At 32.7% G+C, this 144,179-nt stretch overlaps 1 protein-coding gene across 3 annotated transcripts; it reads left to right on the top strand.

Moving 5' to 3' along the window:
• Positions 1-22,890: 22,890 nt before the first annotated feature.
• LOC135127672 (homeobox protein caupolican-like) lies at positions 22,891-143,339 on the top strand. 3 transcript variants are annotated; one of them, XM_064054207.1, is made up of 7 exons: positions 22,891-23,510; positions 81,764-82,102; positions 117,948-118,069; positions 131,609-131,922; positions 133,647-134,232; positions 138,549-138,625; positions 142,837-143,339. In XM_064054207.1, the coding sequence occupies exons 1-6, from the start codon at positions 23,265-23,267 to the stop codon at positions 138,586-138,588; spliced, it is 1,647 nt and encodes a 548-aa protein (XP_063910277.1). In that variant the 5' UTR covers positions 22,891-23,264; the 3' UTR covers positions 138,589-138,625; positions 142,837-143,339. The 3 variants fall into 3 exon arrangements, with proteins under 3 accessions (XP_063910277.1, XP_063910279.1, XP_063910278.1); XM_064054209.1 differs by lacking the exon at positions 22,891-23,510 and adding an exon at positions 70,968-71,166; XM_064054208.1 differs by lacking the exon at positions 22,891-23,510 and adding an exon at positions 70,968-71,223.
• The last annotated feature ends 840 nt before the right edge of the window (positions 143,340-144,179 follow it).

Here is a 144,179-nt window from a genome sequence, read left to right as displayed (position 1 = left end):
CTTCTTGGCTCACAACGAATAAGAAAAATCATCACAATTGGGATAGGGCGGGTGGGCGGGGCTACATTTTGCCTTTTTTTCATAATGTGTGTAGACTTATTTCGATAACAAGAAACGTAAAACATTTTGTAGTAATCAATTTAAATCCTCCACTTTCCTTCTACAACCTCTTTAAATACAGCAAAAGTTGAACATCAAAGTTCCTATTAACGGCAACCTGACAACGGAATTTATATATACATACTTAAGTAGTATTCTTGAATTCTCAACATTGTTAATTTTCTTCAGATATTGCAATGTTTATTTTGAAGAAAAAAGAGTATCAGGTGCAGGATTCGAACCTTCCTTAGGTTACAATACTTCCTTAGGTTACACACTCAGCAAGTAAAAATGAAAATTTTATAAAAATACAGACACTACTGATTTACCATCGACTCATCGACTGACGACAGATAGTTTGATTATTTTGTAGAATATTCAATTTTCATAATTAAATCTCCAATAATAAAGAATCTAAAACCTAAACCCTTATGTATAAGTGACGTTTTTAAAAAATAAAATTTTCATAAACCAAAGTCTTTTTTTTTAATTAATAACAAAATAACTAAAACTGTATACATTTTTTCCGTTAGTAAACCAAAATCGTCAGCGAAAATCATTAATGTAAATTAAAAAAAAATTACTGACCAAGCGCTGACTCTTGTGGCACCCATAATCAATTCAGGAAATAACAAACTACTAACGTTCTATTTTTATTTGAGGAGATAAAATAAAGAAGTTTGAACTAAATGAATGAAAAAATAGATTTCTTTCTCATACTTGTTAAAAAACCAACCAAAATATGTGTACAAATTTACATAAATATTTTTCTATTGTCACGTCGAATCGTACGATTCGTGTCGAGCTTTTGCGTCATTCCACTTAAGAATTACCCATTTCGCCTAGCGTTCTTTTAGCAATTTTCCTGTTAAGTGATGTGTACCTAATCCACTCAGCTTAGGCCGTTTAAGTAACAATTTCTGTTTTAATAAAACCTTACCGTAAACCTCTAATAGAAACATCATTAGGAAATCTTAAATCCATTATCAGTCCGTCAATTAACCAGCTTTAACGACTTGGCAAATAATTTAGATAGCATAATAATGAGGTGCATTAACTATTGTTTGTAAGCATGCCAGTAAACAGTAAATACTTAAGGAAGTGTCACCGACACACAATTTACAGAAAACTAGAAAAACTACTTGGCTTTTAATGTAATTGTCATGTATGTTTAATTCACGGGCATTTGAAGGAAGTACGTAATAACATAATTCTCGGGTTTCTTTCAATATAATGGGCACCGAGCACCAGTTTGCCTCACCGGCCGAAGGGGAAAGTTGCGCAAACCATGACGTCGACAAAGAAATCTGTCTTTTCGTGTCGTGGATCCTGCGACCGCCGCGACTCGGGCGTTTCACGCCCCCCCTCTCCGCGCCCGCGGTCGATTCGGGCGCTTATTTACATAAAAATTTCAATTTACGTTGCCTCGATCCTCATGTAAATCCGAAATTTATTGTCTCTAAATGTTTCCGACTTGCTTTGATGACCATTTATCAATCCCAATAAAATCCTTATAATTCTCGAATAAATTCTAATGGCCCGAAAAGGTCAGAGGTGACGTCCGAAGGGCCCGAATTTGACCGATTTGTGTGAACGCTTTCATTTGCTGCTGATGGAAAATAAATTTCCATAATTCCAGACTTATTTACAGAAATTCACCATTAGTTGACATAATTTCCCGCGTCACGCAAGTCGTCCAGAAATCCACAAAATAATGCCTTGTTCCGAAAGTGTAACACTTTTATGGACCTGCTCACCTCGTAAATCACGGACTTTTATGCAAAAACAAGATTTTCAAATTGGCCGTTGTCGCTTTTTTTATTACGGAGTAATGCGTTCTGTTATGGATTTTGCTGGTTTCATGGACTATTTGTTCTTGTTTCTTCAATGTCGCCGCATTTATGGAAAAGTGTCATTCTGGAAACACGGCGCGAACAAGTGTTTACACGAAACCATCAAACTATTTACAGTAAGAATCAAATTACATGCTGGTAGGGTAATTGTGAGTTTACAACATTTTATGCATGTCGGCGTATTGTTTGTGATTATATGTCATTTTCATAATTTTATGCCAAGTGTGTGAGTGTGTCAATCTTTGAAACGCATTCTTCGTGCGTGTTTTAGAATTTGGAACAACAATAATTTTAATGTTCGTGATACTAATTAAAATTATACAAACAATACACTGAAATGAATAAGTGCGATTTTTGTTGTTTCAAGATCAAAATAATAGATGTTGAAATATTTCTTCATAAAACGAGTGAAAGGAAAATTTTGTAATGTAATGTGATATTGAGTTTAATGTTCGTTCTCTTCAGGTTTTCATTTATGCTAGATCTAGTCGTAAGGTGGTATTATGTTCCTAAATAAACCCATAGTTGATCTCAAACAATTTTGTCGTCATTAGAGATGGAACATCTGCTGTATAAGACTGTAAAATTGAAAGTGTAAAATATCTCACAATAAAATATTCAACCTCCAACGAAATAAAAAGTGTTTCTGGTTTCAGTAATCTAAGTCAGTCTGTAAAAGATTTCAGGATATAAATTTTATCTGACGGAGTTTTTGTTGGCCACTGAAGTCAACAGAACATTTTATTCTCATTTAGTTCCATCTCCTCTGAAATTCTTTAGATTTTTACTTCCCAAGCGCAAGTGAGTTTTATCGATGTTTAATGACCAAAAAAAATATTTTACAGATATTTAGAAACATTATACAGTAAGAGTTACACCAGTACTTTGGTTATACAACGTTTAACTAGTAGATTCTCCGACAAAAATTTTTTTACTGTGTATCGTTTAAAAAAAAAATGGATGATATATTTGGTACGATTTCTGGAGTTTTGTAAACTCAAAACTTAGTACTTGCCAAGATAAGACAGATTTTGGCAAATGATATACTTTCTAAGAAAATAGAGGGTGGGTGGGCGGGGCTGGTACGGTTAGTCTTTTTTCTCTTTTTTTAATAGTCCCACTTTCATTCTACAAAAGAACATATAATTATCCCCGCCCACACACCCCGCCTTCATTTCAGTGAATTATTTTGTCTGGTCTGCTAGAAAGTGGATCCCATAATGAACAGAAGTAAAATTAGTCCCTAGAAAAAGAAGAGCGTGGGTGAGTGGGCTGGGTTAGTACTTGCTAAGATAACATAGATTTTGGCAGATGACATACTCTCTAAGAAAATAGAGGGTGGGTGGGTGGGGCTAGTACTTGCTAAGATAAAACTAAACAATAGAGAGTAGTCACTAGAATGAAGAGGAGGTGCGAATGGGCGGGGCTATTGCTTGCTTATAAAAGATTCTGCAGAAAAAAGTCAAACTTAGCCCCGCCCACCCACCCGTTCTTTCATTGTTTCTTCTAAAATTAGAAATAAATCTTTAAAATACATAGTAGGTATAATAAAAAAAATACGGTTAGCTTTTTTTCTTCTTTTTTAACAGCCCCATTCGCATTTTACAGAAGAACATATAATTAACCCCACCCACCCACCCCGCATCCAATTCAGTGAATCTGTCTGGTCTGCTAGAAAATAGATCCCATACCGAACAGAAGTTAAATTAGTCCTTAGAATAAGAAGAGCGTGGGTGGGTGGGCGGGATTAGTACTTATTAAGATAAGATAAATTTTGGCAGATGACATACTTTCTATGAAAATAGAGGGTGGGTGGGTGGGGCTAGTACTTGCTAAGATAAAACTGAACAATAGAGAGTAGTCACTAGAATGAAGAGGAGGTGCGAATGGGCGGGGCTATTGCTTGCTTATAAAAGATTCTGCAGAAAAAAGTCAAACTTAGCCCCGCCTACCCACCCGTTCTTTCATTGTTTCTTCTAAAATTAGAAATAAATCTTTACAATACATAATATAAAAAAAAGGTTAGCTTTTTCTCTTCTTTTTTTAACAGCCCCATTCGCATTCTACAGAAGAACATATCAAGATTTTGGTTAGACAGATAATCTACGAAACCACCGGGTTGATTGTTGTCAAATTTTGGTTGTACTTTCGAAACATCGCAAGGATGAAGTTCGTTCAAAATTTTGCGCAGTAAATATTACTTAGGTTTGGTAATGCTGTACTCGTTTTATTTTAATTTTTGTGACATTTTTGTCGCATTTTAGCTCCTTTTTAGGTACTTTTTAATGTGGCCTTTTTGTCCCCATTTTTTTTTATACGTTTTTTGTGACTTTTGTGGAATCGTTTTTTGTTGATTATTTTTGTCATCTTTTGTAAGCGCCCTTTCTTTGAATTTTTTTAATAGACTTTTTTGTCATTTTTACATTTTTTATTTGAAATCGCTTTTGCTTTGAATTTTTTTATCCTCTGCCACTCTAACGTATTTGTAGATATTTATAGCTTTTTTGGAGTGTTTTTTGTTGAGTTTTTTTGTGACCTTTAGTCGGTTTTTTTAACTCCTTTCTTTTAGCATTTTATTGTTTCGTTTTTGGTCAGTTTATTGAGTCCTTTTTCTCATTTTTATGTTTTCTGGGATTTTTTTAATTGTACTTTGGTGTGTTGATGTTTTGTTATTTTCTCACTTTTTGTAACTGCTTTTTTGTGGAAAACGCGGTTTTTTGGTCCTTTCTTATCGCCTTTTTACGACTCTTTGTAGTCGTTTTTTTGTCACAGTTTATGTAGAATTTTTTTGTTACCTTTAATGAACCTTTTTTTGACGTCTTTTTTGACACCCTTCTTCAAGCAGCATTTTTGTCATGTTTTTGGCCACCCTTTCTAGTGACTTTTCATCAAGGCATCTACTTTTTCGTCTTTATTGTGGACTTTTTGCAAAAAAAAAATCTTGTTTGTGATTTTTTTTGGCTTTTTGTAGTCACTTTTTTGTTGTTTAGGTTTTTCGACTTCCTTCTTTAGTCCCATTTTATTGTGTCCTTTTTATCCACTTTTTTGTACCCTCTTACTGTTTTTTTTTGTTTCTTGGGCTATTTTTTGATTGTACTTTTGTATCTCAAAGTTTTGTTTTTATCACTTTTTGTAACCGCTTTTTTGAGTTTTTTTTTTTTTATCGCAACTATTGGATTTACTTCTGCCGCCCGAAATCTACAAGAAAATGTATTTAGTGAAATTTCGAAAATTTTGTTGAAAATTGGTCGAAAATTGGGCGGATTTTGCAAATTTTTATATATTTCAAAGGACGATTCTGGAAGAACCACTGGATTTATCGAAGAAATGAAAGCGGATATGACTTCTGCGGCCCAAAATCTACAAGAAAATGTATTTAGCGAAATTTCTGAAATTTTGTTGAAAATTGGTCGAAAATTGGGGTATTTTGCACATTTTTAAATATTTCAAAGGACGATTCTGGAAGAACCATTGGAGTTATCGAAGAAATGAAAGCGGATATGACTTCTGCGGCTCGAAATCTACAAGAAAATGTACTTAGTGGAATTTCGAAAATTTTGTTGAAAATTGGTTGAAAATTGGGCATATTTTGCATATTTTTGAATAATTCAAAGGACGATTCTGGAAAAACTATTGGATTTATCGAAGAAATGAAAGCGGATATGAGTTCTGCGGCCCGAAATCTACAAGAAAATGTACTTAGTAAAATTTCGAAAATTTTGATGAAAATTGGTCGAAAATTGGGCGTATTTTGCATATTTTTGAATATTTCAAAGGACGATTCTGGAAGAACCATTGGAGTTATCGAATAAATGAAAGCGGATATGACTTCTGCGGCCCGAAATCTACAGGAAAATGTACTTAGTTAAATTGCGAAAATTTTGTTGAAAATTGGTCAAAAATTGGGCGAATTCTGCATATTTTTGAATGTGTCAAAGGACGAAAAAAACCATTAGCATATATTTTTTGGTCTTTATTGTAGACTTTTTGTAAAAAAAATCTTGTATGTGATTTTTTTGTAGGCGTTTTTTATGTTGCTTATTTTTTGTCACATTTTGCAGTTGCCTTTGGGTAGTTTTGTTCTCTTTTTGTGACTTTTTTGTCGCCTTTTTTGACTACTTTCTTTCCATGTTTTGCTTCTGTTTTCGCATTTTTTGCGTTTTTTTGTGAACTTTGTGTACTTTTTCATAGTATTTTCATGATCTTTTTGAATGCCTTCTATGAGTTTGTTTTGTTGTCGTTTTTCCCTGTTTTTTTGTCACTTTTTTGTAACCGTCCTTTTTTGTGGACTTTTTGTTGCTTTTTTTGTCCTCCCTTGCAGTCTTTTTATGTCACTTTTGGCAGTCGCATATTTATCGCATTTTTTTGATATTTTTCGCATTTTTTATCCTTCTTTATCGCCTTTTTTCACTTTTTGTAGTCGTATATTATTTGGCATTTATTGTAGATTTTTTTCTGGACTTTTTTGGCAGTATTTTAGTCCTCTTTTGTCGCCTTTCTAGTCACTTTTTATCATCCCTTTTTGTCACCTTTTTTGTGGACTTTTTATTCTTCTTTATTTTTGCTTTTGTGACTTTTTTGTTTACTTTTGTACCCGTTTTTTTGTTGCTTATTTTTCTCACTTTTTATAGTCGCGTTCTTTTTGTTGCATTTTTTCTGGACATTTTTGAAATGTTTTTATTGTCACTTTCTGCAATTGCCTTTTTTTATTGAATGTTTCTTGTCCTCTGTTTTCGTGGCCTTTTTGTAGTCTTTTTCTAGATATTTTGTGTCTTTTATCCCCTTTTTGTCGCTTTTTGGAGTTTTTGTCCCTTGTTTTATCACTTTTTATGGCCACATTTTTTATAGACTCCTTTTGTCGCGTTTGTTGGTTCTTTTCTCTCGTCTTTTTTGCCATTTCTTAATGATTTTCTTGTCTTTTTTTTCCACCTTTTTTGGGTCTTTTTGTCGTTTCTTTTGATTCCCCCTTTAAGTTTTGCCCATTTTCTTATCAACTCATTTTGGTTAGTTTTTTAGTCACATTTTTGTGTTTTTGAGGAATTGTTTCGTCGTATAGAATAAATAGAATATATATTTCATTTCTCGTGGATTGTCGAAATTTTTTTTTTAATATACTCTAAGTAATCTAACTTAGTTGTAATGTCACACATTAACGTTTTATTTTGTATCAATTTTAAGTTTTCTCCATGTTTTCAGTTCTCGTAATTGGAATATTTTCTACTGGAAAAACTCACTAGAATCACAGGCACAGCCTTCCGCTTTATCAATGCATTCATATTTTGGAACAATTGTTTATCGAGTCGCCCTTTCTCATTATCCGTGGAGAGGTGAGTCAAGAGAGTGTGTTTTCGTATCATTCGAATCAAAGGCAGTGGCGGAATATCGATAATTAGAGTGCGACAGATAAATAAATGTTTTACAAGTGAACAACAATTACACAGCAAAATTGTGTTTCTTAAACGAAACACCTTACATATTTTTACAGATGTATAATTGGTTGTCGCAATTATTATTCGAACAATGTTTCAAGATTTTAACATGACATGACACAATTTTGTAAAATTTCGGAACAATACCCAGGTGGTGAACACCCCTCGATTCGATAAGTTCGCGTTTAACACCGCCATTGCGCTATTTCGTGGAAAAAACTCCGTCGCAAAAACCAGACTCGTTTAAACACTTGAAAAATTGCTGTACGTTTTTGCACTTTTTGGCAAAAAATCCAATTTATGCATTCCTTTTGTTGCAGTAGTTATGAGCGAGAAAGCGTTTTAAATTCAACTTTGTAACAATATTAATTATATCGATAAGTCCTTATCAAGAACTTGTTGGAATATGGCGATAATGGTTAATTTATTATTTTCATAAAGTGTTATGCCTTATTAGAAACAGATTGCGGAAAATCGATATTTCTATCTGTCCATGAAAAGATAACCTACATGGTATGAATAACGTTTGCGTGTAGCAGGGAATTGCTGAAAAATTTTATTGGATATGAAATAGTGTCGCGCTAAACGTGACACTGAAAGAATTTCAGCTAAGTAAATTGCGATAAATGCTCAACTGGGCACCAATGACTACTTATTATGAAAAAATCGATAACCTGTGTCGTCTTTAGGGAGAACATTTCAAGAATATGGTGCATTAGAGTACACCATGCTTTACTATTTAAATTTTATTCAAGTCTCATTAAATATTTGCATATGTATACTTGATCGTGTAATTCCCACGATGTGTCATGAAGTTATTTTTGCTTATCTTGTTGTAAACATGTTCAGTGCGTAATTTCAGTACATTGTTGCTATTATTAATAATTTTATTTAAATTTAAATATTTTACTCTTACTGTTTTCGAGTTTTTGTGTTCGCAACCATGTTGCCAGCCCATTCCGTGTTCCGGTAATTATAACTGTTTTAGTTATTGATGAAATATGCGACACTCGAGTAACAGCGTAGTTGATATTAGTGACATCAATTAAGACTTTGAATTTTTCAATTTAAAAATTATTTATAATCATTTTATGCTAACTAATTCCTGTCAGCTTTTATCAACCGCGACATTACATAATTTCGACGTCAATTACAAATTTTATATTCTCGGCACAACAACTGCATCTGATAAGGAAATCGTAAATTCACGATATTAATTTCAACATTACAAGAAATTCGTCGCTTCGCATAAAATTTACCTAAATTTAGTCGTTTCTGGTACTTCCGATCTGGGAGCTTCGCCCATAAATTCCCCATTCGTGGGTACGTGATCCGCAAAAAGGAAATAATATTAACATAACAAAATATTGAATGAGCCCATATCCAAGTATATTAAAATAACGACCGTTTTAAAAGGCATTAGAATTCCATGCATACGATTATCTACAGGTGTTCCGGAACTAGCCACGGACAAGAAAACCGCCCGTGATACACATACGTGGAAAATTTTATCTTTACTGTCACGCTTTACATAGTTTTGTTATTTAAGAAAGTGTATCTATTTTTATTGGCGTTTTAGTGTCTGCTGCTTGCCTAAATTATTCAAAACCTCCATGTTTGTGATAGCACGAACGAAAAATTCGGTTGCTGCTGTAGAACAAGCATTAAAAATTTATCGCTCCAAATAGAGTAAATTCTAAAACACGTAACAAGTATGCATTTTAAATGAACAAGATTAAATAACGCTAAGTTATGAAAATGATGTATAATCACTAAACAATATGCCGACATGCGTAAAATGTTGTAAAACTAACAATTACATTTACGAGCGTGTAATTTGATTCTTATTATAGTTTGATGGACTCGCGTAAACACTTTTTTGCAGAGGTGTTTGCAGATTATACGGAGCTTTATTCTACGGCTTTTAAAATCGCATTTGTGTTGTTTTGATAATTTGATTTAGTGGAATTCGTCATCATTACTGACCACCTCTATGCATTTAAAGCGCTATTAACTGCACAATTATTGAACCCCAAAAATAATTAAATATAATAATTGATCATTTTTCAACAATTGTTTACTCCCTCTTACAAAAAACTGGAAAACAATTTTTCATAAATCTCGGTTTTTTAAAAATAAGTAGTTTAAAAAATTAGACATTAAAAACAATTGAAAATAGTAGGAGATAATTTTCCATTAAGTTCGTTTTTGAAATAGTATAATTAATTTAAAAAAAAAACTTGTCTACTCGTTTTTTTTTTTTTAATTGGAAATCAAAAGGTTTTTTCAATTAAGCTCCACCCAATTGGTTCGCAGCGAATTAAAAAATTAAATTGAGAAAGCGGGTGGGCGGGAATTACATTTTGTTTTTTTTTTTTGCTCAATATGTGTAGACTTCTTTTTACAACAAGAAACTTAAAACATGTCTAAAGTGGTACATTTTTGTAGGGAAGTATCGATTTTGCAATTACGCTCCGCCCCTCGGTCTGACAACGAATGGAAAATTCATCTCGATTAAGAACGAAGCGGATGGGTGGGGTATCTTTTGGCTGTCTCTTTTACTTAATACTTTTAATTTTCTCTGAACAATACGATTGGCCCACGTGGTAATTTCTCATAGAAAAATAAGGATTTTGTAATTAAGCTCCACCCTCTTGGCTCACAACGAATTAAAAATATAATCACAACAGCATTTTGACTTTTTTCTTAATATATGTAGTTCTTTTTTTCACAATTAGAAACTTAAAACATGTTTAAAATGGAAAAGGGAAATATCGATGAATCACAAAAATGAAAAATCCAGAAATCGAAAAATTGAAAAATAAAAATATGGAAAAATCCTAAAACTCAAATATCAAAAATTGATAAGCCAATATAAATCGAAAAATAAAACTGAAACATTGAAAAGTTGAGAGATCAGAAATGAAAATTTGTGAAACCGAAAAGTCGAAAAATGGAAAATTTTAAAGAACAAAAAATTGAAAATGGAAAAATCAAAACATCGAAAACTCAAGAAATCGAAAAATCGACAAATGAAAACATCGAGAATTCGAACTTATTAAATCTGAAACACAGAAAAAAGCATTTTTAAATGATCCAAAAATTTGGAAATCGAAAAACTGAAGATTCAAAAAATTGAAAGATCGAAAAATGGAGAAAAGAGAAAATGAAAAAATCGATTAATCCAGAAATCGTGAATTCGAGAAATCGACAAATTGAAAATTTAGAGAAGTCAAAAATTGAAAATAAAAAAATTGGGCAATTAAACTGAAATATCGGAAAATAATCTAGAAATCTAAAAATAAAAAGGTTGAGAAATGGAACATAAGAACAATCGAGAAAATGAAAATCGAAAAATCCCAAAACTAAAATATCGAAAAATTGAGGAATCGAAAGTCGAAAAATTGAAAAATTGCGAAATCGAAGTGCTAAAATCGAAAAATCGAAAATTTAAAAATTCAAAAAATTGAAAAATCAAAGAACTTGAAAATCGAAGAGTTGAAAATTTGAAAAATTGAAAAATTCGAATAGTTGGGATACCGAGAAATGGGAAAATCAAAAAATCGAAAAGTCGAAAACCGAATAATCGAGAAATAAAGAATTCGAAAAATCGACAAATCGATAGAGACGCCAAAAATTGCAAAAATTTTAAAATCGAAAAATTAAACAATAAAAAAACTGAAAAATGCCAAAACAAAAAATGTCGAAAAATTGAAGAATCAAAAGTTTTCAGATTAGAGTTCGCCACTTGCTAAGATAGACTGATTTTGGCAAATGACATATCCTTTCAGAAAATAAAGGGCGGGTGGGCGGGGCTAACACTTTTTAAGATAAGACTGATGCTGGCAGATGACATACACTCTAAGAAAATAAAGGGTGGGTGGGTGGGGCTAGTACTTGCTAAGATAGACTGATTTTGGCGAATAATATGTCCTCTAAGAAAACAAAGGGTGGATGGGCGGGGTTAACCCTTGCTAAGCCCCGTCCACCTTTTGTTTTCTTAGAGGAAATATCATTTGCCAAAATCAATCTATCTTACCAAGTGCCCTCTATTTTCTTAGGACGTATGTCATTTGCCAAATTCCGTGTTATCTTAGCAAATACTAGTGCCACCCACCCGCCCTTTATTTTCTTAGAATGTACGTCAAAAAAAAAAATCTTAGCAGGTACCATGTATTTGTCATGGCTTTGATTAAACTTGTAAAAGTCATCCATAACCTTTAAAAAACGACAAATATTTCCATAGCCAACTCTAATCTGAAAACTTTTTGATGATCCAGAAATTTGAAAATCGAAAAACTGAAGATTCAAAGAATTGAAAGATCGAAAAATGGAAACACCTAAGTGTAGAAATGGAGAAAAGGAAAAATGAAAAAATCTATTAATCCAGAAATCGTGAATTCGAGAAATCGACAAATTGAAAATTTAGAAGAGCCGAAAATTGAAAATCAAAAAATTGGGCAATTAAACTGAAATATCGGAAAATAATCTGGAAATCTAAAAATAAACAGGTTGAGAAATGGAACATAAGAACAATCGAGAAAATGAAAATCGAAAACCCCCAAAACTAAAATATCGAAAACTTGGGGAATCGAAAGTCGAAAAACTAAAAATTTGCAAAATCGAAGTGCTAAAATCGAAAAATCGAAAATTTAAAAAATCAAAAAAATGAAAAATCAAAGAGCTTTAAAATCGAAGAGTTGAAAATTTGAAAAATTGAAAAATTCGAATAGTTGGGATACCGAGAAATGGGAAAATCAAAAAATCGAAAAGTCGAAAACCGAATAATCGAGAAATAAAGAATTCGAAAAATCGACAATCATACACTCTAAGAAAATAAGGGTGGGTGGGCGGGGCTAGTACTTGTCAAGATAAGACTGATTTTGGCAAATGACATATCCTTTCAGAAAATAAAGGGCGAGAGGGCGGGAGGGCGGGGCTAACACTTTCTAAGAGAAGACTGATGCTGGCAGATGACATACACTCTAAGAAAATAAAGGGCGGTTGGGTGGGGTTAACCCTTGCTAAGCCCACCCTTCATGTGTAGACTTCTTTTCACAACAAGAAACAAAAAACATAAAGTCGTAAATTTTTGTAGGGAAGTATCGATTTTGCAATTACGCTCCGCCCCTCGGTCTGACAACGAATGGAAAATTCATCTCGATTAAGAACGAAACGGGTGGGTGGGGTTTATCTTTTGGCTGTCTCTTTTACTTAATACTTTTAATTTTCTCTGAACAATACGATTGGCCCACGTGGTAATTTCTCATAGAAAAATGAGGATTTTGTAATTAAGCTCCACCCTCTTGGCTCACAACGAATAAAAAATATAATCACAACAGCATTTTGACTTTTTTCTTAGTATATGTAGTTCTTTTTTTCACAATTAGAAACTTAAAACATGTTTAAAATGGAAAAGGGAAATGTCGATGAATCAAAAAAATGAAAAATCCAGAAATCGAAAAATTGAAAAATAATAATATGGAAAAATCCTAAAACTGAAATATCAAAAAATTGATGAGCCAATATAAATCGAAAAATAAAACTGAAACATTGAATAGTTGAGAAATTAGAAATGAAAATTCGTGAAACCGAAAAGTCGAAAAATGGAAAATTTTAAAGAACAAAAAATTGAAAATCAAAAAATCAGAACATCGAAAACTCGAGAAATCCAAAAATCGGAAATGAAAACATTTAGAATTCGAACTTATTAAATCTGAAAAACAGAAAAAAGCATTTTTAAATGATCCAAAAATTTGGAAATCGAAAAACTGAAGATTCAAAAAAATGAAAGATCGAAAAATGGAGAAAAGAGAAAATGAAAAAATCGATTAATCCAGAAATCGTGAATTCGAGAAATCGACAAATTGAAAATTTAGAAAAGTCAAAAATTGAAAATCAAAAAATTGGGCAATTAAACTAAAATATCGGAAAATAATCTTGAAATCTAAAAATAAACAGGTTGAGAAATGGAACATAAGAACAATCGAGAAAATTAAAATCGAAAAATCCCAAAACTAAAATATCGAAAAATTGAGGAATCGGAAGTCGAAAAAATTTAAAAAATCAAAAAATTGAAAAATCAAAGATCTTGAAAATCGAAGAGTTGAAAAGTTGAAAAATTGAAGAATTCGAGTAGTTGGGATATCGAGAAATGGGAAAATCAAAAAATCGAAAAGTCGAAAATCAAATAATCGAAAAATCAAGAATTCGAAAAATCGACAAATCGATAGAGACGCCAAAAATTGCAAAAATTTTAAAATCGAAAAATTAAGGAATAAAAAAACTGAAAAATGCCAAAACAAAAAATATCTAAAAATTGAGGCATTGAAAGTTGAAAAATTGAAAAATTGAAAAATTGAGAAATCGGAAGCTTAGAAACGCCAAAAATTGAAAATTGAAGAATCAAAAGTTTTCAGATTAGAGTTCGCCACTTGCTAAGATAGACTGATTTTGGCAAATGACATATCCTTTCAGAAAATAAAGGGCGGGAGGGCGGGGCTAACACTTTCTAAGATAAGACTGATGCTGGCAGATGACATACACTCTAAGAAAATAAGGGTGGGTGGGCGGGGCTAGTACCTGTCAAGATAAGATTGATTTTGGCAAATGACATATCCTTTCAGAAAATAAAGGAATAAAGGGCGGGAGGGCGGGACTAACACTTTCTAAGATAAGACTGATGCTGGCAGATGACATACACTCTAAGAAAATAAGGGTGGGTGGGCAGGGCTAGTACTTGTCAAGATAAGATTGATTTTGGCAAATGACATATCCTTTCAGAAAATAAAGGGCGGGAGGGCGGGGCTAACACTTTCTAAGATAAGACTGATGCTGGCAGATTACATACACTCTAAGAAAATAAGGGTGGGTGGGCGGGGCTAGTACTTGTCAAGATAAGATTGATTTTGGCAAATGACATATCCTTTCAGAAAATAAAGGGCGGGAAGGCGGGGCTAACACTTTCTAAGATAAAACTGATGCTGGCAGATGACATACACTCCAAGAAAATAAAGGGCGGGTGGGTGGGGTTAGTACTTGCTAAGATAGACTGATTTTGGCAAATGAGATGTCTATGTCTAAGAAAACAAAGGGTGGATGGGCGGGGTTAACCCTTGCTAAGCCCCGTCCACCCTTCATTTTCTTAGAGGAAATATTATTTGTCAAAATCAATCTATCTTACCAAATGCCCTCTATTTTCTTAGGACGTATGTCATTTGCCAAATTCCGTGTTATCTTAGCAAATACTAGCCCCACCCACCCGCCCTTTATTTTCTTAGAATGTATGTGATCTGCCAAAATCCGTCTTATCGTAGCAAATCACTTGCCCTTTATTTCCTAGATTGTGTCATTTGGCAAAATCTTAGCAGGTACCATGTATTTGTCATGACTTTGATTAAACTGTAAAAGAAAAAGGACAAATATTTCCATAGCCAACTCTAATTTGAAAACTTTTTGATTACCCGTTATATCCACCTCTAAATTTGTTATAAATTGAGAACAGGAATGGTCCAAGGTGTAAATCTTGCGGCACACCCGAAATTATTGAGTCACCATTTTACCGTTTCTCCTGTTCTGACGTGCATCGGTGATTTTCAAAATGTGACAGTTCTGTTTAAGGAGGCACTTTTAGTGTTACCTCAATATGTATAAAAAATAACTCAAGTCTATTTTATTTTAGAAAACTTTATTTTTGAACCAGAATTATTTCTTTTTGTTTAATTTAAAACCTTTCAAGGAAAAAAATTAATTGAGTCTTATCATTAAATTTTTGAGAAGTGCTGGAAATCATGCTGCTGCGTAAATTGATTATTGTTTTTGCTACAACCAGTAAAGTATAAAAGGGGATAGATAATTAAGGTGGAACACCATATATATCAACAAAATTATGGATAATTTCCGAAACTACCGATTCTTGTCAAATTTTATACGTATGTTAGGGATATCGTGTAGATGGTAAAATTCTAACCAAAATTTAACTAATCTCCACCAATATTTTAAAGACGTTAATCAAAAATTTTACGTGGTAAATGCTATTTAAACTTGATACAATAACATACACCTGTACTTGTGGTCTACGAATCTGCCTTGAGGTTTTAACGTAGATATCCAGATTTTCCCAAAAAAATACAAATTTTTCTTACACCGTGACATTTTATTGAAAACATTAATTAATTAGAATTTACAACAGAGCTTCTGAGTTCTGAATTACTCTAAAATCAAAAAATCATGGCTATAATACAGGAAAATAGAAAATTCATAGACTTTAACAAAATAAATCAGAAGAGTTTACAAGATGTGTCAACTTAAGGTGGTACAATACCCTGGTGACGTCATAGCAAGGACTGAACAATTCGAGTCGTCAAACCTAGAAATCAACGTTTTTTTTATTTTTGCAAAAAAATATTATAATTTCGTATCTATTAGAGATAACACTTAACCATGTTGAATCTCGGTCAAGAAAAATTATTTTGAATATTATATAAATATAATCGAACAGGCTAAGATAATGAACTTAAAATGAATTAATTATTGTCACTATATTGTCAAAAAGTAAATGTAAATAAACATGAAAACAACAAAAATTTAGCTAAGTTAGTTCTGGACCGATAGTTTAACAAAAAAAAAACAGAAATTTGTTAAGAAATTCTACGTCAGGAGTCTTTAGACATGGTCTTCAGAAAAGCTTCCAAAAACTGTGGAGCCATTTTCAGCTGTGAAAATTGTAACACTCAATTTGATTCTAGCGTTTTCGGTAAGACGTCCACTGAAAACTTAATATTAATTAGCTGTGAAACGATGTATCAGGCGTGAATTTATCAAGAATTTTTTAGTTCGAACTGGTTTTAATAGTATTCAGAAAAATGTTTCCTTGGAAGAAAAATGGCACAACTTGTGTAAATATTAAACTAAAAGTATAAATTTCCATAACAGAACTCCTCAATGTATGTCGAAATTAAAGACGTGTGTCTAGAATTTAGTACACAACACGTAAATCGCGGAAAAATTTACTTTCTTGTCTTCTCTAGCCAAAACTACAATTAATTTTGATTTTTCGTGATTTGTGAAGGAGTTGGCTGCTAGAACCCACAACGCAACAACCAAAAGAAGGCCGAAGTGGCTGAGTACCGTGTCGTACCTACTTGCTTTCCGCGAATTAATGCCATGTTAATACCATTCTCACATTTCATCAACAATCCGCAAAACCCCCACAGGAACAATAAATCACTCAAACACATCAACAAAAATCCGACCTCCAAAACTATGTGAAAGATAAAATTCCATTAGCTATGACGAAAGAATTACAAAACAGAATAATAACCAGTGATGCGTTCTTGAGCAAACTTGTCAAGCAACGGGATTTCCATCACGCCGACAATAACTTAAAATTTATTCAGATTTCTCGAAATCCGATTCTGTGAATGGCCCCCGTATGAATGGCTCGGAATTATCAACATTTTTAGCGACAAATCGCCCGACGAATAAAAAAGAAATATTTTTGTGTATTTGTTGTGAAATCATTGTCGTTTTTTTCCCGTGTAACGGCACTGTGGCAATCACGGCCCGGTTTACAAATCCTTTTTATGTAATCTTATAAAAAGTGACAGTAAGCGTAAAATATTTCCGAAGGAGCATCGGATTTAGCATAAACGGTCGTTCGCGGGATTAGCGGTAATGTTTCGAATTTAATTTCGTCAAGCTCGGGTTTGACAAAATATCAATTTGGCTATCGGACGAGGGACATTAAATCGTGAGAAATCTTTGCATGCTACCGGGTGTTTTTATTAATTTATGCTGTTATTCGCTTTAACGTATTGACTTTGTTGTTCGATTTGGCACTACAAGAATTCGCTTTTTCATTAAAACGGTTTTCATATTTCTCCTCTGCTGTGACGTTTCATTTGCTGTTTTTTCCTTAAAAGTAACTAAATTATGCATGGGTTGTAATTGAGTTAGGAGACGACAGCGTGTTAGTGTCAGGCGAAATGGGTGACTTTTAATCCCGAAAATCTATTAAGGGTTACTTTTATTATAAATAGACTGGAAAACGAAAGAGCGTTATCCTGACAAATATCGAAAGGATATTTATTATTTAAAAAAAAAGATAAATTTCTCCAATGCTAAAATGCTGGCTTTTCCTTGAAGTCTGAAAACTGACATTTTCGGAGTATATTTTTGTACACATCAGTATATATATTTTTATTTAAATAAATTCTTTTAGATTTAAAAATAGGATAATACAATTACAACCGCTACATCACCCGGAAACTTGTCATTTGCGTAAATACAATTCTGCACCCCCATAAGACCATGTTTTAGAAAAGTTAGTAGTTCTTATAAAAAAATATTCAGTGTTTTGAAACAGGAAACATTTCTGGTTTTGATTAATTTTGTAAATTTTGTTAATTTACTTGTGTTACTTAAAAATCTTTAATAATCGCTTAACAAAAATTTACTTATTCAATCCCTTGAAAAAATAATTACGTCATCTCGAGTACTTTTAAGTGAATTGCAGCACTGCAACATACTTTTGAAAAGTAAAGCCCCACCCATACCTGTCCTGATCTAAATAGTAATGGGTGGTTGGGCGGAGTTTATACTTTGCCTTGTTTTCTTGATACATATACATAGTATTATTTGAAAACACGATGCTTAAAAACATGTTTTTAATTTCTCGTAAAGAAACAAGTATTTTGCAGTTAAGCTCCGCCCTCTTGGTTCAGGGCGCATTAAAAAAATCATCACAATCGAGACCGGGCGGGTGGGTGGGCTTACATTTTGCCTTATAGTTTGAATATGTGCAGACTTTTTTTCACAACATGAAACTAAAAACATTCTTAAAATGGAAAATTGATATGAGGAAATATCCATTTTCCAATTAGACTCCACCCCATAATTATTTCCTTGCAAAAATGTACTATTTTAACCATGTTCTAAGTTTTTTGTTGTGAAAAGAAGTCTATGTATATATTAGGAAAGCCAAAGTATAAGAAATATCTCAATTCTGATGATTTTTTTTATTCGTCGTAAGCCGAGGGGCGGAGCTTAATTGTAAAATCGTTATTTTTCTACGAGAAATTACCATGTGAAATGTGTTCTTAAGTAATCGCCTTATACAAAGAAAACTAAATGTATTAATTAAAAAAGAAATCCAAAAAAGGAGCCCCACCCAACCGTCTCGATCTCTGTCGTGATGAATTTTTCATTCGTTGTCAAACCGAGGGGCGGAGCGTAATTGCAAAATCGATAGTTTTCTATACAGATACCATTTTAAACATGTTTTAAGTTGTTGTGAAAAGATGACTACATATATGCATTAAGAAAATAAGGCAAAATGTAACCGCCCACCCACCCTATCTCAATTGTGATTATTTATTTTATTCTTTGTGAGCCAAGAGGGCGGAGCTTAAATTGCAAAATCCTTATTTCTTTACGATAAATTGTAAATTTTGTTATTTTTTTTATTTTTGTGACTATTATCCGTATTGTGGTAACAGACTTATTACTCATGTGTTAATCCGGTTACTTAAAAATTTTTAACAATCGCTTGACAAAAATTTACTTATTCAATCTCTTGAAAAAATCATGACGCCATCTCGAGTACTTTTAAGGAATTGAGGCACTGCAACATAGTCTTGAACATTCAAGCTATCAGATATGATAATTATGACGTCATCAAATTCGTATGTTGGCTTTTTATTAAGCTAATCTAGGGTCTTCCGTTTTCGTTTGTTTGTCGTCTACCTGTCTGTCTCTCGTCGATATTTATTAGAAATATATTCTCCCAAACTACTGGACCGATTGTTGTCAAATTTTGTATGTAATTTAGGAATATCGTGGTAGATGGTAAAATGATGACTAAAATTGGAACTTGATAAAAATTTATTTTTTAATATTTTTGATTTCTTAAATTTAACTTTTTTAAAAAACGAAGTTTATGAAAATTTTTTCATTAATATTTTTTACATGAATAATGTTTTCCTAAATTACTTAAACTGTTTCAAAAATCCACGTTGATGAAAATTTACTATTTTTTTTTTAATTTTCTATTTTTAAGGAAGTACAAACATTTTCTGCTAAATTACTTAAACTGTTTAGATAAATAAGTTGACGAAAAATTATTTCTTATTATTTTTACTTACTAATTTTTATTTTAATTACTTTTGATTTCCAATTTGTCATAAGACGGTTTTTTTTCTAAATTAACTAAAGCGTTTAAAAAACGAAAAGTAAAGAGAAAGCCGAAAGATAAGCTCCACCCATCCGTCGCTATCTCAATCGTGATGAATTTTTCATTCGTTGTCAAACCGAAGGGCGGAGCCTAATTGCAAAATCGATATTTCCTTATACAAATTTACCATAGTAAACATGCCGTAAGTTTCTGTTTGTGAAAAGATGACTACGCATATTAAGAAAAACGGCAAAATATAAGCCCCGCCCGCCCACCCTATCTCGATTGTGACGATTTTTTTAATTGGTCGCGAGCCAAGAGGGCGGAGCTTAATTGCAAAATCCTTATATCTCCACCTGAAATAAAAAATATGTTTTTTAATGATGTTTTATTTGTCCAAAGAATACTATGCTTCTATTAAGAAAAAAATAAGGCGAAAGATTAAGCCCCACCCATATCCTCCTCAATCTCAATTTTATTAAATTTTTCATTCGTTGTCAAAACGAGGAGCGGAGCCTAATTACAAAATCAATATTCCTTTGCACAAATCTACTATGTATTTTGAGCATGTCGTAAGTTTCTGGTTGTGAAAATATGACTACGTATATTAAGAAAAAGGGCAAAATATAAGCCCCACCCGCCCACCCTATCTCAATTGTGATGATTTTTTTTATTTGTCGTGAGCCAAGAGGGCGGAGCTTAATTGCAAAATCCTTATGTCTCTGGCAGTAATTAAAAATGTTTTTGAGTATCGCGTTATTCAAAGAATACTATGTACATTTAATAAGAAAAAATTAAAGCCAAAAATTAAGCCCCACCCATACCTGCCCTGATGTAAATACTAATGAAGACCTGGGGGGGGGGGCTAATTGCAAAATCCATATTTCCTTACACAAATTTGCCATTTTAAACGTGTTTTAAATTTATAAGAAAAAAATCATCACAATTGAGACGGGTGGGTGGGCGGGGTTTATATTTTGCTGTTCTTTCTTAACAAAAGTAGTGTTGTTTGAAAAACACGGTACTCAAAAACATGTTTTTAATTTCTTGTAAAGAAATAACTATTTTGCAGTTAAGCTCCGCCCCCTTGGTTCATAGTGAATAAAAAAAATTCATCACAATTGAAACAGGGTGGGTGGGCGGGCCAACATTTTGCCTTTTTGTTTGAATATGTATAGACTTTTTTTGACAACATGCAAACAAAAAATTTTTTTCAACTGTACGATATACAAACTAAGTATGTTATATTTTTCATGGCTCTATAATCATATTTTATTTTTGAAATTCCGATGCCATCTGGCCACATTATTCCAAAGTACGAGCTTTGTTGTGGTGTCAATACAATTTGGTCTTTAGTATATAAACAATTTATAAAAAAATGTGTTTTCTCAAAATAAAATACTTTATAGTTCCTAAAAGTGAAAAATTACAGACTTGCAAAATCCTTATGTCTCCAGCTGAAATTAAAAATCTGTTTTTTAATGATGTTTTATTTGTTCAAAGAATACTATGCTTATATTAAGAAAACAATAAAGCGAAAGATTAAGCCCCACCCATATCCTACTCAATCTCAATTTTATTAAATTTTTCATTCGTTGTTAAAACGAGGAGCGGAGCCTAATTGCAAAATCAATATTCCCTTGTACAAATCTACTATTTTGAGCATGTCGTAAGTTTCTGGTTGTGAAAATATGACTACGTATATTAAGAAAAAGGGCAAAATATAAGCCCCGCCCGCCCACCCTATCTCAATTGTGATGATTTTTTTTATTCGTCGTGAGTCAAGAGGGCGGAGCTTAATTGCAAAATCTTTATGTCTCTGGTAGTAATTAAAAATGTTTTTTTGTATCGTGTTGTTAAAAGAATACGATCCTCCTCAGTCTCAGTTTTAATAAATTTTTCATCTGTTACCAAACTGAGAGGCGGAGCCTATTTTAATTTTTATTATTTATATTTTGATTTCAAAATTTTTGGATTTCTCGATTTTCCAGTTCATCGATTTTTCTATTATCACGCTTTATTTTTACCGTGGTACAAGAGTGGTGTGCAAGAGTTTGTATTCAGTTTCTCTGCATTCACATTTTTTTTAGAACTAAATATTTTTCGAAATTGGTCTCCAGTTTTCGTCTGTTTGTCTCCCTGCCATCTGTCCGGGTTAGGAACTATAGTAATCGAGTCCATCGGACGAATGACTACTTTTATATTTCCTCGACGTTTCGTGACCCCTACAGTTCCAAAAAAAGTAATGCTAACCAAAATTTGACTAATCATCCCCACCAACAATTTAATGACGTCTACAAAAATATACTCCTATAGTTGTAGTGTATGAATCCGCTTTCAATTTTTTCGCTAAACGTTAAAATTTTCACAAAAACATTTGCAAGGTTATAAATTTTATAACAATATTTTACAATTTAACTTTGAAATTGCAAAAACCGGATGCTGTGTTAATCAAAATTTTACCGAATGAATGTGTCAAATTTATGACCATTTTTAGGAAAAAATCAGAGTATGGATAATTAATTAATCAATCTTTTAGCCGATGATGCTTGCAATCTGAACGTGCTCATAGTCGAATTCTTGCGAATTTCGCAAAACCAAATTTTATAACTTTTTAAGGAAGCGGATCTGTTAAAATAGTTTCTACCAATTATTATAGTGTAGTGTAGATAGGCAAGACAAAACTTAAACACCATTCTGATTTTAAAATTCTCTAATTCGTTTCCTAATCTCAGAAGCATAAAGAAACTGAAAGAAACCATGTTAGAATTGCTGTAGGGCAGAAATTTCATAAAAACATACAAGGTCTTGAAGACTAACTAAATCCGTTGATTTATTTCCTCCCAAAAATTAGTGACGTCATCTACAAGACCTAAAATGGATATTATTTGTCAAACACTTAAATAACTCAATAATTTTAGTTCGTAATTTCAAAAAGAATTGCACAACTCGCACTTTCGCATTCTGCAAGTTTCGGAAGCTCCCTAAACCGCAAATTCGATACTTTCCTAAGGACGTTCGTCCGTGTTTCGACGTTGCGTCATTCCGGTTCGCAATTAGCTTTCGCGGTCAGTTCATCCCGCCTCGACGCCACCTCAGCGCCCGAAGATGCTCCTCTCGTCGGCGAAACACGTTCCTCTCCGTCCAATCACCGCGTCCGCGCTCACCTGGAGCCCCTCGAAGCCGTCGTAGGCAGGGGCTCCGGCCTCGCTCTCGCACACGCCGTGCAGCTAATTATAATAGTGTTCGGGGGGTGGCACGGTGCATCACGGTGGGGGTAGAGGGGGGCGGTCACCACCGACCTCACGCAGTCTCCTCACGCTGCCGACGGCACCGCTGTCCTGCCGACACACACACATTGTTACAGTCAACCTTCCTTCCACCTAAACCATACACTTGCTGGCTCTTAGTCGCACCGTAGTCGCTCCGGTGGAAAAGCGCGCGCTTTCGGACTGTGGTGGAATTTGTGAACCCCCGGTGGCGCAGTGGCGTCCGTGAACCGCCTCCTGGTGCACGTCGTGCTCGTCGACGCACGAACCCCGGAAAAATAACCGACACCTGTGGCGTTTCCAGTGCGCGACTAGTTTTTGGGTTTCTCGGACGATGGTCGCGGGCCTTATCGACCACCAGCATCGCCGCCGCATAATTAATTAATTGTTCTTACGCATATAAAGTTATTCAAATCGAGTGGGCCGAGAGTGGGCGGCCAAGATGGAGGACGCTTGGGAGTCCCACGTATCCCCTTTGGTGATGGGCGTGGGGATGGGCGAGATGCAGGCGATGGGCGAGATGCAGCAGGAGATGAACATGCCGCACCAGCAGGATCTGGCGGCGACGCAGCATCCCGAGCTCATTCATCAGGAGATCGAGCAGGATCTGGGCAGGGAGATGGGCAGGAACGACATGCGGACTCATCAGGAGGGTCTTGGGGGACACGAGGAGTATTTTTCGCATCAGGTAGGGGTGGTGGGGAGGAAAGACGCTAGCGGCGGCAACGCCAGACGCCAAAATTGCTTTTTTCGGACCCGAAATAAATACGTAAAACACTATCATAAAACTAGGAGCTATAATGGAATCGTGTTATTCTTAATGACGCATTTTCTTTTCATTTAGGTAATTTTAAAATGAAATGTGTATCTGATTAATAAATTAGTTTAGGGTGGTTATAGCCTATAAATTAATTCTATTGTTTGTATGAAATTTTTGCCACAAATAACAACGACAAGGGTTTTAAAAGCGCTGTAATGTTAATTTTACAACGTTATTAAAAAATATCCAGACAAACTAGTCAAAGATTTGTTTTTTTGTAAAACGCAGTGTATTGAAATGATTATATTTTTATTTTACTGCCTAAGAAGGGTGCTTTCAATAATTAATATAAGTACCCTACTTGAACAAGCACTAGAAACACCAACAGTAAAAGTAAATGAAGTTTTAACTTCCTGAAAATACAAAGTTGAAACTTTCAGGAAATATAGTCCCCACGTTCCTGTTTTCACGCCAGTAAGTCCGGTTATGTTATTGTCATCTCACTAATAACAGATATAATTTTTTTAATTGGCTTCCACTGGGAACTATTGTCTTCCAATACAGTTTTCTTTCAGTTCCAATTAATGGGGTCCTTTTTGGTTTCAAAACAGATATTGAAGATGCATTTATGAATTTAATTACAATCAAGAATCTGTCTCATCATACTTTAAAAGTCGAAAATATTCAAGCTCCGACAACTTCGAGATTGTAAAAATAAATCAAGAACCAAATGTGTTAAGGAAGCAATAAATAAATCTCTTTGTACAATAAACGCATCAAATAACATTATGATGGGAATTACATTTTTCGTTTTACCTTTCACTACATGGAATAAAATGATTGTTTTCAAATTTTGAGATACCTACGTTTTGAAAATATTCCTTTTTTTTCAGTATCTCTTGAGACTGCCTTTAAAAAAATGACGATTTCAGGGAGCAAAATAGGCTGTTTTTGAAAGTTTACATATTTCAAGCATTTTTTTCTCCAAGAAAATGATAGTCCAGGAACTTAAAACTTCTATTACATTTTCTATTAAATGAATACTACATCCCTGAAAAAAAAAACAACTCTCTCTTTTCAGTAAGTGTTATAGAAAAAAATTTAAACTAACTTTTCAAGAGAAAACAGTTCAGAAATGTTAAATATTTCATTATTACCACTCATTTGTTAGTTCAGCTTCAGTAGACGAGTCAAAACTTTCGTGTTTTTTGAATCCGTAAATAACACACAGTTGACGTTCGTCGCAAACCATGCCCGGTGTAGTAATGTCAATCTCTAAACATATTTGAGGTGTGTTGAAAGCACGAGTTAAACATCAGGACTTCGTGAGAACCAAAACAATTTAAAAAGTACAAATCGCGTATATTCTTGTTACATAATATGGTTTGAAAATCATCTTGCAAAGTATCGATTGCTCTTTTGTGTTAGAGATGACTACGTATTTACGAGCATAGTTATTAATATCATGTTACCTATGATGTGGTGTCATGTTCATTTTCTGCTAAAAACATCTATAACACCGTTAATTTTTAAGCGACAATGAATCCGTGAAAACCGCGATTTTTATACCACGAAGTCGTAAATTGACTTATTATTTTGCAAGCTTCACTTGACAGTTTTACGACTGTGTAACCGTGCCTTAAGGCAAGCGAACTAAACCGACTTTAACGAAAGCGAAAAAAAAATCAGTTTAATTGTGAAAGTTTTTAATTTTTTGTCTCTCTGAACCCCATATTATGTTCTAAAAGTTTGTATTCAAACGCTACCATTTTTTTTGGTTTTTCAAAATCTATACGAAACTTTTTTTTTGCTTGTAGGTACAAGGGTTTGGAAATTTTCGTGTGTGTTTGAACAAAACTTATCTTGAACAGATTCTGTCCGACAGTTTTACCCGTTCATTGTTATATGTTTAATGTTTATATTGTTTTCCACGTATTATACTTACACAAATTAATACCTAAAAAAATTAGCTACGTCCACCGTCCTTCATATTTCACTACCATTTTTACAAAACATGGCTTTATATAGGGTGATCATAGCACTGAATAATTTTAAGGGCGAATTATATGTCAAAAAATAAGAAAATATGTTAAATACAATTCCTTAAAATATGGTTATTAGAGATTCTTAAAACTATATTTTAAATATACATATATTTATATATAATTCGCCATTAAAATTATGCAGGGTCTCTGAACCACCCTGTATAACGGATGTTCAATTCATCAAGTTTTTAAGTACCAAAAAGTGAGGTTAAGTACACGACTCTGCTTTGTCAGCTGTCATCGATTAAATTTTAAGTTTACTAGGAAACTTCTCAATGTTTACAAAAAATCAAGGCCAACTTGATAATTTTTTCAACTGAACACTCGATATATACACATGTTAAACTTTTTTCAAACTTGATTGCTCCTCATTTTATATTTTACAACGTTTTTGGTTCAAAATTTTCACTATTTTATAGAAAATCCTTCTTTCATTAAAACTCAAAAAACCAAATTGTAACTTTGATGGTCCATAAGTCTTGAACGGACAAAGAGAGCGGATTCCGGTTTCTACTATTCGAGTTACCATAGTTTTCTTAGCATTAGAGTAAATTTTTACCTAGGAATCTATGTCTGTTTAGAATCTACGTACATTTTTAAACGAACGGTTTTATTTTAGAAAGATTTAAACATGAAAAAATAAAAAAAAATCAAGAGTTTTTCTACAATTTTTTTGGTTCCAGATTCCTATTCGGGTGGTTCGAATTAGGGAAAGATTGATTTTCAGACAAATCTAGCTACGTTTAACTAAAAGAGCTTGAATAAATCAAAAATTTTGACTAAAAAAATCTCCGGAAAATTTTTTCAAAAAATAAACATGTTCCAATAGTCCTGAAATTAATTTTCTAGACTAATTTTGTTCAGCTGAGAGACAAAATTCAATTTTTACCATTCGATTTCGCTTAGTTCAAAGCAGAGTACGAAAAACTTTTTTCCATTATCGAAACAGATGACAGTTTATTCAAATCGTGATCACACGATAAAGAAAAACTTAATTTCACTGACAACGAAACACGTGTAATTTCAGTTGTTTTGTAAAACACTTGATTGTTATTTCCCCACTTTAAAATTCCATAACAATATTTAAATAATTATATGTATACTTGCTTGTTAACGACTACATCAAAAGCGTCAGCGTTGTTATCTATAATAAACCGTTATTTAAATATCTCTAACGACGGTGCATAATGCACTTTCATAGTACCCTATTTATAACCACAAATTCGCGCTAAATTTTCCAAAAAACGTCCAGCCTTAATGGAATTTCTTATTAACTGCTACATTTCCTGCTTTCTGGATTATCTTTCAACGAAACGTGAAATGACGGATTTATTAAAAAATTATGCACAACATGCGACTTTTTAAAAATTAATCAGTCTTCTAATAGAGTTGTACGTATGTATTTGTACTTAATTTTACAAGTGTTTATATCACACGCATGTGGGGTCTGTGCGAAATACCCCCATGTAAAGGAAACTAGGGTAAATATTAAAATTTATTTAAGGTAGGGTGACGTCGAAAATTATGTTTTATGTATGTCGGAAAATATGTATCTAAAATCGCAATCGCTCCACATTTAAATTTTGGATCACACTTAATCAAGTCGCACGTTTTTTCTTTCATGAAACGTATTTTCGATGCCGGGATGCGCGCTGACGCCTACTGTATTTCTCGAAAGTAGAAATGACTTCACCGAAAATTTGTCTACGTTATACAGTTTTTTATAGACACATAAATTACACATTTTGGACGAGGAGCTTATGAAACTGCTTCATTGTTATTTAATTCAAACGGCTGTCGATACATGCCGTTTTTAATTATATGTGGATACCCGAATTTTCCGGCCCATCTAATCTCGCAATACTTTTCATTGTTGATTAACTATGATTCATGATTACTTGCCATAGAAACAATTGTCTGATTAATTGTTGTTTAAAATTGAATCGATCAGTCTCTAGACAAATAAACGCGGAGAATTTACGACCAGTGATAAAGATTTTTGCGATGTCGGAGGAACTTAGCATCAGTTTGTAATCAGCTCAGCACTCCCATGTTTTCCGTCGAGGGATGATGTTCGCGATTTAACCCTCCCGAGTCGTAATTAACCCTCCCAAAAATTTTCAATACCCGTTCAGCACACGTACTCGCCTCGATAATTTCCTCCACCGCAAGAACTCGAGTGGTGTACGCTGAAATTATCCAACACAAAATACAAAACAAGTTTTGAAGTTTAATACAAGAGCGAAGAGGGGTAATTACAGGTAACATGTACCTAAATGCTGCTACGTTTAAACTGCTTTAAATTAGCGGCAGTTCCGTGGAACTAGACGACGGTTACTGATAACATCACTTTATACTTCTCTATTTATTATTATACAAATGTTAAAAAGCAATTAAGAATATTTGTGACAGGTAGCGAGTTTGTTGCTCGAAATGAACACGTGTAAATGTTTTCGGAGTAATTAGAAGCTGCAATTATGGGGTTATACACTACAAATTATAGTGCTGGTGTTTCGGCTGTAATGCTGTTATAATTTATAAAATTAGGAGCGTTTCCTCGTTCGTGAGCGGATCTGATAGTTCGGGACTAATTCCGGGGAAGATTTCAAAACTAGAAATAATTACACCGAAGTTGGTTTTTTTCCGTAAATCTTGTCCGTGCCGATCAAAGCCAAGCGTTGCCAAATCGTGTCAATTTCGAAAACAACAAGCCAACAATCGGATGTAGCTCCCATTTCCTACAAACAACAACATCCAGAAATCACGCAACGTGATTGATAATAAACAAAAATAAAGAACCTAATTGCCATCCAGGCCGATATCTGCTCCATCGACAGCAATTAGGCATTTTTTATCCGCGTTGTGTGTTTCCTGGAAAGTGTCAAACATGCATCGAAATCGAAGAGTGTATCACTAGGTCATCGTCATAAAAAATACAATAATTAAACTTGCATGCTAAATAATTCCGTAGGCATCCGCGTGTTATCTTACAATCAACATGTGTGTTCTAATCAAGAATGCAGCACGGTTCATCTAATATTAAAGACAATACACAGCAGAAGGCGAACCCCGAAATTCAGGACACGCTAGGAGAGGATGTCTGTCCAATCAAAATATGTTTTGATGTCGGCGGCGAGTCCTGGAGGAGATCGAAGTGTGAATATTAATGGAGGTTTGGCGGGTTTCGAAGGGGTATTTTGTTGGTTTTGGCTCGGCGACTTTCTCTTTCGGAGTGGTATGTTAACAAGTGTGCGAATTCTTCGGATTTTATTCGGGTGATTAACGCAAAAGGTTGGATTTTTGGAGAGAAAAAATAAATTGCGGTCATTAATTACGTGCGTAGATATGTGTAATGGTGATAGAGTGGGCGAAGTGGGTTGAATTTTATGGTAATGGTTGATTTTATGAAGTCTTAATACTATTTTTTTGGAAAAGAGTCAATTTTCAGTCTTCTTGAGATGCGCGCTTTGATCTCGCTAAAAACATATTTCTTGTTCTGGTGTTCAATATGTACTGTTTGTTCTTGATATCTGTGCTTCTTGTCCTTATTGTCATTACTTGGGTTTACCTCTTCGTTACACCATCCAATATTAAGTAACGTTGGGCTTAATACTCTACCCTGCCTCGATCCAACTTTGGTATATTGTGTGTTTATGAATGCTTTTAACAGTGTTTATTATGTTGTTTGTTGATGATCAACGTCCATTTTGTAGGTTAAGAAATGCTATAATTATTTTATTAGGTATTTCGATTCTTCTTTCTTTTATTTGTGTTTCTGTTGTCGATTTAACTCCATAATATAATAATTTTCCGTATATTTTTAAAACTGTGCAATCCCTGTTATTCATAGTGTAATTACCCAGTCCTTTCTAGTATTCGATTTTTCTTTGAAGCTTTATGAAGTATTTTCGTTAAAATTTTCATCCGTGTCTTTTCAAATTCAGCAGCATTTCTTGAGTGTTTTTTATTTAAAAAAAAAAATTTAGTTTCCTGTCTGTACTGCTCCATTCTTTCTTCCAATTATGAACAGGAGTTTTTATTTTTTTCGTTTGTCTTTCTTTAGCTGGTTTATTTTTTAGTTCCTCATTACACTTTTTTTATTGTTTCCCATTCTTTTTCTGTTCATTTCATAATATGTATGTCTCTACAGTTTCTTTTTATCTGAGATTATATATTCTTATCACTACTTTCTTTACTTTTCCCTCTTCTCCTATTGTATTTTTGGTTCCCTTATGTTTTTTTTTTTAATGTTTACCTACCAGATTCAGTCGTGTCCTGTCCTTCTGACTCGTTTTATCTTCTTACTACTTTTGTTACTTTATTTATTTCGAATTTTTGTTGTTCTGTGTGTTCTTTTTCGCCTTATGTATTTTTTCTTCGTTATTTTCCTCTTCATAATCTTCCCGTTCTATGTTTAGTTTTTCGTCCAAATATTTGGCCAATATTCTATCCTCTTTTGACCCTAAATATGTACATCTGCCCTGTCTATTTTTCTTGAGTGTTTTTAGTGTTTAGTAGAAAAAAATTCTGATTTTCGTGTCTGCCTTGCTCCATTCTTTCTTCCAGTTCTTAATAACTTTTTTGAATTTTTCCCCTTATTCTTCTTTAGCTTGACTTCTTTTTATTTTCCCATTCTAGCTTTATCATTATAGTTTCCCATTCTTTTTCTGTTCATTTTGTATATCCTTCTGCAGTTTCTTCTACCTCAGATTATCTATTTATTACTACTTGCTTTAACTTTTTCCTCTTCTATTGTATTTTTATTTCTCTCATGTTTTGTTTTCATTTATACCTACTAGATTCAGCAGCACTTTAGAAATAATTCAGTCATATCCTGCTCTTCTGCATTTTTTAGCTTTTTATTCATTCTGTTACTCCATTTGTTTCGAATTTTTCTTTCTCTCCCATATTCAATTTTTCGTCCAAATATTCGACGAATATTCTTTTGGCTTTAAATATGTACCTCTGCCCTATCTACTTTTCTTGGGTGATTTTAATGTTTAGTAGAAAAAAAATTGATTTTCGTGTCTGTCTTGCTCTATTCTGTCTTCCAATTCTTAACAACCGTTCCTTACTTTTCCGATTATCCTCCTTTAACTTGATTTCTTTTTTTATTTCCTCATTCCATCATTTTTTATTGATTGCCATTCTTTTTCTATTCCTTTTATATATTTTTCACCAGATTCAGTTTTCCCTCGTCTCCTTATGTTCTGTTTTTACTTCTACCTACCAGATTCAACAGCATTTTCGACGTAATTCAGTCGCGTTCTCTCCTTCTGACTCTTATTACCTTCTTACTCCATTTGTTACTCCACTTATTTCAAATATTTGTTGTTCTGTCTGTTCTTTTCCGTCTTCCGAATATTTTTCTTCGTTATTCTCTTCTTCATTATCTTTCCGTTCCATGTTCAGGTTTTCGTCCAAATATTTGGCCAATATTCTATCCTCTTTTGCCTTTAAATATTACATCTGCTCTGTCTACTTTTCTTGAGGTTTTTTAGTGTTTAGTAGAAAAAATTCTAATTTTCGTGGCTGTCTTGACCTTTTTCTTGCCCCTAGTTATTAACAATCTTTTTTTGATTTTTCCCTTTATTCTTCTTTAGCTTGACTTCTCTTTATTTCCCCATTCCACCTTGCTTTGTATTGTTTCCCATTTTTTTTCCTGTTCATTTTGTATATCTTTCTGCAATTTCTTTTTATCTGAGATTATATATCTTTATCACTACTTTCTTTACGTTTCCTTCTTTTCCTATTGTATTCTTGATTCCCTCAGTTTTTATTTTCATTTCTAGCTACTAAATTTAGCAGCATTTTAGAAGTAATTCAGTCGTATTCTGGGGAGCGATTTTTAAGTTTTCATTCTTTGCATATAAGCTTATTAAATGCTCAAAAGTTTACAATTACCTTAATTTTAAGAACTTATAACTCAGAATTACGATTTTGAACTTCTATTTTGACATAAATTTCGAGGTTATCACTTCACTCAGAGCTATCGACAAAATATCACTCCATGAAGACTTGATTTCGTGACAGAAGGGAGAAATGTGACAAAAATGTAGCATCTCAACCAATCAGCAAACGAGATTTTATCGCTATCGAGTTTTTTTCGATCGAGAAACAAAATCGAACCCCTTCTCTGTTCCTTTTATATATTTTTCTGCAGATTAATTTTTCCCTCTTTTCCTGTTGTATTTTTTGATTCCCTTATGTTCTGTTTTCACTTCTACCTACCAGATTGAGCAGCATTTTAGAAGTAAGAATTCAATGATATCCTCCTCTTCTGAATTTTTAAGCTTTTATTCATTCTGTTACGAATTTTTATTGTTCCGACTGTTTTTTTATTTTCTTCCGTATTCTTTTCATCGTTGTCCTTTTCTTGATTACCGTCTTTTCCCATATTCAGTTTTTTGTCTTAATATTGGGTCAATATATTATCCTCTTGTGACTTTAAATAGTATAGTTTTGGAAATTTCTTTCTACCCTATAAATTTTATTGGCAATGACGAGACGGACACTAGTACAATAGCAAGAGATATTTACAACTTGAAGTTGTCGCGTGCCGATAATCCCCAGATGATAGAAAGCAGAATAATCCAGGTCCGGACAGGGCCCATCGTTACTCACGAACGAAAATGAGCATTATTTTATTAATACAACTACCTGCTAAATGTTCTCCGACAAATTCGGATGAACTGGTGTGAGCCATAAATATTTCTTACCATTGTCAATAAAATTTTATAGAATAGAATGAAATTTCCAAAACTATACATCTGCTCTGTCTACTTTTCTTAGGTCTTTTTATTATTTAGCAGAAAAAATACTGATTTTCGTGTCTGTCTTCCCCCACTCTTTCTCCCAGTTCTAAATAATCCTTTTTTGATTTTTCAGTTGATTCTTCTCCAGCTTGACTTGTCTTTATTTCCCCATTCCACCTTGGTTTCTGTTGTTTTCCATTCTTTTTCTGTTCATTTTGCATAGCTTTCTGCAGTTTTTTTTTATCTAAGATTATATGCTTTATCCCTAATTTCTTTACTTTTCCTTCTTTTCCTATTGTATTTTTGATTCCTTCATGTTTTGTTTTCATTTCTACCTACCAGATTCAGCAGCATTTTGGAAGTAATTCAGTCGTCTCCTGCTCTTCTGCATTTTCCAGCTTTTTATTCATTTTGTTATCCCATTTGTATCGATTTTTGTTGTTCTGTATGTTTTTTAGCTTCTTCAATACCCTTTTGTTCATTATCCTTCTCTTGATTATCTTCCTCTATCATATTCAATTTTTCTTCTAAATATTTGTCCAACATTCTGTATTTTTTTGGCTTTAAATATGTACCTCTTCCCTGTCTATTTTTTGAGGTGTTTTTAGTAGTTAGAAGAAAAATTTCTGGTTCTCGTGTCTGTCTTGCTCCATTCTTTCAATCAAGCTTTAACTTGATTTCTTTTTATTTTCTCATTCCATCATTTTTTTATTAATTTCCATTCTTTTTCTGTTTCTTTTATATATTTTTTTGCGAATTTATTTTCCTTCCTTCTTCTCCTGTTGTATTTTTTCGTTCTCTTATGTTCTGTTTTCCCTTCTACCTACTAGAGTCAGTAGCTTTTTGGAAGTAATTCAGTCGTGTCCTGTTTTTCTACCTCTTTTTAGCCTTTTATTCTTTCTTTTTTTTTTAGAATTTTTGTTGTTCCGTCTGTTTTTTTCTTCTTCTGTGCCCAGTTCTTCTTTTGTGCTCGTTTTTATTATTCTCCTGTTCCATATTGACCTTTTCTCCAAATATATTTCTTCCTCTTCCATTTTACTTTGATTTCTTTTTTCAGTTCCTCATTCCAGTGTTATTTCACAAGTTTTCTCTGCTGTTTTCAGTGCTGCCACACTGAACATTATCCACAGATTATTCGATTTAAATCTTTCTATATAATTTTTGTTTCCCATTTTTTTATAATCATTCTATATATCTTTCTGTATTTTTCTTTTTGAAAGTATATGTCTTTATCACTATTTTCTTCACGTTTCTGTCTTCCTTTTGTATTTTTGTGTTCCTTATGTTTTGTTTTCATTTCTACCTACCAGTTTCAGCAGAATTTTAAAAATAATTCAGTCGTGTCCTTGCTCTTCATCCTCTTTTTGACTTTTAGTGTTTCTGTTATCTCCTTTGTTTCGAACTTGTCCTGTTGCATATATTCTTCTTCACTATTTTGTTCTTCTTTTATACTCCTCTTGATTATCTTCCGGTCCCAAATCCAGTTTTTATCTTGATTTTTCTTTGAGTTCCGCATTCTACCTGTTTTTTTTGTTATTCTTGTTCAACCCAGTTATTTCTGAAGACTTCTTTATCATTTTTGACAGCATACGCAAATGCAAATTTCTCGTTTCCGCTTGTCTCTTGTCGTCTGTTTTTATTTTCCTTTTACAGTTCGTCTAAACCCCCGGAAATTAGGAATTGGAACCATTTTTACACCGCATTTCTGTGGCACATTGTCCACATTATAATCAGTATATGCTTTCCCACTAAATTGTTGGAATTGCGTTAAAAATGTGAATAATAGAAAATCCAGAATGTGATACGTTCGTGTTTCAGTAAAATATATATTTTTTTTTATTGCGAACAAAAAATAATGGACATAAAATTTTAAGTATTTTGTCGAATAAGTAAAAATTTAATGACTCGTTTTTTTTATTTGAGTGAAATCTTGTAGGCAACTTCCTGGAATGTTCTAATACGTATTTAAAAGCATATTATTATTATTATGAAAATTATGCTTTCGTTTTGCATCCACCATGGGTGTCGACAGAACAAATTTTGCTCAAAAATTATGTGATAATATATGAATTTTGTACGTTTGAAACTCATGAATAAATTTCGTCGTTGTCGTGTCGCGATTTTACTAATTTTTTAATTTTTTTATGGTGTGGTATACAAATAGAGATTTCGTGTTCGACGTGGCTAAAAACCTCCGAAATCACGCGCCGTTGTCAAATCCCATATTCCGATGGAAAGTGAGCGGCGCAGCCCATTTCTGAATAAATTGAGATAATTTACGATCCATTATTTAGTAAGTTAGTGAGAAATATGAAAATGAAAACGTAGTTATTTACGACGACATTTATGATCCGAGTATGGACATTAAGCAAATGAATTGGCTAATGAAAGAAATATTGGCACTTTCGTATTAATGTATGCGCTTAAAATATACATATACCAATAGTCGGAGAGATAAGAATTTATTAATCGCCAGTCGAAGAGGAAACAAGAATATTAATTTAATATCTTTTAAAACTCGTTTCAACATCTCATCTATAATTTATAAGATAACGCACGATATAAATATAGACACCTCAAAGAAATCGAAAAACCATAATTTAGCTAAATGTCGATCCTTGTTTTTACGCGATTGGTATTTAGTAAAAATTTGTCCTCGTCCAAAATTCGTTATGTGAGGTCTTCGGCGCTTTCTTCGTCTTCGTTTTACAATGTGCACTCCGTAATCGTATGCACGCTGCTGGATTGTTTTCTTTAAAGTCATGAATATAGAACGCTTTATTGTTTTTTTACGAGCAGATGTTTCACAACGACATATTCAATTACGTTTTATTAATTATTTTAAGGACGATTATCTGTTTGGGACGATTAGCGCGGATGGCTCAATCTCATAAAACATTGCTTTGCGCTTTAGATAAGGTGCAATTTATTAAATATCTGGGACGCCGGGCCGGCCTTTGTTCCCGAAAGAGGCCACAGGAGACAATTAGGGACTAATCGACTCCGGTAATGAGCGAGCTTTATCGATCCGAATACTAATCAAAATTTTTTAAAACTCATATCTAGCGAGTAATTTATGTTACTGCCGGGTCCCACCTAGCAGTAATAGGCCTCCCATCGCCAGATAAACAGATACAGATAATCGAACGCCGCTTTGATAAAGATGTATCTGCTCGACTAAATTGAATTCATGCCTAATCTGCGAAATGAAATACATGAGAAAGTCGCGATGTTTTCTCTAAATCAAAATGAGCGTGGCGCTGGTTGGCGAATATTCCACAACCGGAGAAGAATCTAATTATTTACACCCACAAAAACTTGAGAAGTTTGCGTTTTGCGTCCCACGGGAACGGGAAGTTATTCCTCGACTTTGTTTTTTTTTTTTTGTTAATGTTGTGGTCTTTGTGAACATGCATGATTACGTGTATCCGACTAGTAATTGGATTAACGTTGCTGCCGCCATCAGGTTCTGGAACCAGTTTATTTCACCACTATTTTTTATTTTTAGCACGTTTTTGTGAAAAATCGCGAGTTCCGTTTTCAAAAAAGAAGGTTATTAAGTCTGCGGGCGATTTAAGAGCCATAAGCATCCAACCGGTAGTTTTACAGGGCATTTAATAACATATTGCTGGGGTATATTTTGTAGGTAAATTACATATAAAGCTTGATTCTGCCAATTTTTTACTTCCCGGGATAAGGAAATTGCAAACGTTTTAAGGTTATAGAAAGTACGGTAAATAGCTAATCGAAATTTATTCCTTTATTCCCTCAAAATTTTGCCTACTAAATACTGTCGAAAATGTGCAAAATATGATGAGTTTTTACTTGCGGTTTATCAATGCACTCATAGTTTTTAGAATTACTTATACAGGGCGACTCAAAAAAAATGAATGAATGAAGCAGATTATTGTACTGTCTAAATCAAAAACGATCAAGAATACTACCTACTGTATTCCCGAAAATTTGGGAATACAGTAGTATTATTTTTCGAAAAATCTGGATTTATTTACCGTCGACAAATTTTTGATGTCATGATTTTACGTTTTGCAACTTTAATTTTTTCGATTTTTCAATTTCTCGTCTTTCAGATTTTTCAATCTTTCGTTTTTTCAATTTTTCAATACAATTTTTTGTTTCCTCAATTTTTCAATTTTCGGATCTCTCAAGTTTTCGACTTTCCAATTTCATCAATTTTTAATGTTTAGATTTCACAATATTTCGTTTTTTCGATTTTTCAATTTTTCGTTCCTTCAATTTCTCAAGTTTTTGATTTCCAATTTTTACATTTTTCAAAATTTTCATTTTATAATTTTTCGTCTTTTAATTTTTGATTTTATAATTTTGCAGTTTTGCAATTTTTCTATTTTTGGATTTGAAAATTTGAAAAAACGAAAAATGGCAAATCGAAGAACTAAAGAAAGCAAAATCAAAACATTGAAAAACTAGAAATCGAAAAATTGGAAAACCCAAAAATTGTAAAATTGAAAAACTGCAAAAAACTAAAGAAATGAAAAACTGAAAAATCTAAAGACTGAAATATTAAAAATTTAATACTCCTGAAATTATAAATCGAAAAATAAAGGTAATAAAAAATCGAAACGAAAAACCGCAAATCGAAAAATTGAAAAAACTGAAATTGAAAATAAAAAATTTTAAATCAGTACATTGAAAAATCCAAAAACTGTAAAAATAAAGAAAATGAAAGACCGAAGCCAAAAAGTCCAAATCGAAAATTTGAAGAAATAAAAAATTAAAGAAACTTAAAATTAAAATTGTAAAATCTAGAAATTTAAGAAAGAACAAAAATTAAAAATTAAAAAAGAGAAATTCAAAAATTGAAGAAACTAAAATTGGAAAAACTGAAACTGAAAAAACAAGAAGTTTTAAAATCGGAACTTTGAAACATCGAAAAATTGTATAAATAAAGAAAATAAAAGACCGAAATCAAAAATTGCAATTCGACAATTTGACGACACGAAAAATTAAAGAATCGAAGAATCGAAAAAAACAAAAGTTGCAAATTCAAAATTTGAAGAAATGAAAAAATTAATAATCGAAAATTTGAAAATTAAAAATCAAAAAATGTAAATTCAAAAAACAAAAAATTATAAAATGTAAAGTTTGAAAAACTAAATAATTAAAGCAAAAGAAAATAAAAATCCGAAACGAAAAATTTGAAGAAATAAAAAATTAAAAAATTCAAAAATTGAAAATTGATTACCTACTCATGAAATTTGAAGTCGAAAAATTGTAAGATCTAAAAATTTAATAAACAAAAAAAATGAAAAATCGTAATTCAAAAATTGAAGAAACGAAAATTTGAAAAAACTGGATTAGAAAAAACAAGAAATGTTAAAATCGGAGCTTTGAAACATCAAAAATTGCCAAAATAAAAAAAATAAAAGACCGAAACCAAAAACTGCAATTTGAAAATTTGATGACACGAAAAATTAAAAAATCGAAAAATCTAAAAATTATAAATTGTAACTTTAAATGGAAAAACTGCAAAATCCAAAAATTAAGGGAACAAAAAAAATTCCAAATCGAAAAGTTGAAGAAAAATTGTAAAAATAAAGAAAACAAAATTCGAAACCAAAAAGTGTAAATCGAAAATTTGAAGAAACAAAAACTGATAACTGATGTAAATTGAAGAAACAAATGAAATAAAAAAAAAGCCGCAAATCAAAAAATGAAGAAATGAAAAATTAAAAAAAATGAGAAAACAAAGATTATAAAATCGGAACATTGGAAATCGAAAAATTGTAAAAATATAGAAAATCAAAAGCCGAACCCAAAAAATTGTAAATTCAAAATTTGAAGAAATAAAAATTAAAGAACCGAAAATTTGAAAAATTAAAAATTGAGAACTCCTGAAATTTTAAATCGCAAAAACTACAAAATCAAAAAATTGAGGAAGCAAAAAAAAATTACAAATCGAAAAATCGCAAATCAAAAATTTAAATTGAAAAAACAAAAAATTATAAAATCTAAACTCTGAAAAACTAAATAATTAAAGCAAAAGAAAGTAAAAATCCTAAACGAAAAAATGCAAATCGAAAGCTTAAAGAATTGAAAAATTGCTAATCGAAAAACTGAAGAAACAAAAAATTGAAAAAACTGAAATTTTAAACACAAAAAATTGAAAAATGGAAAAACTGTAAAAATAAAGAAACAAAATTCGAAACCAAAAATTCCAAACCCAAAAATTGTAAAATCTAAAAAAAAAATTTAAAAGTCGTAATTCGAAAATTGAAAAAACGAAAATTTGAAAGAATTAGAAATTTTAAAATCGGAAGTTTGAAATTAAAAAGTTGTAAAAATAAAGTAAATAAAAGAAAAAATCGAAATTCGAAAATTTGATGACACGAAAAATTAAAGAATCGAAAAATCGAAAAAACCAAAAATTGCAAATTCAAAATTTGAAGAAATGAAAAAATAAAAAGCCGAAAATTTGAAAAATTAAAAATTGAAACTCGAGAAATTTAAAAATCATAAAATCTAAACTCTGAAAAACTTAATAATTAAAGCAAAAGAAAACAAAAATCCGAAACGAAAAATTGTAAATCGAAAAATTAAAAAAATAAAAAATTGAAAAATTTTAAATTTGGAAAATCTAAAAATGATAACTCGAAGAGTTGCATATCATAAAATTCAAGAAACAGAACAAATGAACAATTGAAAAATTGCAAATCGAAAATTTGAAGAAATAAAAAATTAAAGAATTCAAAAATTGAAAAGTGATGACTCGAGAAATTTTAAGTCGAAAAATTGTAACATCTAAAAATTTAAGAAACAAAAAAAAATTAAAAATCATTATTCAAAAATTGAGGAAACGAAAATTTGAAAAACTGGAATTGAAAAAACAAGAAATTTTAAAATCGGAGCTTTGAAACATTGAAAAATTGCCAAAATAAAGAAAATAAAAGACCTAAACCAGAAGTTCGAAAATTTGATGACACAAAGAATTAAAGAATCGAAAACTCGAAAAATTAATAATTGTAAACTTGAGAACTTTCAATGGAAAAACTGCAAAATCCAAAAATTAAAGGAATAAAAATTGAAAAATTGCAAATCGAAAAATTGAAGAAACGAAAAATTGAAGAAAAATCGTAAAATTAAAGAAAACAAAAATTTGAAAAAATAAAAACTCATAACTGATGAAAATTGAAGAAACAAATGAAAAAAGGAAAAAGCCGCAAATCAAAAAATTGAAAAAAATGAGAAAACAATGATTATAAAGTCAGAACATTGGAAATCAAAAAATTGTAAAAATATAGAAAACCAAAAGCCGAAACCAAAAAATTTTAAAGTCAAAATTTAAAGAAACGAAAAATTTAAGAACCGAAAATTTGAAAAATTAGAAATTGAGAACTCGAGAAATTTTAAATCGCAAAAAGTGTAAAATTTAAAAATTGAGGAAACAAAAAAATAGAAATCGAAAAATCGCAAATAAAAAAATTTAAATTGAAAAAACAAAAAATTATAAAATCTAAAGTCTGGAAAACTAAATGATTAAAGAAAATAAAAATCCTAAATGAAAAATTGTAAATCGAAAAATTGAAAAATGGAAAACTGATAACTCGAGACATTTTAAATCGAAAAATTGTAAAATCTAAAAATTTAAGAAACAAAAAAAAATGAAAATTGAAAAATCGTAATTCAAAAATTGAGGAAACAAAAATTTTGAAACGGAACTCTGAAATCGAAAAATTGTAAAAATAAAGAAAATAAAACAAAAAATTGAAATTCGAAAATTTGATGACACGAAAAAATAAAGAATCGAAAAATCGAAAAATTAGAAATTGTAAACTCGAGAAACTTTAAAAGGAAAAACTGCAAAATCCTAAAATTGAAGAAACAAAAGAAAATTAAAAACTGAATAATTGCAAATTGAAAAATTGTAAAAATAGAGAATGAAAAACTGGAAATTCAAAATTTGAAGAAATGAAAAATTAAAAATCCGAAGATTTGAAAAATTAAAAGTTGAAAACTAGAAAAATTTTAAATCGCAAAAATTACAAAATCAAAAAATTGAGGAAAAAAATTACAAAGCGAAAAATCGCAAATCAAAAAATTTAAATTGAAAAACAAGAAATTATAAAATCTAAACACTGAAAAATTGGAAAACTAAAAAATCGAAGAAATAAAAAAAGAAAAATTGAAGACGCAGGTTGCACTTCAGGGGTGTGGGAAGTTCTATCGAAATAACCTTCGTCCAATTTTTTATTATAATCCCCGTAATTTAAAATAATAAGCTACTGGCAGGTGTCACAATAACCATATACATAAATTCAACAATACAACGATAAATTATCGAATCTAGAACAGTTTAATGCCGTAGATAATGAATGAAAATAAATGCACGATTTGTAACTGCGGAAAAAACCTCTTCGAACGTATTAATTAATCATTGTCATATTTATGTAGACACTAAATATGCAATCTACAACACTTGTTAACGATAAGCAATACCAGAAAAAGACTCTAATCTTCCCTCGTTGAATAGTGGCAGTGTCAAGACAAGCTCCTCGAACACATGTCTACATTAAAATTAATTAAAAGAATTTGCATAAAAAGCAATTAAACAGTCTGGATAGCAACGTACGCATATTAAATCAACAATTACTAAAATAAAATTATTACTTGTAGTCCGTCTAATTACTTGTTACGACGTTTGTGACGAGGAGCTAAGCTTCCCATGAATTTTTAACCGGTGGAAAAATTAATTGAATAATAATGTATTAGTGAAATTGTTCACTTATTATATGACCGGAGTAATAAAGCGTCATTTCCATAATAATCACGTAATAAATTAAAATAATTAACCGTCAATCATTCCAGATATGTGAGTACTTTGATTTTATCTCGGATTATATAATTAAAAGCAGCGCCATTGTTATTCTGGACGCTCAAGTTCGCAGAAAATGTTCGCCGCGAAGAAATGAGCGTATGTACGGGCACGGCGACGGCAGTTTTATTTTAATGGCCACGTTTAATTGCATTATTTAAATAACCCCCTTTTAAAATTATGCCCGGGTAATGTACGTGTTTTACGTTTCCTTCGGTGTTAATCTAGGAATTCCACTAGCTAATAATCAGATGCATGACGCCAGATATAACTAATTAAGTTCACTAAATTTATGGCCCTAACAACAAATAGGCTTTTAACAATACATTAATTAATATAAAACAACACGGAATTTTTACAGGCAATTAATACTTATTGCTCGAGACGTTCACGAGCTTGATCTCGAAAGCATTATTCATTTTTCGACATCATCCAGTTTCTGTTTGGTCTGGATATAATTGAGGGGGCGTTAATTGTGGTTTACTTAATAGGATTAAAAATGTTGAGCATTTGGTTCACGAATTCTGAGCTAAAACCCGGAAGAAATGCATCTTATATGGGAGAATTTGTAGCGGTGTTGTCAGTTATCAAAAATCTACCGATTTCTGAAGAAATTTTGAAATTATTATTGGCAAATCAACCCGATTGAAATGTTGAAAATTTCGGAAAGGTCTGTCTACAGGCTACAAAAAATTTAATTTAATTTTTAAAGCTGATAACAAATCTGGAGACTAGCATGATAGCATGAACCAGGAAAATTTTGAAAAATGGTTCAAAGTTGATACCAAGTTTGCTCTTATTGTGATAGATAACGCAAGTTATCATAGTAGATTTGAGGTGTTAATTTAGTCTTCAGGGGTGTTTATATATTGTAATAAAAGTTTACGTTGTTTGTAAGCAGTAATTCCTCGAAAAAGTTGGACAAAGACAAAAATAATAGCATATTTAAATAAAAATGGGACTGATTATCCATCCAAGGCCAGGGAAGACCAAATCTGGGGAATATTAGCTAACAAACAACCCCAAAAACATTATCATTTAGATTTATACACCCAAGACCATGGAAATTGAGTATTGAGGCTGCCACCTTACCACTGTCATTTCAACTCTATTGAAATGACATGGTCGGAAGTTAAAAGAAATTTTGATAAGATCATTCCAAGAACCAGCTCTTCCCCTAATGATGATTGTGCAACTTGGCAAAATGTGATTGATCAAGTTCCGGCTGTGCGTTGGAACAATCACGTTAAACATACTGATAAAATAATAAATTGTGCTTGGGAAAATTTTAGATATTTCAGAACAGAGTGAAATTATTATTAATGTTAATAATTCGGATGATAGTGACAGTATATGTTATAACTTGAAACTTTTTCTTATTAAAGCTTCCGTTTTTTCATTTTTTAATGAAGAAAAGTCAAAATTTACCATTTTTTGATGGTACTATATTCATTCAAAATAAAGTTCTATGTACAAAAAAATCTCTTATTGACTTTCTTTTTTTAGTACCTGTACTTTTAAATAATTGCGAATTTTAAATTTAGATTCACTAAAAAAATATACTAAAAAATATCATATTCTAAGTGTTTTTGACTATGGGTATTTCCATGACTAAAACAAAATACATGTTCCACTCAAATATCGCAGTCATTTTAAAACATAAAAAAAATCAAATTTCACATGCTCAATATATGTAATACAGTCTATTAAATGAATATTTGTTTCAGTTTCTCTGGAAAAGTCATCAATTTTCTTTTTTTCAATACAATGTTTTTCAATACATTAAATAGTGTCCTTTTTTGTCTTTTCAACGATATATCACATGATACAATGTTATTTACTTGAATGTTTTAAAACGTCCTTAAAATACAAAAAACAAGAAATTGTCAAAGTTTTCAAAACCCTCCGTTTTGGAATCTGGTGTTTTGTTACTGTTTTTTAATTCGGGAGATTCTTGGATATCCATGGTGTAATATTCTGAGAGCCCAAGGAAATTTTTTTTATAAATTATTATTTAAAACAATTTTGGGGGACTTTGGTGTTCTATTTTCGGAAAATTCTAACCTGATCTGTTTCTGAGTTAATTTTGGGACCCCGATTTTATTTTCAAAAATTTAAAACGATCTTGAGGCGTACTTGCATGGCTATTACTTGCCAAGATGAGAATGAATTTGCCAAAAGGCATACATTCTAAGAAAATTAAAGAGCGGGTGGGCGGGATTAGTACTTGCTCAGAAAAGACTGATTTTGGCAAATAACGTACCCTCTAAGAAAATAGAGGGCGGGTGGGCGGGCCTACTACTTGCTAAGTTAAGACTGAACAATATGAAGAGTAGTCCCTGGAATAAAGAGGGGGTGGGTGGGCGGGGCTACTGCTTGTTTATAATACTCTTTATAAAAAGGCAAACTCCGTTCCGGCCACCTTTTTTTTTCTATTTCATTGTCTTATTTTATTACTGTAAAATGGAAATCTAAAATTTAAAACAATGTCAAAAGTAGCCCCGCCCACCCACCTCCTCTATTTCGTTTTGATCAATCATTCTTATTAGCTATGAAAAACGGAAACTGGATTTTATATTGATAAATAAGAGAATCTAGGACTACATTCTTTTTTAATAAAATTGAATTTTGACAATTTTTTTTTGAAAAAATGTTTCAATTTTTGATTTGCAATTTTTCTAGTTTTCATTTTAAACAAGTAATAATAATAATATTTTTTTCAAATAAGTATTATTGGATTTTAAAAATTTTCCATTTATATACAACTTTTCAGTTTTTGATTCTTCATTATTTTTATTTCTTCAATTTTTCGATTTGCAAATTTTCGATTTTTCTTTTTTTTTCTGTTAGGGCTAGCTAAAATAAGACTGATTTTGACAAATGACGTACCCTCTAAAAAAAATAGAGGGCGGGTGAGCGGGCTTAGTATTTGCTAAGTTGAGACTAATTTTGGCAAATGACATACCCTTTAAGAAAATAGAGGGCGGGTGGGCGGGGCTACTGCTTGCTTATAAGACTCTTTACAAAAAAGGCAGACTCAGTTCCGCCCACATTTTTTCTCTATTCCATTGACTTATTTTTTTTACTGTAAAATAACAATCTAAAAGTCCCATCCCCTCTATTTCGTTTTGATCATTCATTCTTATTAGCTCTCAATAACGGAAACTGGATTTTATATTGTTAAATAATAGAATCTAGGGTTACATTCTTTTTTAATAAAATTTAATTTTAACTTTTTTTATTGAAAAAATGTTTCAATTTTTAGATTTTGTAGTTATGTTCCAATTTTGAACTACACGATATTATTATATTATCATATATTACCTATATATTATTTTATTATATTATATAGGTACTTACTAACATGTTTCATCTGTAATTTTTTGTAGAACGATAAGTATTTTGCAATTAAGCTCCGCCCCACACGACTGACGACCAATAAAAAAAATCATCACAACTGAGATAGGGCGGGCGGGCGGGCCTTATATTTTGCCATTTTTTTTTAATATACATAGTCGTCTTTCCACAACAAAAAACTTAAAACATATTGAAAATGGTAATATTTTGTAGGAAAAAATGTGAAAGTGCTTTGGAGCCTCTAGTGGCTTTACTTATAATAAGTTAATTGAATTTCTTAGAGAATACGTCATTTGAGTCGCGCTATTCTCCTTCTAACGATTTTATTTTTGTTCAGTATAAGATCCATCTTTCATTTGGGGCAGATAAAATGGATCACTGAAATGTAGGCGGGGTGGGTGGGCGGGGTTAATCACTTTTAACACGTACTAGTACCGCCCGCCCACCCTTTCTTTTCTTAGGGGGTATGTGATTTTCCAAAATCAGTCTTATCTTAGCAGGTACTAACCCCGCCCACCCACCCTTTCTTTTCTTAGGGGGTATGTGATTTGCCAAAACCAGTCTTATCTTAGCAGGTACTAACCCCGCCCACCCACCCTTTCTTTTCATAGGGGGTATGTGATTTGCCAAAATCAGTCTTATCTTAGCAGGTACTAGCTACTTTCATTCGGAGTAGATTAAATGGATCACTGAAATACAGACGGGGTGGGTGGGCGGGGTTAATGAGTCTTAACACGTACTAGCCCCGCCCGCCCACCCTTTCTTTTCTTAGGGGGTATGTAATTTTCCAAAATCAGTCTTATCTTAGCAGGTACTAACCCCGCCCACCCAAACTTTCTTTTCTTAGGGGGTATGTGATTTGCCAAAATCAGTCGTATCTTAGCAGGTACTAGCTCCGCCCACCCACCCTCTCTTTTCTTAGGGAGTATATGATTTGCCAAAATCAGTCTTATCTGAGCAGGTACTAGCCCCACCCACCCACCCTCTCTTCTCTTAGAGGATATGTAATTTGCCAAAATCAGTCTTATCTTAGCAGGTACTACACCCACCCTCCGCGCTGTTCTTATTCTAACAATTTTATTTTTGTTCAGTATAAGATCCATCTTTCATTCGGAGCAGCTAAAATGGATCACTGAAATGCAGGCCGGGTGGGTGGGCGGGGTTAATCAAACTTGACACGTACTATATCGTATACATATTTTAATAAAATCGAAGTTTAAAACAAAATAAAACGATACAAAACAACTTTAAAGTAAATGTTCAAATTGAGTTTGGTGATACACCCTATCCTTTAAAATAGCCCCACAAAAAAAAAATCGAGAGGTGTTAGATCTGGAGATCTGGCAGGCCACTGTATTGCTCTATTTTTACTAATTCGTCTATGAGGAAATGTATCATTCAAAGAATCTGTTATTAATTGCGCGTTATGTGGTGGTGCACCATCTTGCTGGAAATACATTCTTTCTCTCACGACGAGTGGAACATCTTCTAATAACACAGGAAGTTCGTTTACAAGAAATTCTAAATAAATTTGCCAATTTAGATTTCCTTCGTAAAATTTAGACCCGATAATCAGTCTTCTTTCAAAATCAGGTAGTATTAAAGCTTGATGTAAATGAATTTTGTGATCGTGGTATTTGGCCATCTTTAAAATTTTTTGTATAGAGGATTTTGAAATATTCGTTTCCCATTTTTTGACACTACAATATTTTATTTATTTTAATCTAGAAGTGACAAGCCAGAACACGAAAATGAGGAGAAACGTTGCTTGAGAAACCCCACCGTGTTTTTTTCTTATTCACAAGCGTTTGAAAGCTTCTAGATGAATACTGTTATACCGATTTTTTTTCAAAAAAGAGAAAACAAATGTTCTCTTTCATAGTACTACAAACTGTACTCTTTTAGATTTAGAAAAAAAAAAAAGAAAATTAATGTCATTTCCGGTGAAACTGAAGCAAATACTTATTTAATAGATTGCACTACATACAAGGTGTTCATTTTATCTGTTCACGCCTGACTCGTCCAATTTAATTTTTTTAGTAAGCAATCACAACAATCACAGAAAAAAATGACAAACGTCAATGCCATATAATCACAAAATTAAAAAAAAAAATGTTGATTGTCTCGTAATTGAGCCCTCACGAATTCCCAAAACACTAACCGTCGGATAAAATCGCGTTCTGGTAAATGTTGGACGATTGTCATATGGTATGGATAAAATCGGTTTACCTTTAAGATGTTGAAAACCGACCCTAAACTAATCTTCATTTGTCTTGCAATCTGTCTTTGACTCACGTGGGAATTTTCTGCTACAATTTCAGTTATAGCGACGTTGTCACAGTTCGATTTTTAACTTTTTTTTTTTTGAATTGCCCAAATTCTCGTAATTTTTTTCCAAGTTTTCTAAACGCTCGATTTGAGGGAGTTATTAGCATGTCTGTTTTTTCAGGATTCGAAAACATTTTAAAGCAAACGAAAATTGAAAATATTTGGCTGACAGAAATCATTTGTCACAATTTTGGTTTTGATCATTGCTCTCTACGCGTTCATTATTATTTAAACGCTTTCAACAAGGATCTTGCAACTTTTTAAGGGCAATATTGGCACTAAGCTTCCACCAAGCGATATGATGTGATATTCGGAACTCGCGCTCATACGTTACCTAAAAAATAAAATTATTTTTTTATTTCAAGCCAAAAACAAGTTTAAAACGCACTCACCGTTTTCCCGGATGGTTTTTAGAAAATATTTACGTGAGTTGAAATAAGTTCAGGATAATCTTTTATCCATGATTTTATTAAATTTTTTTTCACAATATTTTGTCAAATTATTCTCCCCAAATTTTAAAATATGGTTAGGAATCTGGATTTTCCTACAAGTTCACAAGACGAAGAAACAGAAAATATGCTACTTTTTGAAACAATTCTTGCAACACGTTTCTTCAAACCCAACTCCATATAAATCTCCAATTCCCTGTCCTTCGGCCCATTACCCCCTATTATTTCATCGTTAAAGGGTTCCGACTAAGTGCCACAAGTGTCTTCATGTCCAAGAAATGCAGGTGTCCAATGATGAGTCCGAGTCTCCGGAAGTCCGTTAATTGCGTCACTTCTTCCTCAAAACACGTGTGTTCACCTCCTGGGAAAGCCATCTGAAAACCGGTAAATAAAACGGGTACGAGAAACCGCCCAGCCCTTATAGAGTTATCAGGCAATAATTAGCTTTTAATTGCAAGCTGCAAACGTACACGAATACATACCGTCGTGTCGCGTTAAAACTGATTTATAGGGTGGTCGGGAAATAGTCAATCACATAAACGTAACCTGCGACTCTGTGACCCCAGAAATAACGAGCCCGTTCCCAAAAACAAAGGCCCTTTATTCGTCGCAAGTAATTGGAATTATATTGTTGGAAAGCGATACACAATGGCCGGTCATAAATTCGCTATAATTCTCCTTTCATGAGTCTTTTCCGTTAAATGCAGAAAAATCGCGACCTCTGGTACATGGGGTCGGCTGCGTGAGAGCCCCACGGCCGTAAATACCCAGAAGTGTTTGTTTATTAACCACTTATTTACCGTGTGGTTGGTTGCATCTTGGAACCATAAATAGCGAGCGATTTTTTCCACGTTCGGAATTTAATAATGGCCGGTTCGTACTAATAAAATTTTCGGTTCGGTGTTCCCCGGTAACTAATGATGTTGGGCTTAAATATTACGGTAATTAAAGAAACGTATTATGCTGGAACACCAGAACCCATCACGAAATTTGTCCGAGATGTGAATATATTGACAGTCATAAAAAGGAAATGTGTGATAGTCATAAAATATTATGTAATCAAAAGCCGCCTATGTAATTTTAGTGGTTGTTGTTAATTTTGGGACATGACGTCTGCCATATTTTTAATGGGTACGCCCATTTCTAGATATATAACTTTATTTTTATATGAGCGCGCTGCTTGTGATAATAAAATAAAAAATTATGGCTGTTCGGATGGTTAGCCAATAAAGAGTGGAAACACCGACAAAGAATAGGAAAAACTACAGCGCTTAAACGGCCGTTTAGCCATTTAGGGCCTCAGACGAAAACTATTTGTATCGATCTAGTTCGTGGATAATTTGAACACCCCGAAAATTTCCGACAATTTACTTAATGTATTAACAACTATTCAAACATGACATCATTAAATATTCAATTGTTGTTTTAATTAGGAAGATTCGAAAAAATAGCCCCTCTAAATAACTATTGTATTAATAACAATACACAATTTAACTTTATGTCACAATGACTGAACTTTTCAATTCCTCGAGGGATTTCGTTAATTATTTACAATTATTGTACAATTTGGTTTATTTATTTCAATTTCGCTGTCAGATTCTTTTAATTGGGCAAAGCCGACGATTGTGGAGATAAAGTGTCGTTGGCTTTGGTTTCCGTCGTTTATAAAAACAAAAATGGGCATAATCATCGGAATAGTTGTGTGAATGGCGCCTGTATTTTTTTTGTTTATTAAATTTGTGAACATATTTTTCAACATTTTGTTAATAGTACTAATTAGTAAAAGAGATCCGTCAAAAAGATAGACCGCTTATCTTTTATTGCAATTTTAATCAAGTCAGTTATTAGTTTTGTTGGCGGTTTTGTGGTAATCTGCCTACGTTTTAACAGTGTTCTTGAATAGGTTTATAAATATGTTTAGTATTTTTGTGGATAAAAGCGGCGGTTTTGGTCATCTTGCCAGGAAATATGACATTTTTTACTAGTTTTTTTTTGAAGAATTGCTTCCTTTCTCTTGAAGTTTTTGCAGCGCCGGTTTAAGAAATTTATTTTCTACACGAACAAGATTTTGACAGAAGAAATATATTTTATAAATTTCATGTTACTGCTTCTATAAAATAAAAAACTTCAAAAAATAGTCAAAAATGGGTAGCCATTTAAAATAAAAAAGTCTCATTTCCAGATGATTTGTTCAAAGGTAAAATTCACCGAGTGACATTTTTATAAAAAATATTATAGTGTCTCCAAATCCTACTTTTACGAATTAAAAAATTCATTAAAAATGCGTGAAATTACTTTATGAGAGATGAAAATTGTAAAGTCAAATAGCTCGAAATTGATAAAAATTTTTGAGAAATGACGCCGAGAGGAAGGTCGAAATTTACAAAAAAAAAACCCTTTAGGTAATTTGCAAAGATGGTCGAAAAAAATTGTCAAAAATTCACAAAAAAATCCCAGATATCCATCTCGACCAATTGATTCGAAATAATTATCATGCTTATAGTGACAAAGCTGGAAGTTTTCGAAGAAATGAAGTCAAAAGTAACATCTGAAAATCGAAATTAACCAAAAATCTCTTTGGGTAATTTTCGAAGGTGACTAAAAAAAGTCGAAATTTTCATATTGAAAAATGAACTTTTGAAAAAATTGGCCAAAGACTCACAAAAAATTCTGGGCCATCGATCTCGACCTACTGATTCGAAAAATGTATCGTACTTTCCAGTACACGATTTAGAAATATTTAGTTTGAAGTCCAATATTTTCGAAAAAACTTAAAATTGGCCAATGAAAGACGACTTTGGAAAACCGTCAGCAATTTTTTGTAGAAAAATATGGATTTTGAAATTAAACTCCGCCTCCCGGCTCACGATGAATACAAAAAATCATCACAATCGAGATAGGGTGGGTGGGCGGGGCTTATATTTTGCTTCTTTTTTAACATACGTAGGCTCCTTTTCACAACAGGAAACTTAAAGCCTTCCTAAAATAGTAAATTTTTGTAGCGAAATGTGGATTTTGTAATTACACTTCGCACCTCAGTCTAACAACGAATGAATCACAGTTGAGGGATGTTGTTTTTTTAACATAGTTTTCTTTGAACAACACGATAGTTAAACATATTTTTAGTTTTTTGTAACGAAAAGAAAACTACTCATATTAAGAAAAAATGGACAAAATATTAGCCCCGCCCACCCACCCCCTCTCAATTCTGATGAATTTTTTAGTTGCAAAATCCTCATTTCTCTACATTTAACTGCCACGTGAAATGTGTTTTAAAAGGGTCAAATTTTATAGAGAAATTTTGATTTTGCAATTAAACTCCGCCCCTCGGTCTGATTACGAATGAACACTCATCACAAATGACATAAGGGAGGGTGGGTGGGGATTATATTTCTTTGTGTAATTATGGAAAAAGTGGCTGAAGTTTTCGAACAAATTAGGGCAAAAGTAACATCTGAAGGTTGAAATTTACAAAAAAAAACTTTAGATAATTTACGAGAAATTTTCATATTGAAAAATTAGAAAAATTGGTTAAAATTCACAAAAAATTCCGAGATATCGATCTGGACCTATTGATTCGAACAATATATCGTGGTTATCGTGCTAAAGCGGGATTTTGAAATATTTAGTTCGAAAGTAAATTTTTCAAAAAAACTCTAAAAATCGCCCAATAAACGCGATTTTAGAAAAATGATACAGTGTTCGACGAAATGAGGCCAAAACTAACATATAACTGAATTAACAAAAATAATCTTTTTGGGTAATTTTCAAAGGTGACTGAAAAAAGTCAAAATTTTCATAATTAAAAATCGAAATTTTGAAAAAGTTGGCTAAGAACTTACAAAAAATTTTCGGACATCGATTTCGACCTACTGATTCGAAAAATATCGTGCTTATGAAGCCAGAGCATGATTGAGAAATATTTACTTTGAGTCAATTTTTCAAAAAATTCTATAAATCGTCCAATAAAGACGACTCTGGAAAAACATTAAAAATGTTCGAAGAAATGAAGCTGAAAGCAATGTTTGAAGTCGAAATTTACAAAAAAAAATCCCTTGCAGTAATTTTGGAAGGTGGCCGACAAAAAGTTGAAATTTTCATACTGAAAAATTGAACTTTTGGAAAAGTTCAATTTTTCTAAAAATTTCAATATTTCTTTAGGTGATTCTGGAAAAATTATAGAAGATTTCGAAGAAACAAGGCCGAAAAAACACCTGAAGGTCGAAATTTACAAAAAAAAAATATTTAAGGTAATTTTCGAAAATCAACAAAGTCGAAATTTTTATACTGAAAAATTGAGCATTTGAAAAAGTGGTCTATAAGTTTACAAAAATGCTAGTATATCAATCACGACATACTTGATTTTGAATTTGAAGAATATGAAAGGTTTAATTAAGGTTTCAGAACAAGATTTTAGGTATTTTCGCTGTGAAAATTAAATTTTTAAAATAATCCCACAATGGCCACATTATTTTGGTATTTCTGGAAAAGTGGAAGGAATTTTCAAAGAAATGTTGCCGAAAATGACTTTTCCAATTCAAAATCAACAAAAAAATGTTTTAATAATTACTTAAAAAGTCCAAAATTATTAAATAATACAATGATTTTATGTTTTTTATTATAATATCTATTGTTCTTTGTGCCAAAAGATCGTTGAAAGAAAACTATGTATATTAAAAAAAAGCCCCACCCACCCTCCCCTGTCTCATTGGCGATGAGTTTTTCATTCGTAATCAGACCGAGGGGCGGAGTTTAATTGCAAAATCAATATTTCTCTATAAAATTTTATCCTTTTAAAACATATTTCACATGATAGTTTCTTGTAGAGAAATGAGGATTTTGCAGCCAAAAATTCATCACAATTGAGAGGGGGTGGGTGGGCGGGGCCTATATTTTGTCCCTTTTTTCTTAATATACGTAGTTTTCTTTTCCTTGCAAGAAACTTAAAACATGTTTAACTATCGTGTTGTTCAAAGAAAATTATATTAAAAAAAACAACGTCCCCCAACTGCGATTCATTGGTTGTTAGACTAAGGTGCGAAGTGTAATTTCAAAATCCTAATTTCCCTACAAAAATGTACCATTATGGACAGGTTTTAAGTTTCTTGTTGTGAAAAAAAGCCAACATATGTTAAAAATGAAGCAAAATATAAGCCCCGCCCACCCACCCTCTCTCAATTGTAATGATTTTTTTTATTCACCGTGAGCCGTGGAGGCGGAGTTTAATTTCAAAATCAAAATTTCTCTATAAAATTTTACCCTTTTAAAAACATATTTCACATGGTAGTTTCTTGTAGAGAAATGAGGATTTTGCAGCTAAAAAATCATCAGAATTGAGAGAGGGTGCGTAGATGGGACTCATATTTTGTTCATTTTTTCTTAATATACGTAGTTTTTTTTCCTAATAATAAATTAAAAACATGTTTAACTACCGTGTTGTTAAAAAAAAACTATATTAAAAAAATGTCCCTCAATTGGAATTGATTCATTGTTAGACTAAGGTGCGAAGCATAATTAAAAAATCCATATTTCGCTACAAAAATTTACTAGTTTGGGCAGGCTTTAAGTTCTTGTTGTGAAAAGAAGCTTAATACGAATGTGAAAAAAGAAGTAAAATATAAGCCCCGCCCACCCACCCTGTCTCAATTGTAATGATTTTTTTTATTCGTCATCAGCCGGGAGGCGGAGTTTAATTGCAAAATCAGTATTTCTCTATAAAATTTTACCCTTTTAAAAACATATTTCACATGATAGTTTCTTGTAGAGAAATGAGAATTTTGCAGCTAAAAATTTATCACAATTGAGAGGGGGCGGGTGGGCGGGGCGTATATTTTGTTCACTTTTTCTTAATAGCCGTAGTTTTCTTTTCCTGACAAGAAACGTAAAACATGTTTAACTATCGTGTTGTTCAAAGAAAACTATATTAAAAAAAAGTCCGTCAACTGTGAGTCATTCGTTGTTAGACTAAGGTGCGAAGCATAATTACAAAATCCATATTTCGGTACAAAAATTTACTAGTTTGGGTAGGCTTTAAGTTCTTGTTGTGAAAAGAAGCTTAATACGAATGTGAAAAAAGAAGCAAAATATAAGCCCCGCCCACCCACCCTGTCTCAATTGTAATGATTTTTTTTATTCGTCGTGAGCCGGGAGGCGGAGTTTAATTGCAAAATCAAAATTTCTCTATAAAATTTTACCCTTTTAAAAACATATTTCACATGGTAGTTTCTTGTAGAGAAATGAGGATTTTGCAGCTAAAAATTCAGAATTGGGAGGGGGTGGGTGGGCGGGGCGTATATTTTGTTTACTTTTTTTCTTAATATACGTAGTTTTCTTTTTTGACAAGAAACTAAAAACATGTTTAACTACCATGTTGTTCAAAAAAAAACTATATTAAAAAAAATAACGTCCCTCGATAGGGATTGATTCGTTGTTAGACTAAGGTGTGAAGCATAATTACAAAATCCATACTTCGCTACAAAAATCTACTATTTTGGGCAGGTTTTAAGTTTCTTGTCGTGAAAGGAAGCCTACGTATATTAAAAAAGAATCAAAATATAAGCCCCGCCCACCCACCCGATCTCGATTGTAATGATTTTTTTTAATCGTCGTGCGCCGGGAGGCGGGGCTTAATTGCAAAATCCATATGTTTCTACAAAAAATTGCAATGTGAGACTTAAGTAATCGTTTTCTTCAAGCCAAAGATTAAATCCCAGCTATACCCGCCCCGATCTCAATTGTGGTGAATTTTTCATTCATTGTCAGACTTAGGGGCGGAGGGTAATTGCAAAATCCATATTCCTGTACAAAATTTTACCACTTTTTAAAACATATTTCACATGGTAATTTCTTGTGGAGAAATGAGGATTTTGCAGCTGAGCTCCGCCACTCTGGCTCACGATGAATAAAATAAATCATCCCGTTTGAGAGAGGGTGGGTGGGCGGGGCTTATATTTTGTCCATTATTTTCTAAATATGCGTAGTTTGCTTTTCCCAACAAGAAAGTGAAAATATCTTTAACTATCGTGTTCTTCAACAAATGATTTTTGTTCGTTGGATATTTCTAATAATACAAAAATTGAAATTATTTTGACAAATTGACAAACCTAGAAAAATCGTAAGCATTTAAAAACAGAATTTTGACGTCTGTGATAGGATTTTAGACAATAAAACCGACAAAAACAGTTTCAATCAAGTTAGGGGTTTGAGTGTGAACATTTCATATATCGACTAGACTTTTTTCTTACAATTTTGCCGGAACTAGATATGCGACCTTTTTCTTTCACAAATGCAGACGGTTTTTTCGGAACTTTAACCCCATTTTGGTTGATTCTGTTCTGGTCACTGTGAAAATTGAAGCCTTTCTTAAGACGACACTTTGCACTCTCTCTGTCCTATAAATAATGTATGTTTTTGCAGACACAACAAATTAATTAAACCCGTTTTTCCATGTAGACAGTTTTGTACCCATAAAAATAATAACCGTTTTAAATATCGCACCTGTCATGGTATAAATTAATGAAGTTGTGTTTCGTAGCGCAAGTCATTACCAGTCCCCGTGGGTATATTTGTAAAAAGATTCAAATCAATATTCCTTGTACACGTACGGCAACGTTTACAAAATGGAAACGAAAATCGAAACACGCGCCACTGTTGAGCCACGCAGATTGTGTTCTATTGTCCCATCTGTCATACTTAGGTAATTCCATATGCATATCGTGCAACTTGAACATAATCGAACACAAACCGCGGGACTGTCACGTTTTCTTTAATTAGTCATCGCGAGACAGCTCGTCTGATGGGTTTTAGATTATATAAACGCACACATGGCGATTTACTAAATATGATTGGTGAGTTGAGATATTGCTTTTGGCGGCTTTGAAAGCAACTTAACCACCTTTTACAGGCGATGCTGGCACGAAACGCTGAAATATAGCACCACGAGGAACAATTTTTCGGCGTGGAGTGCGTGAGCAAGCTCAAAGTTAACCCACATTGCGAATTATCAAGCGGGGCGCTTCAAGGATCGGTATTAGGACCAGCGATTTTGTCGCTTATTACGAGTGACGTTCTATTACTCGTAATAAATGTGTACGCGGCCCTCCAGAACAATGTACGTCCTGCTAGTGACAGATGAAGTTCACAGCCGTTACTATCTCGTCTTCTGTAAAATTTATTACGATATTAGAAGAAGTCTAACGGGCCTGGAACCGGAAACGTCAGCTTATATTAATACATATGCATTAAAAATTTCAATTTTAATATAAAACGCGATGTACCCGAGCCCCATATTTGTATTTCTAATTATATTTATAATTAAAACTGATGCGTTAAGTATGAATGTGTGTCTGGGCTAATTATTCCTGTGATTCCTCCATTAAGATACGCCGTCATTAAAATTTATTAGCACTAGAAAAAACCACCACCGGGAGGGTAAGCCCTTCAAAAATTAACTCGGATTGCATAAACAATTGATCGCCGCCTCCCAGGGGTTGTTTGTGTACCGCAGGGGGCACGTCAGTCTATTCATAATATAAGTTTGTCATTCGAAATTCCTATCGTTGCTGGGACCATGGGATAGAACGGGAAATACCAACGCAGGTAGAAGAGATTAAGACTGGCGCCGTCGGAAGTGCGCTAATATAATTCAAGACTACCATCTGCATGGGTGACTTTTATGGAAATGGGGCGGTTTGTGGCGCGGATTTTTATTGGAGGTGGGACAAATGAGGGTGTAAAGTGGACCAGCTTTATGGGGCTGTACCTGCGCTTTGTCTAGCCATAAATTAAACCAAATTCTCACTGTAAACAAAATAAAATTGTTATTAAATTTGAATCAAATTCAGGCGGAATGCATAATTCTCGAAAATAAATTAGAAAGTTAACATGTAAATGGCACTAAATTTATTAAACTCGGATTTTATTGTTAAAAGACAATAGCATTAAGAATAAAATCCAAAGCACTTAATTAAAAAATCAAAGACGCCGCATAATTTAGCCAATAAAGCCCGACCCTGTATAATAAAATACGATACTTATCTCCGGTCGTGGACAATAAAGCGAATAAATATTCAAAAATTGGAAGCTGACGCAATCGAATTCGCCTTAATAAAGAAGGAAAATTTGGAATCAGTGACAAAATAAACAATTTTTATTTGACACGTGTAGATTAACCTAAATTTCGGCATAAAATTAGTCGCCCAACACCACATTTTCTCCGCTGTCCATTCATTACCATTTTCTGTGATAAATTCCCGTGTTTCCACGATAAAATATGTGATAATTAAAAAATGCGATGGTTCGACAAGACTATTATTTCAGATCGCGGTGGAATGAAGTTTAAAAAGTCAAGTCGATTTTTTTTGGAGGTGCAAGATTGATGATATTACCCGAAACGCTCGATAAATTTCCTTTCGTCTTTATTAATTTTCTAATGATGACATAAGAAGCCACGAATTATGTTTCTATGTAAATGAATACAAGAAAAATAACGAATCTCGAAATAATTCTCCACAATAAGTTAATTTCGTTAAATATGCATACTAACGACATTATCAAAATTAGACGGTTTAATGTGGTTTTGATTGGGCTTAAAGGGCCCTTTATCGCGGATTATGAAGTTATACCATAAAATGTGGGGCATAATTTGGGATATTAATAGCCGGTCGACACCTGCCTCATAATGAAAGGTTCTATGAAAATGGTTCGGAGACCGTAATCACAGGTTCGTTTTTAGTGTGTCATTACGGCTACTTATAAATGATACCACTATTCGGGGCAAAAATAGCCGGCTAAACAGCTGGAATGGAAGTTGAAGGTGGCTCGGACCCAGCCGAAACAGTTATTGACGTCTGACTGGCGAAATTGATGGGAATATGCTATGTGTATTTTCGTATGTTAATATGTTATGTGACGTGGGTATCGAGAGATTATCGCCCAGATACGTGAAAAAATAACACCTGGCCCCTTAAGTGTATGAAATGTTTGATGCATTTTAATTGATGTTATTATGGCACAGGATTATGAGATAACGTGCTCAAGGGAATAATCACACACTCGAATGTGATGGTGTGAATTTGTGAATCGACACGTAATTCGAAATTCGCATTTGGCAACAGATTTTTTATTAGTGTTCATACTTTTATTAAAACCTATAAAATTTTGGTCGCTTATAGAGTTATGAATGTTTTTAAATCGTGGCATCGTAAAACTCGGTTCTTCAAATCGGAACCTAAATTTTATGGCCTGAAAAAGATTGATAAATTTTGATTTATGAACACTCGTTGAAGAAACAATTGCTACAATAATATTTCACTGTTTCCATATAGATAAAAGTTGATTAAAATTTAGTCATAATCTAAATGGAAAATCGGTGAGGTTGTTTTCGCCAAGGATCGACGAATACTAATTCAATAAAGATTTCTTTCATTTTTTTGGATAATCATTTTTTTTTTTTCGAAAAATGGAATATTGTTCTGGCAACGTTTTTATTACGTTTTCATGCGTTTTTTAAACGTTCCGTTTAATATTGTTTCAAATTTTATTGCTTATTAAAGCTCACATGTTTTATTTTTCTTAATATGCTAAACCGTGTTTTAATAAAATTCGAAATCCGATTTTCAGTTCCAAAATCTTTACTGGAAAATTAAATAAACACGTATTTACTTCAACTAAAAAATTAACACCTGAATACAGAAAATAAATGATTCAGTACACTAAGGAATTCCGATTTTATACTTGGTATTTAGAAAATTGGTTTTTTTTCGATGTTTTCAGCGCCCATTTAGGAACTATAAAATATTCATGCGAAAAATTACAAATGAAATATCTTCATTATAATGGTTTCATTTTCTACTTTTTAAATTTTCTGTCATCTGTCGTAAGGTCCTCAAAAATTTATATTTGGTTTTATGATCAGATTTCCTTTAGTTTAGAAGGTTAACTTAATTTTTATAAAAGGTTACGTATGTTTGAACGAAACTAAATATAAGCCCCGCCCACCCACCCTGCCTCAATTCTGATGATTTTTTTTATTCGTCGTGAGCCGGAAGGCGGAGTTTAATTGCAAAATCAATATTTCTCTATAAAATTTTATCCTTTCAAAAACATATTTCACGTGGCAGTTAAATATAGAGAAATAAGGATTTTGCAACTAAAAAATTCATAACAATTAAGAAGGGGAGGGTGGGCGGGGCCTATATTTTGTCCATTTTTTCTTAATATACGTAGTTTTCTTTCCCTGACAAGAAACTAAAAACATGTTTAACTATCGTTTTGTTGAAAGAAAACTATATTAAAAAAAACAACGTCGCTCAACTGTGATTCATTCGTTGTTAGACAAAGGTGGTTATAATTAGTTTTATGATCAGATTTCCTTTAGTTTAAAACGTTAACTTATTTTTTATAGAATTGCCGACCTTTAATTATTTTTCAAAGAAAATTCCAATTTTGTCGTTGTTTTGAAAAAATAACTTCTGATTTTAAAAATTCTTTGTTATTTTTCGAAAATTAAATCTTTTGTGACATTATAGCCACAGTATATATTTAGGGATGTTATTTCAGTGCGAATCGAATTTGAAATGTATTTTTTAATCCAAGACGTTTTATTTATTGCTTTTATTATGGTGGAAATATTACACTTCAACCGAACGAATAATAAAAAAAAAACGATCGAAGACAGCTATGGATTTTTGAAAGTTTGTCTTGTGTTCACACTTTAAAATTGACCATAACCTGAAAATACAAAAATTATATCAAAGATAAATCATGAAAAATCCATGGCTATCTTTGATTGTGTTTTTTATTGATGTCCTTAAATTTTATATCAGTTTTTTCAATAATTTCCACGAAAAGGACGTTTACTGGAATTTTGAATCTTCTTTTTCATTGTAGCTATTCATTTATATATTTTTCTAATATTTTTTACAAGTTACAAATTCAAAAATTAAATAAAATCTGAAAAACTGAAAAATGTATTCTGATTTCTCTCAAATTTTATTTTATATTTCAATTAACCATAACAAAATATTTTCCATTTTATGCACATTTTTTTTAGAATTTATTTTCTGAAATTGAAGGATATGCCTGAAATCACTTAGTTTATATTTTTATCTTATTTGCTTTATTGAAAACAAATATATATATTTTTTTTTGGGTTTTATTTACTAAAATTAAAGAACCTTTCTGAATCTACTTAAATCTATAGAAAATTGAACAACATATACTGGAGGGTATATATAAATTGAAAAGTAGTGGTCCTACTACTAATATTGACCCTTGAGGAACTCCTGAGCTTGCAGTAAAATTGCAGTGTAAGATATGATCGAAAAAGATTTAATAATTTAGAAGTGAAAAAAGTTTGCAAGCTTTATAAGTAGAATATTATGTTCAGATCAGCTACCTTGGTAAAGTCTGTATAAATGACATCGACTTGAGATTGATCTTCTAAACTTTAAAACACAAACTGTAAGACCGATAAGTCTGATTTTGGCAAATGGCCTACTCTCTAAGAACATAAAGGGCGGGTGGGCGGGGCTAGTACTTGTCAAAATAAGACTGATTTTGGCAAATCATCTACTCTCTAAGAAAATAACGGGCGGGTGGGCGGGGTTAGCACTTGCTAAGATAAAATTGATTTTGCCAAAGACTAAAACCAAGTATGACATCAGGTTCTAATCAGATCCCATGCTTCAAAATTAGGGATTGCAAGTTCCAAATTGTGAAACCACTCCTAGTAATATTTAATAAATTTCTTGAAACAGGGGTTTCCCGGACAAAGCTGAACAAATCTACGATCTATCCTGTCTTACAGTTGATGTATCTAAAGTTGAAAATTGCAGACCGCTTTCCCTCTTTTTCAATTTTTCTAAAATTTTCTAATTAATTCTACATTATCATGTCTGTCCTGTAGTGAAAAGTTATATCTCAGAACATCAGAATGGTTTTTAAATTGTAGATCAACAACAACAAACTCTTGGCAAAAAAAAACATTTAGCAAAATCAGCCCCATCTTAGCAAATACTAGCCCCGCCCACCCGCCCTTTATTTTCTTAGAGATTAGGTCATTTGCCAAAATCAGTCTTATCTTGGCAAGTACTGCGCCACCCACCCGCCCTTTATTTTTTCGGAGGCTAATTTCTGCTAATAAAAGACTGATTTTGCCAAATGATACACCCTCTAAAAAAATAACGGGTGGGTGGGCGGGGTTAGTACTTGCCAACATAAGACTAATTTGGCAGATGACCTAATCTCTAAGAAAATAAAGGGCGGGTGGGCGGGGATAGTACTTGTCAAAATAACACACCCTAACTTTTATTTGTTTTATTGAAAACAAATTTGAAAAAAACATTTTCAATCCACTTTTAACACATTTTTACTTTGAAAACTAAGGGGTAGAATTTGGTTGTAAAAACTATTTAGTCGTATCTTTGGCAATTTTTAAATCTGGAGGAACTCAAGAGACGAACGATAAAAAAAATAAAAGTTTTTTTTGTAGAAATTGCCAAAAATTAATTTGCAAACTAAAAAATGTGTTCTGCTTTCTGTAAAATTTTATTTTATTTTTCAGTTAAACAGAACAAAGTGTATGGAAATTTAAACATTGTTGCACTGATTTTTTCGAGTTTAAAATATTTTTTCAGTTTTATGCTACTTTTTTAGATTTTATTTTTTGAGGCTGAACAATTTGTCTGAAATGTACTTGAATTTATACTTTGTGCTTTATTTGTTTCTTCATCGAAAACAAAAGTTTAGATGAAATAAGTTTCAAAACTTGATCACATTTTACACATTTTAATTTTAAAATAGACAGTTTTACCCTATATTGAGGGGTACAGCTATTTGTAAAAACCATCTCAAATATATTTACGAGTTTATGGCCATTTTTTTTAGGTTTTATTTACTGAAATTAAATAATGTCTCTGAATGTCCTGAAAATTGTGATTTTGTCTTACTTGTTTTATTGAAAACAAATTTGAAAAAAAATTGTTAGAATTTTTAATCCAGTTCTAACACACTTTTATTTTAAAATAGACCGTTGTACCTTAGCCTGAAGGGTAAAATATGTTTGTAAAAACCATTTGTTCATATCTTTGGCAGTTTTTAAATCTGGAAGAAACGAACTAACAAAATCGAAGTTTTTTTGAAGAAATTGCCAAAAAGTATTAGTAAATAAATATCAGATTTAAACTTCTTCAAACCAAATTGTACAAATATTTTCCGGGTTTCAGTCACAGCCTTAAGAAAATATGTTACCTGACTTTAAGCCCACCCTTTTGTTCCCCATTACCCAACACAGAAAGTCGACACTATCTGCCAAAAATGCAGAAAATCCTCTTACACACCTAAATTTCCTCCTCAAAATTGAAACAAGCACCTGAAGAATCGCTAAGACCTTGTAAATCCTCCCCCAGTCTCCGCCAACAAAACGGATTAGTGTAATGCCTGTACGTCATGTATTTACTTTCTCTTAGTTTTAAAAGCAACTAACTGGAAACTATACACCGCGGCAGAAATCTCAGCCACGAGGGAAAATTCGCAAAACGTGTTCCTCCGCTTAAAACCCTCAAAGAGATTGTAGGTAAACGTGTATAACGTTGAAACTTTATTTAAATTAGGGGCGCTAATTTTCCTCCTCTTGCTATAGAAATCCCAACTAGTTCGCTAAGTTTCACGAAGACACCTCCAGGTCCTAAACTGCGGTTCGCCCGGATTAAAACGCAGCCATTTTTGCAACAATCCACCGAATTGGCGAAAAATCGCCAAGTCTCGTTTGCGCAACTCGTGAGGCAATCTTTTCGGCTTCGTTCACAATCATCCGATTCATTCGAAATTTCAACAATAACATCAATTCACACACGGGCGTTTTGTAATTCCCTTATCTGTTATCTGAAAATAGCCTTTGTTTGGACCAGCAACAAATGAGTTTGTAATTTCTTATTTATAAGGCAAGGAGGTCCATTCATTGAAAACAATGAGAAACCACGGTGGAATTTAAATGACGACCAACTGCTTTTTAATAACCTGTAAGTAGAATTCAAGCAAGACAATACCTTGTGTTGTACTTCGGCATATTATTAGGCGATGCTTTGAATTGTAAATAGACCACTGAAATTGAAATATCGCCACGCGATTGAAAAAAAAATCCACCGAGAGGACGATGGCGCGGAAAAGGAGAAAGACGGGAGTCGGAGATGTACACGAACGCTAAAAACACGTTGAAAACATTGACGTGTTAAAGACGTCATCGAACGACGTCGATTCAGTGTGATTACTGGTAAATTTTTCCGTCGCTTTGACGTGTAATCGCAAGAATTTATGTGAAAATTTATAATAATTAAATAATTAATGTGTGCTATCTTTTATAAAATTTTATATTATCGTCTCAAGTTGAGGTTTATTATTTATTAACTAAATTACTAAGATTTTTAACAACTGAATCTGAACGTTATTCTTAGTAACTTCAACTAAAATCGTGAAAAAATGCCAAAAAATTATAGGTGGAAAAATTTTGAAAATACAATTATTTCTGCATTTATTTATTAATTTATTTATTAAGGAAGGCTCTAAAACAAATTGTACTGAACTTGCTACTAAATCCAAACTTTTTTTTTTCAACTACGTACTTATATTTCTCTAAAATAAAAAAATTTGAACCACATTGATCGAAATCCAGAATCAAGATTTTTTCAAATTGCTTCAAAAATAAGACAAGGGATTTCCGAGATTCTTTCATACTACTTCAAAACAAGTGATCTCTGACATTTTTTTAATTACTGTAAAAACAAGACAAAGGATTCCCGAGGACCCATTCCTCGAGATTCTTTTAAATTACTTCAAAAACAAGGCCCACATGGGGTCCCCAAGATTCTTTCCGACTACCTCAAAAACAAAACACAATAGGACCCGAGATGCTTTCAAACTAATTCAAAAACAAAAATACAAGAGGAGTCCTCGAGATTCTTTTAAATTACTTCAAAAACAGTACTCACATGGAGTCCCCGAGATTCTTTCAAATTATGTACTTCAAAGACAAAGATCTGAAAACTGGGAATTTTACAGAGGCGCCAGTAGCTGTGGTACCCCAAATATCCAAAACCGAATTTTATATAACTTTAATAAATGAAGTAAAATTTCAATTTTAATTAGGAAGCGAAATACCTAAATAAAATTTGATTTGATAAGTGTTTAAACAAAATTAGCATTTATAAGTGGCAATTCTGTAAAAACTTGTTAAATTTAAAGGGTGTTAAATTGCAAATTTCCATAATAACGAGTTAAATTCGTAAATCTGATTGGCTGTTTATTTTTTAACAACCTTTAAATTTTGACAGGTTTGATTGAGAATTGCCTCTATAGAGTTGCAAAATCTATAAATCATAACATCATAGTGTTATATATGAGAAATGCAACATTTTTGCGATATAAAATTGTGTCATTTTCGAACTTCTTTAGTTATTACACGCCTACGTTCTGACTCACTTGGTTTCACGTTTGTTTTTATTTACATGGGTTAAAATCCACGTAAATAGAAATTGGACAACTAAAATTTATGCAAAGTTTACAATAGATGATCAGTTTGGACCGGAATTAAGGCGAGGGATTAGGGCACTCCAGGTACCAGCATAACGAGTATAGCCTTAGAACTAGTTGATGATCGTCCTTTGAAAATGTCAAAGATATTTCTGTCTCATTAGTGTGAACCTGAAATTAACCGATTTCTGTTCATATTAATTCCTTTTTTAAAACGCAAAATAATTGGCTTCTATTGCCATTTTAAATAAATTTTGGAGTTATTAGATCATCATAAATAAATTAAAAATGAAGTAACGTTTAGGAAAAACTTGAAACTGGCTTCTAATGATGGCTGCTATCAAATCTAAACATTTTTCTACCTAATCTTAATTACACACATGTATTTTCATCTTCTTCTGTTGATTTGAATTAAAATCTTGGGAAAATTGACAAAAAATTATACGCGGACAGACTTTTAAAATATAAGCAATTATTTCTGCATTTATTTGTTTATTTATTTATTAAATAAGACTTTGAAATAATTTGTATTTAGCATGCTACGAAATCTAAACGCATTAAACCTCATTGATTGAAATTTAGAGTCGAATCTTTAAATACGTTACTTTTACGTCGGTTAAATGATTTTTTTTCCGTTTGTAGATTTCTGGAAATATCAGAAATTATTTCTTTCTTCTATTAGTGTGAATCTGAAATTAACAGATTCCTCTTTACATTAAATCTTTTTTAAAAACGCAAAATAATACGCTTCTGTTGTTATTTTAACTTAAATTAAAATTTGATGCCTTTGGATTCTGATAAAGAAGAATTTAAAAAATAAGTAACATTTTGGAAAAATTTAAATTTGAGTTCTGATGACATCTACTAAATCTAAACATTTTTCTAGGTAATTTTGACTCTATATATTTTCTTTTGATTCTGTTTATGTAAATTAAAGTCTTGGAAAGAATGTCCAAAAATTATACGTGGACAAATTTTGAAAATATAAGCAATTATTTTTGCATTTATTTGTTTATTTATTTATTAAATAAGACTTTGAAGTGATTTGTATTTATCATGATACGAAATCTAAACACTTTTTTTTCAACTACGTATATTTGACTAAAATCTTGGGGAAAAAAATTATACGTGAATACAAGACGTTTAAACCACATTGAATGAAATTTAGAGTCGACTCCTCAAATACGTTACTTTTACGTCGGTTAAATTTTCAGTAGCTCTGTTGATTTTTTTTTCCCCATTTATATAATTCCGGAAATGTCAGAAATTATTTCTTTGTTCTATTAGTGTGAATCTGAAATTAACAGATCCCTCTTCAAATTAAATCCTTTTTAAAAACGCAAAATAATACGTTTCTGTTGTTATTTTAACTTAAATTAAAATTTGATGCCTTTGGATTCTGATAAAGAAGAATTTAAAAAATAAGTAACATATTGGAAAAATTTAAATTTGAGTACTGATGACATTTACTAAATCTAAACATTTTTCTAGGTAATTTTGACACAATATATTTTGTTTTGATTCTGTTTATGTAAATTAAAGTCTTGGAAAGAATGTCCAAAAATTATACGTGGACAAATTTTGAAAATATAAGCAATTATTATTTTTGCATTTATTTGTTTATTTATTTATTAAGTAAGACTTTGAAGTGATTTGTATTTATCATGATACGAAATCTAAACCCTTTTTATCAACTACGTATATTTGACTAAAATCTTGGGGAAAAAAATTATACGTGAACACAAGACGTTTAAACCACATTGCATGAAATTTAGAGTCGACTCTTTAAATACGTTACTTTTACGTCGGTTAAATTTTCAGTAGTTGTTTTTAATTTTTTTCCCATTTGTATCATTCTGGAAATGTCAGAAGTTATTTCTTTGTCCTATTAGTGTGAATCCGAAATTAACAGATTCCTCTTCTTATTAAATCCTTCTTTAAAACGCAAAATAATTCGACTCTGTTGATATTTTAACTTAAATTATATTTTGAAGCTTTTGGATTCTAATAAAAAAATTAAATAATAAGTAACATTTTGGAAAAACTTAAATTTGAGTTCCGATGACATCTACTAAATCTAAACATTTTTCTAGGTAACTTTGACTCTATATATTTTCTTTTGATTCTGTTTATGTAAATTAAAATCTTGGAAAGAATGTCCAAAAATTATACGTGGACAAATTTTGAAAATATAAGCAATTATTTTTGCATTTATTTGTTTATTTATTTATTAAATAAGACTTTGAAGTGATTTGTATTTATTATGATACGAAAGCTAAATCGTTTTTTTTTTCAACTACGTATATTTGACTAAAATCTTGGGGCAAAATTATACGTGAATACAAGACGTTTAAACCACATTGAATTAAATTTAGAGTCGACTCCTTAAATACGTTACTTTTACGTCGGTTAAATTTTCACTAGTTGTTTTGATTTTTTTCCCATTCGTGTTATTTTGGAAATGTCAGAAATTATTTCTTTGTCCTATTAGTGTAAATCTGAAATTAACAGATTCCTCTTCATATTAAATCCTTTTTTAAAACGCAAAATAATTCGATTCTGTTGATATTTTAACTTAAATTATAATTTGAAGCTTTTGGATTTTGATAAAGAATTTAAAAATTAAGTAATATTTTGAAAAAACTTAAATTTGAGTTCCGATGACATCTACTAAAACTAAACATTTTTCTACATAACTTTGACTCTATATATTTTCTTTTGATTCTGTTTATGTAAATTAAAGTCTTTGAAAGAATGTCCAAAAATTATACGTGAACAAATTTTGAAAATATAAGCAATTATTTTTGCATTTATTTGTTTATTTATTTATTAAGTAAGACTTTGAAGTGATTTGTATTTATCATGATACGAAATCTAAACACTTTTTTTTTTTTAACTACGTATATTTGACTAAAATCTTGGGGGAAAAAATTATACGTGATTATAAGACGTTTAAACCACATTGAATGAAATTTAGAGTCAACTCCTTAAATACGTTACTTTTACGTCGGTTAAATTTTCAATAGTTGTTTTGAATTTTTTTCACATTTGTGCCATTTTGGAAATGTCAGAAGTTATTTTTCTGTCCTATTAGTGTGAATACGAAATTAAGAGGTTCTTCTCCACATTAAATCCTTTTTTAATACACCAAAATAATTCGGTTTAGTTGTTATTTTAGCCTAAATGAAAATTTGAAGCTTTTGGATTCTGATGATAAATAATTTTAAAATTAAGTAATATTTTCGAAGAACTTAAAATTGAATTCTGATGACAGCCTCCAAATCCAAACAGTTTTCTACCTAAATTTGACTGTACATATCTTCTTCCGATTCTGTTTATATAAATTAAAATCTTGGAAAGAATGACAAAAAAATTATACGTGGATTGATTTTGAAAATGTAAGCAATTATTTCTGCATTTATTTGTTTATTTATTTATTAAGTAAGACTTATAATAACGTGGATTTAGCACGAAATCTAAACGCTTTTATTTTCAACTACGCACATTTCACTAAAATCTTGGGAAAAAAATTATACGTGAATACAAGACGTTTAAACCACATCGATTGAAATTTAGAGTCGACTCCTTAAATTCGGTTAAATTTTCATTAGTTGTTTTGAATTTTTTTCCCATTTGTGTCATTTTGGAAATGTCAGAAGTCATTTCTTTGTCCTATTAGTCTGAATCTGAAATTATCAGATTCCTCTTTATATTGAATTATATTTATAATAAATTAAAAGTTGAAACCTTTGGATTCTGATAAAGAATTTAAAAATTAAATAACGTTTTGTAAACACTTAAAAGTGAGTTCTGATCACAGCTGCCAAATCTAAACATTTTTCTACTTAACTCTGACTATACATTGATATCTGATTCTGTTCATATAAATTAAAATCTTGGAAAAAATGACAAAACATTATATTTCTTTGTTTATTTATTTATGAAGTAAGACTTTGAAGTAACTTTGATACGAAATATAAACGTTTTGTTTTCAACTATTTATATTTATGACAAATACAATTTTCAGAATATGTACTAGATAAAATAATTCAGGTAATAAGGACACAAAGTAATTTAATTTTAAAAATTTTAGTTTAAAATTCAATTCCATTGACGTCAAAATTTCTGTTCAAAAGACGAATTTACGTTATTTTTCTGGTAAAAATAGATTCCACTTTCTCGCATTTTAATTTCTGAAAAATAAACAAAACCTCGTTCGAACAACGTCGCATCTACGTGACTTTGTGCTCAGGTTTATTTTCCGTCGGTCGTCGTCGTCGTGCGACGTTTCTTCGACGCATTTATCGATCGTGTTCCAGCAAAACAGGAAATCGAATAAGTTGTACGCAATTAAAATTCGTAAAAGCGAAGCACTCAAGATTTAAACAAGCTGCCAACATACGTTTTTATGTATAATATAAAAATGGTAATTTGCCATCGGTGCAGCTGGTCTAAATTAATATTAATACGCGGACAAGAAATATTTCAATTTACATGATAGATAAAGTAATAAATTGTTTTTTTATTGTTATAACAGAAATAATACCTAAATCATTAGTTAAGCGATGTGGATATTTAGAATATTTTCATTCTTATTACCTGTGTTATTGTGCTTTAGGAAAATATAAATAGTGGTTATTTACGGTTAGTTGTTCTTGATCACTTATAACTTACGGCCCACTTAAATGCTTACCGCTTTATGGAATATAAAGTTAGATTGTGACTTCCTTTGCTCGTAAAAGTCCAATAAATGAACTATAGGTAGTATTTTTGAGGTCGGTTTTTGTCAAAGGGGGCTCGAGTTTCATTACTTTTTGGAATTGTAGGAAGACATTCTTTTACATCGATGCTAAAAAAAACTCGTTATTTATTCGGCTTTCGGAGCTAGGAAGTAATTTTTAGAAACTGAGTGACAAGACGAGTTATGGTTTAGTGCGCGATGATTTTTTTATGGCTGACGAAATAAATCTTTGGGTAATTTGCGGTTTTGGAAATAAACAAATTCGCTCGTTATCCGTCTTGCTGTTTAACATAATTGTGGGTATTATGATAAGTGATAAGAAACAATGGCTTAATTAATGATTGCGGTAATTATAATATTCGCTATATTTGTGTTTTTACAACGAAAATAATGATATTGTTGGCAGCCCAGAATTACACCCATGTTTGTGTTTGACTATGTTAATTTTGGTTATTCATAATAACGGTTCATTTGGGGCAATTTGGACAACAATTTTCATAAATATGGGAAATTAAGTATATCTATAACGTTTTTGTACAATGCGGGTTTAAATTTTTGTTTATTATCATGATTTTAACACGAAATAAAGATTTTTATGAGAAATTCACTTTTCGACGGCCAACGAAGTTCCAAATTTTTGTATTGGGGAAATTCCAAAAGTCAAAATATCATTAGTTGATAACAAACCGTTAAAAATGTCTTAAAAATATTATAACAAAATCGAACAGTAAACAAGATAATAACTTTGTCCATACAAATAAATTTAAATTTGTTACACATTTGTTTCAGGAAAAATTTCGAAAGTGTTAAGTGTTACTTTTCTAAAAGAAAAACCAGGTAAAAATTTGGTTCCTCTGGAATTACAAAATTTCAAAAATTCATGCAAAACCTAGTATTAAAATTTTGAAATCAAACTTCGAAAAGCTAACATCATTTTAAAGGTCAAAACAATTCCTAGTGTTCTCAAAATTTTAGAAATTTATATAAGAATTTGTGGTATTAAAATCTTGTAACCATCAGACTCAAAAAATTTATAAATCGATTTGCGTTTGGATTTTTAAACTGTACAAGAAAAATTCATTCATCCAAAATAGAAATTTTAACATTCTCACAGTGTTAAAGAAATTAGTTTAGTTCTATTATATTACCAAAGTTTTTATCTGAATTTTTAAATTGCGCAGAAATTTTATAACCTGAAAAGGTTAAAGAAATTACCATAATGCTTCACAATTTTAAGAATAAATAACATTTGACATTAACAATATTGATGAACAAAATTTTATTGCAGTTTCTCAGAATTACCAAATTTCATTTATTTGTACAGAATGTTAATAACTTATTTCCACTTCTAAGTGGCCAAGTTGGATCAAGCTTAATAAAAAAAAATCAAAATTCATGTTAAGGTGTGTAACACCAGGGTTCTTAAAATTTCGAAAATTCGTAGAAAATTTCGTGATTGCGGTTTGGGAAAAAATATAAGTAACATGAATTAGAAATATTTAAAGAATTCTATTAAATTAAAGCAAAAATTCTTGTGTATTTTTTATTTTTACAAAACATTTTGGACGTTTAAAAGTGCAGAAATAGTGAACTGCAGCTCTTGGTCGTTAATTAACAAAAAATTGTCTGTAGAATTTTCGACCCCGCTACTTGTACTCGGACAAGTATTAAGTCCTCCGTTTAAATCCATTTTGTCGCAGTCTGTCCACAATCGGATTACAGCCCGATAACTTTCAGTTGTAAACTTCGCTAGAAGTAGGAGCAGCCTCCTGGCCCTCCAACATTCCTCTCAATTCTCCCGCTCGCCGTAAAATCAAGTTATCTATCTCCGAGCAAATTCGGGGGTGCACACAACACGCACCCTCCCCTCCCCCTGTCCATTTAATAAACATATCTCCATCCTCCCATCTCGCCACCCCCGGCACACGTGACATCCCGAGGTGTAAAGTGACTTTCCGTGTAAAAACCGCGTCGCATCATTCGTCCGAATCAGAATACAAATGATTCGAGCGATTCATTCCGACAAACACCTTGTATCCAATAAATTCAGTTAGCGTTTTTGTTGCATAGAAGTGGGATTTGTCCGGATCTGTGGAGCCCCATAAACAAGATAGTCACGCGTGTTCCCCTCGATTCGATCGCGGGGGCGGGGCGCCACGCCCGCGGGCAGGCCGAGCGGCGGCGGGGCGCCAATCGCGCCGCGTCGCTGCGCCGACGCCCCGCCTCGGTCGCGCACTCACTGGTCGCAGCGCGCGGCCACGCCCCCGCGCGGGGCTAGAGGGGGGCGCGCTTCCGACGCGCTCGCGAGCGCTGCAAGCGGCCAGTCGCTATCAGATCGCAGTGGCGTTGAGAACGTATGGTGTTTTTGTTTTTGAGAAGTGACGATGGATTGAGGGTCGATGGAACATGTCATGAAGATCGCGTGTGGTGGTAGCGCTGTGTGTGGGTGACTGTGCTGTTGGGGTTCTTTAGACTGGGACTGTGCAATGGCGGCTTATGCGCAATTTGGGTATTCGTATCCGTCGGCATCGCAGGTACGGTCCATTGGTTGTTTTAACATATGGGGCGGCGGTGGATGGACTGGTATAGATGTATGTGATTTTGGTTTGGTTGGTAAAAGGGCGGATTTGTGCGGGTGGCACCATAATTATATTAACAATAGGGTAGTTTTTTGTGTTTACATCACACGGGTGGTAAAAAAACGAATACTATATATGTGTATATACTTTTATATATGGTATTTTCAGTGGCTAAAAGTCTATATTATCATGTATTTGAGGTCCCTCCAGAGATCCAGGTCTTTTAAACCTAGCACTTACCCATTCTTTCATTTACTTGTCAGAATGTAGTTACTTTACATCACTTGGGTGGTAAAAACCGAATAGTCTATATGTATCCAGTGTTTACAATGGCTAGAAATCGGTACGAGGTGTGTCGATACCCTTCGAGGTCCTAATTCCTCTAAATGTAGCACTTGGTATCCATTTCTTTGAATGGATAAGTGGCAGGTGGATCTCAAAAATTCTAATAATGATGGTTATTTTGATTAAATGGTTGCGACAATGTCGTGGATGGGTGAAATGGGTTTAATTGGATAAACGGTTCAGGTGGTTATGCGCCGACGGCACCTGTCTGATGGTCTAGTGGCAAAGTCGATGGGTTTCTAACGGTACGGTTTTACGGCACGAGTGTCAATTGAGGGTTTGGCTCCGAATTTTGAAAGTGACTCGAGTCGAATTTTGAAATCGTATTTTTTTCAAAATTTTGATCCGTCGTCCCCGGTTATTCAATAAACTGACAATCTTTTTGGGCGTACACTGCTTACTGTGGACATTTTTTACAAAAAAATAAAAATCAAATTGTCGCACGTTCAAAATTTTGGAATATACTTGTTGTACAAAATTTTTACCAAAAAATGTTCAAATGTGGAATTTAAAAAAACGCCACAAAGTACAATTTTTGAACAATAGTGAACAACTATTTTGATAATTTATTAAAAATTAATGCCCCAAAATTGTAGTAGTTTAGTACGTGAAAGTACCGTTCCTTTAAGAATTTTCAAAATTGTTAAATTTATTTTAATTAATTCAAAACCCAAAAATGCGCGGACTGTGCCACCTGTGGCTTGCGATAAAATTTCGGTTTCTGGTGCTTTACGAATCTGAAACGTCTCGAGTCCTCAGCATCCTTAATCATGTAGTTTTTATGAAAACGACATTTCTGCCGAGAATTGGTCGAAGAAAGAATGTTTCAAAATAATGCTTAAACTTTAAGGACCGTACTGGGAATTTTGTGAGCGACAAGGAGCACGGAAGGCTAGCGACGGCCTTGATTTTGTTTCTGACTGAGATCCTTATTTCCTAACGGTAATTACTGATGAATAATTTTGTTTGTTTCCGTTTTGTAATGTAATGGAGTTTCAGACAAATTTCCTAAATATAAATAACTCGTCAGTGGCTCTACACCGGTTTTAGTATGGGGACAAACATATAATTATGTTTGAGTTGTTTTTTATGGCTAGTGTTTATGAAGCATATTGTTGTGGTTTTATTAGACATTAAATATATGTTTTTGAGTGAGTACTGGTGCGTACCGCAACTACTATTAAATAGAATAAAAGTGGTATGTTAAGAATTGTTTCCAATGAATTTTGCTTGAATAATCCGTGTAATTATTTTATGTCAAAGTCATAAATTAGATAGTGCTTACGTAGTACCCAAATTTTTGATAAATTCCCGAAATAGTTTAACATCTCTAAAAATGCTCAAACTGTTCTTCCAAGTAACGGGTATCTTTGGAATCTGTTTTGCGTTGTTTCTGTAATAAAATTTAATCAAATTAGTACTCGTCGTTAGTACCATAAATAAAAAACGAGCTTATTTGACCATGGGGGGCTCCAAAAAATTGTAGCAGAAGTTAAACTTGTAAACTTTAATATTGTGTTTTAACAGCATTCCTTCAGGCTGAGTAAGAACTCGCAATAATGCTTTTAAACACGAAAAATTTAATGTTAATGCGACCTTTTATTGATTGTAGGACTTTTTGCTGCATACACATATTTTTCTTTTTTTATTTATTTGGAATGGTTTGAATGTGAACATGTCCCAAAAACAAAAATGGGAACAAAATTAGTTTAAAAAAATTCGTAACGCAAAAAGCACTTTTTAGTTGAGTTGGATAAGCCTACAATACATCAATATGTAGATACAGCTGGTCAAACAACTTATTACAATGTATTTGTATTAGTAATAATAGTGATAATAATAATCTAAAACATGTGTAAACTTGTTTTTCTGTAATTGTGATATGTTCAGCCATACATTCAGTTTATTTGGTTTTTTGTTTTACTTTTTTAAAGATAAATCGTAAAGCACATAATTTTGTAAGAAAATTTTGGCTCCAAATCCGTCTGGTGGTGGATTACGACGGTTGCGCCATCTCTTGTTAACAACGTGTTACAGTAGCTTTGTTTGCTTGTCGCACTTCGATACATTTTTTAGTTATTTACTTTCGAGGTTTATCAATTTCGGTTGTTATTAAAGTCTTTATTGTCTAAAAAGTCGGATTGTTTTTCTTATCTGTCTGTCTCGCGAATAGGCCAAAAAATTGTTATCTTAGATTTGGTTCTAATTTTGTAGTGTCATTTTAGCAGTGTTTGTTTTATAACAGTTTAATTTATCCAATTCCAATTTAATAGCACTAAGTTTCGGTAAAATTGGAACAAATTTTGTTGTTTTTCTGAGTAGTGTAGGTCATAATAACTCTCGACATAAAAGTCATAATTGCCGTTTACCGGAATGCACTCAGCCATTTTTTCCATCTTGTAATTGCGCCTGATTATATGCACTCAATTATAAACGTATACATTACCCGTTAATAAGAAGGTGGACGTCGGAATTCAAATTTATAATCCATAATATTAATAACTGGAAGTTTGTCGAAAAAACACAGAAGGTTAACATCTGCTGCTTTGGTATTTAAAATGCAAAAGGGGTTTGGTGTGTTCAATAATTTATAATGACAGACCCGATATTGGGTTAATATTTTGAGTAATTATGAAAAACGATAAATTGCGCTGCTGCAAATCGAGTAGAAGGTGAGCCAGTTTTCTCGATTATGAATGATATTTGGTATTCTGCGGGCGTTCTATTTGAGGATTTTTTTAATTGGGTGGACGTGCTGTAATTCGCTTGTTTTATGTTGGGTGGTTTTATGACTGGTAAGTTTGTTACTTTTGTTCTAGCTTGATGAATGATTATTGCGATATGGGCAGCTGTAGGTGGGCCATTAAGGGCTATAAAGGGTTTAAATGGCACAAGTGTAGCATAGGCACAATAAATTCTAATAAACAATACTTTATGTCCCATTTAATGGCGAAAGAGGAGCTGAGTAGGGTGGTTTCGTGCTCTTTTTTATAGTTTGACTTTTAAATAAAATCTTGCATGTATTTTTCTTCATCAACAAAGTTTTGTAATGACGGGTTTACATGGACTTGTGTTGCAATGAGTTAATAAGTACATTGTGCTACATGGGTGATTCACCAATCTAAAAAGTGCCGTCTAAACACTTTAAGTACCATCATGGTTGCGTTAACCCAATCGTCACGCATGGAAGCATTTTATGGGGAAACTGAGGTCAAGCGGGGACAGTTTTCGACTCAAAAAAGTGGCCTCATAGTGGTATATTTTATTATACATTTTTCCTATTTAAGTTATACGTTGAAAATTAACAAAGACATTAAGAGTAATTTAAAAAAAAATAGTCTACGAGGGTCGCATTTGTACACCGGGCACGGCTTGCGACGGTCACATGGCGTTCTAATGTTGCTCATTAAGTTTCACAAAAATTGTTATTCTTCCAGAGGAATAATAATTTTGACGAATATTTGACTTTTTTCATGTGTTTTGGAAGTTTCATAAGTCATAAAATATAAAAATTCAAGTTGTCGGTTCCCCTCTGTTTGTTTATGGTTTGTCTGCGGTCTGACTGTTTGAAATTTAGAGATCAAAAATATTCTCCGGAACATATTAATCGATTACTTTGAAACTTTTAATGGGTATCAAGATTGTCGTCAAATTGGTAATAATTAAACAAAATTTGTCTTTCTCCTTTCAAAAATTGACCACGTAATTTCAAAGTTTTCATTTTTGCTTTATCAGAGAAATAATAATTTTGAGGAGTAGGTATTTGATTTGATGTGTTTTGGAAGTTTCATAAATCACATAATACATGTAAAAATTCAGGTTGTCGGTTCCCGTCTGCTTATAGTTTGTCTGTGTTCCAACTGTTCGAAATTTGGAGATCATAAAAATTCTTTGGGACTTCCTAATCGATTACTTTGAAACTTTAAGTCGGCCTCAAGATTATCGTCAAATTGTTAAATAATAATAAACAATTGTCTAATGACGTAATTTTAAAAAATCTAATTAAAAATTCGTTCAATACTGTTTCTTAGGAGTTTTTCTACAGTGTCTCAAGAAAACAATGTTTGAATTATTGTTTTATTTTTTAAGTCGAAAACCACTCATTGTACAACAACGTTATACGTATTTAAAAACTGTATTCCAGTAAGTTATTAAGTAAACTATTTCAAATGCATATTTTTAAATACTTGGGATTTAATATTTTATAGTTACTTTGGTTTCATAAATTTTGGAATGTTTTCAAAAATGGAAGGAATTAATTAAAATTCACATGAAAAAAGGGAAATTTAACTACTAAAACAGTTATTTTTGCTAAAACTTTGGACGCAAAAAAAATTTGACGCCGTCAGTGCAGGAATATAGAAATGTTAAATGTTACAAAGTTTTGTTTTGAAAATAAAATTTCGTGTACTATTTTCACAGTCAAATTCCGTTATCAGACCTCCGTATCTCCGTTCGATAATTAGAGAAAGTAGCTTTAGTGTCCAAGAACCTGCAGAAATTAGTCAAAGTCGCGTCACTGTCCCGCAATCCCTTTTTTCCCTTCCACATAATATCTTTATTACACTGTCATCATTGATTTAGGGCCCCTTTCCCGTGACGTCCCGTTATTTACGACGCCCCAAACAAAGGGTGACCGAGTCAAGAATGCCCCTCGTTTGACAAGCAGGCAGCGACCGTTTTAAAGTCCCGTCAAGGTTGCTGGTAAAAGCAAAAGTTTGGCCACTTTTCCGGGAACGAAGTGGGTGCTCTGCCCATTAAACTCGTCCGCACTGGAACACATTACTCAAAATGCGAAAGTTTGTTTTGAGGGGATTATGATGTAATGGCGCGCTCGTCTCAAATATCCACACATAAATATAAATATTTCGTTAAAAGCTAATGAAGACGACAGGAAAAATTTACTTCTAATGAGTTTAAGATTACCATTATGATAGTGTCTTATAAATATTATTAATTTGGCCACCGGGTTGTGCGGATCTTGCGTAACCGAAATTTTTATCAAGATGGGAAGAGAAAAAACACGTGTAAAGTGGATGGGGAATTTTTCGGAACATTCCGTTTTTCGGAATTCGATTGGATAACGAGCTCGGTTTCAATTCCTGGTGCATTTTGAGTTGAAGTGCGACGTTTAACGTATAGGTAAAGTAATAAGTAACGCTAATAAAGTTGTCACCTAAATTACTAGCACTTTCTTATCTTAACATTGTTAAATTTAAACGGTCATTAACGCAACGTACTAAGTGCAGCGTAATAAATAACTCTGTCACTGATTATTATATAATATGGATTAGTAAAGCGGTTGCACTTTGTCATTATCCGATTATCTAGTACTTTATTTTTGTGTGTAGTTATTTTGCTTTTGCTTCTAGGAGAGAAAAATACAATAAAGAAATTGTACACATGTTAAGTGTGTCGCCGAATCTGTTACAGATAAGATAAGTATTAACGCGTGTAAATGTGATAAGAGTTGTCTTAGAAGTTGCGGCAAATTTGAGTATTCGTGGAAGTACTTTTGTAGTACCTTTAGATTAACATGTAGATCAGTTTTTGTTCAAGTAACGACTCGCATTTTGTTTGTGTTTTATTCTCTAGTGGTAATTTTTGCTTTTAATATTTTTTCCATGTTGGTTGGCACCGGAACGGTGGTACTTGTATGTTATAATCTCAGTGATTTTTACTATCTTTCTATTTTTATTTATTTTTCGTTGTGTCATTTCATTCATTTCATAAATTTTCCTCGTGCGTTTAAATATTCTATATTTTTATTTACTCGTTTGATAATTTCCTTAAAAATTTTGTTTCGTTTATTTTTTTGTTTATCAATTTACACAATAAATGTTTTTAGAGAAATCGTGGAATCTTCACTTCCGGTGAAGGCAATTTTATTTTGTCAACTTTTATTTTTACTTTTTCTGAACAAATTTTTTTCAATAATGTGTTGCAACATTCGCAAATTATAAAACATGATCGTCATATCATGTCTAATGAATTTTTCAAAATCAAAAAGGTATTGTTAGACCGGAAGAGAATCAAGATCTTGACGCTCCAAAATGAAATTTCAAATTGAAAATTTGGGTTTTGAATTTACCTAAAAATTCACTAAAAATTCTGGGTAATCTCGACGAGCTGATTTCCAAAACCGATCGTGTTGAAGATCTGAGACCAAAATTTCCTAAATATGGCCATTTTTTGGCGATTCTGGAAAAATGGTTGGAATATTCGAGGAAATGAGGCCGAAAATAACTTCTGCAACTCGAAATCAACAAAAAAATGTCCTTGGATAATTTTTGAAAGTGCTTGGAAAAGAGTCAAAATTTTCGTATTTGGAAACTGAGTTTTTGATGAAGTTACCTAAAAATCCAAAATTGGATATAATTCATTCTGTCGATTTTGGAAAAATGGTTGTAATATTCGAAGAAATGAAGCTCAAAGTAACTTTGGCAACTCGAAATCATCAAAAAGTGTCCTTGGATAATTTTCGAAAATGCTTGGAAAAGAGTCAAAAATTGTATTAGGGGGGGTGTTAAAAATTGAGCTTTCGAAAAGTTCCCTAAAAATCCACAAATAATTCGGGACCAACTGATTCGAAAAACACAGCTAGGTGATGGATCCAGATTTGAAATTTCGAAATATCCGTTTTCAAAATCTTTTTTATATTTTCCAAAAAAATGGGAATATTTCATTTTCGTGATTCTGGAAAATGGTTGTAATATCCGAAGAAATGAACCCAAAAATAACTTCTATGACTCGAAATGAACAAAAAATGTTCTTTGATAATTTTCGAAAACGTTCGGTAAAGACTTAAAACTTTCATAAGGGGGATATTGAAAAAGCTTTTGACAAAATTTCCTATAACTCCACTAAAAATTCTGGACTGGTTGACTCGAAAAACCCAGCCTTGTTGATGGTTCCAGACTAAAGATTTGCGAAATATCCGTTTTCAAAATCAAATTTTTAAAATATTACAAAAATGGCCATATTTCATTTTGGTGATTCTGAAAAAGTGGTTAGAATATTCGAAGAAATGAACCCGAAAATAATTTCTGCAACTCGAAATCAACAAAACAATGTCCTTGAATAATTTCTGAATTTTTGAAACTACTTGGATAAGAGTAAAAAATTTCGCAAAGGAGGTATCGAAAATTGAGCTTTTGGTCGTTTCTCAAAAATTCACAAAAAATTTTGGACAAGCTGATTCGAAAAACACAGCCTGTTGATGGTTCCAGACTAAAATTTTCGAAATATTCGTTTTCAAAAATTAAATTTGTAAAATACATAATCCAGAAATGGTTATATTTATTTCATTCTGTCGATTCTGGAAAAATTGTTGGAATATTTGAAGAAATGAAGTTCAAAATAACTTTTGCAACTTGATATCAACAAAAAATCCCTTGAATAATTTTCGAAAGTGCTTGGAAGAGTCAAAAATTTTATTAGAAGGAGCATTAAAAATTGAGCTTTTGGCCAAGTTCCCCAAAAAAAAAAAAACATTTCTGGTCTAGCTGATGGTTCCAGACTAAGATTTTCGAAATATCTGTGTTTAAAATCGTATTTTTAATGGTGATTCTGAAAAAATGGTTAGAACATTCGAAGAAATAAACCCAAAAATAACTTGCTACTTGAAATCAAGAAAAAAATGTCTAGATTATTTCCGAAAGTGGCTGGAGAAGGGTCAAAAATTTTATAAATGTATTTAAAATTGAGCTTTATTGAGCTTTTGACTAAGTTTTTCAAAAATCTGTAAAAGATGTTGGATTAATGGTTTCAGACTACGATTTTTGAAATACATATTCGTTTTCGAAATCAATTTATTAAAATACTCCAAAAATGGCTAAATTTTATTTTGGGTATTCTGGAGAAATGGTTGGAATATTCGAAGAAACGAAGCCAAAAATAACTTCTGCAACTCAAAATCAATAAAAAATGTTGTTTGGATAATTTTCGAAAGTGCTTGGAAATAGTAAAAAATTTTATAGGAGCCTCCTCTGAAAAATTGAGTTTTCGCAAAGTTTCCTAAAAATCTACAAAAATTCTGGGATTTAGATTTCGACGAGGTGATTCGAAAAACATAGCCTCTTGATGGTCTCAGACCAAAATTTTCGGCATATATATTCGGTTTCAAAATCAAAATACATACCCCAAAAATGTCCACATTTCATTTTGACGCTCTTAAAAATGGTTCAAAGAAATGAGAATAAAAATAATTTCTGCAAATCGAAGCGAACTCAAAAACGCCTTTTGGTAATTTTCGAAAGTGCTTGGCAAAAAGTGTACTTTTTTTATTTTTTTAATTTTTTGTTTTACCGTTTGTATTATTCTTAGTTGTCTTATTTAATTTTTTTGCATGATTTATGCAGTTGTAACTCACTTTTTATCATTTTTTTACAATTTTTATAGTCACTGGAAACTTGCTTTAGTTTAAAATTTCTGTTTTAGAGAATATTAATAAATTTGTCTTATCTCCACCAATAATAATTTGTTCACGTCGCTCGAAAATTCTACCTAGTGAATACGATACTTCTGTACTGGTGGTTTATGATTCCGCCTTGATTTTTAGCACACTTACTTCACAAAAATTTTTGTGCAATATTTATTCTACGTAGCCGATATATCTGGCTTATCTACGCAACAAGTACGTGGTGCGCTTGGGTTCGAATCCTATCCTTGTCCATTTTTTTTAAGATACTGAATTTGTTGACTGTTTAACTTCAGGTGCGAGGGAAGTTTAGCCTAAATAACATATCTATATTTTTCCAAAAATATCCATAAGAGTTTTTGGTTACTTAAAAGTTTTTTTTTAATTAGAATCAAAATTTTGGTTAGTCTTGAAAATAAAAAAAATGTTTCTACGAAAAATAGGTAAAAAATTAAATACCACTAAATATTACTCCAAAACTGTTTATACTTTTATTCGCATCATTAAACCTCACCACCATTCATCACCCAAATTTCAAAACCCGCTGCACGCCCATTAAACCTCACGCCTGATTTACACCCGCCAAATGGCGACTTCCTACCTCAATAACTCCGTTTGAAAAACGCCAAACTAAATTCAAGTAAACACTCCCAGTCAAAACAAGCAATTTGTCCTCGAAATAAAATAGCGCCCCTCGGCCAAAAAACACCCATTTTTCACACTCGATAAAGCCGTCCCCGAATCTAATAATACACCGCAATAACAGCACGCATTACGTCTTTTTTAATATTCGCGGCCGCCGCCACTGTCGGCGGCGGCTTCACAGAACCGCCGTGATGGATATTAGCGGCGAATCGAAGAGTGCTGGGCAAATGTTTGCTGCCCTCTTCGTGTTTGCTCAACTCTCCATACGCACGTGAGCCCAATACCGATCGCTAATTACGTCGGGTGGACGTTTGATGGGTTCGTGGAATATGGTACCGACAAAAATGTGGTAGTGGCTGCCATTTTGTAGGTGATGAAATTTGTGTACTTCAATTAAGAAGTGACAGATTGATGTATGGGTCGATGGGGCTGGGCGCATGTGCGGGAGCCGTGATTAGTGCGGCGCGACAGGGCCGGACTAGGGGTTCGTGGAAACCTCTGGTCGGGGTTGCTGTCTTCCCTCAGCGCTCTGTTTCCGGGTCGTTTCTGTCCAACAACTCTGTAAGAAATTTCATCACGCTGTTTCGCTTCCCCCATTTGCCAAAAATAATATCGCTAATGAGTTTTATTAGTAAAGTGTTCTACCAACATGTAATGCTGATTTTATTTGCGGAAAATCTCGTGAACAGATGTTCCATTATATTTTTATCATTCATTACGACACCGTGTAATGTGGCATAAAGTGATGGAGTTTGCCTCGAAATGGGAAATTGATGTATAACCTCTTCACATTAATCCGGTGTTTTGTTACCCAAACGAGGCGAAATGAGGGCATAAAAAGAGCTGATGCGGCTGAGGAAATCGCGAGTGGTCGAGTTCGAAAATAAACAAAAATAATGCGAACCACGAACAATGTGTAGATGGTGTTTTATGTAAATAGGGACGTTAAGCAGCCAATAAAAACGTTTAATTGAAACTTTTCAGTTTTCGTACAGTTAAGAGGCATTTTAATGAGCGGAAGTTGGCCTGAAATATGAATGAGTATCCGCTGCAGAAAACAAAATTAATTTATAATTAATGTGGTTCGCTAACCCAAATAAAGCATTAGCTGGAAATTTTCTAAGTTTTGTTTTTTTTTTTCAGTTGCTGGTGTCCGGCCAGCCCACGACGAACGCGGGCTCGTCGCCCGCCTCCGGGGGCGGCTCGCTGTCCCCCGGCGGCTCGGCCAGCGGCGTGCCGGGGGCGCTCTCGCCCGGGGGCACGTCGTCCTCGGGCCCCACGCAGTGCTGCGAGTCCGGAAGGCCGCTGGTGACGGATCCGGTGACGGGCCAGAGCGTCTGCTCCTGCCAGTATGACCAGGCGAGGTTGGCAGCCCTGCAATACCCGCGCAGCGTCGGCGTCTACGGCGCCCCCTACCCCTCCACGGACCAGAACCCCTATCCCAGTATAGGCGTCGAAAGCTCGGCTTTTTACTCTCCCTTGGTGAGTTGGATCGTATTTCACTTTGTTTGCCGAGACGTGTAGTGTTTGGGTTTATGCTTGTACAGGTATTTAATGCGTTGTGTCCACTTGGTGGGGGCTAGGTTAGGGTTGTTGTTCCCAAAGCTGCGTAAAATATTTTCTTTTGAAGGGGATTCAAATGGAAAACAAAAAAATATTTTTCCTTTAAGTTCATAATGTCATGTGCTTTCACGTAATTCCATATCCGTATCAGAGTCAATAATTTAATAATTGCAATTATTTTGAAAAACCACAGGAACTGGTTTAAGGTTTCAATGTGATAATCGTCATGATATGGGAGGTCAGGTCAGGTCAGGTCAGGTTCGGTCAAGTCAGGTCAGGCTAGCTCAGATCAGGCCAGATTTCACAAACTTTCTTTATCTAATCTTATTAAAATATTTTAAATAAGTTTTTAAAATTTGTCAGCAATTAAACTTTGTATATGGATTTTCATGTCTAAGAAGAACTAGCTAAAAGAATTCCTAATTTCAAAGATAGGAATAAAGAGTTTTTTTTTCTTATTTTAATTACAGCGCTGAGTACCTATTTTACCGAGAAATCAATTAAAATACGATCAATGAAAGCCATGAATTTTCAAGATTTGGCGGTCATTTTGAAATTTTGACTTGAAACTGAACAATCAAAGACAAATCTTCAAAAAAAATCCAAGGCGATCTTTAAGGTCCAGTCGCTACGTTTTCAACATTAAATTTTCGGTACATTTTCAGAATGTAATATATCCATTATTAACAGATTTATGATTGTGAAATTGTAAATATAAGTTGTCCATAACTTTCTTGATATAACGCAAGAGTTTTATTAAAAACAGTTTGTGATCATACTTTTTTTTAAACTTTGGTGACATTTTTGCACACGAATTTTTAAAAATCAATATCTCAATTATTTAAGGAAATTTCGGAACACGGTTTTCAACACTTTTCAGCTAAACATACTCCAGAAATAGTACCAGATAAATCGTCGATTTTTTTTGTGAGAAATTATCCACAGTATAAAAAGTTTGTGTCTTATAAGCTGCTAAACGTTTATTTTTACTATATTTCAGTTCTGACCAAAAAAATCGAAAATAGATCTGGTACAATTTCCAAAGTTTTATAAGCTGAAAACAGTGGTGAAAACCGTGTTCCAAAATTTCCATAAATAATTGAAATATTGATTTTTTAAAATACATGATGTGAAAATTTCAGCAAAATTTAAGTAAAATGTAAAAATAACTGCCCTCGCAGTCATACCGGGTGTCTGGAAAATATTACGTAATGTACAGAGATTTACGGAAGTCCCAAAAAAAAAAAATTATAATGTAGATTACGAAAAAATGTAATTTTTGACTTTCTGATTTCTAAATGACTGAAATTCACCTTTTATTTTTTTTCTGACAATAACGATAACAACCAGTAGTCTTTAATCGTTGTGCATTATTATTATTAATAAAACAAGCTTTTTTTCATTAATAAATAAACCAAAAAAACATTTAATAAGACATTTATAAATTACAAAGAAAAACAAAGCCAACGGAAGAAAAATCCATTAAAGCATAACCAAGTAAACAGTAGACAAGATGTTCGAAATTCCTGCCTTGTGCATATAAGTAAGCTCGTAAAGTTTCCAAATTTTGATTATTTTTTGTAAAAGTTAATTATCAGTATTTGCTAAGATAAAACTGAATTTGGCAAATCACATACCCTCTGAGAAAAGAGAGGGTGGGTGGGTGGGGCTAGCACTTGCTAAGATAATAATGATTTTGGCAAATAACGTATTTTCCAAGAAAATAGAGGGCGGGTGGGTGGGGCTAGTAAGATAAGGCAGATTTTAACAAAACAAGTTACGATTAGCGCTTTTTTCACTTTTTCACATCCTAGATTCTAAGATTATTTTCCATTCCCACCCAACAGAAGAACATAATTCGCCCCGCCCACCCACCCTGTCTCATTTTCAGTGATTGATTTTTACCAATCTGAATGAAATGAATGATCGTACCCTCAACAGAAATAAAATTTGTCATTAGAATGAGAAGAGGTATTTTGAACATTTTCGTCTATTTTTCAACCATGTCCGAAAATTAGTTGAAGATATTTTCTTGTAGATTTCGATATCGAGAAGTCATTTTCGCCTTCGTTTCATCGGAAATTTCTACCGTTTTTCCAAAATCGCTATTTGAAATATTATTATTATTATTAATACAAAAATAAGGATCGTAATTTTTAGAATATCGTCAAAATAGCTCTCTATAAGAATTTTGTGGATGAAAAAGTATTATTAATTTTTGTTTCATTATTCTATTATTAGTTTCCAGTCCCACTCGACAGAAGAACATAATTAGCCCCGCCCACCCACCCTGTCTCCTTTTCAGTGATTGATTTTATCCGAACTGATGAAATGAATGATCTTATACTGAACAGAAACAAAATTAGTAGTTAGAATGAGAAGTGGGCAGGTGGGCGGTGCTAAGAAGAGACTGATTTTGGCAAATGACATACCTTCCAAGAAAATAGAGGGCGGGTGGGCGGGGCTAGTATTTGATATGATAAGACTGACTGCATTTTTCCCATTTTCGCCATTTTCGACCATCTTTCAAATATTCCGAAAATTAGTTGAAGACATTTTCTTGGAAATTTCGATATCCAGAAGTCATTTATATATAAAAAAAATACATAATATTTATATATTAAAAATCAAGATATCGAGAAGTGGAAAAATCGAGAACTCAAAATATTTGAAAATTGCAAAATCTCCAGTAATATTGAATTTCAATTTGGGATACACTTTCATTCAGAATGTGAATGAATGAAATGAAGGGGGGGTGGGTGGGCGGGGTTCATTATCTGTTCTTCTGCAGAATGGGAGTGGGGTTTAAAAGAAAAAAACTCCAGAAATCGTACCCGCCATATCGTCGACGTTTTTTGTTAGAAACGATACACAGTAAAAGAAGTTGAAAATAGATTTCGTACGATTTCAAAAGTTTTGCAAGCTGAAAACAGTGGTGAAAACCGCGTTCTAAAATTTCCATAAATAATTGAAATATTGATTTTTAAAAATAAGTGATGCCAAAAGTTCTGCAAAATTAAAAAAATATATCATAATAATGATAAGTAAAATGTTAAAAAAGCAGTTATATAGGGAATCGCCATAATAAAAAAAATCTTTATGATGTAGATTACGAAAAAATGAGATATCCTCTAAGAAAACAGAGGGCGGGTGGGCGGGTCTAGTACCTGCTAAGATAAAACTGATCTTGGCAAATCACATACCCTCTAACAAAAGAAAGGGTGAGTGGGCGGGGCTAGTACCTGCTAAGATAAGACCGATTTTGGCAAATGACAAGTGAGTAGAACTAAAAGCCAGCTGGGTAGAAATAGTCTTAGTTAATTTTTTTTTTGCAACTAAACTTAGATCAATTGTAAAAGTCTTGCAAAATTTAAAAAACCAAGAATCCTAACATTCGTAAAATGAAAATAAATTTCATTAATATTGGCGCTGGCAAGGACTCTGAATTTAATTGGATATTCCTGTGCTGTGGAGAGAACAACTGTCTTTTTAAAAATTAAAATTTTCAGAAAATAAAAAGGTCTATTTTTAAATTATGAAATTGATTAAAAGTTATTTTTACTTTAAATTTTAGAAAAGATTTAGGAATCTTTGTTTCTAAAATTTCGAAAATTACACTACCTGTGTGTATGCACATATATATAAATTCTGTTTATAAAAAAATTATCGTTGCAATTTTGAACTATCGATGTTTCAGTATTTTTCAGACATAATAGCCTGTATTATATTAGCAATAAACATATTTTGATTTTTGTTTTATTTTAGTAAATTATTATTTTCGATATTTTAAAATTGGTAGTTATTGCCATTTTTTACTTTTTTACGTGACACATCGACATACTGAAAGAAACAGAACAAAAAATCGAGTAAAGCAGCAATAAACCACAGGGTGTTCAATTTGAAAAACTGAAATTTCGAGATTTGAAAATTGTAATGTTTTAAAATATTTTCATAAACTCAGTATATAAAAATACTATTTAATGGATACTATATTAAAGTGCAAGCAACACATGAAAGGTGTCTTAAAAATAACATTATTGCAATTTTTTTGTAAACCCTGAGATTGCTAAGAAAATTCAAGAAAATTAAAATTAAAAAAAAAAAAACTATGAAGCCAAGGAAGAGACTATTAATCATTTATTATTTTAAATTTTTGAAAACTCATCCATTTTGGCAATCAAGAATCAAGTATTTTAAAATTTTGAAAGTTATGCCAAGTACTGTATCACAATTTTTTTGTTTTTTTTTTTGTGAATTGAAGTTTCAAATTTACTCTAAATTTGAAATACAAAAACTAGAACAAATACCTTCGTTTTTTTTTTTTTTCTTCTATCAACATATATTTTCAAAAAGTGTAAAATCATTCGAAAAAACCCATTTTTGCAGTTTGTAAAAGTTGATGTAGATCCCATAAGAGATTCATTAATCAATAAATATTATTCTTGTCTATCCAAACTTTCCCAAGTCCTTCATTTATTACTTCATCAAATCTTTAGTAATCACCACTACCTTGTTATATTCTTCTGTATATACTAATTAAGTACATTAATGGATACAACAAAAATAATCGAATATTCATGCTCTTTCTTGTATGGCTGCTTGGAACAAGAAAAAATATATTTGAAAGGTCTGAAAAATCGGGAAAAAACCTCGTCAAATTTGCACTTCAATTTTCACCCTCTCTCCAAAGCACATAAAATCACTATTCTTTTTTTCGTAATAATTTTAACACGTGTAGCTAAATCGAGACGACACGACTAAAAAAAGTCCACGATTTTCATACACGGTTTCGGATTTCATCATTACCACTCGATCTTTTGTTTGGACAAGCAAACGGGGCGTTTAATGAAATTTACGTACCCGTAAAGGTCTGCAGCCGCAGCGAGAGATGCCGAGGCCAATATTCAATTAAAATGTATTAAGTGAACACCTGTATACTTCCGGTTTAGCGGCTGCTTAGTAAATTAGATTAGAAACGTGATAGCCGAACGGGGTCAAAATTTTCGACGTAAATTAAAAAGCGACGGCTGGTGGAGATAGCGAGGATTTTAGCTTTTTTTGGCACCGGAGTGTCACACGCGAATTTGGCTAGGCCAGAGTACGCGTTGTGAACACAGTTAGATTTACGATTTCTTTATTGTTTTAGTAGTTTCACTGTGTTACAAAGAGAGGTCAACAATTTGTAAAATTAATTTGCCAACTTGTTTATGTACTGTTTTAACTTGCATGAGTGCGCTCTCACATCCATAGTGTGAAAAGTAGAGCTCGACGATGTATTTTTTTACTGATGCTTAATACTTAAGTACGAGTCTTATTCAAGACTTTATATTTTTAATTACGTTACTTCGACCAGTTCGACGTTACTTTAACGTGTATTATTGGAGTTGTGGTTTATGGCAGTGATTCTAATCAGAGATTATTAATTATTCGCATCCACTTGGTTATTTTTATACTGAAGTTAAAAACCAGAGATTTTCGAAAAATCGCCATTTGTTTTCGCAGCACAATGTGCAAAAAAGATAAATAAATCACTGACCCCCAAAACAAACACCATCGGCCTGTCATTTCTGTTTGAATAGAGCCAAATTTGACAAATTTATCTACTTTCAGTACCTCGTCGATGTCCTCGAGTACCCAGTTTGGCCCACAAATTTTGACATGTTTGGATATAGAGAGTAGTGGCGAATTTAAACAGCCGCAGGGAATGCTTGTAATTGATAAGATTTTGTGTTAGTCGCGATAAAAGCTAAGTTTAACGACAACTTGAGGAATAAAAACGTACAAATTCGCAACCACCGGCCGTGGTGCAATAGCCTAGAGATAGTCCGAGTGCAGTCGCGTTCCATCAACCTTACCATGGGAAAATGGCTGTGATAACAAGATACCTACGCTCGATTTCGCTATCGGCTCATGTTCAGTAAGAGTCAATTAATTTTGAGAAACTCTCGAGTCCGGCAATAGCGTAGGTCGGAACCTATTGAGAAACCCGTCGCAATAATACTAAAACAATCCTCCGACTAACATGTTTAGATTAAAACGCAAGTAGGTTGGCTGTGTTGTAATTGAACCTATCCAGGGTACAAATTACTATTTGTATTGATCCTTGCTTTGTAGATACAGGTGTGATTAGAGTCCGTATGATATATGGCGGTCTTCCAATCTCGACTTACCATCGCTGAAACCACTGAAAACTTTAATTACAGGCCGTATTGCAGCACGGCTATCGATTATGAATTACGCACGTTCTTTTTCACTAACAACGACAGACAATTAAAAGAAATGTGCATTAATCACTCGGATAATCGAAACGCTGGGTACGTGCGTTTTTTCTAAAATAGAACTCCCTCTAAAAGTGGGGTTTATTAGCTGTAAATTATCTTTAGTACACTTGTTCATTGATAATATTGTGTTTATTGTAGTATTGCGGGTATTTACGTTTAATGACGGTTGATTTATGGGGTGCATTAATAGGCACATTATGTGTACTTACCTGGCTAGTTAATCTCCGATTGTCCATAAACGTCTGGCTTAAAATGTCAATCGAGCGCAAGCATGGCGGACTCAAGGCCGGGCACTCTAATAATAATAATACTAACTACAATTAGTATTGAAAATTACTTAAAGCAATTCGTACATTTAAAAAAAAAACAACAAGTGGTTTGTGTCGACAAGCAGGGACCATCTTGGAAATCGGTAAATTTCCAGAGGCCCAGGTGTCAAAATCTAAATTTTATATACTTTTGAATGAAGGAAATTTAGGCGTTTCACGTGCCGGTCTAAATTTTTCACGTGCTGGTTCAGTCCGTCCTTGAGATTCTTTAAAATGACTTAAAAAAAAAACAAAGATTCCCCGGGATACTGCAAAAACCGGACACAAGAAGTCCCCGAGATTTTTCCAAACTATTTACTTCAAAAACCAGACCCAAGAGGTGGCCGAAATTATTTCAAACTATGTACTTCAAAAACCGAACACAAGAGGTCCTCGTGATTCTTTCAAACTGCTTCAAAAAAACCAGACACAAGGAGTCTCCAAGATTCTTTCAAACCACTTCAAAACCAAAACATAGGAGATTCTCAAAATTCTTTCAAACTATTTACTTCAAAATCGAAACAAAAGAGGTCCCTGAGGTTCCTTCAAACTAACGTGATATATTTCCTAATTCGGACCTTCTATAATTTGGAATGTTTTTTTTTAATATTCTAATTCAGCCTATTCAATTATTTCGAAAATTAGAAAAAAAGTCTTTCAACGATATCCTCAACTTTGGACGCGCAATTTATTTAAGTTGACGTATTGTTCTGTAATAAAATATTATTTCCAAATCAAACTGAAATGTAATGAGCTTACTTCCATCAAGTCTGTCATATCCATTGTTCGATGTCTGTTTCTGTTCGGCTTAAACATACACTATTGTATTTAAAAAAACAAAATAAAGGATTCCAAAGATTATTTCAAACTACATACTTTAAAACAAAAACAAATAGGATCACCGAAATTCTTTGAAACTACTTCAAAAACTAGACACAAGGAATTCCAGAGATTTTTCCAAATTACTTAAAAACGAGGTCTCCGAGATTCTTGCAAACTACTTCAAAACCAAAAAACAGGGTCCCCGAGATTCTTTCAAACTTTTTCAAAAACACAGAAAAAGAGGTCTTCGACATTCTTTCAAATTTCTTGAAAAATAAAAAAGTTCCCCGAGATTTCTTCGAACTACTTCAAAAACTAGACACAAGGAGTCCCCGAGATTCTTTCAAACTACTTCAAAAACTAGATACAAGGGATCCCCGAAAGTCTTTAAAAGGACCTCAAATCCAAAAAAAAGGTATCCCGGAGATTCTTGTAAACTATTTCAAAATCAAAACAAAAAGAGAAAGAAAGTGTTCCATAGATTCTTTCACACTACTTCAAAACCAAATCGAAAGGTGTCCCCGAGATTCTTTAAAACTACTTCAAAAACTCGAGGCAAGCAGTCCCCGAGATTCTTCAAAACTACTTCAAAAACCAGACACAAGGGGTCCTCGAGATTCTTTCAAACCACTTCAAAAACAAAACAGAAGAGATTTCCGAGATTCTGTAAAACTACTTCAAAGCCAAAACAAAAGGGTTCCCCGAGATTCTTTAAAACTACTTCAAAAAGTATTTCAAAAACCCTACACAAGTGGTCCCCGAAAGTCTTTCAAACTGTCTCAAAAATAAAATAAAAAATGTCCCCTAGATTCTTTCAAATTCCTTCAAAAATAAAACAAAAGGGTTTCCCGAGATTCTTTCAAACTACTTCAAAACCAACAAAAAGAGTTCCCGAATTCTTTCGAACTACTTCAAAAAGCAGACGCAAGAATTCTCCGAGATTTTTCCGAATTACTTAAAAGAGAAGACAAAAATCGTCCCCGAGATTCTTTCAAACTACTTCAAAGCCAAAAAAACAGTATTCTCAAGATTATTGCAAAAAACAGATGAAAGAGGCCCTCGAAATTCTTTAAAACGACTTCAGATCCAAAAAAGGGTCCCCGAGATTCCTTTAAACTATGTACTTCGAAAACCAGTACAAGGGGTCCTCGAGGCTTTTTGAAACTACTTTAAAATCAACAAAAAGCGTCCCCAAGATTCTTTCAAACCAACTAAGCACTTCAAAAACCAAACAGAAAGTGTTCCGAGATTCTTTAACACTATTTCAAAACGAAATCAAAAAGTGTTTCCGTGATTCTTTAAAACTACTTTAAACATCAGACACACTTGGTCGCCGAGATTCTTTCAAACTACATACTTCAAAATTCAACAAAAAGGGTGTCCGAGATTTTTCAAACTACTTCAATCCAAAAACAAAAGAGATTCCCGAGATTTTTTAAAACTATATCAAAAAGTATTTCAAAAACCTAACACTAGTGGTCCCTAAGAGATTCTTTCAAACTACTTCAAAAACAAAACAAAAGGCGACTCCGAGATTCTTTCAAACTACTTCAAAAACCAGATACTAGGGTTTCCCGAGATTCTTTCAAACTACTTCAAAACCAACAAAAATGTTTCCTGAATTCTTTCAAACTACTTCAAAAACTAGACGACAGAAGTCTTCAAGATTTTTCAAAATTACTTAAAAAATAAGACAAAAATGGTTCCCGAGATTCTTTCAAACTACTTCAAAACCAACAAAAATGTTTCCTGAATTCTTTAAAACTGCTTCAAAAACACTAGTTTCACGAGATTTCTTTAAACTACTTCAAAAACGCCGAAAGCAAAAGTCTCCAAGATTCTTTCTAACTACTTCAAAAACCAGATAAAAGGAGTCCCCGACATTATTTTAAACTATGTACTTCAAAAACTAATTCAAAGGGTCCCCGAGACTCTTTCAAACTACTTTGAAATCAACAAAAAGCGTCTCCGAGATTCTTTCAAACTAACTAAATACTTCAAAAACAAAACAGAAAGGGTTTCGAGATTCTTTAACACTATTTCAAAACCAAATCAAAAGGTGTCGCCGTGATTCTTTAAAACTACTTTAAACACCAGACACAAGTGGTCGCCGAGATTCTTTCAAACTACATATGTACTTCAAAATCAACAAAAAGGGTGTCCGAGATTTTTCAAACTACTTCAATCCCAAAACAAAAAAGATTCCCAGATTCTTTAAACCTACTTCAAAACGTATTTCAAAAACCTGACACAAGTGGTCTCTAAGAGATTCTTTCAAACTACTTGTACACCAAAACAAAAAAGGTCCCCGAAATTCTTCCAAACTACTTCAAAAACAAAACAAAAGGAGACTCCGAGATTCTTTCAAACTACTTCAAAAACCAGATACTAGAGTTTCCCGAGATTCTTTCAAACCACTTCAAAACCAACAAAAAGGGTTCCCGAATTCTTTCAAACTACTTCAAAAACCAGATACAAGAAGTCTTAAAATTTTTTCCAAATTACTTAAAATACAAGACAAAAATGGTCCCCGAGAGTCTTTCAAACTACTTCAAAAACAACAAAAATGATTCCCGAATTCTTTCAATTTACTTTAAAAACCAGACGCAAGAAGTCTTCAAAATTTTTCAAAATAAGACTAAAATACTTCCCGAGATTCTTTCAAACTACTTCAAAAGCCAAAAACAAGGTTCCCGAGATTCTTTCAGACTTCTTAAAAAAAACGCAAATAAAAGAGGTCTTCGACATTCTTTAATACTGCTTCAACAACAATACAGTTCTCCGAGATTTCTTCAAACTACTTCAAAAACCCCAGACACAAGAAGTCCTCAAGATTCTTTCAAACTACTTCAAAAACCAGATACAAGCGTTCCCTGAAATTATTTCAAACTACTTCAAAACCTACAAAATGGGTTCCCGAATTCTTTCAAACTACTTCAAAAACCAGACGCAAGAAGTCTTCAAGATTTTTCAAAATTACTTAAAAAATAAGACAAAAATGGTTCCCGAGATTCTTTCAAACTACTTCAAAGCCAAAAAACAGAGTCCTTGAGATTCTTTCAAACTTCTTAAAAAAAGGCAGATAAAAGAGGTCTTCGACATTCTTTAATACTGCTTCAACAACTATACAGTTCTCCGAGATTTCTTCAAACTACTTCAAAAACCCCAGACACAAGAAGTCCCCAAGATTCTTTCAAACTACTTCAAAACCTTAAAAAGGGGTTTTCGAATTCTTTCAGACTACTTCAAAAACCAAATATAACCTTGTCCAAAACTCTTCTAAACTAGTTCAAAACCGTTTATAACAAGTAACTTAAAATAGTACTTTTTTGCAAGGAAATATGGATTTTGCAACTATGGGGCGGAGCCTAATTGCAAAATCGATATTTCCTTATTTTCCATATTTTAAGTTTCACGTTGCGAAAAGAAGTCTACAAATATTAAAATAAAAAGACAAAATGTAAGCCCACCCACCCGCCCTACCTTAATTGTAATGATTTTTTTATTCGCCGTGAACCAAAGGGGCGGAGTTTAACTGCAAAAAACTTATTTCTTTACAAGAAATTAAAAACATTTGTGAGTATCGTGTTGCTCAAAGAATACTGTGTACATCAAGAACAAAAGGCAAAATATAAACCCCGCCCACCCACCCCATCTCAACTGTGATGATTTTTTTATTAAAGTGGTACATTTTTCTAAGGAAATATGGATTTTGCAATTAGGCTCCTCCCCTAGGTCTGCTAACGAATGAAAAGTTCATTACTATTTAGATCAGGGCGGGTATGGGTGGGGCTTAATCTTTGACTTTAATTTTTTCTTAATATACATAGTATTCTTTGAATAACCCGATACTCAAAAACATAATTTCTTGTAGATAAATAATGAGGTTTTTGCAGTTAAATTCCGCTCCTTTGGTTTTCGACGGTTAAAAAAAAATCATCCCAATTGAGATCGGGCGGGTGGGCGGGGCTTATACTTTTCCTTTTTTATTAATATACGTGGTCGTCTTTTCAGAACAAGAAACTTAAAACATGTTGAAAATGGTAATTTCTTCCAGACAAATATGGATCTTGCGATCGCCCCTTGACCTGATAACGAATGAAAAATTCATTACAATTGAGAATTGAGATTGGGACATGGTATTCTTTGAACAACACGATATCCAAAAGCATGTTTTTAATTTTTCGTGGAAAAATAAGGATTTTTGCAGTTAAGCTCCACCCTCTTGGCTAGCGACGAATAAAAAAATCATCACAAGTGAGATAGGGCGGGTGGGCGGGGCTACATTTTGCCTTTTTTTCTTAATGTGTGGACTTATTTCGGCAACAAGAAACGTAAAACATGTCTAAAATGGTAAATTTTTGTAGTAATCAACTTAAATCCTCCACTTTTTTTTTACAAGTGTAGACATTCAAACATATTCAATGTGTTAAGAAACAAAATTCAAATGGGATTCGAACTGACGTGAGCGGAATTCCAGTTTACCTCTATGACATTTATGAGTCACCAGGGCGGCTTACGCCCGTAAGATAAGTATTATTTACAGCCACGCAAACATTTCTGTAAAGTGATTGTGATAAAACTGAGGGCGGTTTCAAAGACCACAAGTACAGGAGTAGGTGTGTCTTATTCATAAATTTAAAACTAATTTAGAGTAAACTTGGTGAACATGTAAATATGGCTCTAGTTTAGGTTCAGAACATTTGCGTGCGATTGTACACTAAAGCACCGATTCTTGAATTCAAATTTTATATACTTTTAAATAAAGTAAAATTTCGGTTTGTTAGACGCTGGTCTAAATTTTTCCCGAGCAAATAATATTTATCTACAGGTGGATTTTGATCAAAAATCGAGAAATCGACACCATACACCTGTTACACACGAATAGATATATTATTTAAATTGGAAAGAACACACTATTGTCAGGTTTTTAGTATATTCCTACAGCTGTAAAAATGAACTGTTTTAGAGGTCGTCGTCAGCAGGTGTTTACGAATTAAATTTATTGATTAAAAATGAAGAACAAGTAGACAAAAACACAAAACAGAAAAAAAATAAAACAACACCATTTAAGCGTCTCTAAAAGTACTTTTTCCACATGTAATATACAACATTTCGTTTTCTATCACCGACCCTCTTAAAATAATTCACGTTTGGCCAAATTTGAATAACTGTCAATCACCGACAAACCACGCCATTGTTTATTTGTCCAAAAACAAGCATTAGTGTAAACAAATCGGAATCCACAGCCCATGCACTGAATTTAAATTCCGCCCGAATCCGATCCCACTCCGATAACAACAAACAATATGGTTTTTCGTGTAAAAACGGAAACGCCGGCGGCCACAAAAGCGTGAATTTTCCTCCAGACAATCGTAAACCCGATCCAGGTCCGCACTGACCCCTCGCGCCTAAATATAGCCCCCTCCGTTATTAAACACAGCCTTAATGGCGCAATAAAATAAAGTGCGGTGTAAATGACAGAATAATAAGTGTGGCACTGTGGCAGCCAATGGCTGGCCCTAATTACCGTCTGGCACTTGCTTGATTACCGCTGATTGCCGTGGATAACGCGATCATCTCGTCGATAAAGCGAGACAAAAGAAAGGGCCCGTTTACAGCCAACTGGAATCCGCAGGATTTTCTGCTGGAACGATAGGAGGAGCTTTTTATGTTCCATTATGTGGTTCTTCCAAGTTAATTTGGTTTTTGTTACGCTTGATGCCTCGAGCTGGTTTTAAAGAGGGGTTAGCGTTTTGGTAATTTATCGGAACGAGATCGGAGCGTTGTCCATAATTATTTGTGTTTTCCGGGGAGTCTTGGGATTAATTGCAAGGAAAAAAGGCGACTGTTGTACCGGTTAATGTTATTCGAGGTATTATTTATGCAAATGCTGAAGGATGCACTTGATAAAATATAATTTCTGAGTCAACAAGAGAATTTTTTTGGAGGCGAATACGCGCCTGGAATAAGTAATGAAATTAAAATTAATTTAATGGAGGTTGTTATGCGTTGTTGTTGCTTGAGATGCAGGAGATTATTAAAGCTGCACTGAATGCAACATTTATGTTTGCTTTGGACAGATTTTTGAACTTTCACTAAGTAATTATATCGCTCCTAGAACCGAATCTCCAATCAGGCCAATCCATCTCGGGCCAATTTCGAAATCCGTCCAGCGCTGACAGTAATGTCCCCATAATGCCCGAAGTTCACATAAACCAGCCCAGTATAGCAAGTTCGGCATTTAATTAGCCCGATTAGCATCCGTTATGAACGCGCAGCGCGGCATCTAAATTTTTCGAATACGAGTCACGTCTCGATTATGCCGCGCTTGTGTGGCTGGCCCGAACCGGCCGAGGTGTCACTCGGCGCTTTTTCTTTTTTCCGCGACGACATCCCATCTCATTAGTATTGAATTTTTCAAAGCTGCTGAAAGCTGCATTACCATAAATATGTGGTACCGAACACCTCTGGTATCGATTGGGAAAAATGTGCGCATTTTCCGGCGACCGCAGAGATTGTATTCTAATTCGGCGTTTAGAAAGCGGCTTGCGCAATTTGGACCGTTTGTTGCAGCGATATAACGACGTTAATTAGCTCAAAACATTTTTACGATGAAAGTACAATGTGGAAAACGAGTCGTTCTGTAATTTGTTCGACATGTTTTTTATTTACACCTTGACAAGTTTAGTGTTTCTAATATACATTAATTTTGTTCGAAAACCTGATGTGGAAGTTGGTTCTAATGACCGCGGGTTTAATCCGAGAGATCTCTGCTTTAAATTAGGCGCGTACTGATAAAATGGGTATAAAAATCGTCATGGTTCATTAAAAGGCTGGCTGCATTAACGAGCTGACATTTTTGGTGCTAGCTAGTGGGGTTTTTCTTATTTAGTTAATGGACTTTCACGACTTCTGTTTGTTTGATCTGCTTTGGAAATTATGCCCGATTTCTCGAGCGCGCTGTGGTACACAGAAAAGGCGTCTCGACTACGTCTCGATCTGCTAATCTTTTATAAAAATTAACAAAGCCGCTAATTCAAATGTCGTGATACTGAAATTCTGAAACACCAATACTTGAAAATTATAGTGCTTTAGAATTTTTTATAAACACTCTGTATACTAGGAGGCTATTCTATTGACATTATAACAACACTAGATGTTAAAATAAACCCACAGATATTTTTTACGAACCTTTGTATTAATCAAAAAACTTAAAATTTGAAATTAAAAAAAAAATGCTTGCCACAAACAGACATTCCTTGACATTTTGAAATATATAGGGTGTTTCGTTCGAAAAATTACACGTCAGGGTCAACTTCGTTAAGAAATCGTCTCATGTAATTCTAAATACCTAAAATAAATGAGTTTTGTTCATCATAAAAGTGTTCAAAATAATTCGACTTTCCGTTTTAAAAAATCCTTTAGAAAATTGTTGTCTTCTATTTTTGAAAATAAATGTCAGGTTGTATTTTGCAAAAAAATAATTGCCTTAATGACAAACATTTCTTCCAATAATTTTTTGATATTTTTATTATTTCAAAGAGGTAAAATATCGGGTATAAAAATATGTATTTAAACCTTTAAAATGGTCGTTCGATATTTACGGAAAAAAATTCGTTTTTAAAAATAGCAAAGTAAATTTTCAAAAAGTGACCTTTTTGGGAATAAGCGATTACTATGAAAATACGCACATGAAAAGTGAGTGCAATAAAAAAAAAACGCGATTCCAGATTATTGCAACAATGACATTCTTAAAAAAGCGGAAAATACGCACTTGAAAGTGGGCACCATTTCAAAAAATCATTCACTATTGTTGTAAAAATTACCTTCTATCTCTATAAATGGCGAATTGGATTTCCATAAAATGGATCTTTTTTGAAAATGACGAATTAGATTATCAAAATTGTCATATTTTTTTAAAAATTGTGAAAATACACTTGTCGTAAAAGTAACTGCTATTAAAAAAAATCATCCAATTTCAATACAAAAATTATTTTCTCATTTTGAAAAATCCCGAATTGGATTTTCAAAATCTGGACTTTTTGAAATTGGGATATTTCAAAAATACACATTTGGAGGTGAGGACCTTTTAAGAAAAAAATCTTTGAATATTAATACAAAAATTACTTTTTCTTCTCTTAATGGCGAATTGGATTTTCAAAAATGTGACATTTTCTGAAAATATATGAAAATATGCACATATTGTAAAAGTGTCTGCTATTAAAAACACGGTTAAAATCAAATAAAAAATTATGCCATTTTTGAAAAACGCGAAATGGATTTTTAAAATATAGATTTTTTTTTGGAAATGGACGATTATTTTTAAAATGTGAACTAGGAAGTGAGAACCATTTCAAAAAGTTCATTGAATACATTTTTTTTTTTCATTCTTAAAAATCCGAATTGTGTTTCCAAACTGTGGACTTTTTTCAAAATACGCGACTTTTATGCAAATGCGTACGTGAAAATGACGGTAATTTGAAAAAGATCATTGATTGGATTTTCAAAATGCGGACTTTCCAAAAAATGAGTCATTATTATAAAAATGTGACCTAAAAAGTGAGGACTATTTCAAAAAGATCATTCAGTATTCCTAATGTAAAAATTATTTTTTCATTTTAAAAACTCACGAATTAGATTTTCAAATTGTGGATTTTTTTATGGGTGTGATGCTTATAAAAATGTTTACAGAAAAACGAGGATCATTTCTAAAAGATTATACAAAATTAAAAATCGCGAATTGGGTTTTCACGATGTTTCCCAAAATTTTTGAAAATGGGCTTTACAAGGACCATTTTAAAAATTAATTTTTAATCGTGAATATCGTAAAAGTGGATGTTATTTAAAAAAAAAACAGAATCAGAAAAAAAATGGGATATTTCGAAAATACGCATTTGAAAGTGAGGAACATTAAAAAAAAATCTTTAAACATTAATACAAAAATGACTTTTTCTTCTCTTAAAATGGAGAATTAAATTTTCAAAAATATAACATTTTTTGAAAATATGTCAAAAATATGCACATATTGTAAGTGTCTGCTATTAAAAAAACTGCCAAAATCAATAAAAGTATTGTCAGTTTTTAAAAATGCGAATTGGATTTTCAAAATGTGGATTTTTTAAAAATGAACGATTATTATGAAAATGTGGATTAGAAAGTCAGGACTATTTGACAAAATCATTCAATATTTCTAATATAAAAATTACTTTTTCATTTTAAAAATTCACGAATTGGATTTTCGAAATATGGATTTTTTATGGGTGTGATTATAAAAATGTTTACTGGAAAATGAGGATGATTTCTACAAGATTATTGAATTTATATACAAAAATTACTTTCTTATTTTTAAAAATCGCGAATTGGGTTTTCACGATGTTTCGGAATTTTGAAAGTGTAAGGATCATTTCAAAAATTAATTTTCATCTCATTAAATAGTGAATTCAATTTTCAAAAATGTGACTTTTTTTGAAAATATTTAAAAATACATATGTGCATATTGTAAGAGTAATTGCTATTTAAAAAAATACGGTCAAAATCAATTAAAAATTATCCTATTTTTTAAAAAACCCAAAGTGAATTTTCAAAATGTGGATTTTTAAAAAAGGACTGTAATTATGAGAAAGTCAGGACCATTTGACAAAGATCATTCAATATTGCGAACATGCGAACACAAAAATTATTTCTTCATTTCAAAAATTCACGAATTGGGTTTTCAAAATACAGATTTTTTTGGAAATGACGGTTTTTTTTTAAATGTAAACTAGGAAGCGAGAACCAATATCAAAAAGTTCATTGAATACATACAACTTTTTTTTCATTTTTAAAAATCCCGAATTGTTTTTTCAAAATGTGGACTTTTTTCAATTTTATTAATTGGATTTTCAAAAAAATGGGTGATTATTGCGAAAATTCTCATTAAAAGGTGCGGATCCTTCAAAATGATACAAAAATTACTTTTTCATTTTCAAAAATCGGGAAATGAATTTTTAAAATGTGAAAACGGGCCATTATTTTATTAAAATGTGAACTAGAAAGTGTGGACCATTTTAAAAACTTACGAATTGGATTTTCAAAATGTGGATTTCTTTGAGTGTGGTGATTATAAAAATGTTCACTAGAAAATGAGGATGATTTTTAAAGATTATTGAATTTTTATACAAAATTAAAAATCGGGAAATGGGTTTTCACGATGTGTCAAAATTTTTGAAAATGGGACGTCATAAGGACTATTTCAAAAATTAATTTTCATCTCTTTGGATAGCAAAATTGAATTTTCTAAAAGTGGCTATTATTTAAAGAAAATTCAATATTAAAACCAAAAATTATTTCTCATTTTAAAAAATCCCGAATTGGATTTTCAAAAAAGTGAGGACCATTTCAAAGAGATCATTCAATATAAATACTAAAATTACATTTTCTGTATATTGTAAAAAAAAAAATGTTAAAATCAATTAAGCTATTTTTTGAAAATTGGAGTTTCATAATGTGGATTTTTTAAAAAATAAGTTATAAAAAAGGCACAAACTGGACATTCAAAATAAAGATTTCAAAAAGATTTTTTAATGTTAATACTTTTTTTTCTCATTTTTAAAAATCGTAAAGTGGAGTTTCAAAATGTGGATTTTTGTGAAAATATGTGATTATTATGAAAATACTCGTTAGAAAGTGAGGACCCTGTCAAAATGATACAAACATTGCTTTTCCATTTTCAAAAATCGGGAAATGAATTTTCAAAATGTGGACATTTTTTTGAAAATGTGCTGTTATATAATACATGTGATATTGAGGATCATTACAAAAAGATGATTGAATATTAACACAAAATTACTTTTTAACTTTAAACATGGCTAATTTAATTTTCCAAATATCGCCTTCTTGAAAATATAGCATTATGTATTACGTTTTAATGTTTTCTGCCAGAACCACTTGTCACATTCAGTGTATACCTACAATAAAAAACGAAAAAATAAAAAGGCACAGACTACAAAAAAAAACCTCAGTGACACAATTTCAATTTATTTCGATTTTTTTTTTTAATGTGTTCAATTATTAAAAAATACATTTGTTGAAGTAGTAATTGAAACAAGTGTCAATCAAGCTGACGTTGATTACAAAATAGCACTACTCATTACAACTTTGTGTAATCGTTGATAATAACCATATAACAATTAACACCACAGCTCAAAAAATTGACGCTTACTTGTGAAATATGTGTAATAGTATATAAAAACGCAGAATTTCAATGTTACCATCAAACGTACGTATGTAAACAGGTTTGCAATTAATCAAGTCAACTTAATCAACTTTGCTTATATTTAAAAAACGTACAACTTTTTTCATGTGCGTCAGTAGTCGTTAAGTTTTTTAATCATAAAATAATCAGTTGAATTTTCTGTCTTATAGTTTTGGTGATCCACATTGGCCCGCTTTGAGTCTAGTATCTTTCGTCGTAAATATGAACGATATTCGTGCACTCCCGTCGATCTACTTTTGACATTTGGATCAAATTTCGTCGGTTTGAATATTTCAGGAAACACTAAATCAACTCAATTTAATTAAATTAAAAATAATAGCTTGTGAAACTATCAAGTCGGCGCCGGGTCATAATCATTTTCGCGTTCCCATCCCTCCAAAACCCCATTCCTCCGCATAACTCCACGATTTATAGTCATATGGTCTCCGTGTTTGCGTCCCTCGCTTCCTAGTGCGCTTTAAATCGAATAAAAAAGAAAACTTGCACACAATACCAACAAGTAGGTTCGCGTGACGCAAAAACCGACATTTCTTCTTACAGAATGTTCTACATAGTGTTAGTGTTGTCGCCATATATACCCATGTCTCGGCTTGAAATAATGGATGAAGTAACTAATTATATCCGTTGTAAAAGGCCGTAACTCGGACTTGAAAAACAAGAAACACTGAAGGCGACTGAATTTTAATCGGATGGGTTTTTTCACGAGCCGCCACTGGAATGACCGGTGTTTTGGCAACGCTGTCAGTTCGTTACGCCTCAAGTTGCGATATTGCACGCTTTGATGGGTAGGCAGGAGTTCCCAAAAGTTGGACGCGGGGTGGACTTTCGGCCGCGTTACTTCCCAGATTTACGCACGGTGATTAATTGTGGCTAAAGTGAGGTGCTGAATTTTGAGCGGACGTGGGTCGGTTGAAAAGTACGGTTATAGGAAATTTCCCTAGCTGTTATGTTCTATTAGCACCCGGGCTATTAAGCTGTCAAATGAGTACATATTAGCAATAATAATTTATTTACGCAACAAAGCATTTACAAGGCAAATGCTATTAGAATTGTAAATGTCGAAAATAAACCATAAATTAATTTTCGGAACACGCTTTATTCCATACCAGTAAATGAACTTATTTGTAACTTTTTGTACCGTAATTACTCTTACATAAAGTTTTTATTACTTGTCTACGAAATAATAAACGGATCCCACCGTGGGACTTCCAGCAGTGGCGTAACGTGCGTTTTTACGTAACGTAATTAAGGGAGAGAATAAAAATTTCACCGGTCTAAAAATAGCCCGGCAGGAACCCACTTTTTCGCCATAAAATATAACGACCTGTATAATGTAAATTTTCACATGTCAAGTAGGAATTCGAGCGAGTTAATTTAACAAAAACAGATAACGAAGTTGAACGAATGCTGGTGACCTGCTACAATTGTTTGGCCATTTATTGGCGTTTTACACGGAAAAATGGCGTGTCTGATGCAAATCGTACAAAGGTAGGAACAAGATTAATGATTTTTAAAGTTTCGATTCGAGTTTATCTTTGTAATGTCAGGTATCATGTTTAATATCGAATTTATTAGCGGCCAGATAAATTACAGTAATGTATGCGCTTTTGGAATTCCGATACAAGGTAATACGAAAAATGATCGCGGCTAACTGTCGATGCAAATTTTCGTGAGTTATTGCCACTTCCTTGAGCGGATTTTTACGCGTTCCGTCGCATAGGCACAGCATAGCGGAATTAATACGTCAGTTTCGCGCATAAAGAAGTCGTTAAGACGAAATTTGCGACGGACGGATTATACGCGACAGTATTGATTCAAGATCGGTGGAAATCAATACAGTTCGATAATAATGATAATGGTAACTTGATTTTTGCTCCGATCTGTCCTCCACTAGTAGCATTTGATGATGTTAATAATGATTTATCAACTTCTATTTTTTTTTTTTTTTTTTTTGATTGGCGACTACAATGTACCAAATATTAATGATGAAGTACAACTGAATGCTATTGTTCCCACCTATTGTAAGTCAGACAATTAAATTCGTTTAAGAATTCTTGTGGCTATATTTTAGATCTTTTATTTATAAACTATGGCTAGTAGAGTTTTATTGATGACTTTAATATGGCTGCTTAATTTTAATTTTTTTTATTATTATTTTTTCAAGAAATAGTCTATAAAAGTTTCCTCTGCCATATCAAATTATCTGATAATTTTTAGGTCACTCATTATCGATGACATGATCTCGGGAAATTAATGTAGAAAATGAATTCCATTGTAATTTTAGAAGCTTTTGGAAATAAGCTAGTCAATTTAGGAAATCTGATAATTATTTCTTACGTCATGATTTTTAATGAAGCTAATAGTTGTGGACTCCAAAAACAAAACACGATGAGTTCCCTAGATTCTTTCAAATTACTTCAAAAATAAGAGAAGGGATTCCCAAGATTCTTTCAAACTACTTCAAAGAGATTTCTTTAAAATTTCAAAAGCCAGACACGAGGTTCCCCAAATTCTTTCAAAATACTTCAAAAACATAACAGAGGGGGTTTCCGAGAATCTTTTAAACTACTTCAAAAACCAGACGCAACAAGTCCCTGAGATTTTTTCAAATTACTTCAAAAACCACACAAAAGGGGTTCAAAATCAATACTTCAAAACCCAGACAGGAGGTCCCCAAGATTCCTTTTAACTAAATGTTTACTTCAAAAACTAAAGAAAAAGGGGTCCGGAAATTCTTTAAAACTACATGCTTTAAAAAGCAAACACAAGAGGTCCCCGAGATTATTCCAAACTACTTCAAAAATCAGACAAGGGGTCCCCGAAACTTTTTCAAAAATACTTCAAAAACAAAACAAAGGGGGTCCTCGATAATCTTTTAAATTACTTCAAAACCCAGACACAAGGAGTCCCTGAGGTTTTTTGAAATTAATTCAAAAACAAAAAGGGTTTCTCAAGATTCTTTCGAATTGCATACTTCAAAAACTAAACAAAAGGGGGGGCGGAGATTCTTTAAAACTACATACTTCAAAAAGCAAACAAAAGGTATTCGAGATTCTTTCAAACTACTTCAAAAACCAGGCAAGAGTTCGCCGAGATTTCTTAAAAAATACTTCAAAACTGAGACACGAGAAGTCCCCGAGATTCTCTCAAACTGCTTCAAAAACCAGACACACGAGGTCCTTGAAATTCTTTCGAAATACTTCAAAACCACAACAAAGAGGATTCCAAAAAATCTTTTAAACGACTCCAAAAACCAGACAAAAGTGGTCCCTGAGATTTTTTTAAATTAATTCAAAAACAAAAGGGGTTTCTCGAGATTCTTTCAAATTGCATACTTCAAAAACTAGACACGAGGTCCCCGAGATTCTTTTAAAATATGTACTCCAAAAACTAAACAAAAGGGGGGGGCAGAGATTCTTTAAAACTGCCCACTTCAAATAGCAAACACTGAAGGTATTCGAGATTCTTTCAAACTACTTCAAAAACCAGGCAAGACTTCGCCGAGACTTCTTAAAATATACTTTAAAACCGAGACACGAGAAGTCCCCGAGATTCTCTCAAACTGCTTCAAAAACCAGACACACGATGTCTTCGAAATTCTTTCAAAATACTTCAAAATCATAACAAAGGGGGCTCCTGAAAATCTTTTAAACTACTTCAAAACCCAGACAAAAGGGATCCCTGAGATTTTTTGAAATTAACTCAAAAACAAAGGGGGTTCCTTGAGATTCTTTCAAATTGCATTTAACCGAGGTCCCCGAGATTCTTTCCAAATATGTACTTCAAAAACTAAACAAAAGGGGGGCCGGAGATACTTTAAAAGTACAAGTAAAAAGCAGACATAAGAGGTCCCCGAGATTTCTTTAAAACTACTTCAAAAACCAGGCACAATGAGCCCCCAAGATTTTTTCATATCATTTTCAAAATCAAACATAAGAAGTCCCCAAGATTCTGCTTCAAAAACCAAAACAAAAGTGGTATCCGAGATTTATTTAAAACTATTTCAAAAGCTAGACACTAGATACTTCAAAAACAGAACAAAAGGGGTCCCCGAAAATCATTTAAACTACTTCAAAAAACAGACATGAGGGGTCCCCGAGATTCTTTCAAATTACTTCAAAAACTAGAAAAGGGGTGTTCTCAAGAACTCTTTAAAACTACTTCAAAACCCAGACACGTGAGGTGATTATGTGATAAAAGGATTTTTATTTCTAAAAACGAAAACACAGTTCTATATACTATAATAAGAATATTTCTCATTATAAGTATAAGGACGCTGAGTTTAGAAAATAGGATTCTGCAAGCCTCGGTGAAGACCTAAAATACTACTTCAAACTACTTCAAAACAGAACAAATGGGGTCCCCGAGATTCCTTAAAATTATTTGAAAACCAAAACAAAAGTAATTTTTTTAAAAACTATTTCAAACGCCAGACACACAAGGTCCCCCCGAGATTATTTCAAACTACTTCAAAAACCAGACAAGGGGTCCCCGTGATTCCTTTCAACTACTTCAAAAACCAGACAAGGGATTCCCGTGATTCTTTTAAAGTGCTTCAAAAACCAGACACAAGGGGTCCCTGAATTTTTTTCAAACTAATTCAAAAACAAAACAAAAGGGGTCCCCTAAATTCCTTCAAACTGCATACTTTAAAAACCAGACACGAGATCTTCGATATTCTTTTCAATAAACTATGTACTTCAAAAACTAAACAAAAAGGCGATTCTTTAAAACTACATACTTTTAAAAGCACATACGAGGTCCCCGAGATTCTTTCAAACTACTTCAAAAACCAGACAAGGGATCCTCATGATTCTTTTAAACTGCTTCAAAAACCAGACATGGGATTCCCGTGATTCTTTTAAACTGCTTCAAAAACGAGACACAGAAGGTGCTCGAGATTACTATTTCAAAAACCAGACACGGGGAGTCCTCAAGATTTTTTCGAACTACTTCAAAAGCCAGATACGTGAGGTCCCCGAAAATCATTTAAACTACTTCAAAAACCAGACACTTGGGGTCCCCTAGATTCTTTCAAGCTGCATACTTCACAAACATAACAAAGGGGGTCCCCGAGAATCTTTTAAACTACTTCAAAAACCAGAGACAAGGGGTCCCTGAAATTTTTTCAAACTAATTCAGAAAGAAAACAAAAGAGGTCCCCTAGAATTTTTCAAACTGCATACTTCAAAAACCAGACACAAGAAGTCCTCGAGATTCTTTCAAACTGTTGCAAAAACCAAACCAGGTCCCCGAGATTGTTTCAAATTACTTCAAAAACCAGATAAAAGAGGTCCCCTCGAGATTCTTTTAAATTACTCCAAAAACAAGATAAGGGTCCCCAAGATTCTTTCAAACTACTTCAAAAACCGGGCACAAGTAGTCGCCAAGATTTTTACGAACTACTTGAAAAACCAAAACGTAAGTGTTCTCCGAGATTTCTTATATTTCAAAAACCAGACACGAGACATCCCAGAAATTTTTTCAAAGTACTTGAAAAACAGAACAACAGGGGTCCCCGAGAATCATTTAAACTACTTCAAAAACTAGACCAGGGGTCCCTGAATTTTTTTCAAACTAATTCAAAAACAAAACAAAAGGGATTCTTTCAAACTGCATACTTTAAATACCAGACACGAGGTCCCCGATATTCTTTTAAACTATGTACTTCAAAAACTGAACAAAAGGGGGATTTTTTAAAACTACATACTTTTAAAAGCACATACGAGGTCCCCGAGATTCTTTCAAAGTACTTCAAAAACAGAACAAAAGGGTCCGCGAGAATCATTTAAACTACTTCAAAAACGAGACACAAAGAATCCCTGAGATTTTTTTTTTCAAACTATGTACTTGAAAAGCAAAAGGGGACCCGGAGATTCCTTAAAACTACATACTTCAAAAACCAGTCATGGGGTCCCCGAGATTTCTTTAAAAATATTTCAAAACTAGGACACAAGAGGTCCCCGAGATTCTCTCAAACTGCTTCGAAAACCAGACATACTAAGAGATCCACGACGTTTTTTCAAACTACTTCAAAACCGAAACAAAAGGGGTCCCCGAAATTCTTTTAAACTACTTCAAAAACAAAACACACGAAGTGCCCGAGATTCTTTCAAAGTACTCCAAAAATAAAACTCAAAATGTCCCCAAGATTCTTTGAAAATGGCTCAAAGATAAGAAATCTCGCACAGGGGTGGATTTGGGAAATGGGAATTTTTCAGGCCCCGGTTTTTACTGTACCTACTGGTGTTTTTAAATTTCGACCAAAAAAATCTTTGTGTTCCTTACACAAAAGGTATTTTGAAATTTTCAACATGCGAAATTTTTTTATTATTGAAGTTTTTAAAGTCGATCAGCGACAAAATTGTAGATTATTGTATATATATATTTTTTTTTTTGAAGTAAAAATTTTCAAACTCGGACAACAGCTCGGATGCGGCACATTAACTGGGATACTAATTGGAAGAAAAACTTGCTGTGATTATCTTCATTATTCGAAAGTAATTCCAGAGTATTATTAATCTCAAAATTTTCAATAAGAAAAACTCGTTTAAAACAATTTTAAGAGTTTCTTGTTGTAGATAACAAAATATTTTTTAAAGAAATCTAAAGACGAATACAATCACAATTACATTGCTACTAGAATCCAGTAGGACTGTTATTGCCGTTAAAAATCTTAAAACAAAATTTGAAGTTGATTCTAATATCGATATGATGGGGATAACAGCAAATAAACGAAAATTTGGAAATATGAAAATTCTAGAAACGAAATTTAAAAAAATAAAATTCACGTTTAAATTCTGCCATAGTTTTTTAATGGTAGTACCCATAACCAATCTGTGATTGCATTCAAACATGTCTTTAAATTAAAAAAAAAAAAACTAAGCCAAAATTTCGACTAGTTTTGAAATATGACGCAACAAAAAACCAAAAAACGCGATTCTGAAACTAAGAAACAATTCAATTTACTACAAAATTTTATACGTTGTCACGGAATTCGGAGCTCTTCACCCAGAAATTCGAAAAATCCTCCTCGCACGCGCGCGTTTTTCCGTGGAAATTTTTCCGTTTCGAATTCCCGGGAAATTCTCGACTTTTCCGTACATACTTGGAGCGTGCGGTCACGAGATACCGCTATCTGCGTATGGTTTTTTTGAAAGACAGTTCAGTTTGGCAGATTGTTTGTTTAAAGGTACGCATCACCTGGGCCGGCAATCGTGCCGCTTTGATAACAGGAATGTTATCGCTGTTTGATTAGGAATCGGGCGTGATTGAATTTCTTTGTCGGCATGTAATGGCGACATAACATTGATTATCATTGACAAATTGTGTGCCGAGTTCGAGATAACCATAAATCATGTTTACCGAAAAGTGTCACTGGATTGCTCTGGTAAAATGGCGATCGTCACGGTTGCAAAAAGAAACGAACGAACACGCGATTCGCGCTTTAGTAATCGTGGAAATGGTCGGAGATGGGCCGGGAGTTATGGGTTTTCGATGAATGGTGTGGTGGAGGTAGTGGGTAATCGTGGTGGTTGCTAGGTTGTTGGGAGGGTCGTGATGGAATTTTTCGCCGTGATGCACTTATCTGATAAGAGTGACAATTAGCAATTTTTTTTAAAGCTTGATTCCAGGATCTGCGTCTGATCTGGTTTCATAGCGGTTTTTAATTTTTAATTGAACTACTTATTAATACTTGAAAGTTCGACATCAAAGAAATAAAATTATGTCAATATCTCGTAATCAGCCAAAGCCGACCGACAGGTAGAAAGCGTATTGTTTTGCACATTTCGATTCAATTTATTCAGCAAAATTGTGAATAACGTCATATATTTTTGGGGGAGAAAAACAGAAGAAACCTTATTAACAACTTGCTGTTCACACCATAATGAAAATCGACCCGTAATAAATTTATTCAATTTTTTAAATCACTGGTAAAGTTCTCGTTTTAAATTCAAAACTTTCAAACCATGAAATTTTAGTCCGTGTCTACTGTATTCTATCTAACGGAGTGTTTATGGGATTGTGGAAATCCTGGAACAGGAGACGGAGAACCCTAATACCTCTCGCTGCTAATTTTGCGTGCAATATAGTAAAAACGGTATGTTTTCCTCCGACACACGCACGCCGGATACATTTCCACCTCTAAAACATACCAGACGTCGCAATTGGTACAATTTTACATCTTGCCAAGAAAGAAGTCGTCGTAATCCGCTTCCAGCTCCAGTAATGAAAATATTGAATAAAAGAATTTTTGTAGTCACTAATAAAGGTTCAGGCCTTAATATTTTTATTCAATACGTTAAAAATTTTTAAACTTCTTTAAATTTGTGCGTATTAATCAGCTTGACAATTTTGGGCTAAAAAAATTAACTCATAAGAGAAAAATTTTGTGATTATTTAGTATAAAAATAAGATATTTATGTCATCAAATCAATATCTTTCAACATACTGAAAATTATTTTAAAAAGTGCAAAATGCTCGAAAAATGTGAACTCACTTCATCTTGATTTATAAAAATTTTTTCATTTGAAATTATTAATTTTTTCAATTTTTTTTTCTTCAATTTTTCGATTAGCGTTTTTTTGTTTTCTTTATTTTTACAATTTTTCAATTTTTCCATGTTCTAATTTTATAACTTTCGATTTTTCCGGATTCAGTTTTTTCAATTTTGGAGCTTTCATTTTTAAATTTTTCTATTTTCCAACCTTTGGATTTTTCATTTTGTCGAGCTGACAATTTTTCTTGTCAGTTTTTGTTTTTAAAATTTTCCGTTTTTTTAATGTTGTGATTTTGTGATTTTTTTTCTTAAATTTTAAATTTTTCATTTGCATTTTTCGGTTGCAATTTTTCAGTTTCTCGATTTTTTAATTTTACTTTTCTTCAGTTTATAATTTGCAATTTTTCTAATTTTCATTTAAAGTATGTAGTAAGTATATTTTTAAAAAATTTCACTTTTTCAATTTTACCATTCTACAAATTTTCAATTTTTCGATCTTTTAGTATTACCGTTTTTCGACTATCCAATTGTCACGATTCTATAATTTTTCGATTTTATAACTTACAGATTTTCCAATTTTTCGATTCATATTTTTTTTTCGTTTTTAACTTTCCCGATTTTTAGTTGTTCAGTGTTCCAATTTTTCGTTTCTTCAGTTTGCAATTTGTCGGTTTTCCACTTTTTAGATTTTGCTATTTTTGTTTTTTTTCAGTTTTTGGATTTTTCAATTTTTCGTTTTTGGATTTTTCAATTTTCGATTTTTCAACTTGTCTATTAAAAAAACAATGGAGAAATTTGAAAAATTGTAAAATGAAATTAAAAATCAAGAATTTTGAAATATTTTAAAAAACGAAAAAATACAAAATCGAAAGAACGAATTCTGTATCATAAAATTGAAATATTGAAAATTAAAAAAAAAAAAACGAAAATGGATAACTGAAAAAATTACAAAATTTAAAAATCTAAAAATTGGAAAATCTAGGAAACTTCAAACAATTGGAAATCAAAAATTTTGAAAAATATAAAATTCAAAAATCTAGAAATTGGAAAATCGAGGAATTGAGAAGTCAAAGATTCAAATTTCGGAAAATTGAATAAACGAAAAATTGTCAAATTGAGACACTGAAAAAATAAAGGAAATGAAAAGACGATAAGAAAAAATATCAAATTGGGTGAATGTGGAAACTAAAAAATCGGAAAAATGAAAAATTAAAATCAAGCAGGTACTTGAAAAGTTGAGGAAACGAAAAGTTTGAAAAATTGGAAGTTGGGAAACCGAAACATAAGAAAATGAAAAATTGGTAAAGGAATTGTAAAATCGAAGAAAAAAATGAATGATATAAAATCCAGGAAATGAAAAATAATAAATCCGGAAAATGAAAAATAAACAATCAAAAACTTGAGAAATTGAGAAATTAAAAAATCGAAAAATCAAAAATTGAGAAACCGAAAAATTGTGGAATTGAAAAATCGAAAAAATTGTAACATGGAAAAGATACAAAATTGAAAAATTACAAATGGAAAAATTGAAACGAAAAATTAAAAATTTGGAAGTCTAGAAATTGAAAAATTGATTAAACTAGGAAACCGACACCGAAAATGAAAAAACTAAAAATTGTGATACCAAATGTTATAAAAAATTCAAGAAATGAACAATAAAAAATCGGGAAAATGAAAAATAAAGAACTTGAGAAATTGAGAAAACCAAGAATTGAAGAATCGAAAAATCAAAAATTGACGAAATGAAAAATCGAAAAATCAAAAATTGAGAAACTGAAAAATCGAAAAATTAAAAATTAAGTAACCGAAAAATCGAAAAATTAAAAAATTGGAAGGCTAGAAATTGAAAAATTGTGTAAATCAGGAAACCGAAATATTGAAAAAAGGAAAAATTGATGAAGGAAAAAAATAAAAAAATTGTGATATCAAAAAATTGTAAAATCTAAGAAAAGTAGAGAATAATATAAAATCCAGGAAATGAACAATAAAAAATCCGGATCATGAAATTAGACATCAAGAACCTGAGAAATTGAAGAAACCAAGAATTAAAAAATCAAAAATTAAAAATTGAGGAACTGAAAAATCGAAAAACTAAAGAAACGAATAATTAAAAATTTGGAAGTCTAGAAATTGAAAAATTGATAAAATCAGGAAACCGAAGCATAGAAAAACGGAAACATTGATAAAGGATAGAAAATGAAGAAACTAAAAATTGTGATCCCAAAAAATTGTAAAATCGAAAAAAAAATCCAGGAAATGAAAAATAAACATCAAGAACTTGAGAAATTAAGGACACCAAGAATTGGAAAATCGAAAAATCCAAAATTAAGGAACTGAAAAATCGAAAAATTAAAAATTTGGAAGTCTGGAAATTGAAAAATTGATTAAATCAGGAAACCGAAGTATTGAAAAATGGAAAAATTGATTAAGGAAAGGAAACGAAAAAACTAAAAATAATGATTCCAAAAAATTGTAAAATCGAAGAAAAAAAGAATGATATAAAATCCAGGAAATGAACAATAAAAAATCGGAAAAATGAAAAGTAGAACTCTAAAACTGAGGAACTGAAAAATCGAAAAATAAAAATTTGAGGAATTGAAAAATCGAAATATTAAAAATTGAGGAACTGAAAAATTGAAAAATAAACATTGTGACTGTAAAAAATGAAAAATTGAAAATTTACAAATCCAAAAATTGAAGAAATGAAAAATTAAAAATTTCGAAAGCTAGAAATTGAAAATGAATGATATTAAATCCAGGAAATGAACAATAAAAAATCGAAAAATAAAAATTTGAGGAATTGAAAAATCGAAAAATTAAAAATTGAGGAACTGAAAAATTGAAAAATGAAAAATTGTAACTGGAAAAAATGAAAAATTGAAAATTTACAAATCCAAAAATTGAAGAAATGAAAAATTAAAAATTTCGAAGGCTAGAAATTGAAAATTTGAGTAAATCAAGAAACCGAAATATTGAAAAATAGGAAAATTGATGAAGAAAAAAAATGAAAAAACTAAAAATTGTGATACCAAAAAATTGTAAAATCGCAGAAAAAAGAAAAACGAAAAAAATTATATAAAAAAATTGGTCGAAGGAAAATTAATCTAGATTTTTCGAAAAATTATAGGATCTGATTTTTGAATTTTATTTTTTTTTAGACAACCCTTATAAATCAGAATATAGATAAAATACGTAACGGTGAAGTAAATACGTAATCAATTTTTTGGGTAACCCATTATAAGTAATTCTAAAAACTATGAGATAAACCACCAGTAGTCATAATATTTTTCATATTTCAGAGAAAATTTGTTAGACAAAATTTGGAAATGACGTCATCAATTTTTGGGAGGATATAAATGAATAAATTTTGATCAACGATTGACCACGATCGCGATGACGTTAAAACATTTACAAAATTTCAGAGTATTCGGTTTTACAGTTTCAAGTTAAATTGCAAAATATTGTTATACAATTTTGATTTATTTTCCAAAAATCTGGACCTCCAAGGTAAAAACTCAACACGGATTCATATACTACAAGTGCTGGAGTATTTATAAAAAGAAAAACAAATTTACCATTGTAAATTTTGAAGATTCCATCAACAAATTGTTGGTGGTGATATTTTTAATATACGTACAAAATAGGACAACAGTCGGTGCAGTAGTTTCAGAGACACCATTAGCTTGCGCTCAGGAAGTAAAAAGTAAAATTATTTTCAACTATCGATAGTGTAATATATTATTATTATTTTCTATAAGGCGCCATCTAGGGGACAGCGCCTCTCGGACCTTTGGTCTGGACTTTCCTAAAGTGCTAAAAATCGTCATCGCCACCATGAGGATACACACAAAGAGCGCACTTCCACGAAATAGTTGCATTCAAATACCGCAACCGCAACCCGAATCCGGCGCCCTCCTTTTATTTCCTCCACGACAAAAAAAGGCATCTCGCCTCTCCATAAAAGTCCTCCGATTTCTCAACACCTAATAAATACCAAACCAAAATCGTCCAAATAAAGTTAATCCGAGCAGAATTCACAGCATCTGCAAACCGGTCGAGCGTTCGTCGTTCCTTCATCCATATTACATATCCGTCGATTCTTTGTTCGTTCTAACACTAGTCGAAAGCTAACCCCTTTAGTGTCGGTGTTAACGATTTGTCTAAAGGCGCGTTCCGACGCAAGCCTCGGCTCGCCTATTTGATGGATATGATTTCGAAATCCACTTTATATAAGTGTTCAGCCCCAAGTCCTCGCCACTCTATATTTATTCTGCGTGCGTAAATCTTTCTGCGGGAAGAAGACTGGGGGAGACCCGAGGGAGCCGAAAGATGGATCGAGGGTTTCGCGCCTCGCGCCGTTACGGCATCTATAAAAAAGCCCATTTCTAACCACTGTTCACTAAATTACCGGCATTATACTACAGTAAACAGCAGTCAATTGATACTGCTCATTTCGGGAGGACTTGTTGCGGAAAATGAGCAATTAGGCGGATAGCAGTGGGTTCGGAGGCTGCGGAAGCGTGCGCTCGTGCAATCGGAGCTGCACTACTTCAATACAATATAGTTTTTAAGTGAAACTAAATTCGAGGGTGCTTTTGGCAGCGCCAGGTGAATAACCCGTGAAGCCTGACGCCAGAAGAAGACATTTTTCCTGTGGTCGCGCAGCGAATGCCAAACAGGTCTGTAATGAATCCATAAAACAACAGGGGAATTTTATATTTTTCTGTTAACAGCCGTTTATTTTATTAGTGGTCGGTTTTAACATGTCCGAGTTTTGATATTGCTGTTGGAGCAAGCAATTAAACGGATGCTGAAGATTATAAAATTTTAAAAGCTGACTACGAGTGTGGAGTGCCATCGATCCTTCAGCGTGAGAATCTCAGCTTGCGGCGACAGGACAATGGCTCCTGGCGGGGGTCCTGGCGCGTTTTTTATGGTCGGACGGCCGACGGCGCGTTCGAGATTGACTGGCTCTTCCTCGTTCGTGGAAGAGGAGCGTCTTCAGAGTACGAGAAATCTCAATTCTTCGGTGGAAAGTTTCAAAAAATTTGTTAACTGTCAAGAAACTTAATCATTTTTCTTTGCACAAATGATATTTTTCATGTTTTCTCGACGTTTCGTTAATCTTAGAATGTGGAAAAGTAGTTCTTCCATTTCGTCTATCTGTTCTCTATAGTCTACTTAGGTTTTTACTGATACTAACGATTCAACTGTTGTCAAATGGGTCTCACTATTCCCACCCAAAAATTTGATGACGTCACCATTTTCGAAAATTAGCCAGACATTTTTGTGTAGGTCGCGATCCAAAGAAGTTATTTTCGGATTTTTATTACAATTAATTGAATTGTAATAAAAAAATACAATTTTTGACTTTCGAAAATACTAGACGTTCAAACCGAATATTTCGAAAATTTTGATCAGGGACCATAAACATGTTATATTTTTCAAAACAGCACGTAGAGATTAATCCAGATTTTTTTTATGAATTTTTAAAATTTCGATTTTTCAATATCTGCCTTGTGAAATTTTTTATCATCGACCACTAAAAAATTAAAGACATTTTTTTTAAGAATTCAACCTGCAAGAGTTATTTTCGGCTTCATTTCTTCGAAAATTCTTTATATTTTTGCAAAATCGCCAATGGAAATGATGGGTCAATTTTTGGGATTACTTATTAAAAAAAAAATTGTTTTCAGACCTAATACATATTTCGAAAATCTTGTTCTGTGTTCTGGAACAATAAGATCTTCACATTTTTTCGAATTAGCACGTTGACATCTACATCTTGGAATTTTTTGTAGATTTTTTATTGACTTTTCACTACAATTTTTCAAAAAATGAAATATTTGATCATTTTTCAACCACCTTCAAAAATTAACCAGACATTTCTTTGTCTTTCGACTTCTAGAAGTTATTTTCGGTTCGATTTCTTTTAAAATTAGTACCATTTTTCCAGAATCGTCAATGGTTGAAATATAGAAATTTGTCTGATTTTGAAAAAACCTGACTTTCAAACCGAATCCAAAATTTAATTTTACGATTTTTTGTGATAACCTCTATAAAGTTAAAAAAATTGTTCGAAGGTTATTGCACAGAACTTCCCTCGTCCTGAAGTACATGCAGTCCAATAAATCCCAATCTTCCAAAAATTACAAAAAAAAATGCGATTTTTGTTTTGTAATAACCTCTATAAAATAAAAACCAGTGGCGTAAACAAATTCTTCATCTTTTTAATTTTTTTGATTTCTCAGATGTTCAATTTTCCAACTTTTCAATCTTTAGATTTAACAGTTTTTAGATTTTTTTCAGTTTATAATATTTCAGTTTTTCGATTTGCAATTTTTCGTTTCGGTTTTTTCGTTCTCTATTTGTTCAATTATTCGATTTTTCTGTATTGCGATTTTGTAATATACATATATGTATATTCATTTTGGTTTTTTCAATTTTGAATGTTTTCAATTATTCATTTCTGCGGTTGTTCGATTTGCAGTTTTTCATTTTTCTTGTTTCTTCAATGTTTATCTAGATTTTGCAATTTTTCGTTTTAAAATTTCCAGAGTTTCGCTTTTCTTCAATCCTTTATTTATTCAGATTTTCGATTTTCAATTTTCCGTTTCGGTTTTTATTTTCTTCATTTTTGCAATTTTTCAGTTTTTCAGTGTTTTAATTTTTGAATCGAATGTACTATTGTCAATGTGGAATTTTTCAATTATGTATTGGATTTTTAATTTTTCGGTTTTTCAATTTTTAAATATTTTATTTTTCCATTTTCTCTAATTTAGATTTTTTTCAATTTTTTTTTTGTTTCGTCAACGTAAAAATTCAATAATAAATTATAATTTTTAAAATTCTTCACTTTTTCAATTGTACAATTTTTGAATGTTTCGTTTTTTCAGTATTTGATTTTTAAATTTTTTTCATTAATTCGGTTTTCTATGGTTAGATTTTTAATTTTTCAACTTCTCCATATTTGATTTTTCAACTTTCCGATTTTCCACTTTTTCGATTTGCAATTTTTCGTGTTTTTTTTTCGTTTTTAAAACTGGATTTATAAGTTTTTAACACCAATGAAGTATTGATTGACTGGTTTTTCAAATTTTTGAATAAAAAAAATTAAAAATTTTTCGATTAATAAGTTTCTTAATTTTTAATCTTTCGATTTTTGAACTTTTCGTTTCTTCAATTTTCCAAGTTCTTGATTTCCCATTTTTAGATTTTTCAAAGTTTTCATTTTATCTTTTTCGTTTTTTTCAATTATGATTTTTTATTTACACGATTTTGTAATTTTTCCATTTTTTTTTTTTATTCGAAAAGTTGAAAAATCGAAAAAGTGGAAAATCGAAAAGGTGGAAAATCGAAAAATTGCAAATCGAAGAACTCAAGAAACGAAAAATCGAAGCACTAAAACACTCAAAATCGAAAAAAATTAACGATTCGAAAGATTGAAAAAGAAATAAAAATGAATCGAATCGAAAAATTGTAGAATAGTCAAAACTATATCGAAAAAACCATAACATCAAAAGACCCAAAAATTGAAAAATTAAAAATCTAAATAATTGAAAAATAGAATTAAATCAAAAAGTTATAAAATCCAATAATTGGAAAATGGAAAAATTCTAAAATCGTAAAATTGAAAAACTGAAAAATTTTAAAAATTATAATTACTATTTGACAATTATTTTAAATATAAATGAAAACTAGAAAAATTGAAAATCAAAAATTGATGAAAAATCCAAAGATCAAAGATTGAGAAACTTAAAAATAGACAAACTGCAATATCGAAAAATCGAAATATTGTACAATTTAAGAAATCGGAAAATCGGATGATTGAGAAATTCAAAAATGTAAAATTTTGGAAAAACGTGAAATTGAAAAAGTCAAAGATTGAAAATTTGAAGAACTGAATAATCGAAAAATTATAAAATCAAACGAAACATTGAAAAAAATAAAAGAAATGGAAAAACGAAAAATGTGATATTAAATCGAGAAGATGATAATTAAAAAATTCAAAAAATTACATTTCAAAACCTTGAGAAATTGAGGAAACGAAAAATTGAAAAAATGAAAGTAGAAAAAACGAAAAATTATGAACGAAAACATTGAAAAATGCAAAAATTGGAAAATTAAAGAAAACGAAAAATTTGATTTGATTTTGCGACTTTTTACGATAACTGTTATAAGTTAAAATTTAAAGTATATGTGTAATGTTAAAGTATTGTTTCAAGTGAGTTTTTCCATTACAAAATTTTGGAAAAACGAATAAATTTTGATTAGGATTTACCAAGATTGCGTTACGATAACCTGAAAACTGAAGGTCTAGGGTCAAAAATCAACTCGGATTCATATACCACAATGCAGGAATATCTTATTTTATGAAAATAAAAATTAATTTGCTGTTGTAAATTTTGGAGATCACGTTATCTAACGCTCGGGAAATAAGAAAATAAAGGAACAAACTCTGTGCGGAACCTCAAACAAAATCGAAAGCAAACATCCACAGCTCGAGAAAGTTTTCAAACTCAAAAAACTCCCAGCCTCGCTGGAGAAAGTTCCGGAACCGGTTTTTTCCCAGTACTTGACTTTTCTTCTTTTCCAGAGTAATCCTTACGCCCTCAAGGACGCGGGGGGCACCGCAGCAGACATGTCTGCGTGGACCAGCGCCGGCCTCCAGCCCACGACGGGTTATTACCCCTACGACCCTGCCCTGGCAGCGTATGGGTAAGTCTTTACATGCGCCTGTACCATATAAATTTAGTATCCCACGAACAATTAAATTTTTATTAGCGCGGATATTCGGTGGTAATTCGATGGGCAATAAAGCGGTATTTTCGACGCGGTTCTGCGAAATATAAAAACACCAAAATAGCAGAAGTCCCCGAATCGTGCGATTAATAGCTTAGAAAAGCGAACTCCAGGGTTAGGCTTGAGTGTAACCCCTGGAGTCGGTCATTTTTTTCCGAATCAACCCCACCCCAGTCCGACGAGCACGTGCACCCAGAAAGCCATTTTTCGTTTTATCGCGATGTTAATGATAAAACTGTTGATACGCGGCCTAAATAACGAATTCCTGTTATTAAAACAATGCCGCGTTTAAATAAATATGAAGCGAATGTTTTCATATCGGGATTTTCATCGCGCGCGGGAAATCGATGAAATTGTTTTGCAAAGGGCATGTTCCTGATGGAATATTTTGTTGTTGTTTATTGCGTGCGTTAATCAAAAATATCTCTATTAGTGGTCGGTGTATTGCGTTTATCCGCCGAATAAAAAGCCACGACATGGAAATATTTTCCCGGAAGCGATTGAATTAATTTCACGATTTGCTGAAAATGTGATGCCGATTTCACGTTTTGCGAAAATGTTTAAATAAGCTGCGGTGACCTGAAAATTCGATTGTAGGACGTTGTCCCCCGGGGAAAGCAATCGTGTTGCATTAAATTTGGCGTAGATAAAGGATAAGTAAAAGTCGGTACTAAAACGGCCAAGAAAAGACGGATGGTTGCGGAAATAACGAGAGAGACGGCATACTTGTGGCATGAATAAGCCGAAGTGTCCAGAGGTGACGGACAATTGTCGTGTTTTATTTCCCAAGAAAATCAGGATCGCAAAATTAAGCAAAGTTGTCATCTTGCTAATTTTTCTTTAAATTTGAAAAGCACTTTCGAGCTTTCGGTAAACGAAATACGGATACGAAGGTGATAAAAATGCGAGATTTTGAAAACACACTTATTTACTTCCTTTTGAAATAAAAAATTGGGTGTCATTCTCTGCAAATCCAACACAGATACTAATAGCAACGATCATTTTATAGATTTTTTATATAGATTAATTAGTCCAAATTTCAACTTCAGTCTCAGAATGGCATCATTTCAAAAAAATTTCAAAAGTGAAACTAAAATGAGTTAGTTAATTATCAAATTCGTACCACTGAAAACGTTAAAAATATTCAATTTCACTCACTTGAAAAAACTTTCCAATTTTCTCTTTGAAAAGAAAAGGCTGACGTCATTTACTTTTTTATTTTAAATTTCCGTCTTTTTGTGTTTGTTGTGTGTCTAGTTTTCCACTGTTATTGTCAATTTTTATTTCCGCCAGTCTGTCTGTTAGAAATTTTATTAGACACGTGATCTGGAAATTGCTTAGACCGGCTACTGACGAATTTTGAGTGTACTTGAAGATAAAATCTGTTTATTCATCCACAGCAACAGTTTGATGACGTCATCGTAAAATTTATATACAGGTCGAGTCACTAAGATATGTATTTGTATAGTATTTTTTGAAAAGAGGAAAAAAGTCAAAGAACAAAGTTAGAAAGACGAAAGTTCTTAGAATGCCATACACTAAAATTATTTTCAACTATACAGAGCGTATGTATTTTTATACAATCTCATTGGCTTCTTCCTATTAGTATATTTTTAAAATTGACATTTTTAGCAATGTCATGCGTCACAAAAAAAAGTCGCAATAAGGTTATTTTTAAAATCTGTGTTATAAAAATTTGTGGACAGGATAAATAAAGACACGGGCTTTGTTGTATTTCAAAAATAATAGGTACATATAACTTTGGTCTTTTTTTTTTTTTATCTTTAATAATTAATGAGATCTCGAGGACTGCGCGCTTAGTGACTCACCCTGTATATATAATTCTCAAATATCAATACTTCAGTCTTTTCAAACGGAACACCTTGTATTTTATTACTGCAACTTTCCCCCTACAAAAATTAACGACGGTTATAAATCAGCACATGGAAAAATATACAGGGTTCATATACTAAAATTTCAACAATACAGAGTCTTCTATTTTCGAAAGATAACACACAACTTAGTTTTTTTATATATTTCCATAGATTTTTCTTCCAAGGCTTTAAAACTGTAGTTTATTTTTGAATTTCCAGTGTGATGTTCGGACGTTGTTCCAATTTTCTTTACATTTTTTAGCAAAACAATTATACACAAAGAAAATATCAAAATTTCAAAAGTGAGTCAAAGTAAGTAAAATATATGGGCCCTCCCACCCACCCTCTGTTTTCTTAGGGGGTATCTAATATGCCAAAATCAGTCTTATCGTAGCAGGTACTAGCCCCGCCCACCCACCCTCCCTTTTGTTAGAAGGTCACTTGCCAAAATCAGTCTTATCTTCGCAAGTACTGTCTCTTATAATAACAAAGGAATACGGAAGCCAGGCTTAATGACTCACCGTGTATATTATATAGTCAAATTTTGTAGTTGTTTCTTCCCTAAAATATCTAGATTTTGGGTTAAAAGTCTAAGTTATATAATAGAATTTTACAATTTATCGTTGAAACTATCGGGTGATTTTTAAAATTTATGCTCATGATCAATTTCACTGGTGACGTAAGCGTCATGGGTAACTACAGCAGAAATTTAAAAAATCACGCGTAGTTCTGAAATTTAGTAGGTACAAGTTTTGAAGTTGTCATCAGTTTGATCCCCACCAAAATTTTAATGACGTCACCTCAAAAATGTGCCAAGCAACAAATTAATAAATATATGTATAGTTTGTTACATTCAGTTACATTCAGTTATTGTAAAAAAATGGTTTAAGGATATTTAGACAGAACATTCCTCTGTCCTGAAGTACAGTCCAACAGAAGCAGCCACTTTGAAAATTGTAAAGTTTGATTTTACGATTTTTTTTTATAATAGCCACCGTTGATACACCACGACCGACGCATTCCGATACTTTCATTTTTATTTTCAATTTGATGATTGCCCTAAAGTACAACACTAAGGCGGATTCATAAAGCCCAAGAACAAGAGTCTTATAAAATGGATTTACTATATACTAGGTATATAGTAAATCATCAAATTGGATATAAATTTATTATTGATTTGAAATTTAACAATCGGTACGAACAGATGACTGACAGACGAACAGAGAGACAAAAACTTAGGACCTACTTGTACATACTTTGGGGGTCATGAAACGTCGAGAAAACCTAAAAGAAAAACAATACTTCTTTTTCTTCCACTGGTCAAACTTTTAACCATTCTGTAATTCTGTATTGAGCCTTGAACATTTCGACTGAAACAAAAAACAGTTTCTTCGCCAAAAATTTGTTTACACCTCTTGTGATTTCTTGACGTGATGAAATAAACATTGTTTTCAAATGTAGAACATAACTTTTCACATATTTTCATCGCTGCCTCAGAAACAAGATGTTAACTGTGTACATGTTGAGTAAATATTTATTTGTTGTTTTTGCAATCCCAAGAGAACTCGTATTGACTTCTAAACCGAAACCTTTGCGGAAGATGTATTACCCAAAAAAAAACTAATGAAAGTTGGCCATTGATGAAGTGATAAAACCACTTTACTACTCGTCATTTTTCCTGTATCTATATAAGCAGACGATTCCCCTCTTCTGCAGAAACTTACTTGCGATTATCACTTTAATTATTATCAAACAAAAACAATCAACCTCATCCCGATTCGAACCCCGACCACTCCTCCACTTTCCAGTGTGATTAATTCAAAACCATTCGTCTCACCCTACAAACTCCACACCGACTTAACTAACCATCAACGACATCTCATTACAAACAAAACAAAGCCACTGCTAATTCCCAAACCCGATAAGCAAAAACCCAAGAACACTTCCTTCCGCCAACCCATCCAACCTCCCATAACCCCATCACTGCTCTTCAACTCGCACTTCCGCCCCCTCCCCGCCCGATCCCCTGTCGTGCCGACAACGCATTGTTAAAATAATGACATCCCGATTGCGTCTGGTCTAGCATTTGTAGCATGCGAGCAGTGCCCTGTAGATGCAACACGCCGATACGACACAACATAACGAACGCTCGGTACGTTCTCTTCCTGGTGTCACGTGAGGTGTTTGCGTACGGCCCGCTTTAACTGGCATCGGACAGGTCCGGCTCGCGCTCGACGGAATGGCTTCAAGACAAAATGGCCGAAGAGGGAGCGCTATTGATTGGCGCGCTGTTGCGGCGTCGCGGCGCAGGTGGCGGCTGCCATCGCAATGCACCATTTGTATTTATAGTCGATAAAATCGGTTACGCTCATTTCCCGATTCGCGGGACGGGGGAGAGCGGGTAATTGGGCGAGCGAGGTGACGACGGGGTGGTTATGACGGACGGCGGGCGGGGGTGGGTGAGGCGAGGCGGGGTGTAGTGTGGATACGAAAATGCAAGTTTTCCGTTTGCGTGTAGCTAGTGGGAATCGTAACACTTTCCTCTTGTGTAACTAACTATCCCTTCCAGAATAGTGATGACGTCGATTTGAAATTTTCACTCTCCGGTTTTACCTGTTAAACATTTATGCCTACCTTTTTACGTACACGGGTTATGCCTAAAAAATGAATATTTGGACAAAGCAGGTGATTACGGCTTGATTAAAATGGGTTCGTTGATGCTCTTGGGAGAACTGATGACGTGTCATTTTTTTTATTGAAGGTCGTAGTATATTTTAAAAAATGAGCTAAAAAGTTGGGACAATGTTTCTCTTACTCTCGGAAGCATGTCAGTTTAGCTCTGATCAGGTCAGGCGAGTTTTGATTCAAAAATATGGGTTTCCAAAACTACTCAACCGATTGTTGTCAAATTTTATATATATTTTAGGAATATCGTGTAGATGGTTAGACGGTAACCAAAATTTGTCTAATCGTACCCACCAGTGTGATGACGTCACCTCAAAATTTTGCTTGGTAAATGTTATTCAAATTTTATAAAATGACATACTCCTACAGTTGTGGTTTATGAATTCGTCTTGATTTTTATCGTAGACTTTCACATTTTTTGAAAAAGAATCAAAACTACAATAGGATTTTACGATTTAACTTTGAACCTGCAAAACCTAATATCTTTTAGAATTGCTTATACAGGATAACTAAAAAAAAAAAAAACAAATTTAGGGATTCTAGAAGTGATTTTTTTCGGAAATTTGAATTTATTTTAGTTATAGGACAATTTTGTTTTCCGCTACAACTTCTTTTTGGATTTTTTTGACATTCCTTCCAAATATATTATAATGAACACATTGATCGTTTTTGTTTCTGGAAGATGGATTTATGCATAAGTACAAAAAAGTTTCTGTATCGATTTTTGTTAAACAAATAATCTCTGAAACTACTGGACCGATTGTTGTCAAATTGTATATATGTATTACCAATAACATGTACATGGTAGAACGCTGACCAACTTTAATAATGCCCACCAACGACATCACCTCAAAATTGTACATACTAAACTAGTCTTAAATTGTATAAAATAACATACTCCTATACACATGTTGTCTATGAATCCATGTTTAGCTTTTACCATAAACATTCAGATTTTTAGAAAAAATAAATAAAATTGTTTAACAACATTTTACAATTTCATTTTAAATCTGCAAAAAATCTTGCAGACGTTTCAAAGTTATCGTAAGCATGGCAAGTGTTTAATCAAAATATATTTGTTTATTTACCCCAAAAAATTAATGACGTCATTTTAAAATGTTGCGTAATAAATTCGAGGTACATGACATATGCAAAATATACAGGGTGTGTCACTAAGCGCGCGTTCATTGATATCGCATCAATTATTTATTAAAAGTAAAAAAAGTCCAAGACCAAAGTTCTACAGTTTTTTGAAAACTATACCTCAAATTATTTTTAACTATACAGTGTACTGTTTTTAAAGCCTAATACACAATTTATTTTTATATATCTTTAAATATTTTAATTGACTTTTCCTAGACTTTACAACCGTAGATTAGTTTATTTTTGGATTTTTTTATCAATGGAAGGGTTTACAAAAAAATCCCAGTAGGGTTATTTTTAAAATCTGTTTACAACATTTTATGAAATAACAAAGAAAGGTACACGCTTTGTTGTGGTATAAATGAACATAAATTTTCATATACAGAGTGTTTATAAAAATGTTTTAGTTATTACAATTTTGAAATATAGATATTTCAGTTCTTTCAAATAGGACACCCTACATTTTATTCCTGCATCTAATTTAATTTTTTGTTCTCGTTCTTTTTTGCTGAGTATTTTCTATATATGTAAAGTTACTACGATTTTTTACTTTTTTTAAGAGACACATGGACATGTTAGAAGAATCAGGTCAAAAATAGGGTAAAAATTAATGAGTAATTAAAAACAGGGTGGTCCATTAAAAAACTGAAATCTATATTTGAAAATCGTACAGTTTCAGAATTTTTACAAACACTGTATATTATTGAGTTAGTTGATACCACAAGAAAACCTTTATTTATCCTTCCACGAAATAATTGTAAGGCGGACTTTGAAACCTAGGTATTGCCATTTTTTGTGAACCCTTCCAATGTCAAACAATTTCAAGAAAGTTGGAATAACATGGCAACGTCGCATCGGTATTTCAAAAGTAAACTCTGATTGTAAAGCCCTAGAGGTCAATCAAATTATATAAAAAATATATAGGGTGTTTCATTTAAACAAAATCGGTTTAACGCGTGCTTAATGACTCACCCTGTATATCTTATATACCGTATCTATAGTCATTTTCAGCAATTTTGTGAATTAAGAATATCCAGAATATCCCCATGTTGTATGAGTTAATGTAGTCTTTTTTTTTTTTGTAAAAAAAATATTTCCGAAAATTATGAAAGGACAAAAAAAGTCGTAAAATAATCAAGGAATAAGCTCCCGAGTTTTTGCCGCATGTTTAGTAAACACTCTATATAGCAATTTTTCGGACTTTGATGTCATGGACAGAAAACCTAAAAACGGTGTGTCACTCGATGTTTTTTTTTAATTTAGAAAAGTTTATTATTTTTATTCAATATACAGTATTTCCCCAGATTGAGTGTACAAAAGGAAACAAAATATTTGTGATTTCCTAAAAATGTCAACTGAATAAAAATTCTGCAACATTATTAACATGTGTTTAAAAAAATTACAAAGATTAAAAGTTTTTTTTTAATTATCTGTAAAAATTGACTCAACGAACTAATTGACTAACATTTTTTATTAGTTTGACTTTTTTCTGTAAAAAAAAACAAATAAAAAAAAATTGAACTAATTATTTCAAAACTACTACCTGCATATAAAACATACTAAAGTAAAGTCTGTATAGGGGCACCAAAAAAATATTCGTTCCGCTTTCAATTACCAAAAATGAAGACGACTTTTACTTTTGGGACCAGATTTTTGACAGGTGTTTTTGTCCTTTATACAGGTAGTAGTTTTGACAATCCCAAATATGTAAAAATATAGGGTGTTTCATAAAAACAACTACGATTTGTGTTACGTACACGTATCGAGGGCCACATTTAGTGACCCACCCTGTATATTATGAATTGAGGTTTATCAGTGCGTTCATATTTTTTAGAATTATTTTTACAGAGTAACTAAAAAAACCTTTCTTTGTCCGGGCAGGATTTTGTGATTTAGTTTTTGAATTTTGTTAGATCATTTTTCATCTTTTTCTAATCTGCCATTTCTGGTCATCTTATGCTTCCTAGAATTTTGAAAATTTTTATATTCAAATTTACAAAAGTGCAGTGTAGACATTTTAGAAGCGATTTCTTCGGAAATTTGAATATATTTCGTCTGCAGTCAATTTTGTCTTCAACTTCTTTTTGCGTTTGATTTTCAAATTTTAATTTACATTGATTTTTAAAAGCGATTTCCAGTTTTCTTTTTGTTCCAAATCCGTTTGGTTTTTCTCAACTTGTTTCTCTCTTGCCATTTTTTAAGATTTTAGAAATTTTGGATAATTTTGTATGTAGGCCAATCTGTTCTATGCAACATAACAAAGCTAGTTATACTTTTTTTTCAGTTATTCTTTTTATTCTATTACTTTTGTGGTCATATTTCCTGTTCCAAATAATAAAAATTTTTCCAGATTAAAAAAAAAAACTTTATCATCGTTTTCAGGTGCACTTTGTTTACTCTTTCATCATTCTTCTGTAGATACAGTTGTTTCACTTTCCCTCTTTTCTCCAAAATATACACGTATTTTCCTCAAACACTATCCAATAACATCAATTACCACAAGCTCGATTTAAATCTATCATCATCTATAAATTTATTAGCACTGATACCAATCTCCCATCACCACATTAAAAACCGCTTATTCACCATCCACGACTGAAATTGTGACCACTTAACCTCTCCCAGATTTTGCAATTGCTCGATTAGATCTACAAGCACGATATTGCACCTTCTCCGATCGTCGTTTTTCCTCCGCTTTGATCGAGGACTTACGCGTCTCGAAACCAGCAAAACAATTCCCAGAAGTCTTATTTCTCCACGTTTCTAACGAGGAAAAGTGGACCGAGCAGTCCACCTTCCTTCCGACACCTCTTCCTCTCGATTACATTGCGGTTATCGATCTCAAAACACCAGTCCTCTTTGTGACAAGCGGCTTTTGACAAAATCGCATAACATATGGCCCTGGTGGAAGTTGAGCGATGTTATTGGAAAATATCCGCATCGGCGGTAAATGGATTGAGCCGGAAGACCAGGGCCGGAATCGCCCCCAGGTGCGACCGCGACTCCCAAATCGGGTTTTGGTTTTTTGCACCAAGTAGCACTGACGTAATTTTCAACGGTTTGTTACTTTTGATGTTTGTTCTACAACTTCTTGGTTAACTGTTACTTTCGGACACTTTTACCGTTTTTGAATTTGCGGCTACGGCCCTGGCGAAGTCGTTCCGTCCCTGCCGATGCGAGTGAATCGCAGGGCCGCAACAGGGCGGACAAGAAGTAAGCGATCGCTCGCTCAGCGGATGTGTATCAATAATGTCTTAGAATCGGGAAAACTTTATTTTTTCCGTTTTATCGAGATCGGTGGCCGCCTTTCCCTTGTCTAGCGGGAAAAAGTAGCAGACTTAATAGGGGTGAAACCACTCTAGGCGTAATCAAATCCCGACGTAAGGAAAAGGGAGAGGGTGCGATGCACTACATCAGTTTGACAGCTGGGAGAGGGGATGATAATAGAGCGATTTTTAGGTAATTCAATAAGGGAAGGAACGGCTCAGGAAGTCGCTTGTTTTGCCAACTGTGCGTGATGTTTTTGGGTATTTATTTCAGAATGGTAATTTAAATACGATAATGTGTCACAAGAGGTTTTTCAGACACAAAATAATAATTCGGAACTTATAACCATAATAATTGTGTTTTTGTTTTAAATTTCTCTTTACTTCACGAACATAAGTTATTGTAATTTCTAATTATTTGACGTTTCGTAAATCTTGGAATATGAAAAAGTGGTTCTCCCGTTTCGTCTCTCTGTTTTCTGTGGTCTACAGACACTTTTATTACTCTGAAACTACTGATTTCAAAGTTCTGAATATTTCGAAAATTTATTTATTTTTATTTTTCATGTCAACACGTCGAATATTTAAAATTGAGAATTTTTATTATTTAGAAATTTTATTTTGTGAAATTTGATCATTTTTCGACGGCCCTCGAAAATTAGCCAAAAACATTTTTTTAGTCTAACCCCTATGAGTTATTAATTTCTTCGAAAATTTCTACATTTTTTCAGAATCGATAATTGGAACAATAAATTTTGTATATTTTTCGGAATTAGCACGTGGAGATCTACTTCTCACATTTTTTTGTAGATTTTTTATCAATTTTTTTTCAAATACATACAAACATTTTTCCAAAATCGTCAATAATGTGGCATTTTTTGTATGATTTTGAAAAAAAATTACTTTCAAACCCAATATCAAATTTAATTTTGCGATTATTTTTTGATAGCCTTTAAAAATCGAAAAACTGATTACCCGAAAAATTAAAATCTTGAAAAATATATAGAAATTCAAAACTTACAAAAAAGGAGAATTCGAGAAATTTTACATGATGTTGAGAAATCAAAAAATCGTGTAATCGAAAAATTCAAAAGTCGAAAAATTTAAAAAAAAAAGCAAATTGAAAAATCACAAGACTGAAATCGAAAGCTGGAAAATCGAAACATCGAAAAATTAGACATCGAAAAAATTTAAATTTGAAATAACCGATAAAACAAAAAATTAAAAAACCGGGAAATCAAACAATCGAATCAATCAAAAATTGAAAACGAAAAATTCAAAAATATTAAAAATCGAAAAATTTAGAAACCATAAAATCTAAAACTGAGGAGTCGGAAAATTGAAAAATCGAAGCATCAAAAAATTGTTTAATGGAAATGTTAAAAAATCGAATAACAAAAATCAAAAAAATGAAAAACCGAGAAATTGCAAAATTCTAAATTTGAAAAGCGAGTCGAAAAACTGAAAAATCGAAAAATTGGAAAATCGAAAAGCTGAAAAGTCGAAAAATAGTAAAACCCAAAATAAAAAATTAAGAAAAAAATTTAGAATCTAAAATTTTGAAAATCGAAAAATTTCCAAAATAGAAATGTTGAAATGAAACATCGAAGAATCGAGAACTCCAAAAACCGAGAAATTGAATTGGCATAAAATTGAAAAATTGAAATTTAAAAAACTGTAATATCGGGAAATTGGAAAATCAAGAAATTAAAAAATTGAAAAATCAAAAATTAAAAATCGAAAAATTTAAAAACCGTAAAATCTAAAATCGGAAAATCGAAAAATTGGGGAAAAAAATTAAAATCAAAAAATTGAAAAATCGGGTAATTATGAAAAATTTTGAAATTAAAGCATTGAAAATTCAAAAGTTGTAAAAATCGAAGAATGGAAAAACCGTAAAATCTAAAACCGAGAAGTCAAAAAATCGTATTATCGAAATGTTGAAAAATTAAATGATTGAAAAATAAAAAATAATGAGAAAGCGGGAAATCGTAAAACCCAAAATTTAAAAAATCGAAAAGGCCGAAAAATCGATAATTTAAAAATAAATTAAATCTACGATTTGAAAAACTGTAAAATTTCCAAGTTAAAAATGTTGAAAAATTAAGAATCGAAAACTTGAAAAATCGAAAAATTGAAACATCGAGAAATCGAAATACCATAAAATCCAAAAATTAAAAGCAAAAAATTTAAAAAACGGGTAATCAAACAATCGAATAATCAAAAATTGAAAACGAAAAATTCAAAAATTGAAAAATGAAAAATATTAAACATCGAAAAATTTAGAAACCATAAAATCTAAAACTGGGGAGACGGAAAATCGAAAAATCGAGAAATCGAAGCATCAAAAAAATTAAAAACCGAGAAATAGCAAATTTTAAAATTTAAAACATCGAGTTGAAAAACTGAATGAAAAATCGAGAAATTGAAAAATTGAAAAATCGAAAGGCTGAAAACTCAAAAAATAGTAAAACCCAAAATAAAAAAATTAAGAAAAAATTTAGAATCTAATATTTTGAAAATCGAAAAATTTCCAAAATAGAAATGTTGAAACATCGAAGAATAGAGAACTCGAAAAACCGAAAAGTTGAATTGGCCCAAAATAGAAAAATTGAAATCAAAAAACCGAAATATCGGGAAATTGGAAAACCAATGAATTAAAAAACTGAAAATTCAAAAATTAAAAATCGAAAAATTTTAAAACCGTAAAATCTAAAACCGAAAAATCGGAAAATGGAAAATAAGAAAAAAAATTAAATCCACAACGTTAAAAATTGAAAAATCGAGAAATTGAAACTTCGAGAACTCGAAATAGTATAAAATCGAAGAATTTTGAAAAATCCAATGATTGAAAAATAAAAAAAAAATGAGAAAGGGGAAATCGTAAAACCCAAACTTTAAAAAATCGAAAAAGTGATGAATCGAAAAATTGGAGAATCGAAAAGGCCGAAAAATCGAAAAATTAAAAAAAAAATTAAATCTACAATTTGAAAAATTGTAAAATTTACAAATTAAAAATGTTGAAAAATTAAGAATCGAAAACCTGAAAAATCGAAAAATTAAAACATCGAGAAATCGAAATACCATAAAATCGGACAATTAAAATCAAAAAATTTAAAAAAAGAGAAATTGAAAAACCGAGAAAATAAAAAATTGAAAAATCAAAAATTCTAAAAATTGAAACATTGAAAAACCGTAAAATCTAGAACCGACAAGTCGGAAAATCGAAAGGTCAAAAATCAAAGCATCAAAAAATCGTACAATCGAAATGTTGAAAAATCGAATAACTGAAAAATCAAAAAAATGGGAGCGAGAAATTACAGAATCCAAAATTTAAAAAACTGAAAAACGTAAAAGTGAAGAATCGAAAAACTGAAAATTCGAAAAATTGGAAAATCGAAAGGCTGAAAAATCGAAAAATCCAAAAACCGAAATCGAACAATTAAAAATAAATTAAATCTACAAAAAAAATTTAAAATTTCCAAACTACAAGTGTTGAGAAATTAAGAATCAAAAACTTGAAAAATCGAAAAATTGAAACATTGAAAAATCGAAAAACGAAAAAACCGTAAATTCTAAAACCGAGATTTTAAAAAATTGAAAAATCAGAGAACTAAAAAATCGAAAAATCTAAAATTTAAAAAATCGAGAAATCAGAACATCCAAAATTGAGAAATTGAAAAAATCCAAATCTGAAGTATCAAAAAATGGAATAATCGAAAAACCACGAAATTAAAAACTGAAAAAAAAAACAAGAAAGTGGAAAATCTAAAATTTAAAAAGTCTAAAAATTGAAAAATCGAAGAACTGAAAAATTGAGAAATTGAAGAACCTAAAATTTAAAAAGTCGAGAAATCGAAACATCAAAAATTGAAATATTGAAAAAATTCCAATCAAGAAATTAAAACTTGAAAAAAATCGAGAAATTGGAAAATCGAAAAATTGAAAAATCAAAAAACTAAAGACTCCTGAAAATAAAATATCGGAAAACTGAAAAATCGAAGAAACATTGAAGAATCAAAAAAGTAATACTAAAAACCAAAATTGGAGAATCGAAATATTGAAAAATTCTAAAACTGGAAAATCGAAGAAAATTTGAAGATACGGAAATTGAAAGATCGAGAAATCAGGAAGTCGAAAAATCGAAAATTTAAGTCGAATAAATGAAAAATTGAAGACTTGAAAAATCAAGAAATCGAAACGTCGAGAAATGCCGAGAAATATCGGAAAATTGAAGAGAAAGAAATTGTGTAAGTTTGTGTAAGAAATCTTTTCGGGACAGTCCTTGCATATAAAATTTGACAACAGACGGAACATAAACAAAGAGACAGACAGACGGAAACGGGGACTTACGCTTCGGGAAGTAAAAATTATTACATTTTTCAATAACATAATTTTCACCATTAAAAATTTCATTACTTCGCCAAACTGAAAAAACCACCCCCGTTAATTACTCCAACATTTATTTTAACGTCGTTTTGTTGCAGTTACGGTGCCGGATACGACCTAGCCGCACGACGGAAGAACGCAACGAGGGAGTCGACGGCGACTCTCAAAGCATGGCTCAACGAACACAAGAAAAATCCTTATCCGACCAAAGGGGAGAAAATCATGTTAGCAATTATCACGAAAATGACTCTGACACAAGTCTCGACGTGGTTTGCAAACGCGCGAAGGAGGCTAAAAAAGGAGAACAAAATGACCTGGGAACCGAAGAACAAGACGGACGACGACGACGACGCCCTAGTTTCCGACAGCGACGACAAAGACAAGGATGAGGAGGACAAGCGGGACGAGACAGGTGAGCTCGCAATCAAGCGCGTATGCAACCAGTAATACAGCGCTAGGTTTTATTGCCGTTTGAACATGATTACCAGGTGTCAGCCCGCAGACTCGGCCGTGTTTTTATTTTAATTCGCTGTTTGATCAATTGGATTAGCGGGCTGCGACCCGAGCACGGAATAAATTCGGGTTTATTTTGATTAAATTTCCAGTACGTGTTTGATTTAATTGCACGGTGTAAAGTATTTTTTGCCGCAACGAAACACGGTTTATCAATAATTTAATTATCATTTTTATCGGGCCAATGGGGTCGGGTTTTCAGCGATAGTAATTTTATGACTGGGTTTCGACATTGTTGGAGTAGTGGCCGACGAAAATTTGAAACAAATGCGTGGGCACTCGACCTTAGTACTTCCCCGGGATTAAAAATTGTGAATTTTTTTTAACGGCTCCCCTGTCAGTCTGGCAAATTTTCGCTCGCCGCCTCCACTAAACGCTGATACGATGGCTGTAAACAACCCCCTTAATCGCCCATCATAAACCGACCACAATTTAATTTGACTTAGACTTTCCCGCGTAAAGTAACTCTTTATATCTCCTCCACCGTCTGTTAACTACCCTCTCATTTCTACCCTTCCCTTTCCACCCTCTTCCATTTAATCGGATCAACAGTTAATGTCTCAACCCCCCATCGAACCCCCATTAAGCCCACTACCCTTAATTGCCTCAGCGTTCCACTCTTTAATTTCAATTTGGATGTATTTCACGTAAAATATATATTTCTCTTGTGCTTTACTTTCTCGCTGAATTCGTATTCCCGGAAATATGGAATATTTCAGCAGTGTGTGTATTTTAAAATTTAAAGTTTCTAAGCACTTTTTTCCTGCGAAAATTGTACAAATTATGTGTTATATTCATTCAAAATATGTAACACACAATTTTTTTATGGAATACCCTATATATTTGTCCAAATGCTAATTTATAACCGTAGTTCATTGTTAAAGGAATAAGTTACAGTAAGAAATGCAGGGTGTCCTGTTTGAACAAACTAAAATATTGATATTTGAAAAATATATACAGGGTGAGTCATCTCTAATAATTAATGAAATATCAAGTACCGTGAGCTTAGTGACTGACCTTTTGTGTATATTTTAAATTTAAAGTTTCTGAACATTTTTTTCTACTCAGAATTTTACAATTTGTTGTAAGTTCAGTGACAGATTTCTCTATAATTTTGAAAATCAAAATTAAAAATATGTCAGATATAAGTCACGTACGATAAATTAATAAATAAATAAAACTATGTTCTCAAATTGTAAGCAATCGAGAAAGATTTAAAAAAGCATGAAGTAAGTATTCAGATAAGATATACAGTGTGAGTCACTAAACGAGCTCTCCCCGATATTTTATTAGTTATTACTTACTAGAAATGATTTTCGACAATACAGAATCTTCTGTTTCAAAAAACCAAAGTATTGATATTTGAAAATTATATGTGTATATGGATATTGGAATAGTCGGATCATGTTGCACTGACAAGAAAACGCTACTCTTTAAGGAAATTATTCGTGTTTTCTTTAGAAACCATTAAAGATGTCCTTACTCGGCAGACACTCGTTATAGAAAATATTCAACCAATGTAACCTCGATCTCTTAACCAACAAATAACACGAACTTGTTACTATAAACCAGACTTTTCCCATTGTTGCGAAATCCACAGTGTTCACCACCCCCTTCTTCCAGACATGCACGGCCGGATAAAGTCCGAGCGCAACGGCAAGGACCTCGACGACGACGACATGAACGACGACGACCGCAAGGACGACCTCCTGGGGAACAACATGCACCACATCCTGGGCAACACCTTCGGCATGAAACCGGAACTCAAGTCGTCCGACTGCGGCGTGCCGCTCCCGCCGTCCAAGCCCAAGATCTGGTCTCTGGCGGACACCGCCGCGTGCAAGACGCCGCCGCCGCCGCCCCCTGCTCAGCAGCAGTGGCTCGGGAGCAACGGCTTCGCGCTGCCCAGCTCGAGGTACGGAGGGAGCGGGTTCCTGCCTAGTCACTGTCAGCAGGGGTTTCCCGACGTGCAGACGGACACGCCGCCCCAGACGCCGCCGAGCATGAAGCTGCCGAGTGTGGCGGGGAACCTGCTCCCTGGACAGGGACCCTGCATAGGCACGGCGGCGGCGAACACGGGCTACTCGCAGTCGGGCTTCCTGGGGGGCTTCGGGCGGCTGCAGTCGCCGCACCGGCCGCCGCCTCCGCAGGCGGCGCAGATGACGGCCCCCACGACGGACAGCGCTGCCTTCAAACCCTTCTACAAAAGGTAAGACAATGGTTGAAGGGTGGTAAATCACGCACTGTTCGACTCCATCTCAGTCAAAATTTTTGATTAATAATAATTTCAAACCTGGCGCAAAAACTGGTAGAAAGTCCAAGCGGGGCTCTCTGAATCCGTAATAGGCATAACAGCATCTATTATGCCGAAGGATGAATTCATCATGTCATCTCGAAAAAACACTTACATATCTGAGGAATTCCAGATATCAACACTATGCGTGTGAATTTTCCACTTACTTGGGAACACGACTTGTTTACCACGAGATTATCTCGGATTATCAATCGCCTCGATTATGGCGAAATAACTGTAAGGTTTTTTCAGTTTAATATAACGTACACGTCGATTACTACAAGGCAGTGCATTAATCTTCATTTTTTATCGGCAATCTTTGAAAGCTATCTGTGTAGGAAGACCAGCAACTAATTAACTCGTGTCTGACTATTATTCCAAATCTGTGCAGGTATGCAGACAATGAGCGATTCATGGCTTAATTAATTAAATAATTATTTGTTTGCGCTACAATTAGTTGCTCTTGTGGCAACTTCCGTGCTAGGCTCAGGGAAAAATTTAAACGAAACACGAATGATGATTGATGAGGGACGAGGTGATGGAGATTGAAGATATAACCCTTTGGAGGTGCTCGCGAGCTTTTTAATATTAATTGAGTGACACCTTTAGCTATCACGAATGTCGTCGAGTGGCCAGATTAACGCCCGGATTTTGTTCGAGTGGTCGGGGTGATATCATATACAGGGTGATCGGTTACAGTAACTATTAATTTCTGCCAATGGTTTCTTTTTGTTTATTAGATTGACAAAATAGAGCTTTCTAGACACGTTTCTAGGTCATTGTTATTTTTGTTTTTATAATTCTTGTCTTTTTTGTGTGATTTAAGACGAAAATTTTGGTGAATTTTTATTATCGTCAATTTTTTCTTGCAATTTGTATCAGAAAAAACAAAGCGATTGAAGTAAATGAAAATGTACAAAATCAGTTGCACAATAAAAAAAAGCGTGCTTCTCGAACGTAAAATATTTTTGTGTATATCTTGAAATTTTGGAAATTTCACGTATTTATCTTGAGAAAATTTTAAAATAAACTTTTAAATGTCGAGCTGACAAAAAGTGAAAAAAAAAAAAAATGTGGATTTTATACGATTTACCATTAATTAAACCAGATGATTGGAATTTTTGCAATTAATGTAATAATTTTTATTTTGTTGAGAATTTAAAAGCGTGAATATAATAGAATTCTACAATTCTATTGATGTTCTACTTTCAAAAGTTGGTCACCGGTATTTATTGAAGATGCTACAAAATAAATCCCTCCAACTAATCTGGATCCAGTGAAATTATTATTATATATATATATATTTTTTTAAAAATAAATAAGTACATGCAGAATAATCAAAAAATCACGGATAGGCTCGATAGTATCTTGTTAAAATTAAAAGGCTCTGAAGAACTCACAAAAAAAATATTTAAAAAATCCCTGAACCAGATTTTAGAAAATATGAAACTTCAAAATTGAAGAACTATTTTAACTTAAAACTGGCTAAAAATTGTCAAAAATGATGTGGATTGTTTTCTAGCAAATTATTATTACGTTATTAATGACTATAATGCACTTCATGAAAACAATTCAGAATTACGAAGTTAATTCATCAACTTTAAAGTTTAATACATATTTTCAAAAGTTTGATGCAGGGATTTTTTTTAACCATTTTTTTTTTAATTCTTCAGAGTCTTCTAAACAACGTACCACGAGGGTATCCGTAATTTCTTTATCACCCTGTATATCTTAAGGAAAAATAATCGTTAATTTGTACCTGATAATGTACCTATACATTTTGAACATAACCTTTTTTTTTTTTTCAAAAGGAAAGCAACAAGAATTTGACAGCAAGTTTTTACGAAATTTAAGAAAAAAATCAAACAAAAATGTATGAATATAAAAAAGTCTCCATCGAAAAATTAAAATATGATGATTTTAAATTATATTAATTTCAGTTATTATTTACTTTGCTTTCATTTCCCTTCTCAGTAACTCAATAACCTGCAGCTAAATCCTTTATTATTTTATAAATATACAGGATGAGTCACTAAGGGTGCGCTCCACGGATGTCTACTTAATTACCAAAAATAGAAAAAAAAAAAGTTAAAGACCATTGTACGGTTCTTTGAGGACCATACACCAAAATTATTTTTAACTGTACAGTGTATTATTTTCAAGGCTTAACACAACTTATTTTTTATAAATGGAATTCTCTAGCCTTTTCTTAGGTTTTATATCCACAGTTTATTTTTTAAATTCCCACTCGGAAGTTGCCACGTTATTTCAATTTTTTTTTTTTTTTTTCGAAATTTGACAATCAAAGGGTTCTGAAAAAAATCGCAATAGGGTTATTTTTAGAATCTGTGTTACAATATTTTATGGAGAGAGAAATACAAGTGCGATAAATAAAACAGACTTTCAATATACAGAGTGTTTATGAAAAATTGTATCGTCAATTTTTTTCAAATATTGATATTCCAATTTTTGAATCAATAGCTGTTGCGAAGTTTTGCTTCTTTATTGGAAGAAATAATAGAAACTAGAGTAGGTAAGATGCAGTAATAAAATACAGGGTGTTCTGAAAACTGAAATCTCCTAATGAAATATTGCACTCTAGATTTTAAAATTAACGTTAAAATTGCATTTTTCATTGCTAACAAAATGTAAGAAAATTGGAAAAAAAACGTGGCAACGTCTCATTGAAATTTCAAAAATGAACTAACCCCGCCCACCCGCCCTCTATTTTCCTAGAAGATCTCATTTGCCAAAATCAGTCAGATCTTGGCAGATACTAGCCCCACCCACCCACCCGTTCTTTTTTTAGAAGGTATCTCATTTGCCAAATTCAGTCTTATCTTAGCAGGTACTAGCCCCGCCCACCCACCCTCTCTTTTCTTGGAAGGTATATCATCTGCAAAATCAGTTTTATCTTAGCACGTACTGATGACTAACTTTTAAGTAAGTCGGAGCTATTTACGCATTAGGTGCGTGCAGTGTTGCCAATTTTACTTTTATGAAATTATGTTTTGTTTTTTTTTTTGCGTAATCTACTCTAATCAAAGAATTTTATTATTTTTTGGAACTCCAGAGACGCCCGTGCATAACGTACTGAAGAGTTAATCCTCCATTTTCCAGACACCCGGTATATTATGGCTCAAAAACAAAACAAATATCGAGGTTCACCCTGTATAATTGTTGAAATGTGAAAAATATTCTTGTCGATAAATCTCAAGTTTTAGCAAAAATTCAACCAGTGGATAATTGTTCACACTTTCACCTTAGATCAATAAAAGTGTGCTTTGTTGTGCTATTAATAAAACAGACTTTCAATATACAAGATGTTTTTAAAAAAAATTTTGTCAATTTTTTTCAAATATTGATATTCCAATTTTTGAATTGATAGTTATTGCGAAGTTTAACGTCTTTTTTGGAAGAAATAATGGAAACTTGAGTAGGTAAGATGCAGTAATAAAATACAGGGTGTCCTGAAAACTGAAATCTCCTCATAAAATATTGCACTCCAGATTTTAAAATTAACGTTGTTGCAATTTTTTAAGAGCCCTTGCATTGGTAACAAAATATAAGAAAATTTGAAAAAAACGTGGCAACGTCTCATTGTAATCTCAAAAATTAACTAACCCCGCCCACTCGCCCTCGATTGCCTTTGAGGGATCTCATTTGCCAAAATCAGTCTTATCTTAGCAGGTACTTGCCCCGCCCACCCACCCTTTCTTTTCTTGGAAGGTATCTCATCTGCCAAAATCAGTCTTATCTTAGCAGGTGCTAGTCCCGCCCACCCACCCTCTCTTTTCTTAGAGAGTATGTTATTTGCCAAAATCATATTATATAGCTTAATTATTCTAAGATTTGACACTACAAAGGTTGAGATCTTGTCACGAATTTGTCAATTTGAAGTTTAAAAATGGAACGAAACTGTCAATGCAAATGATTTGAAACATAACCTTACATTATTTCACACAAAAATTGACACTGCCAATCCAGATAGTACCATGATCTAAAATTCCAAACTATTTTAACGGTTTGTCCCACTAGGTTTCTTCTTGGCACCAATTTTCCCATCTGACCTTCTCCATTCCCTGTCCACTCCGGTCCACCGCAATTAATTTGGCCCCTCCATCCCGCCAGTTACACCTCCGTTTGAGATAAGCAGATAGCGGCCGTTCCCATAATTATGGCACATCTCGCCTTATCTCCTTATTCTAATTCGAGTCGTTTTTTTGTTCCAGCTCCCAAAGCATGAACGGAGGGTTCGTGTCGCCGGTGTGAGCCGCTCCCAGCTGGACCTCGTCGACCCATCGCTGAGGTGAGTGAGTGTAGTGTGCCCACGCTCGGCTATACCATTGATATACTGAATGAGGAATGCCCGTACTCGCTATCGCCACCTTCTAGACATTGACAAATGATGCGAGATTCTGATCAGTGAATGGTCCTCGCGCAGACCACTAACTAGTCTGCGGTACGCAACTTACTCAATCGGATAAACCTGTCCTGGGCCCGCCAGAGCCCATTGTTTTAAATCAATATGGGTCCTACGCACCCTTCGAGGCGGGGCGGAGGGGCCGAATTGGAGCGGCCTGGATGGGATGGGTTTGTGACATAATAACTTTGGAAATATTGATTAACAAATTGCCGGGGCAAGAAACAAATAAGCTCGTTCGTGGCGCTCGTTAAACTTGACTGTTACCATTTGTCCTAGTCGGGGAAGAAGGATGGGTGGAGGTGTGTGGGTTTGTGCAGGGAGGGGGCGGCGGGGGAGTTGGATTCGCTTGGTTTCTACCTTTGGACCTCCACCAAGTGCTCAATTGAGATGATGAAAGAACCAATTCTATGTTTCTTCTATTCTTCGATTTAAGTAAATTTAGATTTGTGGAGTTGTCATGGTCCGAGAATATTTATTTCCGAGTGGTTGCACTTTTTGGAGGTCTGTTGAGAACCAGCGTCCAGATTTATCGATTAACACGTTGCCGGGGTACAAAAACTCCAATAAGCTGATTCATAACACAGATTTACGTTGAACTGTCCAACAACTTGGACTAAATCTGAGAAGAATGATTCCATGTTTTTTTGATTAATGAGGCATGGAGTCTAGTCGACGCAGGCCTTGGTTTTTTTCTTTTTTGTCTAAAGCTGCTTCAGGTACAAAGGCGATCAAAACGTTAGAGACAATTAAGTTTGACATATAATATAGTGGATGTCCAATTCAACTCATACGTCAAAATTGTGTCAAAACTACTACTTGTATAAAGGACAAAAACGCGTGTCAAAAAACGGGTTCCAAAAAATAAAAGTCATCCTCATTTTTGTTTAGTATCCCTATAGAGACTTATAGAAAAAAAGTCAAAGTAATAAAAAAAAATTGATTTGACTAAAAACAAGTATTTCAGCCACAAAAATGTTTGATTAATGTAGATTTTTAAAAATAAATCAATTTTTATCCAGGTAATTTAGTAAAAAAAACTTATTTTTTGTTATTTATTTAATAAACACATGTTGATATTTCTTTTGTTCATATTTTGCAGAATTTGTACTCTTTTAACTTTTCTTCTATTTCTAATAATCAATAAGATATCGAGAACCGCGCGCTTAGTGATTCACCCTGTATATCCTAGCTGGTGGTGGTCATTTTCAGCAGTTTTTGTAGATCAAGAATGTTTTGATGGAATATGAAAAAAAAAACAGTATTATTTATTTCCGAAAAACTTTTATCCCCCTAAATTTGTGACAAAAAAATCTTTTCGTAGAGCATTGAAGGATAAAAAATCTTAAAGTAACCAAGGAATAAACCTCTCAATTTTTGCTACGTGTGTAGTGAACACCCTGTGTAGCAACCTAAAAACTGCAACTCAAAGTAGAACGACTTTTGAAGTCTATGCTTTAAGATTAATTTTAACTGTGTTGTATTTTTAAAGGGGTAATACACAACTTTTTTTAATGAAACACCCTATATATTTTTTACACATTTTGATGGACTTCCACTTTGAGTTTTTTTTTTTTAATCGCAGATTCTTATTGATATAAAATCCACTTTTCTTCCAATAAAATGAATGATGAAAAAGAGATCGGGTGGGTGGGCGGGGGCAATTTAATTTTTTTTTTAATCCTAGAATCTAATATGTACTTGTTAAAATAAAATATCCAATTTTCATCTCATAGTAAATAAAATATACATTGAAATTCAGAAACCGGGATGGGTGGGGTTAATTTTACTTTTTTTTAAAGTCTACTGTTTGCTAACAACATAAAATCCACTTTTCGTCCAATAAGATGAATGATCAAAAAGAAAACGGGTGGGTGGGTGGGGCAATTTTGATTTTTTTTAATCGTAGATTCTTATTGATATAAAATCCACTTTTCGTCCAATAAAAGGAATGATGAAAAAAAATCGGGTGGGTGGGCGGGGCCACTGTAATTTTTTTTAGTCCTAGAATCTAATATTTGTTAAAATAAAATATCCAATTTTCATCTCACAGTAAATAAAACATACATTGAAATTCAGAACTCGCGATGGGTGGGTTTAATTTTACTTTTTTTTTTAAGTCTACTGTTTGCTAATAACATAAAATCCACTTTTCGTCCAATAAATAAGATGAATGATCAAAAAGAAAACGGGTGGGTGGGCGGGGTCATTTTTATTTTTTTTGATCGTAGATTCTATTGATATAAAATCCACTTTTCGTCCAGTAAGATGAATGATGAAAAAGAAATCGGGTGGGTAGGCGGGGCCACTCCAATTTTTTTTAGTCCTAGAATCTAATGTTTGTTAAAATAAAATATCCAATTTTCAGCTCACAGTAAATAAAATATACATTGAAATTCAGAACCCGGGATGGGTGGGGTTAATTTTACGTTTTTTTTTAAGTCTACTGTTTGCTAATAACATAAAATCCACTTTTCGTCCAATAAGATGAATGATGAAAAAGAGATCGGGTGGGTGGGCGGGGCCACTTTAATTTTTTTTTTAGTCCTAGAATCTAATACTTGTTAAAATAAACTATCCAACTTTCATCTCACAGTAAATAAAATATACATCGAAATTCAGAAACCGGGGTGGGTGGGTGGGGTTAATTTTACTTTTTTTTTTTAAGTTTACTGTTTGCTAATTACATAAAATCCACTTTTCGTCCAATAAGATGAATGATCAAAAAGAAAACGGGTGGGTGGGCGGGGCCATTTTGAGTTTTTTTTTATTATTGATATAAAATCCACTTTTAGAAGATGAATTATCAAAAAGAAATCGGGTGGGTGGGCGGGGACAATGAGTTTTTTTTTAGTCCTAGATTCTACTACGTGTTAAAAAAAATCATCTCAGTAAAAAGCCATTGAAATTCAGACCGGAGGTCGGCGGGGATAATATTACCTTTTTTTAAATCTAGATTCCACTATTTGTTAACATAAAATCCACTTTTCGTCCAGTAAGATGAATAATAAAAAAAAAAATAGGGTGGGTGGGCGGGGACACCTTTAGGTTTTTTTAAGCGTGAATCCGACCACTTGACTGAATAAAATTCAATTTTCATCTAGAAGTAAATAAAAGAAGCCAATGAAATTCAAAAGCAAATGTGGGTGGAGTTAGTTTTACGTTTTTTGTCTAGATAAAATCTTATATATCTTATTGTCTTTTCCTCATTGACTGTGAAGCTTTCTCGACATTACCAGGGTTTCTAAACTTCTTCACGTTTCACTGAAGTAGTGTACACTAGTGTTTTCAAATGGCGCGATAAATAAAAATCAAAGGGATTAAAGTCTGGAGATCCAGCTGTACACTTAACTTTTGTTACCCCGTTTCTTCTAAACAAAGGTTTTTACGAAAATCATTCAAGGATAAAAAAATCTTTAAATAATCCAAGGAATAATGCTCTGATTTTTTTTTGCAGCTTTCATGAACACCCTATATATTTTGTGAAAGGGTTTTTTTTCCAACCTAAATTTTAATATAAATATGTTACTATTAATTTTATAAATTAAGCCTGGCATAGAGGTTTTTCAAATTTTGCAATTTTTTATTAAATTCAGTTTTCCTATAATTACTTCATTTTTTATATATATATATATAAATTTTTAATTTCATTCTATTTACTTGACGTTTCTAGATTGTTTCAATATTTTTACCTAGTTTTGACCTTTTAAAACATCTTTTGCTAAAGTCAAAGGAAAAAAGTTGTGTAACGTTTGAAATTTAATGTTCAAAAAAATATGTTGGCAACATCAACGCGTTCCTTGTTCGTGCTAATGAGTTTGACATTTACGATCAAATGACTACACCGTTACTTTAAAAATAAATTTCATTGCTTACTAGACCACTTTTTTTTTAAATCATACATTATGTGTCAATTTATTTTTGTCTGTTGCGCGTACACCGAAATTTTGAAAAAATGTTTAACGTTTCGTTCATTTTCGTACATCTTCAGGACTAGAAAAAACAAACCTGTGGTAGTGGAGTCGGGAAACGCTTTTTCTCTTAATTATTTAATTTTGTAGATTTCGTATTTTAATGGGTTGTTTTTTTGTTTGCAGATCCGGCGTGGGCAGCTTGCGTCCAGCATCCCCGAACCAAGGAATGGGCAAAGTGCAACAAATCTGAGTGGGTGTGGAAGATCCAGTGAAGCGATCGCAATCTGTTGTATATTTGTGTAAAAGCATTTATTTATATCTGTGATAACGAACAAATGTCTACCAAAAGTGGCGTTGAAGTTTTTCGGCAATGGGACTTAGTAGTTTCTTGAAACTAGAAGAAATTGCTCGCACCTACGTTTGTAACTTGTTGTGTATCATCACAAGTCAGGCTAGTTGTATTTCAGGATCACCTATTTTATTGTTACGTTCTTTTAAATAATTAGAAAATTGTTGTGTATATTAAAAGTACCATATCATGGATTTATTATTAAACTAACATTTATTTTGTTGGCTGCTCGCCCAAATTGTACATTATTTTATCTGTTTGTAAATAGATCAGTGTGTATAGAAGGATATTATAATTATAATTGTCTTGATTAAAATATTAACAGAGACTATCTTAACGTCGAGTTTCATTTCGAGCCCTCCCACGCTCTATCGTAATCGTTCCCCGACACGAACGCCACTGCCAAAAATGCGAAAACTCTTAATTAAACCAGCCAAGATTAAGTAGTCGAGATTATCGCCGCAAGTACTCTCGGAATCTTAATCTATTAATAGCGAACTAGACGCATGGGCGTTCAAGTGACACCTAAGTACCCTTCGACACTAATGTATATTAATGACCATTGCTATCGCATCATTAGACCTGTCTTTAGCATAAGCCATAACTAATGGCACGCATTTTACAACTCACGAAATCGACGGAAATAATCTGTACGGAATGTGTAAAGTCGCAGTTAAGATGCTTAACATTTCAAAATTTTAGAGCTAAAACGGTATCGCCACAAATCTCGACTAGAATTCGGGACGGGCAGGGCCGGACTCCGGACTTTCATCGCCCAAACCAGAAACTTTAGCTTTTGAAACGTGTATCTCATGAAAGAATCAACCAAACATGTATGAAAAGAAGAAGAGGAAGAACCAAAGCGAAAGAAAAGCAGTGGAATAAAAGAAAAAGAATCCAATGCAAGGACTAATTTTTTTAAGGATAGAGATTAGATGGCATGATTTTTGTTTCTTCTGTTCATTATACATATGAAACACCAGATTATGACAGTTACAATCTAGACAAACAGTGGTAGCTTACAAAAATAATAATCATTTAAGTTAAAAAGTTACAAATTTTAAAAATCAGACCATTAAGTTTATAGTTAATACGAACAAGTTTTTGGAATACATTTTAATTGGAACAGTTTAATTCAATTGGTAAGTTGTTATTTCTTTTATTAATACGACAGCTA

This window comes from Zophobas morio, unplaced genomic scaffold (genome assembly GCF_036711695.1).
Source record: "Zophobas morio isolate AGI-343-1 ecotype UQ-CSIRO unplaced genomic scaffold, CSIRO_AGI_Zmor_V1 ptg000012l, whole genome shotgun sequence".
Taxonomy (NCBI): domain Eukaryota; kingdom Metazoa; phylum Arthropoda; class Insecta; order Coleoptera; family Tenebrionidae; genus Zophobas; species Zophobas morio.
The sequence above is the reverse complement of the archived record's forward strand: the minus strand, read 5'-3'. Positions and strand labels throughout refer to the sequence as shown.

What these genes read in the sequence shown, in the direction of transcription:
- LOC135127672 (XM_064054207.1), top strand. Translation starts at nt 23,265, where the DNA reads ATGGAGGACGCTTGGGAGTCCCACGTATCCCCTTTGGTGATGGGCGTG. An exon ending in AGGAGTATTTTTCGCATCAG is followed by an intron (nt 23,511 to 81,763) that starts GTAGGGGTGGTG and finishes TTTTTTTTTCAG; the next exon opens with TTGCTGGTGTCCGGCCAGCC. An exon ending in GGACAAGCGGGACGAGACAG is followed by an intron (nt 131,923 to 133,646) that starts GTGAGCTCGCAA and finishes CCCTTCTTCCAG; the next exon opens with ACATGCACGGCCGGATAAAG.